Genomic DNA, 128,127 nt, shown 5'->3' with positions numbered 1-128,127 from the left:
TGTATATTCAAGCTCTTACCACTGGTAAGGCAATTTGAACCCCGCCCACTGGAACCAGTACTGAAAGCATAATGGAAACAGGTGTACTGTACCGAGTCGAACCGTGCTGCGGTACTAAAGGTACCAATGGGAGCATTATAAAGCCCATGTGATGTAAAACATTTAAATACTTCCTAGATTCATAAAGATCTTAAATTAATAAACACTCCCAGTTGTGTTGGACACAAGAATACAGCAGTTTTATGCAGAACGAAGTGTAAAAAGAGGCTTTGTGACAGTTTGAGGCCACAGTTTGAGTATGCTTGGCTTGCACTTGCAGAAAGCAGCACTCACATCTGAACACTGCGTTTTTTTGTGAGGACTGCTGTTTTGGAACAAGAAAAGGCAATACGCAAAAAGCAGCCATGTTGTCGAGTCAGCTTTCAGAGGCAGTGGAGCTGAACACGAGCAGCAGCTACATACGCTGCACGGCTGTAAAGATAACGGAACAGATAGAACGCAAGAAAAGTTTACAACGCACACTCGTGTTCACCTCCGGAGGTTTTTAAACTGTTTGGTGAAACACTAAAAGTCAATTTCAAAAACATCGATCGAGTTTGTAGCCACAGATTGGGTCACCAAGTAGTTTGTGTGTATTTGTTGTGACCTTTAATTTTGTTGTGTACACAGCAGAGTCTCCTTTGACCTACAGCAAGATGCTTTCACCACAAACTGACTCGCTCTGCATTCCTCATTTGTGTAAGACAAACTTATATAAAAGGTCAATGTCGTAACTAGACTTGCAGCTTCGTGTGTGACATTAGTTGGTTTTTAAAGCTTATGTGAGAACTTGGATTTGCATTTGATTCTCATTTCAAATGGTCTAATGAACAAGAGAACTAAATTCCAGCCCACGCTCACCCACACTGAGTGCATAATTTTTTTTAAATTGCTGTAGATGTCAGTCTTTGTTAAAAGTTCATATTTTCTAAAGTAAGCTACCATTTACTGACAGCAAAAAAAAATCTAACAAGAAACCAACTAAAAGGGTGTGTGTGTCATTTTGAATCACATGCAGCCATTTAAGCAAGAAAGAACAAAAGGATTGTAAATATCCAGATGTTTACATTATTTATGTAACGTATTTTTCGGAATATAAGGCGCATTAAGCAAAACTAAACAGTCAGATAAGTCCAACTTTATTCAACTCATTCACAATAACCACATAAAATCAGTTTGAGGTCAGTAAGCATAACCAGAATTAAAACATAAGGTGCACCTAATTATAAGGCTCACTATGGATTTTTGAGAAAATTAAAGGATTTTAAATGCGCCTTATAGTCAGAAAAACACGGTAAGGAATTGCCGACATGTTCACACATGTGGTTCAAATGTAAATAAGAACATTATTTCAGTTTTTTTAAAAGTGCCAGTCCCCCTCTCTCTGTTGTCTTTATGTAAGCTTTTATTTTAAATACCAAATATCAATCAAAACTGACTCTTTACCTTGTATTATGTCACCCTTGTGCCATTTGACAAACCCACTCCTCAGGCTGCGCTGACTGATAAAATCAGCAGGAGACACTGAAAACAGACTCTGTCAGACCCTGAAAGATCCATGATGTTCATTTTCAGTCTTAGGAAGTTTTTATTCTGAACTTCAACACAATAATTTACAGATCACAAAATGTATAAATATAAAACGTATATACCGGTACACGCACATACATGCCTCTGACCAGAACCAGGAAGTTGAAGTCGGAATGGAACGAGCTTTCCTGTTGACAGGTTCCAGTAGAAGTTTTAAGTCTCACCCCAATCTTCTTGTTTTTCTAACATGTGAAGCTGTAATTAGATATTTTACGGTCGTGTGGGTCAAGAAGGGTTGTGTAACACCATCTGCGTGTGTAGGATAGGTTAAACTTAAAGACCTACATCTGTTCTGTGTGCAGACTCTGGTTCCAACTGTACTACACGGCAGCTTCCATAAGAGCAGGTCCTGCTGGTTTCAACTGAGCTCAACAACATTTGGTCTATAATTTAACAGTCTGTGGGAAAAAATATCTCATTGATCAATTAGGCCACAATTTGTGCTTTTAGCTCCAGGAAGTACAATTCATCATTTTAGTGCAAAATCACTTTGTGTGTGAGTTTTTAACTTCAACCTGCTGTGTTCCATCCATGGACGATGACATTAAACTTGATGTTTGCATTTTTAATATTTTGACATTTAACATAAGTTCCTGCACATAAATGTAGATTTTGTTTATTTCTAGCATCTGCACAAAACAGGAATTGTTCACATTAGTAGCAAAAGGCTCAGGCTTTTTTCATCAAAACTAATAACAGCTAAAACCCCACATACATAAAACCCGTCCATCCATCCATTATATTTAACTACTTCTTCCTTTTCGGGTCACGGGAGTCACTGGTGCCCATGTCCAACAGTCACTGTGCAAGAGCTGCCTGGACAGGTCTCCAGTCCATCACAGAGACAAACGAGACAAACAACCATTCACTCTCTCACTCACACCTAGGGACAGTTTAGAGTTACCAATCAGACTAACATGCATGTTTTTGGTCTGTGGGAGGAAACATACACTTGTACGGAGAGAACATGCAAACTCCACCAAGAAAGCGTGCCCCCCCCCCCCCCCCAGCTGGGATTCATTCCAGTGACCTTCACGCTGAGAGGCACCAGCTCTACTCACTTTGCTGCCTAACTAAACTGTTGTTTAGATTTAAATTTCATTAACCAACTTTTTTTTTTTTTTTTTTTTAATTTCTCCCATTTCTTTGGAATTTTCTAAATGAAACGTCTTCAAAGTTTTGACACCCAACGTGCAGGTGACAGACAGAGACTTCCTCCTGAAGGCTTTCCAACGGATCGATTCAGACGTGATCCACTCATAAATACTTGTGTCTCTCAGTTGCCCGGGAACAACAAACAGGCCCCTGACAAATTAGTCTATAAACCCTGTACGTATGGCGTGTTGCACTGGATGTTGATTTTAGGAATCAGCTGTTTATATAACTCAGACAAGCTAAAACAGCACATAGACAAAGGTAAAGATGAGAGACAGGTTTGAATAGGAGATAAAAAAGAAGACATAAACTTACTCTATAAAAGCTGGGATAATGGGAAGTAATGGTGCCTTATTTTACCAGTCAACATGTTCGGAAGACATGCTTTATAAACAGCTTGAATGCACCCAACAGATAAAACCAACAAGGTTACAGATGATCAGGCTGTAAGGATGTCTGAGCTGTCAGAAATCTTTTATAGTGTGTCCGTGACTGAAATAACAGAAACAAAAACCGTCAAAGAGTTCACCGAGTCTGTCTTTAAAGCTGAGCATGCAGCAACTATGTACAGAAGCTACGTTATAGATTTGAGGTTATTCTCATGTTCTCATTTAGTTTTATGTATTTGAACCTTTAAGGCCTTAAAATATAACACTGAATGATGCACTTTTCTTCTCAACGCATTAAAGATTAATGTTATTCAATGGCAGATGAAACTTTAAGCTCTTCTTTTAAGACAATACAAGACAAGTAGTGTGTAAGGGTTAATGCCCAGTTTGCTCTTCTTCGGCCCATTTGCATGTTCCTCGTCGTGTGTTTATTTAGCGCTCATCACCTGACCTGACTTCAGACTCTGAAGCAGCTAGCTGCTCATGTACTGTGTGATCATGGTTGTTTTACTAGACTCCCTGGGCCAGTGTGTGTCTGCGCTGTCCAAACGCTTCACGGCTGCGGAGTCCCTTAGAGACACCGTCAACGGTTATCCTCATTCCCACCGGGAGAAACACTCGGTGGTGCGCCACGAAAAGGAAACGCACCAACAGGAGGACGCACTGAAGCACAAGGTAAGAAAGGGTCCAGCACCTGCAGGCATACAAAAAAAGGCTTTAAGTCAGTCAGTTTTGCAGATATTAAGATCAAATTTGGTGTGGTAGTAGCTGAGAGTCATCCTCAACACATCCTCTGAGCAACTAAAACATAAAATGATCTGAGTGTGAAACTCTGGCGTGAAAGAAGGCAGGTGAAATGCGTTTCTTCAAGGAATGCTAGGCCTTTAATTTTAGATGCGAGGGAGCTTGTTTGCAAAATGAGCGGCGCTTTCTCGGCTTGAAATGTTCCCTGCAGCCTTCAGTTCATGTACTCAAATTTGGGTTAAATTTACTGCAGGCAACCAGTGTCAAAGTCCCCACCTCTATTCTGAAGAGGCCAAGTCCCGGCTATGGTCACACAGAGCCCAACCACAGGCGGAAAGGCGAGCGGCGGGTTCGGTTCAGAGAGCCAGAGACGACGGTGCACGGTAAGAAAATAGGCAGAGTTCCTGTATGGATGAACAAAGGGGGGAAAAAAAAAATCTAAAGATTTCCTTTAACTGAACCCTTGATGTATATGGTTTTCACATTATAGTAAATACACGTATTTAAGTAAAGCAAATTGAGTCCCAGCACAAAAAAGTGATTTACTGTAACAACATGCAAACGAGTCTCTGTGGAGTCAGAGAGGACATCCCAGTTCACCGCCTGTGAACTCATGGCCTCTTCTCTGTTGGCTTCACAGATATTTCTTACTGTGACTGTTTAGACGGTAAGTCTGTTTGAAATGATCACCTTGATGTGCACAAGGGAGCACCAAAAACACTGCACTCTGACAGCAAAGAAAGTGTTTCTAATTTAGTTGTGCACTGTGGAGTTAAGCTAAGAATCCCTTTCACCTCCTTTGAAACAGTGTTTGACACGTTTAGGTTAACATTTGTGAGACAAGTTGTAAATATAAAGCGAATGATGACACAGAGTCTCTGTCTTTGTTGGATCAAAGTGAAAGTGGCGCTTACATCTATGCCAATTTAAATACTGATCATTTACAAACCAAAACCATTAAAGTGTGCTCTGTTCTTCCAGCCTATGAGGCGACGCCGTCCCGCCCCCACCTGGCCCTGTTCACCTGCCTCTTCCTGCTGATGTCATTCCTGTGCGTAGCGATGTACTGCACGGATCGCCGGCGCCCGCAGCGAGTGTGCGAGGAGCTGGAGGCCGCTTTGGCCGTCTACTTGCTGCACATGAAGCAGCTTCTGTGGGGCTGCTGGATATGGCTGACCATGCAGTGAGACATGGAGACGTGGAGCCTCCTTTCTCTTTTTATTCCTCGTTTTTTTATCTGAGAAGGTGCCCGGGCCTACAAACACCTCAGCCATCCAAGGCTCTACATAACATCTGTGGTGTTGCACTATACTCCCACGTTAAAAAGGGAAATCTGTCATCCCTGATTATGTAGCCTCCATGTATATATGTACAATAGTTTGGAAAAATGCCACCATTTTGATGACTTTTTGCACTTTTGCAGGTTCAGTGCTCGCAAATTGTGCTCACCTGACATTTTTCTGTTCATGTCACGGTCTTTTGTCTGTGAGTGGCTGTTTCCAAGGAACACAAATATTTATTTTGTTACAGTACATGAAGTAATGCATTGCAGTCATTACAGAAATATGAATGTGTATATATGGGCTCAATATACTAAGGACTATCACTATCAGTATTTAGCCTTTGTAAATGCACATAAATGAATGTAAAGATGTTTGGAAAGATGTGACTGGCACCGTGCACGTCTGAGCGAAGAGTTTAACCAGTGAGAAAGTGAACACAGGGCTACATCATTTCACAGTACCAGGCTGAACGACTTAAAGGGGCAGTTTGGTTATTTTTAAAGGAGAACGTCTTCAACACAGTTTTATCTATCTTCAAAGACCGAATGAATGCATTTAGCAGTCCTCATATCTGCTTAAACCACATAAAAGCCCTTTATCTTATATATTATTTGTTGTTCTTTGTTCATATTCCAAATTTAAGTTAACTTTTTTAAACTTTTTGTTACTTGTACAATTTCTACTGAAGAAGAAAATGTGTTTTTGAGGCCAAAAAAGGGAAATATAACAGGACTAAATATTGCGTTTATTGTCTGTATGAGTCCCTTTATCAGATGAAGCAAATAAAATGAAAACAGCCAAACTACCACACGGATAGAGCCCAGAGGGCACAGCGACGTACATCTAACATACCTCTCATTATGAGCAATAACACACATGACACGGTTTCCATCAGAGCGGCAGCAGCAGGTTTCAGGGAACTCAAAAAGTGTTTGTAGACATCTCACATTTGAATTTCAAAGCAATATAAGGCTAATAAAGGCCTGAACGGAGGAAAGAAACACAACTCTGCACTGTCAAACAAAACTGTCATTAGCAATAAAAGGATTTGTTATAAACTCACGTCCTGTATATGCACACTTTGCTGCTTTTCACCGCTGTCCACACATTTATGGTCACTTTGGAAGAAGTGCCTTTACGGAAGTTTTTTTTTCTTATTTCTTGTTGTTTTATGATTTCACTTGTTTTGAATAAAACTGTCATTGCCTATCAAAGTCAAGCCTGCGCTCCTTCCATCAGTAAAATGCAACAAAGCGATGCATGCATATAGATTTGTGTCACAGCAGTAGAATATATTTGTAGCATATAAAGTGTAAGGAAGGAAGCCTGAGCCACTACTTAGCATGTAATGCAATCTGTTTCATCTCGCAGTAAATGCTAAAAGCTTTTTTGGACTTGATGTTGAATACATTAATGATTTGAGTTGCAATTTGTCACTTTTATAAAGCGCCTTCTGCGGCTGTTGTGTGCTGCAAAAGCACACCTTGTTCCGCTTTGCTCTAGCATGCAAATCATTTTCGCTTCACCAAGACGTCCAGTCATAAGCCTACCCTGCAGGAACACATTTATTTGTGTAGGAGACAAAATAACACCTCTTCACATCTAAAAGCCCACTCGTTCATTTGGCATGCATTATTTTCATGCAAACAAGAAAATATAACTAAAAAAGTCCAAATCATTCAAAGGGATGGGTCATTTTTAGGCAATGATCTGTCAAATAGTTATCAATAGTTACTTTACTGGTCATGATGTCAATCAAAAGCTTAACCATTACGGATTCCTTCACTTTACTTTCAGTTTTACAAAGTGGAAACTCCCTGAACAGGAAGTGCTTCCTCTCTTTTTATATATCAAGTAAAACATCTAGCTTAGGGGTGTCATTTTTTTATAGTCATTAACAACAGCCTGTATATAAATGCCCCAAATTAAAAAAAATAAAATAAAAAGTCCACCCACTTCTGTCCCAAGATATGCAATGTGGCTCACCCAGTCTCTTTTATTCAAGCACAATGCAATTTCAGTAATACTGACTGGATTTATCAGTAACCCACAGAACTTAGGGTTTCTGTAAAATGTCATTATGGAATGAAACCAAAATAAAACAGTAATGCTAAAATATATTAGTTAAAACCTAAATGGGATTTTTAACTTTCTTTTTTTTTTTTAAACAAATTACAGTTTCTGTGTGGATTTTTTTTAATGTACAAATTGAAATTGAGTGCATCACCAATCTTCACATGATCACAATAAAATTAAATAAAGAACAAGTCCTTCCTGAAGGCTCGGGGCTCCTTGTTTAGGTTCCACCCACTCTACACCAACAACGTGATTGGGTAATTTTCCTGTCAATTACTGATTCCGAGGCTTTAACTGAGCTTAGCCTTCTCTCTTGACAATGAAGTCCTAACCAATAAGAGCGCTTTCAATCACGTTTCTGCCTGGAGACAAATTTTAAATAATTAATTGGAATGAATTAAAACATCTGGTTGACTGAACAGTAGTTTACAGAAAATAAGAGAAATTAGAACAAATAACTACATTGAAAACTGTTAGAAAATTAATATTACATAATAATGTAAATCTAGCATTTCATATGCGCTGAATTCTTAGGCCTTCTCTGAAGGCATAGAAGGCTCTGAGGGTTCCCCACCTGCCAAACCTGAACAAATACTTTCGCCTTTTTTTATATAAATAATCTGCTTCATGACTGACCACCTCTGACAAGATACTAAAAATAATAACTATTTGACAAAATATTATTTTAAAAAAATGACCAGACTCCTTTGAACACCGTGTGGCTAAATACTAGAAATTTAAGAAAAACTCAACGATACATTTTTTTAAAAGTTTGATTTGTGTTGGGTATTGTGAAGTGAGATGCACACACTAGGTTTCCTTAAACACTACCCACTATCAGCAGCTCTTCAGTTATATCTAAAGAACAGTAAAAATCATCCAACTGATGCAATCCACGGGGCGGGGGGTGGGGGGGTGGCGGGGATGGAAGCAAAAGCAAACTGATTTTGATTGTCTCCATGGGCACGCATTAGTGTTTCTCGTTGCAGGAAGGAGGACTGTGTGTCTGTGTGGGCCTGTGTGAAGACAGGTTCTAGATCAGTCCAGGGTCAGAGCCGCGGCGTGACGAGCGCCCTAGCAGCAGTTCCTTTTCGTGGATCAGGGAGTCCAGCATGTCCTCTTGTCTGTAGTTGTGGTAGACCTTCAGGAAGGCCAACACTGTGATCCCAAGCCAACTGAGCCACGCAGCCCACAGACCAAACTGAAACAGAGACATAATCATTAAGTGACACTGAGGACTTTTTTTTAAACTGTCTGGATAATAATGGCACAAAAACCATTACCTGAGCTATTGCAAACTGGTCATAGAAAGCAGAGTTGTCCAGGTTGAGTTCTAGATCCGTATCCTGGAGTTCTTCACAGCTACACAGGGACAGCAACATTTAGGATTTATACAGCATGGTATTGTCTCAAAAATCGTTACCGTTCTCCTGGACCTACCTGTTAGGCATTGTGCCGCTCTCGGTGATGGCGTCACACCACAGGTTGAAACCCACGCTTACGATGGTGCTCGACAGGAAGATGGTGAACATCACCAGGGAGCTGATCATCAGGTTGAGGAAGGAGTTAAAGAATGAGCTGCATGGGGCAACGAAAACAAACAAATAAATACGAACTCAATAAGAAGTCAAAACTGTGATCAGTGATTAATGCAGGCCTATAAAACTGAAAATTATTCTAAACTTGATTTAGCTTTAAATGATGTCTTCCATTTCAAAATGAAGGTGTCATATGTTGCAATAAGCAGACTGTGAAGGTTTAAAAGCTCATTTTGAACACGCGTTTATAGGCCTCAACACGTCTAACAGCATAAATCTGACAGATGTGGATATGTTGCAGCAGACCCAGATGCTTCCTGCGCCATGTTGCTGTTTTATTGATTTTCTCCTGCAGCTCTGCAGAAGAGGAACATGTAGGCTGTCACTCACTCGTCGTGTCCTTTGCACAAGAAGAAGAGCAGCCTCCATGCCTGCAATGCGGACAGGATGAGCGACGCAATCCCGACAAAAGTGGTGAAGCTGCAGCAGGACTCGGGACCCCACTCCTCCACGATGAAGCGCTGCTTGGACACGGTGATGTTCTCGTTCTGCCACATCCCGCGCGTGAACAGCAGGCATCTCCCCCCGAAGTCCTCCGTGTTCTCCGACAGCGGCACCACGGCGATGAAGCCGAACACGAAGGCTAAGAAATACAGCACGCACTGGGCGAAAATCAGATTGTCAAGGGCCATTTTTGTGTCCGCCTGCTCGTCTCCCTGCGTCCGGGAGAAACTGCGGCTGCGCAGCAGAGGCAGAGACGAGCGGAGGCGCAGCATCCGAGGACGCGCTGAGCTGCAGAGGACGGAGCGGGCAGAGGCCTTCAGGGCTCTCCATCTTATCCACATCCAGTCCGAGGAGACGCAGCCGGCCAGTGGTGCTCATCCGCATCACCACAGGTTTATTTAACGGGCCAGAGTGACGCGGCGGCACGTAACACCCACAGATGTGAAGGGGTTTCATTCCTCATAAGGCAACAAGAAAATTGTGACAGTGCGCACTTGTGATCATATGATTATTTAACTAATCAAATTTGCAGCCCCAACTGCCAGACGTGTGCATACATTGTCTGTTAGCAAAATACCTCGTGAGGCAACTCTCAGAATGGCATGCGCATGTGCAACTAATTAATTTTTAGAGTCAATCTAATTGGAGATGGCCAGCACAGCCGGTTCACCACAGTATACACAAAAATGGCAGTCAGACTGGGTGTGGTAGTAGCTGAGAGTCATCCCAAACACACGCTTTGAGCTCTAACAGATGTTGCGACATCAAAACTTTGGCATGCAAGGCGATATGCATTTATTTTTTCATTTTCAGTTAATGTTAGATCCAGTGGATATTCATTTAAAGGAGAAAAAGCTAAATGTAAAGTAGATTGTGCTGCCCTCAGCTAAAATAAACGGTAACGACAGAAAGAATCTTTCCCACGATTCTGCAGAAGAGACATTTAGAGTCTTAATCCTTTGACCACATTGATATAATCCAGTTTAATGGTGACAATAATGACAGGCAGTTCTGTGACATCCATCAGTGGACCCATCTGATGAACTCACCCATGGACCACAGTCTCTATTCTGCTCACAGCTCCCCCTAGTGGACAAACAAAGTGCTTCCATGCTGAACTAGCACAAATGCTTCATGCTTTTGGATAGCCTGGATTTAAAGCTTCTTGGTGCTAAGGAAAGTAGATTTAAAATGTGCTTTTGTTTCAGGAATAAATCTAGTTCAAAATATTGGAAACAATTTTAGGGGGTATTTTAATATGGCATTATCTTTGCAGAGTTCCCACTGAGTTGTTGACCTGAGGAGTCCTGATGTTTTTTGCAGTATTATTTAATGCAACATAAAGACAAGTTTAAGCGAGAGGTTTCCAGACATCAGAAGGTTGTATCCATCATACAAACAGCAGTATTTTGTATCATCTTCTATGTTCATGATTTACTGAATTTGTCATTTTGCTGCACCACAGTGCTCTGATTTCCATGACGTTATCAGCTATCAGATTAGCTTGTGTTACGTTTGTGTGTAGGAGATTCATGCACGCCAGAGCACCAAGATAGTTTTATTTAGAAACCATTATTATGATGAAGGTTATCTGAGCGTTTTTGATGATGGACAATTTTAATGCTCCACAGAAAAAAAAATGGTCAAAGGATAAACTTTTGGCTTGTGGGTGTGTGTTGTTAGCAAAACATATGAATCAATGGCAAATTTGAATGAAACTTGCAGAAAGTAGTCATTAGATGTATATTTGCAATTGATTTTCAGAGTCATTCAAGATGTCTGTCACAGTCAATCAACATTATCCAACACAAAAATGACTACAACACAGTCAATTTAACAAATACTGAGTTAAAACTTTACATGGTAGCAGCTGAAACATGTTTATAACACTGAGTGGTGTCATAATATCTTTAGGTTTGACTAAAGCTTCTACGACTCCATCATTTCTCAACATAAGATGATTTTAGTCTAAAGCTGACATGAAAAGCAGTAGGTGGTTTTCATTCCTTTAAGGAATGCTTGGTCTTTAATTATTTACGCATTTGATGTAACCCACAACTTTGTATTTTAGACCTTTTTCTTTAAATTCACAGCACTTGTGACATAAATTTTCTTGCTTTTTTTAACCCAACCTGCATCTAGAAAAAGGCCTAAAGTTGTTGTAGCATCAGAAAGAAGTGAACCTCAAGTCTGGTACAGGAAGTGCTGCTCCAAATGTAAAGTCAAACACATATCCATTTCAAAAAGGCCTCCTCTCACATGAAGAGAAGGTTACATGAGCAGAAGTCAGAAGCCCACTTTTAAATAATGCAGCATGTGTGAACAGGGCACCCAGGGGAGACCCAGAGCTGAAGTGTGCCGGCCTGAAATGTGTGTTAAGTTATTCACCTCCCGATCAGGAGAGGGCTGGAGGAGGATGCTAGCCCTAATGCATTCCCTGAGCTCTGGGCAAACATGGAGCAGAAGAGGTCATCCATTTTTTATCAGATAATTCAGCAGCAAAGCAAACATCCTTTCTTCTAAGAAGAGGGAATCCAGTGAAGAACCCAAAGAGCAGAATCAGGATATGCTTTGAGAGAAAAAAAAAGCATCCTTTTAAGACTGACAACAAACAGTAAATAAGACACTGTTTCTCACTTTTTTAGTTGGAGTTGAATTTAAAAAAGAAAATCTTTAAGTTTTCAGAGAGTGCCTCTGATACGGATGATGCTCAGTGGGTTTTGGGTATGGCATGAGAAAATTAGAGAGTTGATGTGAAACAAATAAACAAAATGTAGTTTGTGCAGAATTTGTATCCCAGTCAAATTAAAGATGCTCGTTTGTCTTTCCTGGACGCCTTTCTTCTGTTTCTCAGGGCACCTCGCAGCTTTCTAATCCAACCTGAAGGCTTCTGTTTTCCTCTGCCTTCAATACAAAACAACAGCAAAATCAGACACGATTACAGCCTCATATCCTGGGCAGTGATGTGAAGGACCTGATGAAATATCCTGTAGCCATTAATCTTTCCCCAGATGGACTGGAAGCGCTGGTCCAACCACTGATTAAATGCTCCTAATAGAGGCAATCCATCTCCCCTTGAATCTTGAACGTTTGCAGCATCGCACCACGTTGCTCGGCTGCATTTTGTGCAAATATTGCAAATTGATCATGAAGTCAGTGGTTTTGATTTTGTGGTTTTCCGAACAAAGCGTCACCTCTTGAGTGTGCTCGTCCGTTTTGCAGAACCTCGTTCATGCCTGCTCCTGTAATTAGTAATAAAACGGTTCCCAATTGGCCATAAAATGATTAGAAATAAACAAAAAAACCCTGAGCTAAATGAATTGTGCTGCAAACTATTTTTGAAAAATGACATCATCCTAAGCGGTGAGCTTAAAAGTGATGATGTTGATGCTGGAGGACAGAAGGAAAGGGGTGGTGAAGGAGAGTAAAGAGGCCACCTGCTGAGTTGTGATGAAGAAAAATCCTCAGGGACCAAAAATGAGCTCATCCCAGTCATGTGGAGAAGCTTAACTGGAGCCACAGTGACCCCTGTTGATCACTTTAGCTTTTGTCTGTGTTGCAGAAGGTGTGACGAGAACATCAATCCGTAAACTGTTTGTCATCACTTTGCTTTGTGGTTGAATCCATCACGTTGAACTGACTGTAGCTGTATGAGTGACCTTGTATACAAGAAGATATCGTATTATCTGTCAAGTAAAACGACAGAATCATCATAAATAAGGCAGTGCTGAGGTCGTCACATGCAGGAATGACAACTCACCAAAAACATCCCATAAAAATAGATGAACAGCTTATCTGACCCTGTTCTTTTAATTTTATGCAACATTTCTCCACTGTTTATATCTTTGACCTTTGTCATGTTGACAAGGAGGGGTCACAGATCTCCAAGGCCCTCTGGTGATCACAACATGGCAGATGGAGGGTGGTGCATCTAGAGGAGGAACACCCCCTTATGCATACAGATATAGAATGTGGAAGGGTAGAAATAAGGATTTCATGGATGACTGAGTGCTGCGGCAAAGCTCAGGGAACCAATCTGACACTGCTTCCTATACCAGACTTCATCATATCAGATCAGATCACATCCCTTTCTGGGTGGAGTTTGCATGTTCTCTGCGTACATGCATGGGTTTTCTCCGGGAACTCCAGTTTCCTCTCACAGACCAAAAACATCCAAAAAAAAAAAAAGGAAAAAAGATTTTTAAAATGTGCATATTATTACAACACAAAGAAGCATAGGAGGATGTAGCATTGTGCAGACAGATAGGGGTACATGAAGAAAATAGAGCCATTAGCTCATTCATCCTTGGTCAACTAATCAGTGACTCCTCTGAAACAAATCTGTGGTTACAGAGAGTCACAGGTGGTTCTTCTTGTTGATGTTCACTTCCTTTCTGCGCACGAAACAGACAGAATGTGTCTCACTGATGCCATCCCATGATAATCACCATGCGCTGTGGGACAAACGGGTGACGTTACCAGAAACTCATCTGATTGCTGTGATTTTTTGGGGCGTGACATTTGCAGAGTGCATCAGCTTTACCCTCTTCTTCTACTCCGCCTTGTAAAACAAATACATTAATTTTGTTATGAACAGTCTGTTGTGGTTGATGTGTGCGAGGCAGGTCTGACCCTCTGCAAAACCCATCAGCCTCTTGGTCCAGTCAGGCCAGTGGCACCATCTGGTGTCAGCATCAACTCATGGCAGTGTGGCGAGGAATCTTCTTCCTCCTTTTGGAGTTCCTGATCAGACAGCAGAGAAGAGATCCTCTGCAGAGTGGCAGTGTCCTCATAGGAGGAGGTTTTAACAAAGACGGTGATGAAGCGGAGGTGAAGGAAGAACAATCCTGTGTTTCTGGTTGCTTCTGCAGCAAAAATACAAAAGCCAAGCACTGAAATTACTTAAAAGCATCTATGAACAGCAGAGGTCTCCAAATGGTGGACCATGGTCCAGATCTAGACCCAAAATAAGTCTTATGTGGACTCAGATCTGTTGTTAAATTTCAGCAAATGCTATTTTTTTAACGTTATAGTTAAATATATTATATATACTTTTACTTCCAAACATTTTTTTAATGATTACTGTAATTTATGCTAGATAATGTAGCATTTCTACAGTTTCCATTAAATCCTATAAGAACATGCAGCTTTTCCTGCATTTACAGTAATTCACTTTAAGTGGTGCATCACTGATCTACAGTATAAAGTGACCAATAAACTGTAAATAAGGATGCTAAAACATATATAATAAAAAGTGCTAGTCTTCTGCTTGCAATGTTTCTCATCAGCTCTATTATTCTCTTTACTTGCCTCGGCCACACAACCTCCCTGGAATAAATAAATAAATAAAAAACACACATTTAAAATCAATGAGATAGAACACATTTAAACAAATTTAAGATTAATTGATCAAAATTTTAGGTTAGTAAGCTTGAGAAAAATAATAAAAACACACACATTTTACAAGTTAACCTGAGGAAATGTTTTTGTATCAGGCTCATCCACCAATGTTCTCAAAACAAAGATATTAAATATATAAGAATCACAAGTAAAGTGTCAGCACTTACACAAGAAAACCAGTTTGTTTCAGCTATTTCTGATGTCCCAGCAGCTAAAGGTTGACATGAATTCACCGGAGTGGAATTAAAATAACTGGGTACTTTATGAAGAAGGGCGTTTGCAAAATCAAAAGTCCATTTTTCCTCCTTCTGCTACATTAGCTGTTTGCTTCTCAGCTGATGACTCTGATTGGCAGCCGAAGCCTCAGACCCTTTAGCTTGTTGCTCAGGTCTCCAACAGATCATGAGGTTGACGACAGGACGAGGAACCATTATTGTCATGTAATGTGCATGGGTCCTCAGAGAAAGATAACATCTATGTCATTGACTTATTTGTTGTATTTGTGTTAAAACGTGCAAAAGTCTTGAGCTATGCCCCTGATTGTTTAAACCGTATCTTTTTATGCAGCCAATGTTTCTTGGAGATTTTAAAGAGCTTTTAACTGGGTTTTCTGTAAACGCCTCAAGGTTTTTCTTCCAAGATGGTTGGTTTGATTGCAAAATTGTTTTCCAAACAGAATGCCTAGATATATAAACCTTTTTTTTCTTTGGAATTAGGTATGCTCACTTTGAATTGAATGCAGCTGCCATAAGGACACATCAATCATTGTGTTGCATTGTGTCTTTTTACAACACTTTTGTTGTATTGTTGGTTTCAAATGATTTGAAATGAAAATACAAGACCAGTTCAGCACACCGACAGTTCAACCATGAAGTTATGCTTCATTCTTTTTGTCCGAAGAGCCAACCGGTGTAAAATATGCAATCTTGGTGATGTTCTTTGTAAAGAAAACTACACAACAATCATCCAGCATTACTTTCACAGACAGTCAGATTTGCATAGGAGACAGAAGGTGGGTCCAAATCCGCAGTGGGGCCCAGGGCTGATTAATGATTAAAGGGGATTAGCAGGAGGGTCAGGTCTTGGTTACTCATCTCAATCTGTAGCTGCTTCTGTGCTGTCTGTGTCACTACGAGCAAAAATAAACAGAGTTAAAGGTGAGAGGGATGCCAGGTGTTACAGGTGGACGCTGAGAACACAAAGGTGAGTACAGGAATATTCTTCGATTTATAAGTGTTCATTTGGGAGACTTTGATTCCTCTGGATTTAAAAGGCAGCGTATTGATCTTTCTGATTTGCCAAATGTCAGCACATTTTGTTTTAGCAATGCTTTTCTTATAAATAAATTAACTAGAGAAATATGTGTATTTTTTTTGTAGTTTTGCAACAGTACAACCATAATGTGGCATCCAAAGTACATCAGTCATCGCTATGAGGCTAAGCTGCTTACAAAAGGACTTTCAGGGAATCGTACAACCAAACCCCCTCCCCTCGGCCCCCCACACCCCCTGCAGGATAAACTGTTCCTTTTCAAAGCTCAACCTGTCTCCCACCTTTAATCCCACTCTGGATTTAGAGGAATAACTGAAGAGAGGACAGATTATGGCCATTTTAAAAGTGAAGTTCACCAAAACCAGGAGGGACAAGCTGGCCCAGGTGCTGTGGATCCTCAACTGGATCTCGGTGGTCACGGGGGCCATCCTGTTCAGCCTGGGGGTCTTCCTCAAGGTGGAGATCAACAAGCGAGGGGAGCTGATGGCTGAGAGGGATATCCAGTATGTTCCCAACATGCTCATAGCTGTGGGTCTCATCGCCTGTGCCATCAACTTCCTTGGTGGGAAGATCTGCTATGACTGCGTGGACACCACAAAGTTCCTGCGCTGGAAGATGGTCATGCTGCCCTACACTGTGTGCACCTTCTTCTTCACCTTCTGCATGCTGGTGGGGGCTCTGATGTGTTACAGCACGCACTGGGAGCTCCAGGAGTCTCTGAACCTGGGGCTGACCCAGGCCATGAGGTTTTATAAGGACACGGACACACCAGGGCGCTGCTTCCTGAAGCGCACGGTGGACATGCTGCAGATAGAGTTCCAGTGCTGTGGAAACCACGGCTACAGAGACTGGTTTCAGATTCAGTGGATCAGCAACCGCTACCTGGATATGTCCAAAAAAGAAGTGATAGAGTGAGTGAAGGATGCCACAAACACCCAAAGTGTGCACAAAAGATGAATCACTCTAAAGCCATGTACCATCAGGACAATGCCAAGTAAAACTAGAGAAATTGTATTTCCTACGAAAATACAGTCTGAATGCTTATTGCTGAAGAACTTGCTGAAAAACAGCTGAAATTAGCTACAAAAAATGCTGAAATGTAGGTGAAATGAGCTAAAAAATGTGGAATTAGCTGAAAAAGCTAAATTTAGCACAAAGACAGCTAAAAGGTAGCTGAAAGAGGTGAAACTACCAGAAAAAAAACTGAAAGGAGTCTAACAAGCTGAAATTAGCATAAAGAAGTTAATTAGGCTGAAAGTGGCAGAAATTAACAAGAAAATTAAAATTTATCTGAAAACAGCTGAAATTAGTTTAAAAATGCTAAAAAGGTCACTGAACAAGTAGAACAAGCTTAGCAGCTGAAAGAAGAAAGAAACATGTTTACCCAATTAGGCTTAAAGAAACAGAAATTAGCACAAAATATTGGAAATTATCTGGGGAAAAATGCTGAAATGAGCAAAAACTGTTGAAAAGTAGCTAAAAAGGCAGAAAGAAGCTTAAATTAGCAGAAGCAAGTGGAGAGAGCTTTTTTGCTGAATTAGGCTTTAAAAAGTTGAAATGAGTGCAATAAATGCGGAATTAGCTGAAAAAGCATAAATTAGCATAAACACAGCTAAATAGTAGCTGAAATAGCAGAAATAGCTAAAACTTGCAGAAATAAGCTGAAAAGAGCATAACAAGCTGAAATTAGCAAAAAGAAGTCAGAAGAAGCACAAAAATGTTGTAGTTAGCAAAAAGAATCTGAAATGAGCACAAACAGCTGAAAAAAACTGCTGAAATAGCTGTAGCTGAAAAGTTTGAATTTGAAACAAGGAAGCTGAACCAGAACAAAATGTAAAAGAAGCAGTAAAAGGTCGTAAACATATCTAAATAATTGAAGGATGTAAAATAAGCTCAATTCATTTGTTTAATGAAAAAAAGTGGCAGAAAAAGCTAAATATTTCAAAAAGCTAAAGATGCACCAATAACAAGTCATAGCAGGATTGTCCTGAAAGAGCTGAACGTTTTGTTGAAATAGCACAAAAATTGCGGGATAAGAACGGCACCAAAAAATGTGCAGACGAAAAATGGATCAGAATAGTGTGAATGCTTCATAAACATTCACACAATAAGATTAGATGTTAAACTGTAGACTTTAGGCACATTGTACCACTTTTAATGGGAATACGAAGTCTAAAGCAAAGATTCGCCTTCTTAGATTAAACAGTTTGTATTAGTGAATATGTACATTATTATTAAGTACCTTAAAATATGGTCATTTTTGTTTTGACTAATGTCGATTAGCTGTGGCGATCATCTTAAATTGGATTGACTCCAAAGGTTGACCAGTTTTACATGAAAACCTCTATATTACTTCCTGAATGTTCCATAAAAATATATTCATTCATATAAAAAAATTTGCAAACAGACAAACTGGATTGTCAATTAATAATAAAGTTCCAAGCTAAAAATATCCTGCTATGAGGTGCACTTAAAGTATGTGTTGGGAATGAGTCTCCGCTACAATCACACCTAAATTTAACCCAATATCTGATGAAGTGACTGAATTACAGACGTTGTTTTCTAAACTCAGTTGGCTGTGGTGGCCATCTTGAATTGGGTTAGCTCCTAACAGTTGCAGATGTACATCTAATGACCACTTCCTGCAAGTATTAATAAAATCTTTGCAGTGGTTAGTCCAAATAGATAATAACATTTTAAACTAAAACCTTGCAGAATCAGCTCTCAGAATTTGTGCTGGAGGTCAGTTTTAGCTACAACCATACACAAATGTTGGTCAGTAGCTCTAAAATTCACTGGGTAAAAGCCACAACAAAACGTTGTACACTGGAAGATGCAACTATGTGTGTTTGTTGTCCAAAGCCGTTGGGACTGATAGCACCGAGTCCTTTTTCTTTCTCTTCAGTCGACTGAGGAGTAACGTGGAGGGGAAGTACCTGATGGATGGAGTTCCCTTCAGCTGCTGTAACTTGAACTCCCCCCGGCCCTGCATCCAGCAGCAGATCACTAACAACTCTGCCCACTACAACTACGAGCACCAGAGAGAGGAGTTGAACCTGTGGATGAAAGGGTGCTGCCAGGCTCTGCTGGACTACTACACCCACATCATGCAGTCCATCGGACTCACAGTCCTCATTACCTGGATGTTTGAGGTGAGGAACATTTTCTGTTGGCATGGAAACATCAAAGTGGGCTCCTTGAGAACAAAATGTCAGCATATCCAGTTTTTGTCGTCAGTCATCTCACGGATGTCCCCGTCTTGTTCCAGCTGTCAGTGCTTACAGGGGTCCGTTACCTCCAGACCTCCCTGGAGAACGTGCTGCGACAGGGGGACCCCAACTCTGACTCTGACGGCTGGCTGCTGGAAAACAGCCTGATGGAAACCGCCCGCACCAACATGAATATCATCAAGAACCTCGGCAAGAGCAACCAGATAGGCGGGAGCAACAACGGAGACCCCAACATTGACGTCCCATCTACGTCCAAGGCGCATTACGGACCAGACAATGTTCCACCAAAACACAAAACAGAAGTCAGCTGAAGTTTGTCAGAAAGAAAAAAAAAGTTAATAAAGGTGGACAGATTTTTCTTGGTTGAAATGTTTCGTCTTTCATCCGAAAGACTTCGGCCGGGTTGTCTTCAGGCTGGTTCGGTGAATAGCATGTGGCCATCAGGCCTCTAACGATTGATTGTTATGCACTGCTGATCGATTGATCGACTAATGGTCCTCTTTTACACGTGAAAAGCTGGTTTCTGAAATACCACAGCTGACTGGATTGAACCATTTTGAAAAGGTGCTATTTATATGACAGAGTTTGTTGGCAGGCCTCAGACTGACGAAGTCTTTCGGATGAAAGACGAAACGTTTAAACCAAGAAAAGTCTGTCCAGATCACTTGTTTAAAATATTTGTGATTTACCTGGATGATTGAGCTTACATCAGGGCCTCAGTGAAACATTTCAGTAACTAATAATTAATAATTTGACCACTGTGTTTGAACAAATGTTTTAAATTAGGAAATTATGTTTTATGTCTCAAAATAACCTTTTACTCAAACGAGTTAATTAATATACAAGTTAAATATTCAGGTTTTATCTAATCCAACCCTACACCTCAGCTGGGGTTTAGTAAATGGAGACTAAATTTATTATGTAAAAGTTGTTTTTTCTTATTCAAATATATTTATTGCTCTAGATAAATAAAAAAAAAAAAAAAACATGTTTAACCCTATTTGTTGCAGCTGTTGACTCGGGAAACTGGATCACTTCAATTCAACCAAAATTTTAAATTTTTTATTTATTTTTTTTAACTGGTATTTGTTAGTGCAAAATGAGTGGGCATTTTTAATAAAAAGAGTAAATAAAATTAAATATTTTCAATAATTTGTCAATGAGCAAAGTATACAAGACAGCCTATGTTTGGTTATTTACATCCCTCTGGTCAAAAATGAAAACTGAGCCATATTAGTGTAAAATCATGCATTGTGCATCTCGTTTTATGATTGACTTGATACAAATGAAATAGACGTCATAAAAATGCTTCTTTTGGTTGTAAATGTCACAACTTTACATTTTTTTCTGTACAAAGCTGTAAACTTTACATTTTTATATCTTGTTGCCTCGGTCTCATGTGGTGTAATGGTTCCTTACATCTTAAGAGGTTTAGGAAGTGAGACAGAATTCCTTCTCTGGCTGATTACATCTGAGGTTTGATACATTTGAGACAAATTTACTTGGTTTATTGTTTTAATTTGTGAGTCAGAATATCAGTGTGTTGACGCTTCAGAATATATTAAGATATAAAACCAGGATTGTTTTTATTTTCTTTGATCGTTCGTTAATAAAAGTTGTGCCTCAGCACTATAACCTGGGTTTCTCCATCTAATAAAGGGATGAGCTCCAAAAAGCTGAAAAAAGTTTTCATCGACTTGGTTGGAAGAAAAGTTGTGTGCTGGCCACTTTTTATCCACAATTTGAACAAATGAACAAATAAAATAAAATACAGTTAAGGCTAAGATGTAAAAATTCATCGCATAATTGCGCTAACTTGAACTTGGAGCTGATTCTATTGCAAAAATGGCAAAATACAAAAATAGATGGACCGTTTCTTTATTGTACAAGTAACACGTCTTCCATTTCATTTTCAGAGGTTAGTGACCTGGAATAAAAGCTCAGCAGAAGGCTTGTGTCTTTATTATTATTATTAACCTGGAAGTTATATAGGACTGTCAAACAACAAAAACATATTCAACCGTTTTATGGCAAAGCCTTTAATACATTTCAAGGTAATGGCCTTACCATAGCAAAAGGAAAAAGTTAAAGTTGCTAGATTTTTAACTACAATTTGAATATTTCCTAATTTTGTGGGTAAAAAGGCTGTGAATCAGCAGGAATAAACTCTTTTAAAATACTGATTCTGGATGCAGACAAATATAGCGTTTGATTTATATAGGTTTTATTCACTGCGTATTTGTTTATACATGAGTAGAGTTGACAGCAGGATGCACATTTATAACTTAGAACATGTGTACAGCTAAGAGGTGGAAGTAAAACATCTGATTTCTGACCATGCTCAGACCCTTCAACGTCCTCCAAAACACAACTGAATAAAAGTATCTTGAGTTTTTAAACATGATACATAATGCTGAAAATTCAAAGCCATAAACTAAAAATAAATGCGCGTTTGACTTTATTTGAAAACATCACTCGTCCTTACCACAGGTAATCAAACTGAAACAAGGCAGCTTGGGTTACCTTTACACCAATCTGATTTTTTCATCTCTGACTGGTCCACCTCTCTGGAAGGGATCGGCCTCTTTGATTGTAGAAGTATGCCTGAACCGAGAACAGAACTGGGTTTTTTTTTTATATATATATGGCTGTGCTCGTAACTTCCTGGCCGCCGCGGCTGGTGCGATGATCACACCAGCTGCCACTCGAAGGCAAACATAACATTGACCACCTCCAGGCTGCGGGCGATTTCTTCCAGGATGCAGTGCTGCTGCCACAGCTGGTTCAGCTTCCTGTAGCGATCCGGACAAAGGTGCAAAGGATTGCCTCTTCTGAAAAACAAAAATCGGACATCATGACATATATCTTTATGACCTTGATACCATATGGCTGGGATTAGGTTTAGTTTTGACTGTTCTCTACTAGGCCTGTCACAATAAACAATAAATCAATTAACCGCATGATAAATGAAAATTATCAACCTCGTTTTCATTTATCGGCTTTATCATTTCTTCACGTCTCTCTCTTTCTACTGAAGACACTGGATGACAAAAGACTCAACTCTGCTGCTCTTCACTGACCCCTCCCTTTCTCTTTTCTCTTTAAAATCTGTTTTAACCATCAAATAGTATTTTTGGATCGTTAAAAGCAGCTAAGCTGAGAAGCTAAGCTACGAGCTAAGCTAACAGGTCGACCTCGGGAAAAAAACCTCCGTCTTGTCGAAGCTCTAAAAATCACGGTTGAAACTTGTGCCTTCATGTAAAAAGTTGTTTTTCTCTGCAAATAGAAGCTGAGAACTTATTTAATGATTTTTTTTATTAAAAGCTTTGTGTGAAAGATGCTATGCTAAAGAGCTCAAACCACACAGAGCGTCCACCATTTTGAGAACCGAATAAAGGAAGAAGAGACAGTCCATGTCACGTCAAGGAGCCTCCCTCCCATTTTTCAAAGAGAAGCACTGCTCGCTCCCTCACTATCCATCCTTCGGTTCAAACAGTCTTATACTGCCATCCGGTGGTCAAAAAAGGTACTACAATTAAAAAATCAACGTCTTCTTAAATTTGACAATAATTATTACTTATTGTCAAATTTCAAACAATATTATCGTTTATCGCAATAATTTTTGAGACAATTAATCACCCAGCAAAATATGTTATTGTGACAGGCCTATTCTCTATGTTGTAATACAAGTATCAATAAAAGGAACTCCTTTGAGTGAATTTGAGTTTGGACCCGTAGAAATACTTAATTCCTCTTGTGCATTAAAATACAATGAGGCCTAAAATATATTAACTGTAACTCCTTTATTCCTGTTTAAACTAAGACTCCCTTTCTCATATACGGTTAGTTCAAAACTCAGCGACAAGAGTTCTCATCAAGAGCATGTTTGACTCTCATATCACCCCCGTGATCCTCTCTCTACACTGGCTTCCTGGAAAACTCAGGACTCAACTCAAACTCTCCCTTCTGGTCACTGAAGCTTTAAATAATCGGGCTCCCACTTATGCCAGTGAACTTTTAACCCCTATAGACTTCTGATCAAGGCATTGTTCATCTGAGAACAAGAGGAGACACTGCGTTCTCTGTCCAGAGTCCCTGACCTTTTGGACATTGATGTGTTGGAAGCTGACAAAATGGGCATGGCTGGAGATTTGAGCAGCTTTGACAAGAGCTTAATATTTAAAATGAAAGTTATAGTTATAGCAGCTCTGAAACCGTAGCTGATGTTCCCAGTCTGAGGTGATCGGGACAAATCAAAAGTGCGCCAAGGAAGAAGAAAAGAAAAACCGTTGGGTTTATGGACAGCAAAGATTGTTTTGTTTGATCAAATAAAAGTCACTGCACATCAAACAGCTGGCACAGTTCATAATGTTCTTAAAAAAAAGACATTAAAACACACAGTACATCAAAGTTTGATGCTTGTGGGACAGTAAGGATGCGTTTTATGTTTGATTCTTTCCTGAAAACATAAAATAAATGTGAAAAGTCTGAAGTAAAAGCTGAAAGTTAACCCTTAAAATCTCTCTCCATATATACCACAAAGTGCTCTAGCTAAAATACCAAAACCTGTCCTAAATATTTCTGTAAATTTTATAGACGAGCCAGGTGCGCTAACAAATCAATGATCTCAGAGACAAAAAAAAAATCTTATTTGCACAAAAACTACTTCCATTACATCCATGACAATTGTTTTAGACATTCTGCTCATGATTCAAGACGAGATTATATTCTTACCCAAGATGAGGGTCGGTCTCCCCATAATCATCTAAGTAAGGGGCTGGGTACGTACTTCCTCGCGTCTTGCTTGCCATCAGGACAATTTCACATTCTCTTATCCTGATGATATTAAAGCAAACTTCCTTTACTTCAACACATACAGGACAATTGCTAAGACCAGAGCTAAAAACATCTTAAATGATCTTTAATGTGCAGAGTGGCTGAACAACCTGAGGAACAAGCCCACTCCAGCCCCACATGTAGCAGCATGGGCCGTGCACGCTCCCACGTCCTCCCCGTCCAGCTGGCTGATGCAGCAGGAGCTCTGCGAGCACAGCATGGCCCCGCAAACCAGGCACAGAGTCGGATGCTTTCGCTCATCATCGGTAGATTTTGAACACCTGAAGACGGACGAGACAGAAAGGTTGAACATCTACAGCAGACTGGAATTCAACGAATTAAAAAAAGACTTTTGTCGCTCACTGAAAATGGCTGGCTTTATTGAGGAGAGTGCTGTAATCCTCAGGAAGATCAATCAAACGATTCCTTCTCCTTGGATATCTATAGAAAGAATTCAATAAATTAATGGCTACTGGTGGAGGCTTATTACAAGCCAAAACAGGAGCAGAAAAAACTGCAGGAGTGAAGCTCCAACCTGACAATCTGAGCTTTGCCTTTCAGGGCTTTGGTTATAAATGGACTTCCACACCACCTAGGTAAGACAAAACCCTTACAGTTACAAAACGGACTATTTTTGCACAAGGTGCATGAATAGTTTGATTTACCTCTGAAGGAGAGGAGAAATGGTGTCCCTGTAGTCCTGAAAGAGCTGGAATACATTAAAAGGTAGAGCCAAGTAGCTGCATAGTGCCTCCATGTGTCCTTGAGGGGAAACTGTGACAGAAAACATCGCCTGAGTACATAAAGCTTCATATTTTGTACTTGAAAAGTACATTACATTTGCAGTTTGACATACCAGATGCACTAAACAGGTCCTCTGGTGGTTGTATTCCTGTGAGACAATTGAAGAAAAGAGCAGCACTGCGCAGAAAGGGTTCGATTCCCATCTTTACCCTCTGTGCCACGGAGCTGCCGGACAAATCAGGAATCAGCCTGAAGAGCAAACGGCACGCAAGAAGTTAAAAACGGTTTTTATGCATGTGATACGAAGAAGGCAGATTTTATGTTGGTTGTTTCTTTTTGTGCTAAATAATGGGAATAGGGAATACAAAAAGAACAACATGTTCCAGTACATTAACAAGGCAGTTGTGGTTTTTTGATAAGAAACAGCTCGTACCGTCCCGTGTGCTGCAAAACTGTAGTGTACAACTCTGCTGCTGCTCTCCCCTCCTCCGTCTCCTCTTCAACTCCCACAGAAGGGAAATCTGAAAGAAAAAAACAAACATTATTTAAAATTCAACATGATCACCCTCATTGTGTGTTGATTCCAGTTGTAGCTTTAGAACTGCTTCAGTGAACGTCATTAATGGATCAAACCATGTCAGGGGTTTTGTACCTGTGGAAGTCAAGAGAACCTGCACCACGTGAGCCATGGTGACCAGGTGGAGGATGTACAGGTTGTTGAAGGCAGAACTTATAGCAGACGGCTGTAAGTCCACTCCTTCCTCCTGATACAGTGAAGGTACAGACAACACCAGCCCCACCTAACAGAAAATGACATGAGAGGGTTACGTTATCCATGAACCAGATATGATCGATTCTATGTTTGGTTCATTTTAGGGTCCTAAAACATAAAAAGTTCCTAATTTTGTGTTAGAATTTGGGTGTTCCTTTTATTGTGTACAATATTTGCCAATTTCAGTTTGCATTAAAGGTTCAGCACAAAAAAAAGGTGACAAAGTGACCATTTTATATCAAGAAAGACCTACCATAAGATGGAAAAAGTCCACTTCCAGGATAGAAGGTGTGTTTTGTCGGCTCAGGACAGGTAGCAAAACTGAAGGGAGACATTATAGCTTTAAAAATAAAAAACCCTACACAATTATTAGCAGAATAAGTGATATGCAGGTTAGGGAGAGTTTATGAATTCTGATACTCTCAGAAAATGAAAAAATGTAGCTCACCCAATGTGTGTGCTGCGATTACAAACATTTAAAGCTTTGTTTCAATATATTACCAAAGACAAACAGACTATAAACTCTGGTATAACAAATGTAAAAACACTTATAAATCAGAACGGTCTTAGTCCAGCAGCTCTTTTAAAATTTATTTAAACCTTTATTTTTCCAGGAAGAAATCCATTGAGATTATTAATCTCTTTTACAAGGGCAATATGCAAATACAGCAACACAGTCTTTGTTACCATTAATGGAAAGTAGTTTATTTTATTAATAATAACAATAACAGTATTTAGTTATGGATAATTTCAATACTTTGGTACCATCCATTATAGAACTGGTGCCAATCTTCTAATAGATTTTGTTACCCACTCCAGACACTAAACATCAGACGACATACCGCCCATCATGTCGGCGTAGTGCCTCTGGATGACTGCCTGGGAGCTCTTAAGTCTCTGTGATGCTGCAAACTGAACAATCGCCTTCAGACCTGCAATCTAAAAAAAAAAAAAAAAAAAACAGGAAAAAATAAACAAAAATCATTCTCCAAATCTACACACATTATTTTATTTATTTTTAATTTCATGTATGTTGTATCCAACCTGTCGGTTCTGTAAGGATCCGAACAGTGGCTTTTCCTCTTCCTGCAATATGTTTTCTGTGAAGACAAGCAATTACGTATTAATAAATGTGCACATAAATAAAAACATAAAGAAAGCCAAATCTTCTCTTACCTATGGCCTGAATGGTAAAAGCACATGTGTTCCAGGCCATGAGGGGCACATGGGGGCAAAGCTCATTGGGTGCGGTCTTCAGGCCCACTCTGTGGACCGTGGTGGCGCACACAACCAGCATCTCTGCAATGCTGTCTGAGAACTTCCTCCTACGAACCAAAAGCAGATGAATCATTGGGATATGTGATGGAAACAGACTTGAGTCAAAGTGAAGGAGCTGATGGTTTCGCTCACGGTTCTTGTACTCCGTAAGACAAAATGGATCGAAAGTCTGCCTGGCCATCAGCACACAGCCCAGCGGTACCACTAACGCCACTACTGCCATCCACATTCAAGTCTGCAAGAAAAATGAGATGAAAAACAAGAACAAAATCAATCTTTTCTTTATCTACAACTATGTGACAATAACTTTTCCTCCTAAAATGTGTAGCTTTTCTTACCGTTATCCTGAGAGACCGACTTCAGTCCTTTAATTCTGGCAGTTTGGACCTGGATCCATCGAGGCAACGTTAAATTCTGTCCAATTATCTCTGAATTTTCACTGCAAAGGGAAAAAAGGTTATTCTCTTTGCCTTCATTCAAACAACCTAGTCTTGCAGACTGAACAGAAAGAAGGAAAAGCCTTACTAGTTAAAAGTAAGTGGCTCTAATGGGATGAGAGGGACCACAGTGTTGCAGAGAGATTTGCACAAAGGACAGAGGTACTCTCCGTTCTCCAGATCCACAATCAGCTCAGCGTGGAGCCGGTTCCTGGTGGTATTTTGAACTGCCTCAAAATACCTTGGGAAGAAAGCAAGTGAGTGAATGATGGCATAACAGCCAGTTAAGAGGAGCGCCATCGCTATAATGCTCTGTTTATTTATTTATTAGTTACTCACTTCTGCCAACATGTGGCGTGCATGACGTGTCCACAGCTCCCAGTGTTCGTCCCCACAGCAAGTTCAGGAGGCATGAAGAGGGGATACGTCCCTGACCCTTTTAAGTGACAAACACATTGAACATGTTTGCCAAATGTCCCCACGCACTGTGCAGCTTCTCACAAAGTCAACTGAGATCAGTTACTGAAGAATTACCATCTGTTTTCATGGGCGGTATTGTTCCTCTGCATTGTGTCAAAACTGTGGATCTTTGGACACACGCAGTCAGCACCATGGCTGGTGCCAGAGGCAACACCTCCTGCTCCTCCTGACACAGAATGCAGGTGAGCACCTCCCGCTCAGCTGGGGTGGGCCCTCTTTGAGGCCCAATGGCTATGCAAAGTTCCCTCTGGTCCATGGCACAGCTGAAGAAGTAAACAGAACCCAAAATACAGCAGATTTAAATCATTTAAATGATTGATGAGTTGATGAACGAATGAGTTTTTTGAATCCGGGCTTGATAGAAAATTTGTAAGGGCTCTGCTCACCACTCAGCAGATGCGGCAGGTTCTCCTTGTGCCCCGCTCTCAGGCATGTTGTCGTACAGCATTTTGTTTGATTCAATGAAGTTCTTCTGCATCGCCGACATCTGGGCCATGATCTTCTGTCTGTGGAGCTTCGCTGCATCCGCCTTCCGTTTCCTCTCAGCTTTATCTTTGTCCTGAACACTCTGGATTAAAGAAGGACAAGTCGGAATGGTTGAGGAACCAACACACTCGGCCCCATCTATACCATAGATTTTTGAATTTATTCATAATTGTTTTATTTACCTCTTCTGGTTTGTTCGTTTCCATGCTCACTGACACTATAGGACTGGACTTCTCTCTAAGGCACTTGACAATCTCGAACATCTAGAAGAATCAAAATCATATAAAACAATAAAACAAACGTCCTTCTGCACTACAGGATGACGTCTGTTTAAAATCTGATTAAATGAATAGTTTAAACTGGATCATGAACTGAAATATGTTCATTTTTTACAAAAAAAGTGGGCACTTTTTGCAATTGTTACAAAGTATTAGGGATGCACGATATTGGATTTTTGGACGATATCTGACACCAATATTTTTTATAGCTCATTTATTTGCTACAAAGATTGTGTAACAGCTGTAAGAGCTGTTGACATATATTCAGTAACAGCCATATGATATGCATAGCGCTTTAACTTACATTAAATGAAAAGTGTTAAATGTTATTTATTAGTATTAGTCACCTGCGATGCTGTCTCACTTGTGGAGGCTTGTTCCAGGTTCCTAGCTGCAGAGTGAGATCCTCTGCACTTTTGTGCATGAAGAACAGCCTTTTTAAGTTCAAAGTGTTTGTCTATCCATTGTGCCGTAAGACTGATCATGCTAACGAGGCTAACACGACGACCAAATGTCTGTGGTAAAACTCGCCCAAGTGCTATTGGCTATTAGTTTCTCAATGACGTTGGAAATGACGGCTTGTAACTCTGGTAAGGCTATGTCGGAAAAATATCTCTGACTGGGGACGATGTAGCGAGGCTCAACATAGTCCAGAAATCTTCAGAATCGGACATCCTCAACGAAAAAACAACTTCCACACTGCCAACATTTTGACTTCTTCCTCTCCGCTGTGATCAGATCAGGTAGGTGCGCGTGACATCGTCACTTTGTGTTGTCACTGCAGGCATCCTTGTCACAGGGTTGTCATAAAAAAACAGCCTCTTTAATATCGGTGAGTTATTTTGATGGAATGGCCGATGTCAGATATTGAACTTTAGAGTTAGTATTGGCTGATACCGATACCATGCCGATAATATCGTGCATCCCTACAAAGTATAGTAAGGAACTGAGACATAACTTCAGTTAAATCCTACAGTGTTTGTCTATAAACACAGTTCTCAAAATAACTATGCTGTGCCCCTGCATACAAAAGAAAGTTTTAATGCAACAGCTAAATCCATTTACTCCAAATTCAACATATGACATCACATTATCTACGGCCTACCTGCAGAAGCCATATGATCATGTCTTTCTGAGCTTCAAGTGAAGGCAAAGCTTTGATTTTTGACAACAAAAGAAACACAGACATCCCTTGTTCGGAACCGACAACTGCAAGTACAGAACACACGCTTTGTGTCACAGAAGCTAACCAAAGCTTTTAGATTGGTAAATTATCAAAGTCGATAAAAGTGGCTGTTTTAACTCACCGCGGGCTTTAAGGCTGAAGTCAAAGGTCACTTCCTCTACAGAGTTATTCTCAAGCTGTGCTTTCTCTTCTAGCAAAGCTTGACCAATCAGGTGCAGGGCCTGCGTGGGGATTCCCATGTTGCATTTGAATTCAGTAACACACTCGTGAATGAAATGGTTTGTAAGGAAATATATTTTGTACCCTCTGGATCATGGCTTCGGTCCAGTGTGTTGGCTGGTCCTCTGCAGCTCTCTGCAGGATGTTTCTCAGGACATAAACAATAACATCACAGCAGAGGAGGCGCACTATACTGGAAAAATTTGGACAAAAGTCTGGTGGCATCGGAGGACGCAGCGCTGAGAAGAAAAAGAAACACAGTTAATGCAGCTCATTAAAAACTGCTTTTTAAAGACAACGCTGCCTGTCAGTCACCTTTATCATTACCCTCCTGAGCTCTCCTTTTCTTTTGACATTCTTCAGCCTGCAATAATTAAAAACAAATCTTAATTTAATCAAAAGCCACTCTACACAAAGAGTCCTTTGAATCTCAGACACTGCACTACCTTGCTATGCTGAGATCTCGAGTAGTGGTAGAAGAAAGGATTAAATTCTTTCAGACAATCTTTTTTTACTTCGTATAATCCATGTCCCGACACACCCGGCTTTCTAAAAACAGACATCATACACAGATTAAAGAGTGCACAAAAAATATTTTCAAAGCAAAAACACATGCGCTGTTTTTGTTTGTTTTTTTTTATCTCGACATACTTGAAAGTAGCAACTTTAGTTATTACTGCCTCCAGGCCTGTTTCATGGTTTTCCTAAAAAATAAAAAGTCTTGTGATAGCTCCTTCCTCCTAAATACAATTGAATGCATTTTATAACTTATGAATTTAGGTTTAATGAAGCTTACGTTCTCTGGGAGGTTTTTGACCAGGGTGCTGTGAGCCATGGGCTCAATGCACAGGAGGTGGATGACCTCCCTCATCGTCACATCCTCTTTGGTCACCTGACTGATGCCAGGAACATAGCGCTCACCTGGAAACCCGACACTTATAATATTAAATCTTTTATTTTAAATTAAATAACACTGAAAACTTGTCAGAAAGTCAGACTGTACCAAAGATGACAATCAGCAGGTAGAGCATCTCTTCCGTCAAACGGTTCCACTGCATCAGCTCATCCTGACAATTTAGTTGAATTTTACTGTTAAAACTAATGTTGCGTAATCATCTTTATTCCTGAATAATTAGTCTGCTCTCACTTGCCTGATCTTTGATTAACTGACTTCCATTGAAATATTCAAAGAGCTCAAATCTCAGCAGAATCAGCATGAGGAAGTGGTTGGGATCCATTTTGGAAGCAGCAATCTGTAGAAAATATAAAACGTTACAGATTTTGTTACACTGCAAAAACAAAAATGTGAATAAGAAATTTAAAAAATAATAAAAATTTTAAAAAACGACACACACCTGCAGCATGATAACATCTTTATCATACATCTCATCTCTGCATTTTACGTCCTGGTAGTAGTAGACCTGTTCAGAGAAAAAAAAATATGATTAACTTTATGAGAATGACATTAAATATAAAGAAGGTAAAGTAAAAAGAAAGTCATTTACCTGGCTGACTAATGACAGCCCGTTTCTTCGCCACATTTCTGCTGAGACCTGTGCAGCCAGAACCACACAGCGCAGAGGTTGCTCTGCAAGCTGAGTGAAGTCGTAGCTTTCCTACGACAGAAAGACAAACAGTCCCAGTGACACAAGTTAAAGCTCTCATTTAGGAAACACAAAAATGAGCATGCACTTGCTGATCATTTTATATTAGGCATTTGTGGCAGAGTGGTTAGAGTGGTCATCCTCCAATGTGAGAGTTGGGGGTTCAATTCCACCAGCAGTCACGTTGAAGTGTTCCTGGGTAAAACCCCTCATTGCCTCCGATGTGTGTCCCATCGGTGCATGAATGTGATAAAGCACTGATTAGACTCTACAGAATGATTTGATCAGATTAGCTTTGTAGAGCTGTAGTTTATTTAGTCTTTTCTTTTGTTGTGAGACTTACAGCGTTATCAAGAAGTTCAGTTGCCCCTGCCTTACACAGAAGTACATACAGACCTATAAATCACAAAACAGAGCAGTAAGTTCTCCGACTGTATTTATCATAAATTACTGCTTCTCTTAAAGTTCTCCTACCAGCCAGTAGCCTGGAAATGGGCAGGTGTATGCTGACCGGCTCCTGCGAGACTTTATACGGATGAACATGGAGGATGCGTTTGCACATGTAGTAGTCTGTGGCCTCTTTGTGGAAGGGCTGGTTGTTGCACTGCATCAGGACTGTGTGGCACTGCTTAAAGGCGAGCAGCAAGAGCTCAACCTAAAGGGGGAGCAAACATAATATAAAACTGAAAACAGCTACTTTTCTCCTCTACCCTTCTGTTCATACAAAGTGCAGAAACAGTGTTCTGAAAGCCTGCGTTAAACTAAAAGCTTCATAGTCAACGCGTTACATGTTTGCGTTTGTTTCTAATTGCTTTTAGATAATCAGCAGAAATATTCAGATTTGCTGATGGTTTTGGAAAACCAGAAAAAACATCACTAGAGTTGAGCCATTGAGATTAATTTAGGCTTTAATTTGACAGCAGCTCACATCAGAAGAACACCAATCCTGAAACATGGCAAGAATGTGACGAAGCTGAATTTGGAGAGTAAAACCAGCTTCCCATTCTGGCTCCACTGCAATATGTTGACCAAGCTGCCGCTTCACCTCCTCCATACCCTGATAACGAAACAAATGGAGGTTTGTTAAGATAACATGGTTACATATTCCAACATACACGCTGACCATATCTAAATAACGAATTGACTGAAGTAGTTTGTACCTGCATCCATTTGAGAAACGCAAGAAAAACACCGAATCCCTCCAGGAACGGTTCCCTCAGCTCCTCCGTCCATACTGATGGTTTACTGATTAGGATATACCTGAGCGACACAAATATATATCAAGATAAAACCCACAAAATTTAGGAGCTAAAAGTAATAAATTACCTGAGGTCGTGAAAAACAATCTGGATGCGTGAGAACTTGTCAGAGTTGTAGCCCAGGAAGAAAAAGTGATTGCTGCCATCGACATGTCCCCGCAGCAGCACCATGACCGTGTCAACAATCACCTTAATGACGTTGCACTCTTCTATGAGCTGCCTGGCCTAAGAGAGAATAGATGTGCAAGAACAGGAATGTGCAATACATTAAAACACATTTAAATGAGGTATTTAATAAGATGCAATACCTGTGAACCATCTTAATAACAGTATTCAATCTGGAGGCGTAACGGTAAGTGTCAAAGCAGTCATGGTTTAGATAGAACAACAAATTAAAAACTGAAAGAAAAAAACCTTTGCGAAATCAGTAAAAGCAAATCTAGGTTAAGGTTGACAAATAACGTTGGTATAGTGTTTGAAAGTTAGTCGTTTTAATAAAAGATCAATTCTTTATCAACTCCGCTTTTATACAAGATGTCCGAAAACAATTGTTTTAGCGTCGTGACTATGAGTGAGCTGCAAGCTGAGAAGTCCAAGCACAAATTCATCCCGTATAAATTATTTACCAACAGGAAATAAGACTCACTAATGTGGGAACAGTGAAGATCTGAACAGACAGAGCTGTGATGGATATACTCCTTTCATGATCATCAATGATAAAGTCCTTCTGCAGCTGCTTGTAGTGCTGAACAGGACAAATAGATCAATTACAAACAAATATATATATATATGTGTACATACATACAAAATTAAGTAGATTCTTGCTTACCTTTGTAAACTCAATAGCAAAAAGCCTTTTGAATTCAGCATCCATTAGCATGCTACAGAAAATCAGCTCATGTACAATCTTGCGAGCTCCTTCAAAGACATACATAAAACATTTCTGATTGTTGAATTTAGTCATTATCAAACTATGACAAGATAATGTTGCAGCAGAGGAGCCAACTTACCTTTGTACATCCTGGCATCGTGCAGCATGAGTCTGCTGATGAGACACGGTCCGTCTCGGTCTGTGTTTGGCTCCAACGCCACCTGGCAGAAGGCCTGCCTGAAGCCCGCTGCAGAGGACACACAAGCACCCAACAACACATTCAAAGTAAGCACAAAAATGCAGATGTGACTCATGAAAATAAACCCAACGGTGACGCAAACGTATCTGTGATTTATGAAATTGCAGCACCTGAATAACCAATGATTTTCTGAAACCAAGATCCAAGGCGGAGCGCAAACGTTTGATGAGCCATTATAGTCGCATGAAGGATCTCCACGCGCAGTGGCTGCAGAGAAATGTGCTCGGAGTTGGACTGTAATACAGCAAAGAATGGATTGAAGATCTCTTTAAAATGCAACAGGTATTTGTTAAGTTTTATTGCAATTAAGATATAAATTAGTAGAGCCAGAGGAAGAGGTGTACCCTGATTGAGTCTTTTGCTTGCTGACAGGAGCGTAAGGTTCCTCTCTTTACTGCCCGCCGACCCTATTCAACAAATAACAGCCAGCACAGAAAGGACGACTCTGGTTTCAATAATCAGTGCATTTAAAGAAACAAGATGAAATGACCTCATTATTTTTGTAACAATTCAAAGTGAAAGTCATAGAATAAGAAAATACCTCTTTGTCAATAAGAGCTGTGTGTGTTTGTGCTTCAGCCTGACCACAGTGGACAGACCGCTGCAGGGTGTAGATCACGTGGTCGTACGAGTGGTGCTCATCATTGTATAAAACACAGTAGTACGCATTTTCTTTCACCCTGCAAGGATCAAGAAATGCACTGTTCAGTTTGAGTCTAGGACACGACACTTTCTGATGTGATCGGGCCGCACCGAGGCTGGAATTCAGCTGGGAGCTCAAAGATCTCCTCCCACACCAAGAAGTCTGTGACGTAGCGCAGCAGTATCCGGAACAGTTTCTCAGCACGCTCGTATACCTCCGGCTCCAACATACAGTCATCCTGAGCAGAATTAAAAAGATGATTCTTGCTTTTTTTACTTAAAACTTTTGTCAGCAGCTGGAAACGTTTCTCAATGACATCATGATAATATACCAACTGTATGTAATATTATTGACCAAAGCACCCATCTTTATAAGCAGTAAGTTAATGACATGAGAGTAAATATGTCAATATGTATTTTCTATAGAAGCAGTAGAAGCAGCTGGCCATGTAGCATCAATATCCAATGGGCGACATCTCGATATTTTAAAAATATTGATATAATTTTTTTTGCGATATAAGATGAGACTATTTCAATATAAACATTATACTTGAAAATCCGCCTGCTCTTCTTTCTCCCACACGGCCCCCTCCTTCTCCCTCCTTGAATACAAACCCAGCCCCTAAGCCGCGCACTCCCCACCATTTCCTGCTTCTCCAGGAGGTGAGCGGGAGACGTTTAGCACAAGTAAGCACGGGAGATATATGAAGAGCAGCTGCTGCTGAGCAAAAAGATAAACAATGGCTGTTCTTTCGGAGATGGTTTGGATTTAAATTGTCAGATGAGAAGCAGAAAAATGTTTTCTGTAGACAATGCTGAAAACAAGTCCCGATAAAAGGTCAGCACTACAAATCTTTTCCCCCCATTTAAAACAGCGCTATAAATGGAGTATGAAGCATGTGTGAACTGCAGCTGCAGGTCCGACAAAATTCAGCCTCCTTCCCTGAAACAATCCACGGGTCAAAACTCGTTTATACGTGCTGTGCTTTATGAGAGGAACAGTGAGGTGTTGCGACATTAAAGCAGTGGCTAATCATATCATTAAAGACACTGTCCTTACCAGCTAACTAGACGGCTAAAGTTAGCTCTCTTGTTAGCCGCTAAGGACCGTGTCTTTAACGATATGATTAGCCACTGCTTTATTAATGTGGCGCTACCTCCTCTCACTGTAGGACTTGAAAATCTGTGTACAGTAGTTGTTTTTCTGCAAGTCCAACTTCACACAGCCTCCTCCTCCCTCGCTGAATACAAGCAGCCCCTCAACGCTGCTTCACACACACTTACTAACGTGAAGGCGGCGCAGCTGAAGAGGATTATTATTTAATGTATGTAAATAAATGTCTAAAAAAAACAAGCTTTAATATATGTAAATAGTTTTGGGTTTTTTTAGACGTTTATTTTGTAGAGTTACAGCTGTTGTTAATAAATGTGCCTGTGTGACATCTGTGACAAAGCTTTGACTCAGAAATATATTTTTGTTAATACTTTATGGAAAGAAAAATAAATTGTATAATGTCATTTTTCTTAAAATATTTAAATATTAATTTTGGTCCGTATCGCCCAGTCCTAATATCCAATCCCATGGAAACATGTTTTCCACTAAACACCACAGTATTTTGTTAGTGTTTGTTGAGCATAGGTTCAGGTTTGGTTTAGCAAACACAAAGCCAGCTGTTAGAATAAAGCTAGGGCTGTTAACAGGACCACCTGCTGTTTACAGAAAAAAGGCACAGGGCTGTCAAGCTACATGTCTGCTCACAAGCCCTGAGCGTGATCTTATCAGCGCTAACCTTAAACACAATCATGAGCAAAGTGAGGTCTGGCAAACATCTGCTCAGAGCCAAGCCGGTCGGCTTTAGCAGCTGTACACAGCTCAGTAACTTTTAAGAAGCTGCAGAGAAGCTACCCAGACCTTCTTGGATTCAAGCTGGGTTTTCTCTCTTGGCAGTAGCCTGCAAAGAAGTGCTTCAGTTTTTCTTTCTCCGAGTCACATGCTAAACCAGGATTCATTAATAAGATGGGAAAATAAGCATTCTGGGGTTCAGTGACACAGAGAGGGACTCAACTCCCACATCCCGTCTTCCTCTCCGTTATGTAACTCACCGTTACCATGGCGGTGGCTGCTCCCGGGTCATGTTTGGAGCAACAAGGACCAATTTTCCAGGCTTCAATGTCACCACAGTCACAGAACCCCCCGCCTGATGATGCGTGCATCTGGAGAAGGAAAAAAAAAGCAGGCAAATTTATGAGTCATTGGGACTGAGATAATGGGTGATTACGTGTTGTTTAACAGTGGGGGGGGGTGCAGGGACAAGGTGCAGCATAGCAAGCCTGTGTGTGACTATTAACCACAGGCCAAATATAAGGTCTTATAAGTTTTTAGCATACAGTACACAAAAGTGAATCACCAGGGCAAGTTTTTTTTTAAAGGAACTGACATGTACAAAGAAAGGATGCTTAGGGTGTAAACTTCAAAGCAGAAATCTTACATAACTTCCCAGTTAGGGATTATACAAGCTGCGAACTTAAGAAATAAATTCAGGATGAACATGATTGTTTATGTTAACACAAACCTTGTAGCGATGGCTTTTATGTACGCTATCTTGGAAGCAGTCCATGCAGAAAACACAAGTGGGATCTATGGCACAGTCCCTGAAATAAGACGAAAACTTTTTTGTATTTGAGTTAAAAAAAAAAAAAAAAGTCAAGAAGGATATTGCACTTTTGAATCACTGCATCACTCATAATTCCTACTCCATCCATCCATCCATCCATTTTCTTTTACCCGTTTATTCCATTTTGGGTCACGGGGGTCGCCGGTGCCCATGTCCAGCAATCACTGTGCGAGGGGCGGGGTACACCCTGGACGGGTCGCAAGTCCATCACAGGGCCACATAGAGACAAACGAGACAAACAACCATTCACTCTCTCACTCACACCTAGGGACAATTTAGAGTTACCAATCAGCCTAACATGCATGTTTTTGGTCTGTGGGAGGAAACCGGAGTACCCGGAGAAAACCCACGCATGCACGGAGAGAACATGCAAACTCCACCCAGAAAGGCCCCTGGACCGGGGTTTGAACCAAGGACCTGCTCGCTGAGAGGCAGCAGCTCTACCAGTTGCGCCACCGTGCTGCCCTGATTCCTACTTAAAACTAAAATAACAATAAAAAGAATAATTTATATAATTTATTATTGTAGTGTCTATAATTGCTCATGACAAACCCTCACTCCCCTCTTTACTACTTACAAAATTGTCTCTAACATAAATAATAATAATAATAATATAAACTTTATTGTCATCCAAAATTGTATAGTGCAGTAATAATTTGGGAATCTATGTTTAATCACAGTTTTTGGACAAGACATAAAATATGTATTTTTTAAAAATCCCTGCATCTAAGAGAGTGATTATATTTGACATCATTACAAAGAGTTGGCATAATACTGAAACCTTTATCTTTACTCATTAACTATTCAACACTTAGCCTGTGTTGTTGCAGCGTAATTAGATTTCTGTCAAACTAAACGCCATTGAGGTCAAATAATTTTCACTTTACGTACTTGATGATCTCAAAAAGCCTCTATGCTTCAATTATGTCTTTGACCTTAGTGGCTTTACATTTCATCCAATAACCTGTTATTCTACAGGGTGTGACAACCACAACCTCTTGTTGTACCATGTTTGAAGAAATTAAATAAATGCAGGAGATCACGTTAGTGTTTAACCCTTGCAGTTAAAATGTTCCCTATAAGCAGCAGTTATTTTTTTCCTTCACCTTAAATTAAAATACTGTAGTTACAACGTATTACAGCAGATTTGAGGGTTCATTCAGACCTGCAGGAGTAGACAGTCTCTCCCTCTTTGAACACACGTCCGCAAAGCTGAGAGGAGGTGCTACCCTGTTTTAGCGTCTCCAGACCATCTTCAGGGTCTTCTCTGAACAGAAAACACTCTAGAGGGTAAAGCAGGCGGCTCTGCGTGAGCGCTTCCTCTTCCTGAGGGCTGGACTCCTTCTTCAGGCAGAAGATCTGTGGCACATGCTCCTTCAGGTACTGGAGCAGCTCGGCTCTGCAGTCTGCAGCGTCCAGCCATTCCTAAGCAACAACACAGAGAAATTCTGTTTTGAACTTCTGCCATAAAATACCATAATTATGTGCATAAAATGCTCACTTTTAGCAACGCTAACCAACTGCACTGCTGAACTTGGTCTCCTTTTATATTTTATTGTAAATATATAGAGTAGAGATGTTCCGATCACCACCACCGATCTTGATTGGCCAATTTCCGTTAAAAGTATGTGATCAGCTGATACAGATCAATGCCTTTCAGTGTCGATCACAAAAAATGATCACCTTTGCAGCCTGTAGAGGTCCGGCGGTATATATATTTAAGCAATGTTTTGAGATTTATTTAACGTTCTGCACTATTTAGCCTATTGAGAGCCTTAATGTTTTAATGTAGATTTACCGGTAAATGTTTTTCAGTTGTCCTTTTGACTGAATAGTTGCTGCATTGTGCCTGCAAGTTTTATATTTTTTTGGTCTTGAAAATTTTCCAGATCACGTAGCAAGTAGCACTCACTCATCTTAACTAAATCAAAATATTTACAGCCGATCCATGTGATCCGTATCTGTGAACGGTATCGGTGATCGGCACCAAAACACCTGATCGGAGCATCCCTTATAGATTAATAGTATTTAAAATAAAAACTATCAACAAACTGGCAATTTTTTCTATCAGTCACTAATGAGGAATGCTCCATAACATCATGATCATCTTGTTTTGGCTTTTCCCTCTTCAAGGGTTGCCACAGCGAGATGTCACCCTCCATCTTACTCAAGTCCTCTGCTTCCTCTGTCCTCACTCCATCTATCTCCATGTCCTCTCTAACTGCATTCATGTTTAAAATAGCTCAAATGTGCCTCTAACAGGGGAAACATATTTACTTTTTTTATTCAATTGTGCAAAATACCACAGTTGTGAGTGCAAATCGTCATATAATATCCCTACTGATTACTTTTTAAATGGTTTTGAAGAAACACCCAAAACATGAAATAATGAAAACATCGTACAGACTTGAAAGACTGAAATAAGTTTTACTTTTTAAATGGTGCAAAGCAGAGTAACATGTCTGCAGCATGTTCATAATAAACATTATGCATGGACGCTCAAAATACAATTAGGATTAAATGTGTTTAATAACTCATTAGCGAGACAAATTAATATATCACGTTGCAAAATCGTCTCTGCATCACATCTACAACTGTGAAACTTGATAAGCATCAATCATCCTCAAGTAAATCGCAAGACTAGTTTTACTTTCACCTTCACTCATTGTTAAAAACAAACTACCAGAGAGCGATACTGAATGAAAAATATTCAAGATCCAATGCTCATAATTTATGAAGGTGGAATTGTGTTGGATAAAAGCGGCTAGTAATATATCCCAAACTGAGCCAAATAACACTAAAACAAGCAACTTTCCCCTCACAAATCCATCATAAAGTCACTGCTGCTGTGCAAAAACATAGCATCTTCAATGCTAGTTAGCTAGCTTTGGGAGCTATGAGCTTAGTAAGTGCAATATATTCCGTCACAGATCAGTCAACCCGTGTTATACGTTGGAATTAACTCATCACACTCATGCAATTTGTACCCAACCCACAGTAAACACTGTCAAGTGTATTTGCTTTGAGAACATCCTACCTTGCTGAGCTCCAGTCCGTTTACAGATTTCTCTCTCTCCGCCATATTCCTTTAGCCTGAAGCAAAACACGGCGCTGCAGTGTAGCAAACCAACCGCTAGGGGGCGATAACAAAGCTCGTCCACTCTCCTAATAGTGACGAAGGCGGTAGAGGTCAAAGTTGAATGTTTGACACAGAGCCGAAAATGGATTCCATATTTCATGAGAAAGTAGGACAAGACGTTTAATCTAGGGCATTTAAATGCGCTTGTTTACTTTCGTTTGTTTGGAAAATCTCGGCACTTGTGTCACTGAATCCTTTAGCGGCGTAAAGAGGCCGCTGCAGGGACATTTTCGTTGGTGTTGTTGTTCAGACTGCTAAGATGCTAATTCACTTTGATGGTCAGATGTTGTGAAAAGTTACTTTTCAGCTGTTAGTAGTCTCTCAGAATGTCGCTGTTAAGTCTTTATTGTCTTGTTAGTAAACAAGCTAGCTTAATCTTCTGTTGCTGACAGAGTCGCCGCTATGCTAACTGCTAATCTGGTGCCACCTGGTTGAGCATATATCCCAGCAAACTAGATTAAATGAAACAAAGTTCATGCAACTGTACCACAATGTTAGGTACTGTTATCTCTTCAGGTTTTGACATTAATGTTATTTTTATTTGCAGCAAGAGGGCTCTCTTTGTGCCCAGCACTGCCTAAACAACCTTTTGCAGGGTGAGTATTTTACTCCAGTAGATCTGTCCTCTATTGCTCATCAGCTCGATGAAGAGGAGAGGATGAGGATGGCAGAGGGGGGTGTATCCAGTGAGGAATACAGGACTTTTTTACAGGTGAGAAGTACAGACAGATAGTAAATGCTGAGGCAGCAACCTCTATTTTAACACTAAAAACAACAAATTCAGATGGCTTTGTTTGTTTAATTTGTTTATAGCAACCATCTGGGAACATGGACGACAGTGGGTTCTTTTCAATACAAGTATGTTCACAAATTCTGCCCTTTTTTAGCTTTTAAATACTGTAGCAAATCCTGCATACCACTTTACTGGCATCTGATTCTTTTTAAAGGTAATTAGCAATGCTCTTCGAGTCTGGGGCTTGGAACTAATCCTCTTCAATAGTCGGGAGTACCAGAGTCTTATGATAAATCCAGTGTAAGGTTACCATGTGAAAACTATAGTGTACGGTGTTAATCTGGATTTGAATGTCATCTTTTAAAGTTGATGCTTTGGTTCATTTTAGAAATGAGAAAGCCTTTATTTGCAACTATAAAGAACACTGGTTTACTATACGCAAACTTGGACAACAGGTATGAATGAGGCATTGATTTGTTTCCCATGATTTTTTTAATATGGTTAAAATCATCAATGATACTCTGTTTTGATTGCAGTGGTTTAATCTGAATTCACTGTTGACTGGACCAGAGTTGATATCAGACACATATTTAGCACTTTTCCTTGCACAGCTACAACAAGAAGGTGTTGTAAAACTGCTGTTTATTTACAATATATGTAGGTTTTGGATTGCAGAAAATATTAATAAATGCATATTTTTGCAGGCTATTCCATATTTGTGATTCGAGGAAATCTCCCTGAATGTGAGGCAGAGCAAATTCTTGGGATTATGAGGGTTCATCAGCAGCAGCGGCCCAGGCTCATTGGAGAGGAAGAAGCCCAGACTAGTGCAGGGTATGTATGTGTGTGCAGTTTGTTCTTGATGTTCTCATATGCTTAAAATAAACTTTTGACTCACCTATGTAACCTGATTGTATTAAATATATGAACAGAAGGTCAGCCGCTGTGGCCCAGACAGAGGCGGGTCTTGGTGTAGAGGATGAGGCCGTGGATGAAGACGAAGAGCTAAAGAGAGCTCTGGCACTCAGTAGACAGGCCATGGATGTGGAAGATGAAGATGCTGATCTTCGCAGAGCTATACAGCTCAGCATGCAAGGTAAAGAATGAGCCATACTTAGATTTCAAAGCATATTTTTCTTCTAAATTGAATTCATTTGGTCAAGAATCAATTTGTTGCCTGGTTTTATTGACATACAATTTGTTTAATTTTGTAGGAGCAACATTGAGCAACATGTCAGATTGTGAGGTGGAAAACATAAAGACAGTCAGTCAGCCTGCAGTGAACCCTACTGGAGGACAAAATGAGATACTTACGGCTGAAGAGCTAAGGAAGAGGAGACGAGCCTACTTTGATCGGTAGGATCAATACATCAACAGCTTTATTTCTAAAATAAGAGCGATTTGCATCCACCTTTTTTTAAAGAATAGAAAATTGAAACGTCTTATGAAGTAAGTTCTCTGTGTTTACGGTTTAGACAGCAGCAACAGGCTCAGCCAAACATTCCTCAAGAATCAGACAAACATTCAAGTGATTCAGGTGAGCAAATCTGACTCCCTCTAACACAACTTGCATTATATATATATATATATATATATATATATATATATATATATATATATATATAATATGTATGTATGTATGTATGTATGTGTATGTATGTATGTGTTATGACCTAATAACACTCATTTTGCTTTCACCAGGGTCAGTAAGCACTGGCTCTGAGGAGGACCAACAACATAAGCCTAGCCAGTAAGGTTATGGAAGGTTTGTCTATGGTGTTTACCCACAGCCTGACTGAGAATCTCTCACAGGAGTAGCTTTGCTCCCTCTTCTAACCTTTTGCATATGCAAACATAAGGGCAGTCAGGAGGCTAACATGTGGTCCCCCTCCCCTCCAACATTAGTTTGCTGGCAGGCCATAAAGAAAAGAACAAGAAAAAGAGAGCACTTTAAAGTGACGCTTTGTGTTTGGGAAAAGGGTGACTACTGGACTCAAGAGGACACAATGCAGTTGATCCAAGCTTGCGATTGCCTTTTTACCATGGCGCCTTCTATTTCTATTGCATACATTTTTAAATCCTGTTTTCTTTTTCTGACGTTCATGGAAAGAAAAAACATACAGATGTTTGCTTGTTTGGGAATGAGAACACAGTGAGATGAGCATTCTGTAAAAGCAATATGAGACCAATGTTTTACCCAAAGCTTTATGCATCCTGACAAAGCCTCCTGCTCTTGTGTTGGATATGGGTTTGTGCAACTTGAGAGTAATTAAAACACCCAACCCACCAGAACATAAATATGGTTCTGTAATCATTCAGTCATTTTTGTCACTCTGCACCAAATTATGTTTCGGTCAGAAACACTAAAATAACTGGGCTTGACATCTTTTTAGCTGAGCGTTTACAAGTGATCTCACAAGTTTTTTAAAAAGCTGTCTATTTTTGATGGTGTTAGATTTATATTTTCTTTAAATATACAAGTAGACATAAAACAATCCAGAAACAAATGAAGGGTGTTTTGTCCACTTTGGGCACGGCCATTTGTTAAAGTGCATGTTTTTCAACTGTAATCCATGTGTTGAGATGCAAGAGGTTGTAAAACTGCAACTTGTGGATCTTATGGAGTTTTTGTCTCCTGCACAGTCTGATCATTCCTGTTAAAAACATGACATGTCCAGTTTAGAATTTGTAATGAAGTATTCATAAAGAAAATTAAATAAAACATGTCACAAACACGTCAGATAGCTGATCCCTTTACTCTTGCATGTTACAACCCATAGAATACTTTTTTTAATCACTTATTTGACCCTTCTGCTAATTTACCGTAAAAGTACATTGCTTTACATTTAGGTTTCCATGGGTTAAAGACGATGTAAGTCGTGTCAGCTGATCATCATAAACAATCAATAACCTTAATATTGACCGTAATAAGTTATTAAAATGAACTTCAGAAAAGTGTTGCAGTTTGTACACTTCTGATAACTTGGGTATCTTTTCTTTTTTATTTATTTATATTTTTTCCATTAACTAGACCACATTACATCACTAGCACACTTAACTTTTTTAAATTGTGTTGTCTGGAACCAGTGACTGTTACACGTTGAAATATCTAAACACCTCAAAGGTTTAGTAACCCGTGTGACGTTGGACCTGTCATGCTTCGTCATTTCCAGGAAGATCTGATATTTTCCTGTCGTTATCACCTGTATTTTTTTTATGCATTTATGTATGAGTTAAAATGTTGTCTTTTTTTTTTTTGTCACTTTGTTGTTTTCAAAAAACGTATTTCTTACCATAAGTACTGTTTTATTTTAATGTTTGCACGGCTCGTTTTTTTCATTTAACATACTGGTTAGTGTTCCAGGATTAAAATGATATTAACTTCACATCACGTTTGTCATTGCTCATTTCTTGTTAGATGGTTCTTGGGAGCCCTGAAGAAGTCATGTGTTTTAGACCTACTGTACTGATAAAAAGAAAATGCTTTTTTAAGTTTGAGGTGGAAGAAAGTAGTAAGTACACAAGGCAGCTCTTTATTTTCCTATTGTAAAAATGTGCACCCTTTGACAGCACAATAGGAAAAAATATATACACACAGCTTTGGGGACATGTTTGTGAACCTGCTGGATTTGTGTGACCCTAAACTCTGAAATGAATATTATTTCCTATATCAGGGCTAGTTAACAAAACTGCTCAGTGTGCTGGGCATCCAGTGATTATAATCATTATGTAAATAAACCAAAGTTTACAATGATCTGTTACCTTTTAAATGTATTAATTTTATTGCATTGAATCATAAATGCAATAAACAGAACCCAAAAAGCAAAATTTTATTTTTTTTATGAAGTGGGCCGGATTGAAGTCACCCACGGGCCGGAAATGGTCTGCGGGCTGCCAGTTGAATAGCCCTGGCCTATATGAAATGTGAAATAAATACAAACATTTGAAATATGCTGTATATTTTTGGATAAACTATTAAAGTTTGAATTATCCCCACATTTTTGTGGGTTTCAAGTTGTAGAAATGTGCACACGGATATGCAGCAACAGTATTAATTTACACGTCATACAAAACTTTAATACAAAACTCAATAATATCAAAATATTAGAATTTAAACCTTTTCATTCATTTTTACCCATATATTTGAGCATGTATGTCATCTGGCATCCAGAGGGATGCTGCAGCACCCTTTGCACCCCTACTTTCAGCTGCCTTGAGTACATTTTAAACTGCATACATGATGACAATATGATGCAGAGTTGCTTGTAAACGCCATCTCACCTTAACACTTGGGCAAAAGACTGCTTATATAAAACTGGATGTCCAGTTTTAACAACTTAAATTAACTTGCAATGAGATTTTCAAAAATCTGCTCAGCTTGTTTACATTAATAAACAAGTTTAATAGCTCCAACATAAAAATAGATTAAAAAAATACAATTTGATTAAAAAAACAATTGAAAACCCTGATTTGATGTCTACCATGACAAGCAACTCCATTCAGAACAAGTGTGGTGAGTTTGCAAAAAGAATTGGGGGGGGGGGGGGGGGGCAGATTTGCTACGACACAACAAACCCAGTCGTGCAAAATCCTCATAGCTGGTGTAAATCATACCGAATATTCTGTAAAAGGGAAAGTGATGCAAAAAGGGGAGTTACCCACTTTAGTTTTTTCATTTGGTTAATGTGTAACCTTCAGAGCACACTTGTACTTTGTTTCCCCAAATAACACATGGAGTTTTCCAACATCGGGCACAAGCTGAAAGGTACGTGAGGCAACTTTGAAATCTGTATTCCAGTTGAAACAACACTTAGTTTTGTGTTTTTAACTTCTCAACGTTTTCCTGTTTCAGGTTGAACCCTCAAACCCATCTGGACTCGGAATATGTGTGTGCTCAAAATCAAAATGGCATTTCTGTTCATTCTTACCTGTTTGTGCTTCCTCACTCCCACCCATCAGACACCACATCCAAACGTCACCATCTCAGATCTCTCCTACAAAAATATAGATTTTGCCATGAACCTGTATCGAAAAATAGCCGGCTCCAGTGACAAGAACATCTTTTTCTCACCTCTGAGCATCTCTACGAGTTTCGCCGCTCTCTTGATGGCGTCTGATGGTGTCACGCGCGAGGAGATCCTGAAGGTTCTGAACCTGAAGCAGCTGGCGGTGGACCACCAGCCAGAGCTCATTCCACGGCTTTTCCAGCTGCTTCAGGAGAACGTTGCACACAACGGATCTCTGAAACTGGACCAAAGCACGGCCCTCTTCATCCATCAGCAGTTTAAGGTGGAGAGGATGTTTACGGACAGGATGAAGAAGTTTTTTCACGCTGACATCAAAACTGTTGATTTTGCTGACACAGAAGGGAGTATCAGCTTCATAAATGAATACATCAAGCAGAAGACGGAGAACAAAATCCCAGAGATGATTTCTACGTTAGATGAAACGACTCAACTTCTGCTAATCAACAGCATTTTCTTCCAGGGTGAGTTGAATCATTGCTTATTGATTTCTGTTCGTGAGTGGACCTTTGTACTCTAACAGTGTTATCCTCCACATAGGAGCCTGGCAGATGCCTTTCAGCGCTAATTTAACAGAAAACGCACCCTTTTACATTGACAACTACAATATTGTGCAAGTGCCCATGATGTTTAAAGAGGAGGCCAAGTTGTACACAATGGAAGACGTTCTCCTGGGAGCCAGAGCGCTCAAGCTGCCGTACCAGAAAGGCGTTTCCATGCTCATCCTGCTTCCTAACCAAGGCGTAGACTACACTGTTATTGATGATGAGATCAGTGCAGAGAAGTTCCTCAGCTGGATCAAAAAGCTGCACAAAACGTAAGCTTTGAAAATGGTATTTTAAACTCTCGCGATGAAAGGTGTGACACAGAGACCAGGTATAAAATACTGACTATCGTGTTTTTAGAAATCTAGAAGTGAACATGCCTAAATTCAAGATGGAGCAAGCCTATTCCCTGCACAGTCTTCTCCCAGACATGGGCATGAGCAGCCTCTTCAGTAGTTCAGCCAATCTGACGGGGCTCAGTAAGGACAGAGGCCTCACAGTGTCAGAGGTAAGGTTTTAATTGCATTCAGGTTGTTTCATCCAAACAGCCAGCTGAAGACTTTTACCTCTGCTGTGTAAACCTCAGGTACTGCACAAAGCCGTAATTGACGTTGATGAGGCGGGAACAACTGCAGCCGCTGCCACAACGATCGGCATCATCCCATATTCCCTGCCGAGGGTGTTCACCGTCAACAGACCGTTCTTCTTCTTCATTTACCACGAGGACACAAACTCCCTGCTGTTCATGGGCAGGGTGGTAGACCCCACCCAGACCTAATCATCTGCTCCTCTGTTTCTGATGCGGCTCTGATATAACTTGTGTATATTGTGTTTATTCAAGAAAATGCAATAGTGATATATTTTCTTTAACACTCAGATTAATTTGTTGTGCTTGTTCTTTTCTTTCTTCCTGTTTTGTAAAACCTACTCATAAATAACCAATAATAAAAATAAATATGAAACAGTATTGATTCTTTTTAATGTATCATTAATTATTCAAACTCTAAAACTGAGTAAATATATTCAAAGTTATAAAAATGCTTGTCAAATTAAAGCATCAGTATGATTTTACTAGTAAGACTTGGGGGAGGTTAAAAATCCTGATAAGTTTATCGAGATTTTCCTCATATTTTTAAAAAGTACTATTAGAATGGAATAATTTAAGTATTTGCATGTTATACTTAATTTTACACTTAAAATACTCTTCTGTGAATACAAATCCTGCATTCAATACATTTCTGTAGCAAAAGTGTATTTGTGCAACACCAAAAAAAAAAAAAAACAGCAAAAATATAACATAAATTGACCCTTTTGGGGATTTTCTTTGCAATAGTTTAAAATATTTTGTTCCATATTTTAACAATAAATGTGTCTAAAATGTTTTAAGTCAAATTTTCAATGATTCATCAACTCATTTATTTTAATTTTTTATTCTTCATTTTTATTTTTTTTTTACTATAGAATTTAAAAAAAATAATAATAACATGGCTTTTATTTGGAGGAATATGAAAAACATGAGCCGTGTTGGTTCAGTTTGTCAACAGCAATAAAGTTGATCTAGAGTTTTTATTTCTAAAAAACTTACTTCAATATATACAGTATATGTTTATTGTTTCAACAGCTAACACTTTTAGTGATGTATTTGTCCCTTGCTCCTATTTGTGTAAACTTTATGTTTTGATTTATTTTTAAATTGTACATTTTACAGTTTGTTTTGGCTTTAATTAAGAGTTTGTTTGTTTTAAGCTTAGTGGAACTGAACCTTTGGCTAAAGTTAATTATTTGAAATTTAAATGTTTAATATGTAACACTGTTTATGAACTGTTCCTAAACAAAATAAAAATATTAATTTCAATAAATTAGTTTGAGTGCTAAAAAAAATGCCACGGTCTAGTTTTTTGTTTAGGGTTGTTTGTTTCTTGAGCTTGAAGAATAAAGTTTTTTCAAATCACGTGACAAAACTGTCATGGCGGCGCTCTCGTGGTCCCAGTGAGGAGATTTACTTTTAAACTAAACAAACCCACGTAAAATCTAGGTATTTCTTTTTATTTTATTCGATTATATATGAAGTAAATTATCTTAAATTATTCACGAGCGACTTTTATTGACGTGTCGCGTTCTTTTGAAGTTTTATCAAACCGTAAAGACGTACACGCGCTTTTAACCACTCAGCGGTGGGAAAGCGACCGTCGTTGTAAATTTATATTTGTGCCTAATTGTAGACAAATGAAGACGAAGAAGATGAAGCCTCAAAACAAGAAGATCTCTGGAGTGAAAAAGAGGCCAGTCAAACGGAGCATCGACATGAGAGGGAAATGGAAAGCTGTCGAGCTCGACCCCAGTCTCTTCTCAGAGGAAGGCCTGGAGGGTCTGGTGTTGTTCGAAGAGCTGACAAATTACCGTCTGGTCGACACCGAGAAGGCTGCAGCTAAGGAGCTGAACAAGAAAACGGCAACAAAAAGAAAAGCTGGGAAGAAGCAGGATGCTGAAGGCAAAGAAGTAGAAAGCACAACTGAACCTGCCAAGAAAAAAGCTAAAAAGACGAAGAAAAAGAAAAAGCTCGCCCCCAAACAAGAAGAGGATGATGGCACAGAAGACGTGACACCTTCAAGTGAAGAGGGAGAAAGGAAGGAAGCATCAAATGAAACAACAGAGGAAGATGTGCCTGAACACACACAATCAAGTAAAGCAACTAAGAAAGACAAAAAGAAGAAATTCAAACAACAGACAGCAGAGAAACGCTCGGACGTAAAGTCTTCAACAGAAATAGAAAAATCTAGTCAACAGAAATGGACAAAACCTCTCAAAAACCAACCGAAGAATTGGACACATGCAGCACTTTCTGCTTCTGGTGACCAGAAATGTGATATGGGTGCATGGAGGAACCTGTTTGTGCCCTCCCCTGTGCTTAAAGCCCTGAGCAGTCTTGGATTCAGTTCACCCACACCAATTCAAGCCCTGGTTTTGCCCCCAGCTATAAGAGATCGAATGGATATACTGGGAGCAGCTGAGACTGGTAAGATAAAATAAATTGTGTATGTAATTTATCGTCAAGAACGTTGTCTTAACACTTTATTAATATGCCGTTATAGGAAGTGGTAAGACTTTGGCTTTTGGAATTCCCATAATCCACACCATCCTTGAGTGGAAGAACAGCACGGAGAAAACTACCACCGATGACATCGAAGCTGCTTCAGAGGTGGAGAGCTTATTCTTACCGTCTGTGGATGAGACCACAAACTCAGAGGATGTGGATGCGAAGGAGTCAGAGGAGGAGGATGAAGATCAGACCCAAGATGCTGCTGAAGAAGACGACGTCGAGGATAAAGATCAAGATGAGCAGCTTGGTTGTGTTAAATTAATTGAAAACGCAAAATTTAATTCTGAGGAGAAACTTTCCGGTGGCCAGAATCGACCTCTCCTTGGACTGGTTCTCACCCCAACCAGGGAACTGGCTGTTCAGGTCAAACACCATATAGATGCTGCCGCTCAATTTACAGGTGAGTTATTTTTAAACACAAGCGTCTTGGCGGTGTATTCACAGAACTGAAGTATTCCTTTGAGCGCTTGTCCTAATATGTTTTTGTGCTGCAGATATTAAAACAGCCATTGTTGTGGGAGGAATGGCACAAGAGAAGCAAAGGAGGATGCTAAGTCGTAGACCAGAGATCGTCATTGCCACTCCAGGGCGTTTGTGGGATTTTATCAAGGAGCAGCATCCTCATCTACTGAACCTCAGACAGCTCAAGTATGTCACAATTTAAATCCCTTTAGTAAAAGCTTCATATAAGTTAATATTACAGCAGGAGAAATACTCGGTGACAAGCATGCACAGATCACAACACATTAAGCTGCTGTAGCTCTACTTTAGCGCTACATTTTAAGTTTTCTTTGCCTCACTGTGAGGACTATAATAAACAGAAACAAATGATAAAAATCAAAATGTGTGCAGTTATTTGAAACCCCTAAAGAAAATTTGTCACTTCAAGAACACAAGTTTAACTAGAATCGTCATGGTGTCAAACACAATCAAGTCCTACTTTAATTAACCAGATTTTGACAAAAAATAAATATTTATTACTAAAAGGAGTTTTTTTTTTCTTTGTAAAACGACTTGTGTACATTTACCTAATGCCTAATAAAAATCTGGTAATAGTTTATAGGTTCTTGAGTTTTGTTTTATTAAAAATACCCCTGCCCTCTGGAATCTTGTAAAATCAAACTGCCAGCAGTAACTAATCAGAATTTCTAGTGAACTCAAAATTATCCAGAGGTCTAAAAACTAGGGACGTTATTATCGGCTGATATTAGTGATAAAGTTAAATATCGGCCATTCCATCAAAATAACTAACCAATGTAAAAGGCGCTTTTGTTTTTAAATATATATTATATATTTATATAGTGTTGCATCATTTTCAACCGCCCTTTTGGGCCTAGATGGTGTAGAGGCAGGGCAGCCGACTCGGGACACGAAGGTCTTGGGTTCGATCCCGGGTTCGATCCCCAGCCATTCCCACATGTCGTGGTGTCTCTGAGCAGGACACCCAATCCCGAATTGCTCCCCAGGCGATTACATAGCTGCCCACTGCTCCACCTGGGTGTATCCCAGGTGCGATGGGTTAAAGGCAGAGAACCAGTTTCGTCTTTGTATGGGAACATACAACGATGACAACATGTAGCGCTTTATTTATTATTATCTGCATTTGGTAGCAGGCCAAACTGACAAAGATCATGAAGAATAATGTAGTATTTTAATTCCATAGCAGAGAAAGCTATGTAGTCTCTGTAAGTAGGTCCAGTATTTGTATCGGTTATCAGCCAAATAAGTTTTAACATATTGGCATATCTGCAAAAAAATCCAATATCGTGCATCTCTAGTAAAAATCCTTTTTAATCAGCTAAATTCCAACTAGAATATTGATCAAAATCAAAGACGTCAGAAAAATAAACCAATTATTCATATCACTTAATTTGATCTTCCAGGTGTCTGGTAATTGATGAAGCCGACCGAATGGTGGAAAGAGGCCACTTCGCCGAGCTGGAGAGTTTGCTGGAGATGCTGAACACAACACACTTTAATCCTAAGAGACAAACGTTTGTGTTCTCCGCCACTTTGACAATGGCTCACAGTCTGCCCAGCCGCCTCCTGCAGAAGAAGAAGAAATTGGTGAACAGGAACAATCTGGAAACCCTCATGGAGAAGGTGGGAATAAAGTCCAAGCCCAAAGTGATCGACCTCACTAGGAAGGAGGCCACAGTGGAGACGCTGACCGAAACACAAATCAACTGTCAGAAGGACGAGAAGGACTTCTACCTTTATTACTTCCTGCTTCAGTATCCTGGGCGCACCATGGTGTTCGCCAACAGCATCGAATGCATCAAGCGACTCAACTCTCTGCTGGTGATCATGGATTGTTCTCCACTGCCTCTACATGCCAACATGCACCAGAAACAACGGCTCAAAAACCTGGAAAGGTTTGCTGAGAAAGACAAGTAAGTATTTTGCTTTGGACGTAGAAAATATGCAGTCCTGCATTTTTACACATGCATTAGGATGTTGCTGTTCCCACGCCAGAACACTCGAGGCAAATCAAGATATGCTTTGATTTTTAGCAGACGGAGCTTTTATATAGTAAAAAGATGAGTAAAAGGTCAAAACCTTAATTTGGGATAAATTAATTTTAAAACATTTTGTATTGTAGTCACTCAGCTTAATACAGTTGTTCATCTGTTTATATGATTTTGCAAACTTACATACTGTAATTTTTGCTGTATAAGTCAGTTTTTTCATAAATTAGCATGCCTGCGACTTATACAGCGAAGCGACGTATTTGTTTTCCCATATTTATAACCCAATTTTTGGCTGAGATCTGACTATTTCATTCATTCTGACATGGAAAATATTGAACACTACCATTTGCAGCCACTAGAGGGCCCTCGACTAGTATGGCAAGCCAAGTGTCTCATAAATAGGTAAAAGTGGCTATTAATGAGACACTTGGCTTGCCATACAAAGCCACCTTTGTCTCCCTCCAGAACTCCTGGAGCAAACGTCAAATCAGCTGCATTTCATTGCGCCACTCAGGTGAAATGCAGTTGATTTGACCATTAAAGTGCATTTATTAAGGAAAAGTTCAACTGAGACACAACTTTGCTGTAATGTCGAGCAAACAATTGTTTTTAGGTGGTTGTTAAATTTAGAAGGATTGCACAGCGAGTCGACCCTCTGCACGCTTCTGCGAATCTGCTTTTGAAATGCAACTGATTTGACATTCAAAGTGCATTTATTAAGGAAAAGTTCAACTGAGACACAACTTTACTATACTTTCAAACAAACAAATAATTGTTTTTAAGTGTTAATGTTGTTAAATTCTTGTTAAAGTCCTCCCGAGCACAGTCCCGCCATTTGGCAGCCAATCGATCTTTGGCACAACACCGGCCCACATTTCCGGGTTGTCTGCGGTGACGCATTATAGATGCGACTAATACGGCGAAGCAACACATTTGGGTTTTTTTCCCATTTTATTAGACATATATGGACTGGTGCGACTTATACGGCGGCAAGTTCTGTGGTTTTAGTAACCAGGAGCTGTGAGCTTAAGGGTTAACAGTTATAACTGAGCAGGGCTTATCGAGGGGGTAACATCTGATTAGAAGTTTGATCCCAAAGCTTCAATGAATAAGACAAAACAATTTCAGGTTTAAAAAGTAAACCTGAGATGTTTCAACCTGTACTCTCCACTTTCAGTTGTGTTCTTTTGACCACTGACGTGGCGGCAAGAGGCCTGGACATCCCCAACGTTCAACATGTTATTCACTACCAGGTGACCCTTTAAATAATACAGCTGCAGTCCACAACAGAATAGTTTTTATATAAAAGGCTGACAGAACTTGATACCTTTATGCGAGTAATTTAAGTGTTTTAACTTGTGCCCAACAGGTCCCCAGAACATCAGAGATGTATGTTCATCGAAGTGGCAGAACAGCTCGAGCCAATAAAGAGGGCCTGAGTTTGCTGCTCGTAGGCCCCGACGATATGATGAACTTCAGAAAGATTTACAAAACCCTCGGAAAGGACGAGGAACTTCCCCAGTTTCCTGTAGAGACCAAATGCATGGAGGCGATCAAGGTGAGAGCCATCAGGTTCTGTCTAAGCAACCGAGGGCAGGAAAGGACAATATAAGTTTTGAAGATTGTAGCAAAAACTGCAGCTTCCTAAAAAGAAATGTGTTAAAATACTGTTTTAAACCAGAAATAACATTGTTTACAGTGCTTTAGTTCTCCAAATTATGGCTATAAACATAGAATCATAAAGGCTTTTAAAGCAAAAGCCAAATTTTCATATTGTCTGCATTTAAAAAGTTTAGATTTGAGTAGTTTTCTGTAAAATGTTTCACTCCACAGGAGCGAGTAAACCTTGCCAGGCAGATAGAAAAGATCGAGTTTTACAACAGCAGAGAGAAGCAGCACGACTCGTGGTTCAGAAAAGCAGCAGAAGCCATGGAGATGGACCTGGACGATGATATTTTACTTGGTAAGACCAACATAAACGAGTCTAGTCCATTAAAACGTTTAAAAGCAGGTGACTGAAAAGACATCTGCATCCACAGGCAGCTCTAAAGACGACCATGCAGACAGAGAGCAGAAGAAGATGGTGAAGACGATGAAGAAGCATCTGAAGCACTTGACCTCACGGCCTTTATTCACGAATGCCATGAAAACAAAGTACCCCACTAAAATGGGGTTTCTCCCCGTGTCCAAAGTGTCTGTTGCTGGAATGGAAAGTGCCCTGACCAGTGTTTCAGTACAAAAGGAGAAACAGAAGCTAAAGAAAAACCTTCCAAAAAAGTTGGAGGAAAAAACTACAACAGAAGTAGAGCAGCAGCAATGACATGTTAATGAAACTGAGTGAATTATATTTGAAAGGTGGTTGAATTTAAATATGTCAAATTATTTAAATTCATCTAAATACTGAATGACAGTTTGTGAAGCTGTAATTTTATGTGTAATTACACCAAACTGAAATTTTATATATTAAAACAAAATTGACAAATGTCTTGAGACCTAACTGGTATTTAATCATGCAGTAAGTGTCAGTACTAAGTACTAAGCTGAGCCACTTCCTGGTGGACCTCTGGTCAGAGCTGAGTCCGCTGGTAGAGAATGTTATAATGTGACGTTTGGTACAGGAGGTGCAGGGAGGGGTCGCCCCCCTCTGGAATGATGTGGTGAGCCAGCTGTTCATCACTCTCCATAGAAACTATGTGAATGCCAATGTCCAGCGCCTGAGACAAGGCTAAGATGTCCACGTGATCGCACTCCATTGTCATCACTTCCACATCCTGATGGGGGGGAAAAACAAGATCAGTTTCTTATTACACTTATTTTAAACGGATATATTTAGGCTTAACGATAAACGGCAGCAACATTTTGTTTCTAACCTGCCGACAGTAGACTTTAAGATCGGGCGCTTCAACAAAGTTACAGAAGAAGTCTGCATGGTTCTGGAGGTGTGCTGATGTGAGCAGCCTGAGATACTGGACCACTCCATCAGAGATCGGCTGGTCGTTGAAGAGTTTGAGTAAAATGTTTTCCTGTTCGTCAGCCAGGCACTGCTCTACAACATAAATGACCTTGAGTAGAAAAGAACAACGTTAAAGCCAGTTCAAGTGTTTTCTTCATTCCCTGCACTGTTTAAATATAGGCTAACTTGGAAATGTTTCCATGTGCTTTTGTTTTAATAATTAGTTCCACAGAAAAATATACTTAACCAGAGCAAGTCCAACTGGGTTTGCTTTAAACTAAAGATGCTACAAAATGGCGTGCTTGCGTCAGACTCATTTTTAAAACTAGTTTTAATATGTAATATAAAACAACATATCTTGCATTTTAAGAAAAAGTCCAAATAAAAAGGCAGTCTGCAGCTCAGCTGGATAAAATTTGGTGGACTTCATTTGAGTTCTCTTTCACAGCTCGATCGACTAAAATTAATTCCACTCAAAATAATTTTAGACAAGGGCCTTCTCTAAGGAGCAGCTGCTGCTCCACTTTTTGAAGGCTCCCAAGAACAAGACAAACGTGCGCGGTGTTGCTTTTTAAATTTTCTTTTCTTACAAACTACAAGATAAACTCAGAAATGAAATCAGCTGTGAAGATGATTATCTGTTCCTGCTATGAATTAGAACGTTACAAAATTAAGGAGACAAAATATCCTAAAGTACGGTAGATCAAAAGTGAGAGGACAAACCCTGATTTTATACTGACAAGTTTTTTTTAGGGTGGTTTAACAAAAGTGTAAGCTAAAATTGAACATAAAAAGGTGTAAAAGTGAACAATTTGCACATGTTTACATCTGGTTTGTTTGTTAAAACAACCCTGGCAATTAGCCATTATTTGATATAATTAAAAACAAAAGCTGCACAGGATCTGAACCCGTTTAAAACACTGGTTTCCATTACGTCAACTAGGAAGACGCTACCTCATTACTGTAATGGCTGATGTGTATATAGTACAGTACATTTATTATTACTGTAATGTCTATGGTAAATGAATATTTTAGCCAGTTCTGTTGCAGCTGTGTAACTTTTAATCAAACATCTGTTGAATAGTTTGTTCACTGAACCTCACTGCTTGGAGCGTAGAAAAGAACTATAGTTTACTGTGTTCTGGTGATGGCTGAAGGAACTCTCATCAAATCCGGCAGACTTCAAAGCTGTGCCACTCTGGATTATCTTGTCCTTAAAACTGATATTTAACACACATGAACTGTAATTGTTATGATTAATAATATTTATTGTGGAGTGGTTTCAGTGTTGATAGCTGACCTCTGCAAAGCTCTGGGTTTGTGAAAAACTGACTCCAGGTGAGCGAAGCAGAAGGCTCTGTAGAAGCAGTTCCCATCGCCGCCCACTTTCCTGACAGCAGAGAACTGGAGGCTTAAATCCTGACACAGAAAAGCGGCCTCGGTTATTTTACTCACCACACACCTCCCCGCCCCCCTCCTCCGCTAAAACTGCCTACTTTGTATTTGGCGCCCGGAGTTTCCGCAGGGAACAGCGCAGAAATGTCTTCTCTGCGTGAAACGAGGCGGCCGGAGTCCATCTGCCGGAAAAACAGAACATCTTTACCGGGAAGAACCGAACCGAGCCGCAGTTTGATGCAAGGGGGAGGACACGTGACGTACCTTCATATTTCAACAAGCAGCGGATGAAAACGTAAATGCAGTTTGGAAAATTTGTGCGTCACAGAAATGTCTCGAAACATTTTGGTTCCCACTTTGCAAAAAGCGGATGTTTACGGAAGTCGTCTTCTTCGTGGGTTTATTAGCGGTTGGCAAACTACATGGAGAGTGATTACCGCCCCCCTACTGGTTTGGCGCGTGAATCATTAATGTTTACGGAAGTCCGCGCTCGTGCTGCATTTAAAGGGAAAATACGCCAATTACGACGCTGACGTCATAAATTTACATTTGTATTTCATTCACCCTTTACTTATACAGGTTAGCCTCATTCGTCTCATAGTATACATGGTATTTTGATTTAGAAGAATAAAAATATTTGGTTCATTACTTTATTTAAAGTGATAAAATTATAGAACAGTAAGATTTTCACATCAGTGTGAATAAGAGGAAGGAGATGGTTGTGGACTTCAGAAGGAATAAACACACCTACACCCCCCTGAACATAAGAGGATCTGCGGTGGAAGTGGTCTCCAGCTACAAGTACTTGGGTGTGCACCTGAATGACAACCTCAGCTGGAGCAACAACACCACCAGCCTGATAAAGAAAGCTCATCAGAGACTCTACTTCCTCAGACGGCTGAGACGAGCTGGTCTGGGAAGTTCAGTCCTCACCTCCTTCTACAGGTGTGCAGTGGAGAGCATCCTGTGCTCCAGCATCAACGTGTGGCATGGAGGCTGCACAGCTGCAGAAAGAAAAGCTTTGCAGAGAGTGGTGAAGGCTGCACAGAAGTCTGTCGGAATCAGCCTCCCCACCATCACAGACATCTACACCTCCAAATGCGGGAAGAGGGACACCTGCATCATGAAGGACTCCACACACCCAGCACACACACTTGTTGTCCCGCTCCCCTCAAGCAGAGGGCTGAGGAGCATTAAGTGCAGAACCACCAGGCTGAGGAACAGATTCTACCCTGAAGCTGTTACTCATGAATCTCTAACCAGGAAAAAAAATCACTGTGATGCCTCTTGGTTGTTGATATGTGCTGCTGACATCCATGATGCTGATCTCATGCTGCTGATTATTTCATGTTGCTGTGTTCATTGGCTCTCATCTGCTCACACAGACCCATGTTCGTGCTGCTGTTGTTTTTGTTCTATTAGTGTTTAGTGTATTCTTGTGTATTCTTTGTAGTATATTCTTAGTTCATGACTCTATAATGTTTTTCTTTACAATTTGTATTTTTGTTGGATGTAACTGGGACCCTGTGTACATAGTTTCGTTCCACCTCATGTACCACATGTGATGAGAATGACAATAAAAATCCTTGTATTTTACTTGTACAAATTCTGCATAAATAAAGGTTTCCCCTGAATAAAATAACACGTTTTATTTGCATAATTTTCCTATTTAATTGGTAAAACAGACTCACTAAAGTAGCAAGTAAATGAGCTGACATAATTAATTTGTAGTGTTTACAGTGTATGGAAATGTGCAATGTGTTGCTTTTGTAGACTCAAACATATCTTTGAAGACTTCAATAACCTGAGGATAATTGTATTGTAATACTTTGGACTGTAAATTCTTTAATAAACTATAAATAAGGGCTCCTTGTGGACTCAGCCCTAAGCAATGTAGATAACTATTGAGTATTTGCTTACATTATTTACAGTAAACTCTCAAAAGTATGATCGTACATGCTTTATTCCTGATAGCATGTTGTTTGTTTTGTGTAAGCATAATTTCACCATAATCTGTTAACTCCATCTGCAGTTCAAAGGTGTAGGAATCTATTAAAAAAAAAATGTTTCCAAAGAAACTGCTCGCGGTACTTACCAGTCTGTACTTGCTGAAGAACAGTACTTCCTGTTTAACTGCATTATTCAAAAGTGTGTTTCTTTTAAAATAAAACAAGCACGTTCCAATCACTTTTTCTGCGTTTTTAGAAATGTGAGCAGGTCACATAATAACTACTTGGCTATTTATACTTAATTAATGGTGTAAAACAATTACATTTACTATGCGTGGTAAAAATCAAAACAATCCCGAAAATATATACATTTAGCAGAAAATTCCAGCTTATAAAGCCTCATTTTGAGGCATCGGATACAACAAACCAACAATAACACCACGTAAATGTCACTTCTTTTACGAAGAACGTGTCTATTATTTATTGGAGCTTTTAAATATCGTTTTACTTCAAATACTTTTCATCGATGCCGTCTCTTTTTTGTTGTTCAGAGCTGCTGCACTTGTCTTCGCCAAGCCGTGCTCCATCGTTTTCCTCGCTCTTCTTTCCGTGTCCGCCTTGTCCAGAATGTACTCCTGAAACAGTTGCTTTGTTGTTATCCAGCTCGACGAAGAGGTGCGTACGCTGTGAAAGCTTCTCCATGAAGATATTACCTTCACCATGTCCATCTTCGTCAGTGTGTCCATTGTTTCCAGTGGTCCATATGCTGGAAGGTAACACTGTTGTGCAAGGCTGTTGATGGCCAGAAGTAATTTCCCCATCTCTTTAGCCTGAGAGACAAACGTTCAGCGTTTATACTCCAGACCACCCTCTTCAAAGTGAAAATGTTGAAGACATACCTTCTCCCTGGACACACCATGCATATTGACCAGGTCAGCCTCTGCTTGTTGGTTCTTCTCTTTAAGGGTTTCTAACTCACTCTGCAGTTCAGAAAGTTCTTTATTGGCCAGCTGTGTACAAAAACAAACCAATTTGAGTACAAAAGTAAAATAAATAGTGAATTAAACATATTTTTGTGTCTCTGACCAGTTTTCTAACACTATGCTCCTGCTCCATGGTCTGCAGTTGTCGCTGACCCGTCTCTAGCTCCGCCTCCATTCGTCTCAATTGTTGCCATAGCTCCTGATGGGTGATAGACAGGGTCTCGTGGCGCCGAATAATGGGCATACCCAAAGATTCATAACCATTCCTGTAAACTAAAAAAAAATATGGAGAAGTTGGTTCCATTTTAAAGTGTGTAAGGAACTCAGAGCACGAAGAGAACAAGACTTGGACTCACTGCTGGGAAGTTGATCCAGTGTTTTCATCAAATAGTCCTCGTAGATTTTGTATTTTGTGGTCTTCTCTTTTAAACTGAGCTTCCTGTAAGATAGAAATGAGGTCAAATTGAGAGTTAAAAAAAAGACATAATGTAAAAAGAGTGAAGTCTTGATTTTATATATTTACCTGGCTCTGAGTTGTTTTAGTTGTTCTGTCAGATCTTCTATCTCTCCCTGTTTCGTGATGTTGTGCTGCCGTGCGGCTTCCCACCTCTTCAGCGCTCCACGACTCTTCACTTCATTCTCCGATATGAACTTCTCGAATTTCATCATTTTTTCTTGATCCTTGGAGAAAAAAACACAAACCCAAAGGCCATTAGGACTGTCATGTAGACAAGCGGACAACCACTCCGATCACTCCCATCCATATTTTCAGGAGATGCTAATTCACCTGCTGTTGTTTTGATTCTAGTTCTGACTTTCTACGAGCCAGAGCCTCCAAACGGTTCTTAAACTCTTGCCTCTTCACCGCAAGTTGGATGTCCACCTCGTCCAGCTCGGCTTGTTTCTCATCAACTTGTGACTTTTTCAAAGTTTTCAGGCCTGCCTGTAGGACTCTGCTGGAAGACTAAAAATTAAAAAGAATAAAAAATAACCAGGTGATAGAAGATTGAAAGTTTTGCTGTAAAAAAAAAAGCAACCATGTTAAACTTAAGTCCTAGCGAAAAGCAAAATATTCCTTAAAAATAACAAAAAGTTCTACATTTGGAAATGTCAACGTTATTAACTCACGTTTAGTTATTATTATTATTATTATTATTTACCTTTGTTATAGCAGGTGGGAGGCTGACACTTTTTCCTTTTTTCTGTCTAAACAGGAAAACTAATGATCAGCCTGTGATTCAGTCAAGACATTCATAAACGACTGTAGCTTCTTTATGAGGCCTACCTGGTGTCCTCTGACTCAGTTACAATAATGCTGTGAACTCTATCTTCTCTTTTGTCCACGTTCAGTTTTGAACTGGGGCCACTTTCTAAGACAGGAAGGAATGACGTCGCCATGTTTGTTGTAAATATCGTCCAGAAGTTCAAAAGTTTCCTGCAGTTGTTCCACACTCGGACGGTCAGAAAAGCCTTTACCAAGACTTGGACTGTAATATTTGGTAATCGCGAGGGATACAACTGAGTGTGCGCAGAAATCGTTGATGTGTTGTCATGGTAACAGGTGCTGCGCCGGAAGCGGAAGTGGGAATAGAAACGGGTATTTTATTTTATTTTTATTTTGTTTATTTTTAAATATTAAGAACAACAACAACTTACAAACAAACCAAGGCAAACAATGATTTTTCCAGAGACATATATTCAGGCAGGTCCGTGTCGCGTTTCCGGCATTGTGCGCGCTCCCGAGAGAGGGGGCACAAATTCTTTCGGGGAAACTTAACTTGGCGCAACACCAACATATCAAGAGCAAAACATTATAATCCATAAATAAATAAAAAAAGAAGGTGGAGTCTCTGTTTAGAAAATGCCAATTTGCAGAAATATTATATTTTTGAATATATATAAAACAAGATAATACAAAAGGAAAGTCAAATTGCTCAAGAAAAATTACAAGAACCACAACTGCAGCCAACATCTTGAGGCATCTTTCTTTTTTTAAGAGCCCCTGTGTTCTTCAGGTTTTCTGAGAACTTTGTTATTTAAGTTGTTTTAAGTGTTTTTATTATTTAATTATAATATATTTACAACTGAATATGTATTTTGAACCTGCCTAACTCAGACCCATAATTGAAAATAAGAATTTAAAAACTGATAAATGCAACAAAACTAGTGCTGTGTCTTTGACAAAAACCTGAGCAAATGCATATTTTATTATATTTGTGTGTGTGTATGTCCATATATATATATATATATATATATATATATATATATATATATATATATATATATATATATATATATATATATATATATGTATGTGTGTGTGTGTGTGTGTGTGTGTATGTATGTATGCATGTATGTATAAACCCCTTACTATTGTGTATTAGTGTATTTTTACATCTATTATGTGTAAACAGCAAACAAACATGTGGATTTCTGGAGAAGTTGGATCACAAAACAAATATTTTAAACAATATTTTTACATGAACTTTAGTTTTCATCACAGGTTGATTACAAGTGTGACTCAACCTGCAAATCTGGTTTGTTCCCTTTCTTTTTTTCTGTTTCAGATTCACCTGTATTTTACTACTGGAAATATTTCACAATATTATTTTTCACTCTAAGATCAAGAAGAAAATGACCTTTTTGCCATTTCTAAAGTTTTTAAATGAAACTACCGGTATATGAAATCCATCCATCCATTTTGGGTACACCCTGGACGGGTTGCAGGTCCATCACAGGGACACATAGAGACAAACAAGACAAACAAGCATTCACACTCTCACCTAGGGACAATTTAGAGTTACCAATCAGCCTAACATGCAACATGAGGAAACCGGAGTACCCGGAGAAAACCCACGCATGCACGGAGAGAACATGCAAACTCCACCCAGAAAGGCCCCCGGACTGGGATTTGAACCAGGGACCTGCTCGCTGAGAGGCAGCAGCTCTACCAGTTGCACCACCATGCTGCCCTAACTTCTTTTCATTTTTTAAATATTTAGTCAGATGATTGTTTAGAGCTGCATGTGTCAGAAAACTGCCTCAGTTCTACTTCATCTTATCTCTCCTGCTGTCAAAAGGTTTAGCTTCCGATGTAACTCCTACGTGCAGGAAGCACTTTTCACAAGAACTTCAGTGATTGTGAAAGAAATATCATTCCCCACTGTGGCTTTCTGCATATGTTTTCACTCGTCACCACGTCACAGCAGCGATAACACAACATGAGCAGCGTTTTGAAATGCTCCAGATATACTGTAAGCAGCTGAATAGAGCAGTCGTAAAGAAAAGAAAAGAAGAATGAAGAATGCCTTATTGGGGTAAGTCTATAATATTGTTGTTCTCCAAATGTGTTCACAAAGCTGCTCCTGGGAGTTTAAGGTTTACTGAACTTATTTAAATATGTAATGACATTTACTAATTTTCTGGTCAATTAACCACAAGTGAGTGGAAATATCTCAGCTGTATTTGTTGTGCTTCATGTCTTGTGACACCATCAACACTGACCCAGGAGCAGCTGAGTGCATGGAACCAAACACAGTTAAACATGCCCTTAAAAGGTTTCCATCCTCACAGCCTGCGCTGCTGCTCTCTGATTCCTGCCTGCACAGATTTAATCTCCTTCAAATGAGTTTGCTCTCACTGTACTACCTCACAATCTCTGTTTCCAGATTTTCTCCTCTGCATCAATGTCACTTGTGAAAAGAAGGCATCAGCTTGGTCCTTGAACTCGACCACAAATCTCCTCTTAACATGACAGCAGTCAGCAGATCCAGGTGTCTGTACCGCAGACTGCACAGCGACGTCAAGCGCAGACTGTCCGCCTGCTCCCAGACTCAGTGCGGCTCTCCAAACAGCACAGCGAACCTGTTCAGGTAAGAAAAGACTGCAGACCTCGTTTATTTAACGGGATATACTTTAACCGTATGTGTTTCAGATTGACTGAGCTCAACAATATCCAAACATTATCAGAGTTTAAACGAGTCCAGCGCTAATTAAATTAAGTTTTATAAAATATTTAATCATGTATTTGAAGATGCATGTCCTGTTGCCTTCCATCCGGGGTGCTGCAGCACCCTTCACACCCGTACTTCGCAATGTCTTGAAGGCCTTGAATCATTCTGACACGGTAGCAACTTTATTTAATCATTTCTAGTTTTTGTTTTTTGTTTTAGTTTTTTTTTTTGGTTCCATTAAATACAAACATTAATCGTGTCACAGGTTTGAGTCCTGTCCGTCTCTGACTGTCTGAAGGGCTCCTTGAGTTATTTTTAGGTTTCTCTGCAGCTTCAAACATGTCACAAGTTGTTAGATAAGGTCTGGGGCTTCATTTGAATGTTTGCTCGTGCGTGACATTCTTGGTGTCTTTATAAATAGGGCATGAGTGAAAAAGGCTTTCATCTCAGTGGTTTCATTTTTGAAGTTACATCATTCACATTATGTTTTAAGCCTAATGTTTAATGTGTATTTTTTAAAGGTGGTTTATGACAGACTTTTACTAGACTGGGTTCTCTTATCTCTGGATGTTCCAGTCGTTGGACATATCTGCGTGACGCAGTCCCCGTCCCAAAATAATCTCAGAGCACAGCTGAGCCTGGCTCGGCTCGGCACAGCACGCGCTGCTCCTCAGTGAGAGGAGAGCACAATGACCAAATTCAGCTACTCCGACTATTTGTCTCAGTTCCGCCATACTGGACGGAAATGTAATAATCTTCATCTGCGACTGCGAGGAGATCCACGGAGAGGAAGAGGGACGACGGAGACGGAGTGAGTGTGTGTGGGGAGGAGGTGGTGGTGGTGGTGGTGGTGGTGGTGGTGGTGGTGGTGGTGGGGGGGTTCTTTGTGTAACAGATCCACATCAAGGTGTGAGCGTTGAATGACTGAGGAGATCTGCTGAAGAAGCAGTGGCCAAAAGAGGCTGAACACTTATTAAATCTCAACAGTAAAATAAAATGAAAAATAGAAAAACCTTAAATAAAAATAGGTAAACGATGGCTAAAAGCTAAATGTAGCAACCACTTGCCGAAAGGTAACAACAGTACAATGTAAATCTAAATCTTAAAAATAAAAGTAAGATACTGGCCAAAAATTTAAGTAGCTAAATGGTAGCTAAAGGGAGCAAAATGCTATCTGAAAAAAAGGTTAAAAAAAAATAGGTAAATGTTGCCAGATGGTAAAAGTAGCAAAATGCTAGCTAAAACTTGAAAGGAAAATGTTATCTGAAAGTAGCTGAAATGTTTCCATCCATCCAGCTATCATATTTACCCCAGTGCTTAATTTGTAACCCAAACAATGCCGGAATGCAAATGGGGATGGGGTCCATCCATCCATTATCTTTTACCCGCTTCTTCCATTTTGGGTCACGGGGGTCACCAGTGCCCATGTCCAGCAATCACTGTGCGAGAGGCGGGGTACACCCTGGACAGGTCCCAAGTCCATCACAGAGACACGTAGAGACAAACGAAACAAACAACCATTCACTCTCTCACTCACACCTAGGGACAATTTAGAGTTACCAATCAGCCTAACATGCATGTTTTTGGTCTGTGGGAAGAAACCGGAGTACCCGGAGAAAACCCACACATGCATAGTGTGAACATGCAAACTCCACCCAAAAATGCCCCCGGACCGGGATTTGGACCAGGAACCTGCTCGCTAAGAGGCAGCGGCTCTACCAGTTGTGCCACCGTGCTGCCAGGTGGGGGTCCTCCCCTAGAAAATTCTGAATAAAATAGACATCCTTTTCTGCATTCGGGTGTATTTAATTGGTTGTTAAACATCTATGTTTACCTACATAAGTAAACACTTGATTCAATAACTATTTTAGAGAATAACAAGAAGTAGCCTGATCAAGTGACACTTTTTATAAACATCACACATCACACAACATATAAAAGTTACAAAAGCCAAAGCTAAAAATCTTCTTAATGAGTTGACCATTTTGACTTTTAAATAGTTAAAACAGCACAACGCATGTTGAAACAGTTACATGTAATAAAAAGGGACAAAAAGACAAATAAAGAGAAACTGGATCACTAGAGTGTGAATGCTGAATTGTGATTCTTGAAGTCATTTTAAGTATTTTTGCCTCTCCTTTCACAGGGATGCTGACTCTGTGGTCTCTGCCATCAGGAGAGGAGATGTAGAGGCTGTTCATGATCTGGGCCCATCTTCTCTCAGTCTGCTGAAGGAAAACAAAGATGGCTGGGTACCTTTGCATCATGCTGCGTACCATGGGCAGACTGAGTGCTTGAAGGCTCTACTGAGAGGTAATGACATTCAAATCATAAATGATGACCTTACAGAAGACGGCTTTGATTACTGAAGTGTTTAGTGCCTAATTTTTATCTATTTTCTCCTGTAGTCCATCCAGGTTCAATAGACAAGCGGACACTGCAGGAGCAAACAGCCTTGCTGCTCTCTGTGTCATGTGAACACTTGTCTTGTGTGCGGTGTCTTCTTGAGTCTGGCGCTGACCCGGACATCTGCAGAAACAACAAAGAAACCCCTTTGTATAAAGGTACGGCTGTGAAATCAGAAACGTTGGATTAACAGTGACAGATTAACATGTTCTCTCTGTCCCTGCAGCATGTGAGCTGGAGAACGTGGACATGGTGAGACTCCTCCTGTCACACGGTGCCACTGTGAACCAGCGCTGTGCTCAGGGCTGGACGGCCCTCCATGAGGCTGTATCCAGGAACAACATGGAGATCTGTGAGATTTTAATCGGAGCCGGCGCCACCATCAATCCACCGAACACCTACAGCGTTACACCTCTCATTGTAGCAGCTCAGCGAGGACTGATGAGGCCTCTGTCTTACCTGATTGAGAAAGGTAGTTTTTGTCAGAACATATTCTTTGATGCCTCAGTTTTCCATTTGGTATTAAAGGATGGTGCTTTTTCAGGCGCAGATGTGAACATGCAGACTTGTGATGGTGCTACGGCGCTGCATGTGGCGAGTAAAAATGGCCACAAGGAAGTTGTAGCCTTGCTGCTAACTAAAAATGCAGACGCCAACAAACCTAGCAACTCAGGACTGCTGCCACTGCATGTTGCAGCCCAGTATGGACACCACGAGTATGTTTAGATTCTTGATTTTATGTTCCTGTTCATCTGAGGATGTAACATTTGTATTAGTTGGTGGTGTTTTTGTGAATCTCTTTGCTGTGTTTTCAGGATTGTGTCACAGCTCGTGTCGGTAACGAGTCGAGCCGTGCTCCGGCACAGTTGGATCACGCCCCTCCACCTGGCAGCAGAGCACGACAGACACACTGTGGCAGCTGTGCTGCTGAGAACAGGTGCAGATGTGAACGCTACTCTGGCCCACACCCACTCCGCTCGCTACTCCGATCGGCGTGCCACAGCTCTCTTTTTTGCCGTTGCCAACTGCAGCACCAAAACGACGGAGGTGTTACTGAAAGCTGGTGCCAGTCTAAGTCTGGATCCAGTCAGTCCTCTGCTGAAGGCCACTCATCAGGGCTGCGTCAGCACCGTGGCCTCATTACTGGAGCGAGGTGCCGATGTAAATGCCAGACTCCCCTCTCATGCTACAACATTCCCAGCAATCATTGCCCTTTGCAAGGATAACCTCCCTCTTCTCAAATGTGTTTTGAACCACGGCTGTGACGCCCTCTCCTGTTTTACCTGTCCATACGGTGGTAGCGCCCACCCTCCTTCAGGAGTTGTCAGTAATGGACATGACTGGATGCTTTCTTTAAGCTGCAATGAGCCATCAGAAAAGGCAACTCAGGTGAGTAGGAGGAACTACTGTGGTCCTTTTGAAAGCATACAAGATTAAAGGGTTTTCCAATAATGTATACTCAATTTTCAGTTCTGTGAGTGGATCTCCACACCTGCTATGTGTAAGTGGGCAGGACCGGTCATAAACTTGCTGCTGGAGCATGTCGGTCCTGTTCAGCTGTGCAGCAGGCTCACTGCACTCCTGGACAGCAGAGAAGAATGGCATTTAATCAAGAGGAAGTCATGTAAGTGTCAGATAAAAACCATTGCCCTCACATGCTCAAAAGGAAACATTCTTCTTTCATCCTCTCTTTCACTTCCTCAAAACCACCATGTTCCGCATTTATGCATGTTGCAATACTCCTTATCATCTGTTTTATCTTACAGCGTCACCGCGATCGCTCGTGCACCTTTGCAGATTAACAATTCGGACTCAGATGGCGAGAGACAAACTGAGATCTATTCCAAGCTTACCTCTCCCAAACAGACTGATCAGATATCTAAGTGTGGCTGACTGACTGTGATGAACATTATCTTCAGAGATGCGACTAAATTTATCTTTTTATGTGTCTTTTTTTAGTCTCGTCATGTATTTTAATCTGTAAACGCTCCTTTCATGTATAAATATCTATTTATAATATATGTGATGTGACAACAAGGCTCTTTAATCTGTCAGAATGCTGTTTACTTCATAGATATCTTTATAAATTGGGAAAAAAGGTGGGAAAAAAATAACAAATGTTGAATCTTTTATTTAAAAAAATGAAAGTCAATATGTCCAAAACATCAAACTCCACTGTGACAGACAGATGAATTTCATAGTTAAAAGAAGCAACAGTGACAGCCGTGAGTGACTTTTTGAACTTAAAATAGAACCGTCACTCTCTGTGCACAACAAGAAACTTTTAAAACGTGCCGGCAGTGTTTATAGGTGTCATAAAAGAGAAGCTGGTGAATTTTTTTTGGAGCCAGTGCAATTTAGGTTAAAAGAAAAGGAGATGCAGTATTCCAATAAGTGCTTAAGGAAGCATCTCTTTATGAAATTCCCAAATATTATTATTAAAACCAACAAATGTCCTATTTACACATGCATGCTGCTTAAATGAATCCAAACACACTGAGGATTGGTGACTGAGCAGAGGGCTTGGTGGGTATGGGTTTGACCACAACGTGTGTGTGAAGTCTCTGAACATAAGGATGCTCCTCGGTTCCTGCCGCCTTGCTCCACAGTCCCAGGGGCGGATGGGGGACGACAATGTGGCTGTGGAGGACGTGGTGTCCGTGGTACTGAAAGGGGCAGCAGCCGCAGACGCTCACCGTGTGGTGAGAGGTCACATCCAGTTTCAGCACCTCTTTATCTGCACAACTGCGCCGATTGGAGGGAGAGGCCTTTGCGTCATCATCCACGGTCGTTTTCCTCTTTTCTCCCCCATCGGATGCTCCCACGGGGCTTCTCTTCAAGCATGATTTGTCCCGTCTGGCTTTCATCAGCCTGGGTTCCTCCCAAAACGAGGCAGGCAGCTGGCGCTTCCTCATGGGCACCTGGTCCACGTTCTCCACGTCCTGCGCGTCGGAGCTGGCCTCCGCGCTCTGATGAGCTGCCCCCGCCGGCTTGAGACATCTGTAATCCACGGATCTGTGCGCGTGACACCTTGGCACTCTGGGATACTTCTGAGAGAAGCGCTTCAGCTGCTTCTGCAGGTATTTCCGGTGATCCACGGAGCGCCTGCACGGAGCGGACTTATCCAGGGCCGCCTTTATGTCACTGGAGGCCAGATTTACAAAATTGAGCAGAGTTTTGACTTCACTGTCTGCACCTGCCATGTTTGCCAAGTCTTTAGCCTGCTTCATCAGTCCATGATAAACAAAACGTAGCTTAATCCACCGGAAAGATCTGGGAAGAAATCAAAATTAGCCGTTTGCGTAATTACGCACAAAACTAATTCTGAAATCAAATTTTAAACAGCTTATATATATAACCCATTTACTCAATAACTTTATAATATTTTAATTTTACTCACCTTTGCTTGATAAATCCTCATATACAGTCCAACAAACTTCACTCCAGACTGCGGGAGTACTTCAACAAGTTGAATGAATATAAACTCCTTGTAGTTATGGTCCTTTCCTTGAACCAATCAGCGACCCCAGGCCCCTCACAATGCACCCCAATCAGTCTCCAAGCGCCCTGGTATCAAATTCTTCCCCAGTGCAAATTGTTGTCATGGAGATCTGGAGAAAGCCGCCAAAGAGGATGCGATAACTCCACGCTGAACCGACACTTCCTAAAACGCACCATCTCCATAAATTTCTTTATAAAAAAATGATTGCAAAACAAACTCAGATTAAATTTGTTCTTATTTTACTTGCACACTGGAGTAAAGTTGATGCCCTTCTCAAGAGTGATGTCAGCTGCAAGGTTTGGTGAGGGTTTGGGGGGGGGGGGGGGGGGGGATCTAAAGAGTGCATAACCATGGAAAGAGGCTTGAGCGCTCAAGAATCTTGTCTTTCTGTTTGCCTCCTCAATCGAGCGACACAAAAGCTGAATTACTCATTCAAACCTCGCGGGACAAAGGGGGGAAAGGAGCTGGATAGCACTCCTGCATTTGTAGTCAAACATTTAGAGACTTAAATCGAGTCGTCATGAAGGAGAAAGAGTCGGACAAAGCCCATAGAATTGCCATCAGCAAACATTTTCCTGTGTCATATTATGGGGTCTCCATGGCTCCCTCTGGCCCGCGGACAATAGCACAAGTTTGCACACTCGAATACTGTCACCCTGCCAACCGCAACAAGGGCCTAAAACAGGACAATCCCCAGAGAAAGCACGGGCTCCGCGGGGAAGGTTGCATTAGGGGAGGAAAATGGGACTTGTGAAATGCTAATTGAGCTTCATCCCTCTATTGAACTGGGAAAGCATCGTTCTGAAATCTCGCAGCAAGGCAATGGGATGTGAGAGAGCTCTCTGCTAAGTGAACACCCCATGCATGTCCTGCACCAGGAGAGGATTTGTCTTCTACAAACCTGCAACAAATATGAGACTGTAAGACCTTTATGGCTGTCCATCCCTCTTGTTATAGAATAGAGGCAATGGGACCCCATTGTCCCCATCTTCTTCCTTCCCTCACCTCTGTTCAGCTGAAAAGGCCAATTAACAAAAGGACTCCCCCTCCCCAGGCCTGTCACCCCACTCCTGAGCTTTTGAAGTGAAGAAGAATGAGTAAAAGAAAGAGGAAGCATATGTGGCATCCCTAAATGGCCACTGGTGGATCATGTTTAAACATTTGGGGGCTTGAGTTGATTTGTTGCAGAAATGTATGTATTTAGTTACGTTACAGAAGTTACAGAAGGCTTCATCAGTCAAGGAAGAACCATGGAAACATAAAACACAAAACTGATTCTTCCCCCAACAGCTTACTCCAAAGTGGAACAAACCAGTTCTGGTGGTGCTAAGATGGTGCTTTTGGCACACTCCCTCCAGTGCCAGCCCTTTTCCTCGTTGACAGTCATGTCAAACTGGGTCAAAACCAACAAAGTCCATGCTCAATAATCCAGGTATACAATCCAACAATTTTCAGTCAGGTCATCTGGACAATAAAACATTATTTTAATACCCAGAGAAGAGATTGGTTTCTGCGGTTTAGAGGCAAAAGAGAGAAATTAAGACTATTAAAAAGTTGTGAACCCTGATAAATGAGCAACAATTGTAAACATTAGGATTTACATTTTGTGCCAGATCCATAATATCTACAAATTGAAGTGATTTTCTTGGTTTTATTTATTTTAGTTTGGAGATAAAATCATTAAATAGTAGACTGATAGGTTCAAAAATTTTTAATTTGTGTTGGTGTTAGACAGTAATAATTTTCAGACTTTAGGACTGAAGGTTGAAGGAAATCACTCTGGAAAACCTCGGGATATAAATGTGCAAACACAGGTGACATATTTAAATGATAGAAAAACAAAAATACTAAAATCAGTTTCCACTTCTGTAATGCCTTATGACTTCAATGTCAGTGGACGTCTTTAACATGAAATGACCAGAGAATGAGAGTAATTTGTTTATATATTGCCAAATAATATTTAAAAATAGGGGGGGAGTACACTTAGTATGATTTTTTTTTTTTAAATGCTGAATTTAAAGCTGACCAGATCCCAAACAATAAATTATGGGACAAAGATGTTTGTGTTCAATGATGAAAAGTTTAATGTCCAATTTAAATAATAAACACAAATTAAACCTTTAACACTTTAACTTGTACTCTGATCATTTAACAACCTTCTGGGAGAAGCAAAGTGTATTTCTTATGTTTTTACCCTATAGGTTTTAGACAGTTTTGGCTTGACTGATATGTTAATTTAAATTTGTTTTATGTCTAAGACTAAGAAAAAAGTATTTTAGGTGAACGCCACGAATTCTGCTTATTTTAGAACAATATAAATATAGCTATTTCAGCACAAATCTGGTCAGGCATATCTACATTTAAAGAGGAATCTGTCCTGCTGTGATGGCGCAGTCCAAGTGGTGCAGTCTTAATTAAAACCATTTAAATACTTTGCTGTTCCACACACTGTGAGACACCTGCCTTTTCTGCAGCACATAAAGTAAAGAAGCCACGTAGCTCAGCAGGTGATGCTGCAGAATCAAGCAGGAAGCTTGTAGCAGGTACTGTAAAGTTACTCAAAATGGACAATTTTCCCTTTTAAATGCATCATTTTTGCTCTATAAATAAATATTTAACAGATAATGAATATGTTTCTGCTTAAACCTTTAGTTGAGTTCTTATCAGCATTAAAAATAATCATAATTAGTGCATCCAAACTAAACAAACAGTATCTTTTAGTGGTGTTTCAGTTTAGCAATGGTAAAATTTAAGAAATAACCCTTCAAATAATATAGTAAAAGTATTTCTCACAAATAAATTTGATCTGTCCACTAGATGGCACTGCACTTCCACTGTGCTGCATCCTAAACTCATCCAATAATGTTCACATACTGGTAGAATAAGAGAAAAACACAGATAGTAATAAAGATAAAAGCTGTAGAGCTCATTTCAGCAAAACATTAATATTCTGCAAATTAAAACAGGGTGTAAAATCCCTTATTTTTTTCTTTTAATACCGCTGAAAGATATGCAGATTAGGATTTTAGCAGATGACTGAAAGCTCCCTGTAATTCTATAAAGAGGTTTTCATATGGGAGTTTATTAAGGCTGTGATGTATGTGGTGGCAGACTGCTGCTGGGTGAAATGAGTCGAAGTAGCAGGAAGCAAACAGGAAGGATGTAGAGCTTTCCTCTTGTCAGATAATCAATACAGGGACAGACTGGGAGAGGATGGATGAGCTGAACCTGCTGGGCAGATATACGCCCAATGCAGTCTTGTATGTTTTTAAGAAAACACACTGATACAGTTTGGATTTTCCCTGCTAAAAGTCACCCACAGCTCTCTTTTGTGTGAGCTCATCCCATTACTGTGTGCGGAGTGCTTTTTGACAGGCAGGACATGTGATAAACGCTCAGCCACAACAAAAGGCTTCAGGGCTCGCTGCTGAATCCACTGATCCTAATCCAGAACTGTCAGCTCAGGAGTTGCTTGTGTGGTTTTATTCATTTTTTTTTTATTTTTTTTTGGGTGGGCTTTAACTTTTAAACCACTAGAACCTTGCCAAGGTTTGTAGTTTGGTCCACTTTTCTTATTACAAATGAATGGTTTCATCATTTTATACAGATGAAGTACCATTGCAGCAGGAAGGTTCTCCACAGAGGTTGTATTCCTCCTGTCAATCAGCCACTTTTATGTCACGTTGGCTCCCTGCTTCTTTATATGACTGTAGGCTAATTTCATAACCGTGCCCAATGAGGACCACCAACAACATTATGCAACCCTGCTCTTAAAATCTACTTATTGTTGCTTTGTGCTATGCCCTGCAGCCTCACCTCCTACCCCATTTTACTGCACATGTCAACAAATAATAAAAATAATGGTTAAACTGGCAGGTGGCATCCAGATGGTTTTTATGTCTGTGCAGTTATAACTGAACAGATTTTAATGAAACTTGCAAAAATTATTAGATGCTTAACTTTTGGGAGTCAGCCCAGATTAAGGCGGCTGCCACAGCTGATCACATAAAACACAACGCAGTCAAAATGGCATTACCTGAGCTAAAAATGTGTGTGGTAGTAGCTGAGAGTCACCCCAAGCTTGCACCTATAGGGCGAGATCTGCGTTCAGAACATGAGCCACTGAGATCAACTCTGTCTGTCTGTTAGCAAAATATCTCACGAACCACTGGACTGGTTTCAATGAAACTTTCAGAGTGAACTACAACTGATTATCATTGGACTCAATCCGATGGCTGTAGCTCCTTCAGTTTCATAGATAGTGAACTTAAAATGTAGCGCAAGATGATTTTACGTATGGCATGCGGGGCGGCGGGCGATATGCATTCTGTCAAAGGAATATCAATTAGAGGTGTTTCTCTTGACTTTAATCCTGTTTCGTGAAAAAAATAAATTCCTGACAGCCAAACAGGTAAAGAAAGGCAAACAGGAGTCTGTGCTGACAACTGATTCGTGGCCACATGACCAGCCTGCTGCTCTGGAGGAGGGAGTGTGTGTGTGTGTGTGTGTGTGGGGGGGGGGGGGGGGGGGGGGACTCTGAGAGGAGCGCCGGGTGATTTTGTTTGGAGCTGTCAGGATGCGCTGATGCGCGCGCGCCGGTGATTCTCCCCGTATACGAACCAGCCCTGCTGTGCTGTTTATGTTTTATTTATTTATTTATTTTTTAAAATATTTACATATATATATATTAATTCTTTATTTGGCACAGAGGGAGATGCATCACTTGCACGCACGGCTCTGCCCTTCGGACTCTGCCTTGATAAGTTCAGGGGACGTGTGATGCTTCACGAGGAATCCTGCCGCGCAACATCCTCCAGGATCTCTCCCTCGCTCTCTCTCTCTTTCTCTCTCCCCCTCTCTCTGTTTGTTTCCTCTTTTTTTGTAAATTTACACTCTCATTTCTGCCAACTTCGATGGCTTGAGTGGCTCGAGAAGAGATGTAAGGTACGGGCCATCCACCGCCCTCACATTACGCTCGCTCGCTGTCCGGGAGCCAGTCACAAATAACCAAAAGAATAATAATTAAAAAAAGTACTTTGGAGATGTGAAGCATCGAGATTTGCGCCTCCTTCCGCCGGCTCCATATGCTACCAACAACGGGCTCTGAAGAGGAAAATGCTTGGGGCATAAACTATTTGTGGAGCCAGATCTCGCCGCGCAGCTGGAGGAAAGGGTGGATGGTTGTCTCCCAAACAGCCCCAGCCTGTGTCTGCTGCACCCTCTGGTTGGACACGCTCACTTCTACCTTCAAGAACAGCGCAAAAAGGAATGCTGGTCCAAGATCTGATGCCATTCACTTTAAGTTTCTGGCCTGTTTTCTTCTGCCATTGCCTCCTCTCACTCTTTTTACTCTCATGCCAGGTAAGCTCGTCCCCTTTTTACGCACGAAACTGCAGAACTCATCGTGCAGTTAATATACTCAACTCTGCTCTTTACTGAAATGCATGTGAGGGGTGCAGCTCAGGTGCACACAGAAAACACTCAGCTCTTGCAGTGGGAACATGAAGTATCTAATTGTGTGTTTTTATGATAACATTCCCACCAGGATCCCTCCAGCAGGCATATGTTAGTCATGAGCATTCTAACCTTTGCCCCCAGCTGCTGCCCACAGAGAGTGGTGAGCTGCTGTTCACACGCACACAGTGTTGCCAGGGTTCATGTGTAATGTGATCTGCTTGAGTTTCCAAGTCCGCCCACGCACACACTCCTAGGGGCAGCCTGCTGCCCACTCTGCTGGTGGGTGGTTTCTTACAGGGAGCTGCAGCTGTCGACGTGGTACTATTCTGCATGTACTACACAGCAGCAGCAGCAGTGACAACAGCACTGGAGCTGGGATGTGAAAAGAATGCTGAGAGGGTATCCAGGGCTGCTGCTGTAGCTGAGAGGCTGCTGGGTGTTCAGTGTTTTTGTGCTGCACAGTGTTGTGCTGATGCTGCTTCTGAGTAATGCGGTCTCTCTGTTCCCACTCGCCATAAGGGAGAGCTCCAGAGGTCGTGCTCGCGGACTGTGGCGGAGAAAGTTAGTGAACAGTGCCAGTTGGCATGCCACTGTCGGAGATACCCTCCTCTGCCTCCGCCGCCGCCTCCACCGCCACCCCCACGGCTACTGGGCACCACAGGTAGGACCTCCAGCCCATGTGTGACAACCAATACCTCCAGTATCTTCTGACCGCAGAGGAACTGTTTTCACATGAAGCATTTTTCAGCCTTTGCACCATGAGTGCTCCTCCATGGGCACATAGCCAGCAGGATGCCAGCAGATGAACAGAACTAATTCATGTTGGGTCTGACCTCGGGGAGCCCCCCCCCACCCCCAGCTGCTTGTGAAATCCATGCCTGCGAGACCCCCTCCTCCTGATTAGAACACATGCGTTAATTAAATTAGCTTATTATGATCGAGATAAGGCACCAGTGAAGCAGCCCAGTAGTCCCAGCTTTTTTTTTAAGTTTGTGCCTGTGCTGCATAACTGTCCTGATCCATCGCCTGTTGAGGCAGCCCCTCATCCGTCTCACAAACCCACCGACAGATTGGCAAACATTTCTCAGGCCTGCTTGCTGAAAGTTGATGTGATTTGTATATGTTGTCACAAGCACCTAAATGAGTCCCTCACTGAAATATTGGACAGGGGTTGCTGATGATGCAGCCATCCTGAGCTATCACTGGGACTTTTTTTGCGAATCACTCACCCCAAGACTTTCACATTATGAGAAGGGAAGAGTGCTTCATCAATGAGGGAAGTTCTAATCTATCACTTTTAAGATTTCTTTATGCTTTGGTCAGTAAGGACGGAGCTTTGTCTACTACCCCTTGATTCATCTTTTGAGTTAGAATCAGGAGTTATGAACCCTGTGGTGACTGTTGTCAAGGTAGCTGCATGAGCGCTGCCATGGCCATCTGACTGCAATCAGAAGTGAGGGCCTGAATACCTACTTGTGACTAATTTACCTCTCTGTGTTTGCAGCCTTCATAGCAGCGGCGTGTTCTGATAAACAGGATAAGTTGGCCAATTTATGCTCTATTTTAACTTCACTCAGAACTGTTTGCAAAGGGTGGAGACACCATGAATAATTTATTGAAAGAGCTTTTTTTTTTGGGTGGAGGATGGGGGGGGGGTTGTACACATTTCTCCATTACCGCAGAGACGCTTAGTTATCTTGATTTTCCTCTTGTAGCCTGATTTGAGCAGAACTTCAGCTTCAAACTATCGTGTTTAAAAATGCAAGGCTAATGTGGAAAAACTAGGACAATGACTGAGTCGAAGAAGTGTCTGTTAAGTAGGCGTCCGTGTGCTTTAAAGAACCGTATACGTGAGGTTAATTCGAACGAGTGCGCCCTATCTGGAGATCCTTAACACCAGCTGAATTAAATTCTTCAGCCTCTGACAAAACGGAGGATTAAAATGGAAGTTTGACTGAGAAGAGCCTTAATATTCGGTGACTTATGACGTGAGGTGCTGGAACAGGGAAAGCCTTTTTTTTTTTTTTGACGCCATGAACGTGTGCTGTGCTGGAAAATTAGAAGTCACTTATGAGTATACGGCGTACACCACGAAATAACACTTCACGCTAAGTCACGAGTTTGTCATGTACAGTATAGAGTTTTTTTGAGACTCTGCATAAATCTGCATTTGGAAGAGCAGCAAACGCTGCAGAAAGAGAGGGGAGAAGTTCTGCATTACAGACACGGACTTGCTGATGCACATAATGTTATACAACGAGCGGGTGAGTGGCCTTACCCCACAGATCTAATGTGGAAAGAGCAGGGGTCGGGCAGGGGCAGGGAGGGGGGGTTCTTGCAGCAGTAATTGGTGTGGGCAAGAGTGCTGGTGTAAGGAAGGCTAATGGGTCCTTAAATGATTCATGGTGTCAGACTGGATATCTTTGAACGTTGAACCGAAGACCCACAGAACAATTGAGGACGCTTCCTGACTCAGAAAAAAGAACATGCTCTGTGTTTTTATGTGTGAAACTGAGGCCAATCTGCATCGTGACTCAAATAAACCTCTTATAGTGATGGACTTCATTGTGTTTATACGCTTTTGTTGTTGCACTTCACCTTTTCCTCAGCGACAGAGCCCATGGTGCCATTGTTGAGGCCCTGGTGGATGGAGATGGACATTATAGTCCTTGGGACGGTTGGCTGTGCATCTGTTGTCTTCCTCCTATCAGCCATCATCATCTGCTACAAGGCTATCAAAAGGTTAGACGCAATTCTTTTTCTCTTTTTACGCATTTTGTTCTCACAAATTGACAGCCACGTCGTGGTTTTGGCTTTTGAAAGCAGTTTAGTGACAAACGCAAGGTTGTTACATGCTGCTCAGACAGGTGAGCTGTATTCCCCTTGAAGTAGAATTTTACATTTTAAAAAGAACCTAACAGGATGCGAGTCAAGAGATGAAGGAGATTTGCTGCAGAGGCATTTCCTGCCAAGCAGTGGAGTATTTGTCAGGGATGGAGCAACTTTGCATGAGCAGCATGTCTTTCCTCGATGCTGCACACTTCTTCACGCGCCACTGCATGATGGAAGTATCTTTCAGATGTAAGTTTCAAAGTCAATCAACCCGGAAACGTCTAACTAGCTCCTGGCGTCCCACACTAGAACCCCTGCTCCACTTTGCTGAAGCCTAATCTCAAATGGTCCCATGTCGATGTCAAGCTCATTTATTGGTTTTACAGACATTTCCCATTTCACTCTTTGTTGTCTTGGACTTTCAAAGCAGAATTCAAAGTGGAATATGTTGAGACAAGGATATGTCGCTTCATATAAAATTTTGCATCCGTTTGAAGGATTTTGCAACTTATTTCCACAACCCTGTGGATGTTTTGCAACAAAATGTTTGATTGTCCAGCAATCTGCAAAGGAAAGTTCTGATAAGTGCCTCTGCTGTGTTGCATTACTTTGGAAAGCTTCAAATCTTTAACTTTTTCGTACTAATCTATTTCACGCTGATGATGATGTCACCGAGGACACAAGTGCAGGCCAGGTTCAGACACAGGGGGGGGGGGGGGGTGTGGGGGGGGGGGGAATAAAAATATTAAAAATGGTTTCAAGCAACTCATTTATATGGAATCCTTCTTGAAGATGTTCATCCAATGTTTGCTGTCTGGGAGTTTCATTAAAATCATTTTATGAGATATTTTGCCACCAGACAGACAGATGTGATAGCCAACCTTTCATGGCAGCAAATATTTGACAAAGAGCAATTAAAATCTTTAAGTTCTAGGTTTATACATAAAATAATTTCATAGTGCAGGTATGATGAGTAAAAATGGATGTGCTGGTGTGCGCGGAGAGCAGAATGTAAGATCATTAAAAAGAACAACAGGAAACAGAATATGCCAGGAAATCAAGATCATGAAACAAAAGTGCACACGGGCTAAACAATACATTGATATTATTTTCACTAATGGGTTTAACCTTTTTTTTAATCATCTTTCAGAAACATAAATATCAAGCAATGTCAAGAACAAACAGTAGCAGCTCTCTTCACATTCAGCCAATTTACAAGAGAAAATATGAGATTAAAGTCTGCAGCACACAAAAAAACTAACTTTCTGAGTCACATTTAGACTTTATGGTCTCACACATGCTTTCTGGCATTTCAGCTGAATGAACATAAACTAATAATCAGTATTTATTTGTATTACGCCAAGTGTTCAGGGGACACACACATCTTTACATTTATGCATGCATCATTTAAGCAGTTTTACAACTTCTATAAATTATAGATTAAACACTGACTCGCTTCATACGAGAACAGCCTCGTGTGCAAAGATTTGGAGCTATTCTTTATTTTATTTATGCAACTATAAAAAGATTTAGATTCATACCGTGGTATATTTATGGAACTATATTAAGTCTGCTCGCCAGATATCGCTTCCCTCAGCAGAAATCTCTTCCTTCATTTAATATTTTCTATTTATTATTATTTAATTTATTATTTTTTACAACAAATAGGCAATGTCAAGCAGCAGAAGTAATGGGTGGTTGGCTCAGGAATTCATTATGACAATCCTCCATTCCCCTGTGTAGCCAAGGGGCACCTTTTTTAATGCAGTGGTGGTAAGAAAGTGTTGGTGCAATTCAAGCTGTAGCCCCAAACCCAAGTTATTATTTATGAATTAACTTGCACAGTCATTCAGTCGCGGGCTACATCTTTTATACATGCAAGCAGGTTGTGTCCTTAAGCTTGCTGAGCTCGAGACTGCAGACTTCATGCCACGCCAGACTGCCCTGAACGAGGAAGAGATATCACACAGGTCCAGACTGGGTCCTTGGATATTTATTAGTGGCCAGCCATAATGGGTGCTGGCAAGATAAAAATGTGACTCCTTTAACTCTTAGCCATGAATGCTCTAATCATCGATCACTCCTGGGAGGAACAGATAGGAACCAGTGCCGCAAAAAGAACAGATACAAGGTGTGCACAGGCAGTAATTGAGCGTCTTAGTCAATAGCAATGTGAGTAAGGGTTTGTCACTGTAGAAAAACAGTGGTTATATATAGCCCCTCCAGCCACTCAGTGATCTGGGCTTTCCCAATGAAAATCATCTGGCTGAGGGCCAAAGGCTGAGCTCCACAGCCTGAAGACGAGCCAGGCTCTGCGGGTCCCAGCCCTCCTAGCCTTTAGTTATTTTCTACAATCTTGAGCTGCCAGTCATCTGTCAGAAGCAAAGACTAAGAAGAAAAAAACACACAAACACACACACACTTACACTTCTATACAATATTTTTCCAAAGTCCACTCCGCAGGGAGCCTGGTGTGTGCAAGCAGAGAGAGGAGGATTCAGACACACGCTGTGTTCTTTAGTGATGCTGCGCCATCCAAAGCAAAAAGACATGATGCTGCAGTCCAGGCAGTCGGCCATCCAGGGAGCCAAAACAAATAAAGCCCAAACCAACTGACTAACAAATGCTTTTTTTAATCACTTACTGCTCTAGGAGACTTGTCCAAAAGGCAGATTATGGCTGTTTTGGTCCAAGAGTGACACATAAAATCACACTCAACCAAAGATACAATGAAAACATATTTTATTAATAATAATTTTGTTAGGTTTAATTTTGAATATGCTAATCCAGCATATTGAAATTTATTGACAGATTTTTACAGCCTGCATTTAAACTCATTTTCCTTCAACCATAGGTTGTTACTCTAATTTCCAGATGGCCGGTGTAATTGTAAACAGCTCGACACGTGTCCCAATTTCACCGCGATCCACTCCCTATACTTCAAACGGGGGGGGAAAGACTGCGCCGTGATTGCGCAGCTTTGATATGAAATATTCATCCAACCTGTGAAGTGTTGTGTTGCCACCTGCCATGTGTCAACAGCGTGTCATTTATTATTGAAGGCCTGGGTAGAGGTCGGCTTGGGGCCCCGGCGCTCTGCCCTGAGCGGTGGCCCGAAACGACACGGTCAGTCTGAGTGGAGATTACATCCCGAGGATAAACAAGAGGCTGAAAGACAACTTGATGCATGAAATATTGCATAAATATCTTTTTTAAAGTCTTCTGCTCTTACTTTAAACCAAAAATAGTTATTATAATAATAAGCAAGAAAGAACTGTAGCAAACATTAGTATATTGCATAAAGGGCCTGTAGAAGTGGAGGATGCTTCTTTTTGAATTTGTTCAACCTTTTTGTCAAATAATCACAGAATAAAATTTGCTCATATTGTACGTTTGCTGATTTACAAAGACAATAAACATGGGGGAGGAATACAGTGTCAGCAAAACCAATCTAACTGATAAGATGAGAGGAAACGATAAAACAAAGGTCAGAAATGAAGTGAGATTAACATCATCTGAAAGAAAATAATCATGAAAAATCTTACTCTATCCTTCTGATGGATGCTGTATTACTGAACGTTTTATAGATTTTTTCCTTTTAGCAAACACAACTCAGTTATTTTTTACAAATGCTGATCTAAAAATTGGTGTGGTAGTAGCTGAGAGTCCTTCCCAACACATGCATCAAGGACGTCTTTTATTGAGACGTTGAAATGCAAGATATCAGGCGATATGCAATCCTTCAAAAATTCAAACCAACACAATTATGATTTTGTTTGTAAAACCAAAAAACAAGGTCTTTTTACTTAAAACTTTACCAGTTGTTGTCAAATTCAAATATGTAGATTAGTTTTAAAAACATGTACAGAACAATTGGTAAAAACCCTACTGAACAGATGCAGACGTTCTGTATTAAAGTCCTCTTTTGTTAATTAAAAAACGTTAATCCAGACTTCAGCAAACTACAGGGAATCATTTTATGGCCCAGCAGTAACAAATCTTAGCATTGCGTCATGCGTGAGCTCATTTCGCCCTAAGCATTCACCTTTCTGCTCGGTTTTATCGATGCCCGAGAAGGTCAAAGAAATTGTGCTGGTCTGGACTGAGAGTGAGCATTTGTCAACGTTGCACTGGGCAGTCTGGGCTTTCAGGATCACTGAGGAGGCACTGAGTTCATACATGTACATCCTAAAAAGTTGCAACATCACAACCCAGCTAACTGATTCCTCTGTAAGTTGGAGAATTCCCGAGCTGGCTGTAACAACAAGATCGGGTCTATCCCAAATCCCTCAGCAGCTGCATGAGTCCAGCTCCACCACCACAGCTGGATGTGTTTCCACTCTGAGGCTGGACATTTTCTTTTCTAGGGCTTCCCCCGCATCCCACGGGGACGCAGCAGGCGTCTTCTGTCCCACATGGCCAGCATGCGTCCCTGGTGTGTTCACAGATACGACCCCTGCCAGCTGACACAAGTCTTAGTCATGAACACACTTTTTATTTTCAGCTCTTTTGTTTTTCCTGGAGCTCTTTATCAAATTTATACCAGACACTTAAGTCTTTATCATCCACGTAAGGGAAGATAATTTATTTAGACCAACAGGTTTTTATGATTATTCTAATTACACAAGGCCTTTAAAATATTAGAACAAATATAATCAGTGTGAGATTAGAGCTCATATCCTAAACAAACATGCAATTATGATTAGCGAGGAAATTAAAAGCAGTCACTGATCACAACCAGGCTAAGTTTATTGGTTGGTTTTACAGTTTGTAAGTTGTTTGTTTTGTTGTTTTTGCTGTTTTGTGATTTTGGCAGTTCATTACTTATACGATATCGGTTGATTTGATGTTTTTATGCTTGCTTGCATCTGTTAGTGTACAGCGCTTTGGCCAACATTGTTGTCTTTAAAGTGCTTTATAAATAAAGTTGTATTATATTGTATTGTATGAATAATATAGTCTGTGTCAATTAGCTTCCCTTTTTATTTTAGTAAAGCTAGTAGGTGTTATTTTAGTATTGTTAATTTTTCCACTTTGGAAGAAAGGGGGTTTAAAGGGTCGCTAAAGCTTTATGTTTCTGACTTTGTTGTCATGATTTGTTCTCTTTTAGCTTTTAAGGTTGTCATAATAAACTATGGTACAACTTCTTAATAAGAGCCCTGTTAAAATTGATTTGTTAATCTTTTATTAATGTAATTTATTAATAGTAGAATACCTTGTATATACTTGTTACTTATTTGGAACCTGGGGAGGCTTTATCATGAAGTAACTTCTTACCTTATGCTTACATGATATGTATGGACCATACCTGGTACATTACTGGGTGTTATCAGATATGTACTAGACTGTATTATGTATTGTGACTGGCAAATGTTTGGCTTTTAAAATAGACAATAAATTATAAAAAATGAAAAAATGAAGTTCAGCCCTAGATTTTGTCAACACATGAGCCAGTTCCAGTGTTTGAACAGAATTTTATAAAACGTGAATCCAGTCTCCAAGCTACAAACTACAGGGAATCATTTTATGGCCCAGCAGTAACAAATCTTGGCATTGCGTCATGCGTGAGCTCATTTCGCCCTAAGCATTCACTTTTCTGCTCAGTTTTCTCGATGCTCGAGAAGGTCAAAGTAATTGTGCTGGACTGGACTGAGAGTGACTATTTGTCAAAGTCGCACTGGGCAGCCTGGGCTTTCAGATGAGGAGAGAGAGCACTGAGGAGACACTGAGATAAGATGCTGCTCAAGGGTCCTCTGAGCGACTGAGGGCAATTTACAGTGTTGAGGGGGACAATGACTGCGTGAACCGTCTTTGAGTTACATAAGCCTGTGGAGGGGACAGCAGCTGAGGGGGTCAGTGCAAAAGCTACAGTACACTGGGCAAATATAATATAACCACAAAGGCAATAAAGAGTGCATGAAAAGGGGTTGCACTGAACAATCCTGCTCTTTACAGACCAGTTGCAGTAATGGGAATCATGGATTGCAGCTGCGTTTTGCAGCAGAACTTACTCACAGGATGGATTCTTGTAGCCCATCCATCATCGAGATGGAGTCAAATATGAGGGTTGTATATTAATGTTGTTTTCAAATTGTTTTGACAACCACATGTCTCATTACTTAGGAGGAAGATTGCCTCTACCAATCTAAATAGGTAATTTCCGTATGCCCCCATGTTAAGATGTATTTTTCACTCTTGTCTTGCTGCGAAATTGACCTTTAAATATAGAACTTATTAGGAAGGATAGCTGAGACCAGCATATCCAGACCAGAGCAGCAGGAGAAATCAAATCATACCAAAGATGGACAGATGTGAAACTCTGTGTAATGACATGCTGCTGAGAGTGGAAGCCTGTAACAACACACTGTGTCCAACCAGCGCTGCCACTGGGCAGAGGCATGCACGTGAAGCAGGTCATCATAGTCCAAAAGAGGGAGGAATGTAGATGCCACAAACTTTCTCCTGGAGGCAGAGGAAAAACATGATTTATTTCTAAATTAAAAGCCTAGCTTAAGTTTCTTTATTAGGTTTTCATATTGAGGTTTAAACGTTAAACTCTCGTCAATTAGTATACCTAAATAATTACACCTTGTTGCTATTTCAATTTGAGTGCCATGCAGAGCTTAATATTAGGGAAAGCATCTAATGTCTTCCTGGCAAAAAAAAAAAGCATAATTTTAGTTGTTGCGGCATTCAGGACAAGTTTGAGTTCAAGCAGGTGCAACAGTATGAAATGCGCAGAAAGTCGAAGACGGAGCATGAGTGGGACTGAAGCAGTAAATTACAACATCGTCAACATAAAAGTGACATTTTGCATTTGAAATTTTTTTACCCAAATTGTTAACATAATTTGTAAATCAGAGTGGACCCAGGTAGAAACCCTGGGGGACCCCTAATAGAACATACAGTTTACTGGAATTTTTTTAATGTTTTTGCCATTGCATTGGGCGGCTGTGGCTGAGTGGTTAGAGCAGTCGTCCTTCAATGCAAGAGTTGGGGGTTCGATTCTACCAGCAGCCACATGCCGAAGTGTCCCTGGGCAAGACACTGAACCCCTCACTGCCTCCAATGTGTGTCCCATAGGTGAATGAATGTGATGAAGCACTGATTAGTTTCTAGATTCAGATTAGCTTTGTATAGATACAGTAGAGTGCTGTATGAATGGGTAGATGAGGGCACAGATTGTGTTGTAAAGTGCTTTGAGTATCTTGATAAGATAGAGAAGCACTATGCAGTCCATTGTCCTCTTAGAGATGTAATATTCAAACCAATTAACCGCCTGCTGGGACAACCCAACACTGAGCAGCTGTTGCTTCAGAATATGATGATCAGCTGTACTGAATGTTTTTAAAAGATTAATAAAGAGAGCAGGTCATGTTCTCTTACTGCCCAATGATTCGTTAAATCATTGACGACATTTAAGGATTTTGCGATACTGTGTAATTTCCTGAAGCCAGATTGGAAAGAAGAGAAAATGTCAGGTAAATAAGTAAATGTTCTTAAAGAATTTGTCCTGACATTTGTGAAAATGTTTATTCCCAGGAAACCGCTGCGGAAAGAGGAGAACGGGACGAGTCGTGGGGAGTATGCCATGAGCATCCGTCACAAGAAAACCATGGGCACAAACAACACTGTGGTGTAGAGCAATCTATCCTGGTCTGCACAGGAAAAGACTCACGACTCCAACTCGCCCTTAATCCAACTGTCTCTTCTGACTAGAATGCAACTTGTGTTCACCTGAGGTGTTTTTATTTTGTTTTTATTTTGTTTTTTAACTGCTCTCGCTGCTTTGCGAGGACTGGAGGCACCATTCAGCTTCAAGGAGAGAAATCAAAGCAGAAAGGACTGAAAGATCCACAACTCCCCATGGTGTGAGAAGTGGCACAGCAGACTGAACATTATGCTTTTAGTAAAAGCAAGTGTTGCTGACAGGCTGGTTGGCTGCAGGCTGGAGAGGGACTGTCTGCCAGTCTGCAGCAGATCCAGACTTCACGCACTGTTGACATCTGCAGTGGAACAGCGCCGCAGCCCCCCGCAGTCTCGCAGGCATCCAGACAGGACGGCCCGTCGCCACACACCACTAATAAAATGCATGCAGTTTTTATAGAGAATGCATCGTTTTTTTTACAATCCATTCTCCACATTGTCCATCTTCCCCCCGCAAATCTGAGGCAGATGCTTTGCAAGAAGCATAATGCGACTGTTGGTCCTGGCTCTGAGATCTGGATTAATCTGACTATGCAATTTAAAGGAATCAATATTTTACCAACCAAACAGAGAGGAAGGATAAAACGCAGAGATACCAACATTCTGATTATTTTATCATGCCAAAAAGAGACTTGGGCTCCTTGTATTTAGATCATGTGTGTATTTATTTGATCTATTTATTTATCTTCAAATTTATTTTTATACTTAAAAAAAATAACTATTGTGTAAGTGATGCACATCTTTACAAATCTCGAACACCTTGATTAATCTGTCTAATTTCTTTTTTGTTGTTGTTGTTTTCTGAATGAATTGTATGTAAAAAAAAAAACAGTTTTCAATTATGACATTTTAATGCTTTAAGACTGGAATCAGTTTGTTGAAACAACACATTCTCTGCAGTGTTTTGCTCTAAGGTTTTCCATGTAACAATATGTAATACAGCCCAGTATGTACTAAGTACATACCCGATATGTGCCAGGTGAAAACCTGGTACTTATTTGGGTTAACTGGACACACATCGGATATAAACCTACGGTAGTACTGGGCACTTACCTTGTATTTACCTGATTCTTACAGGTTATATACCCAGTATGTAGCATATACATACCTGTTAAGTACCCTGTATGTACACAGTTTGTACATAGTACAGACCCTTCATTTACACAATAATTAGCACGTTCCTACATAGAAAATAATAATATAAATACATTTTATTTCATGGCCCTTAAGGGCACTATAAAAAAGTTCTAAGTACTACTTAGGTACCAGGTAAATACCCATAAGGCACCTAAAGTGCACAGTATGTCCCCGATAAATACCAGGTACTGGTAAGTACACCATATGTACCATGTACAGGTCCAAGTCTCTCTTGTAAATGAGTCCTCGTGGCTCAATGGGACTAACCTGTTTAAATAAAAGTTGAATGAATGAATGAATGTAAGTACCTATACCAGTACCAGTTCTGTACCTGATAATTTACCCTGTATGTACCTGGGTACATACCGGGTAAGTGGCAGGTAAAGAGACGGTTCATAACAAGTAAGTACCAAGTACATACCTGGTAAGTACCCAATACATATTAGGTATGTACCCATTCAATACTTTGTAAGTACCTAGAACTTACTTGGTAAGTACCCAGTGCATACCAGACATGTACAAGGTACAGTACATACTGGATATGCTCCAGTTTTGCACTGGTAAGTAGCAGGCAAGTGACCGTAAGCACCTTGTAGGTACCAAGTAAGTACCAGGTACATACTGGCTAAGTACTGGGTACATTTTAGAGATGCAATTAGTAAATACTGGGCTGTGTTACATATTTTTACTCGTCTGTTTATTTGAGGTTGTAGCTGCAAAGTCCAGGTGTCTCTGACGTGTTTGGTGAATGTGTACGTTCCAGACATCATTTCTGCGCTGCGTCACATGACATTCTATTTTTTTAAGCATTAAGCCAACACAAGCACACCTGCTCTCACAGCTCATGCTTATTAAACTTTGTGTTTCCACTCTCGGGGTCAGCTAGATGCCTTCAGCAGTGTTTTGTCCAGATCTGACAATCTTCCTTTTTCTATCTGTCTAGCAGGGCTTAGTCCATCTCTATAGAAACAGGGGACATGAGCCCAGGGCTGACTTTGTGACTGGTGACAGGAGATTTAGCCAATAGAAGAGATCAGGTTGCACTGAGGACGGCCTCAGCGGGGACGTGTGTGACTCAGTGCTGTCACAGCCATCCTCCACAAAAACACGACTGCTCTGCGTTTTATTTATTTTTCCTTTTCTTTTCTACAGTAAATCTGCGTGTGTCGGTGCGTGGCTGCATGTGTGCGTGTGTGTGTGTGTGTCTGTATGTGAGTATGCATGCAGACAATGGGTGTACTCAGAGTGCTGTCCTGTCAGTTAAGTATTGATATTGACTAAACTGTGGAAATTTGGATGAAAAATAAAAACACATGCTTGCATTTAAACATGCACAGGTATTAGCTAACAGTATACCCTACCTATATGAGAGAAATGGTGGATGCATGAATGTAAATATTGATATTTAAATACAGTATCTGCCTTCTGGACTGTTAATTCATGTACTGTGTAACAGATATACATAGTAAATCTTAATGTGCAACCATTTAGATCTGTGTCAATGTTGTCATGTTGATGGAGCAAGCCATTAATGTATATATGGCAATCAATAGTACACACACAGTCTGTGCATTATACCAAACAGATAAAAATTTGGACATACTTCAGTTCCATTGCTGAGCTGTCAGTTGTAAATAAAACTGTACATAATAATAGATTTGCAGTCTATTGTGTTGCATGAAAAGAAAAAAAGAGATGGTCTAAATGTGGCGAGGGAGCTGAAAGTGAGGGTGTTTTAGAAATATTCAGCTTCTGTCCATCTTTGTGTGCATAACCCTCTGTTGTGGAGCTTGGGGGGGGACATGTAGCTTGGGTGTTCCCCTCGCAGTGAGTGGAGGACATGCTCTCAGTCTGCCTCACACAGAGCATTTTTAACAAACTGCAGTTATCAGGCTAGTTTCACCTCATGAGGCTTAATGATGCACAAAAGAAAACAGGTTGGGTGTTGAGCAAGCATTATTATCATTATCATTAAAGCAGCAATCCAGATCTTTTCATGTGTTTGTGGAGAAAATTATTAAAACAAGAGATAGAGCATTTTCTGCTAAAATGAAGAGTGAATGCTGAATGCTTAATAACATTGCTAAAATTTGCTAAATAAGCTGAACCTGAATTGTTAAAGTTGAAAGAAGCAGAACACCAGCAAAAGCTAAAATATTCTAAACACTAGCTAAAAGCAAGCAAAATTCTAACTAAAGACTAAATGTAGCTAAAGGCTAGTAAAAACTACAAGTAGCTAAACAAATGCTAGAAGCTGAAAGTAGCAAAAAGCTAGCTAAAAGCTAAAATGAGCAAAATGCTAACTAAAAGAAACAGAAGACTGTATTAGTAAAATGTTAAAAGTAGTAAAAGGCTACCAACAAGTGATAAAAAGGCTTGCTAATGCTAAATAAGCAACTAAAAGTATTAAAAGGCAAGCTAAAGTAGCACAAAGTTAGCCAAACGTAAAATTAAAAAGTGTCAATTTAAAGCTAAAAGTTGCAAAAGGCACTTGCATTCAAATTTGTGGTTATGTGCAAGCACAGATAGTTTCTAGCAGCTAGCAGTAGCACTTCACATACAACCACACTATTCTGCCAGAATAGCAGTGTGATGTCAAAAGGAAGGTGATGTAATATTTTATAAAACATTTGCATAAACTGAAAAAAACCTGGAGGTGTTTAAAGATGACAGCAAATTGTTTTAGTCTCAATCCTGCTTGCACTCGTGGTCAGCTTTTCAATATGGTTACAGCATAAACAACAATTTTTCCAAACTGGGCTTGTTTGAAGAGCTATCTATGACAGGTAAGATAGTAATTGTTCAAAACCGTTCCATAGAGTCACACTTCAAATCTGAATTCCAAAAGGTAAAGGACAGTACAGTGAAGGATTTCTCCAATTAGAACAAAATTACCAGCTATTTAAAAGTACAATAATTAATATTAACGTATTCATACATTTTTCTGTTTCATTTGGACCTTCTAACCTCAGTAAATAGTGTGAAACAGGCCTGTCATACACAGGCGGATGGAGAGGAGCACTGAGGAGTAATGTCAATGAAAGAGGGACCACAGAGGACTTTGCCTTCCCTGCTTTAGATGCTTGTTGATAGTAATGCCCATGGACACGGTGAGCAATTTAAACATTTATGTGTTGTCTAGCTGGGGCGCTGTGGATCTGACTGTAGTAAAAGCAAAGTGACAGCACGAGGCAGGGAGCACCAGAGTTTGTCACTGTCTCAAGTTTTCCAGGCTCTCACATGATATTTCAGTGACAAAAAGGGCACTGATGCAATGTATGTTCAAGGTGTGCCTCCCATACATACACCCGGTGAGAGCAAGCGCACAAGTGTGTGCATGTGATGAGAGCTTGCAGAGTCAAAGCTGACCTTCATAATCTCTGAGGATGCTCTCATGCTCTCTTCTCCTGAAAGGCCACCGGCCAGAGTTAATTACCTTCATTCAGTACGTCCAGCTGCCTGCTCATCTGGTCAGTGCTCCCATATGGTCCAGCAGGAGGCGGCAGGCAGCCAGGAGAAGGGCAGGGAAAGTGCTGGATACCTGTGGGACACCGATTACATAAGCTGCTGCTAATGAGGGAGGCTCTCTCTCTTGGAAAAGGGCTGCGAGTTCAAACGATCACAACGGTGGCGGTGGATGACAGATGCAACCGCAGAGCAAAGGGGACTTGATTAAACACACACAGACCTATGCACGTACACAACTGGTTCCACCACACATTTACACACACACACATAAACACACACAAAGGCACAGCAGGAGACGAGCTCTTTGATGAGCCAAGACTAGAGGTTGCTGAGCAGGGACACAGCAGCCTGATTCAGCTGGCTTCAGGTCGCCACAGAGTGTTTATGTGTATTTTTGATTATCAGTTACAAATTACTCATTTGCCAGACACCTCTCTGCATGGCTCATTCAAAATATGACCTAAAAAGTGATAATTCAAAACGACAATGCAAATCAAATTTGGCTCATCTTTGCCCAAAATGTGTTTATGCATTCATATAACTCGTCTTAAAGGTTGATAATGAAATCTTTGCAGCAAGAAAGATGAAATCAAAGATTAATGTGCTGCTGGGTTTTCTAGTCCTGCTGTCATGTCATCTGTTATTCTCAGACAAGAGCTTCGTGGTAACAAAGTTAAACCTCACAACAATGCTTAATCACAACAAAACCACATTAGTCCAAAAGGTAATTGTGTTTGCTTGGTATATGCGTGGGCCAATCTGTTTTGCTGCTGCCAAAGAGCAGAAGGATGGACTAGGTTGAAGGGGGGGCATACAACCTAAATAGCCTTGTTTACCTCCAATGTCTGGCTCCATGTTATCGAGTTACAAAGCTACCGCCGCAACTCGGATTGGCCTCTGATCGATCCGAGCGCTGATGGCAGAAGGCAGCATGACTGACAGTCTGACAAGGATCTCAGACGGCAGCTGGGTAATGCTTGTCATGTCATTTTTCTGCAGATTGCCGAGCTTCAGTTTCTCGTTCAGAGGAGCAGAGTCGATTTTATCGCGCCCACATTGTGGTGAACTGGACTTTTTCACATCGGCGAGGACGTCAAAGGGCAGAAAATGTCACATTTGAATTTTGAAAGGGTCGGCGGCTCAAACAAAATGACAAAGTGTCTCAGCGTTTAGAAAAAAAATTGTACTTTTATTATTCGGCTTGCAGGCAAGCAACTTAAAAAGTGAGAGGAATGTAAGAGTGTGCATGTATAATATTTAACAACCAACATGGGAGTGTAGAAATTCTTCTCCGTCATCCTCTGACTCCTCAGATTTTTTTAAATACAACAATTCAGACACATTATGGGCCAAGTTTTTTTAAAATAGCATAGATTTCCTGTACATATACAAGTATTTTACTAAAGGTGCTAAAAGTATTCCAGTTCAAATGAATCCAACAGCATCAGTATATCTTTGAATCACAGGGATCAGTCAAGGCAGGTGCATGCAGGGGTCACAGAGGAGGTCACATGGGGTAAAACTGTGAGGCGGCCTCTGACGACTGGATCTCCACCTGAGCCATCTTAAACTGGGTGCACTGGAGCCATTTGCGCAGGGCGAATGGCGGCGCCCCGGAGGTCTGGCCTTGCAGACACTGGTGGTTAACTCTGTTCTGGATGGCCTGAAGGCGCAGCTGAAGCCCTGCAGACAGATGCTGGCAGAGGAAGGAAGAAAAAGTTCAGGTTTGGAATCCCAGTCGTGTCATTGGCTGATAATTATAGAACGACTTACCTTGAGGTTTGACTGAATCATAGGGAGCCACATTGGAATTAACTACAAGAAAGAACGAGTATGAAGAAGTGTTGCTCTAAATGTTGTTACATACAATGATATTTAAAAAAACACTAGGGTACCTTGACAAAGATGGTTGAGTTGCATTCTTGCAGAGCTTCCATCAAACTGATGACATGAAGACACACCATCTCTACCATCTAGGAAACCAATATAAATTAAAGCAACAATTACGGCTAAAATTAAAGGTCTACATTTTTAACAGCCAGAATTCAAATCAATTCAGTTTATTTATATAACTCCAAGTCACAACAGAAGTCATCTCAGGGCACTGAACAGAAATACTTATATATACAACATAATAATTTAACACTGAGAAGCAGACTGATTTCAATTTAACTCCATCACAGAACTCTCATTTTGAGCAAGCATGAAGGCGACAGTGGAAAGGAAAAACTCCCTCATGCGGAAGAAACCTTTAGCAGAACCAGGCTCAGGACAAGCGGTTATCTGCTTCGGCCAGCTGGGTTTGAGAAGAACAGATACACAATGGCAGGTCGAGAATCACGTTAAGATAGAAATAGTATCAAATTAAAACTATTCAATTTTAACAATTTATTTAAGGAAATGAGGTCAATTTGTCCTCAGTACTCTAAGCCTATGGCAGCATAACAAGCCAACCCTAACTATAGGACTTATCAAAAAGGAAAGCTGGACAATGTATCAGCCTCACGGACAGAAAGTGGAAGTTGGTTCCACAAGAGAGGAGCCTGATAACTGAAAGATCTTCCTCCCATTCTGCTTTTGGAAACTCTAGGAACCACTAACTCCAGTTAAGACTCTGGCAGCAGCATTTTGGATTAACTGAAGACGTTTTAAAGAAGTATTTGGACACACAGATAACAAACCATTGCAATAGTTCAGTCTAGATATGACAAATGCATGAACCGGTTTTTCTATATCACTTTTAGATAAGATGTTTCTAATTTTTGCGATATTACACAGGTGGAAGAAGGCGGTTCTAGTAATGTTAAGTATTAATGTTAAGAATTCCAAATTAATACCTGATAATGAGAAGAGATGAAGTTGTATCTTGTGAAATTTGTGAGTACTCATTGAGTGTGATTCTCAGCTACTACCACACAAAACGGAGTACAATATCTATAAAACTGACTGAGCTATGGTCATTTATTTTGTGTTGGCTAATGCTGATTAGCAGTGGCGTCCATCTTGAACTGGGTTGACTCCAAAAGTTAATGAGTTGTACATTCAATGATTAATCTCCGAGTTTCATTAAAACTAGTCCTCTGGTTCAGATGATTTTTAGCTCATTTTACAGATGAACAGACACACTAAGGTGTTTTTGTTTTGAAAGTATAAGATGAGCCATTACCACTTTATTGTGAGCCATAAGCTGCAGGATGCTTGGTGTGACCCGGCTCCAGAATTCCAGGCCTGTAAGGATCGCACTGGATGAAAACTCAGTTTGGTTCTGGTTCTGCAGGGACGGAGCAGCAGCTGCCTGCTCACAGTAGATGGTCCACAACTGAGCAAACATGAAGGCATGGAACAAGGAGCACATATGCAGCACCGACGTCTGCAGGTGACAAACAACGACAAATCAGAGGCTCAAAACGCTGTCATGTTGACAAAAACCTTCAGTGACCGTGAAAATGGATTTGTGTCTGCTCCACCTTTGACTGTTCGGGGAAACCAATAAGGATGACAATCAGATGATCTGCAATGTGGGAGCCTGCATCCAGAGGGATGGGCATGCAGGAGGTGGAGCCCTGGTGCAGAGCGCAGTGCGTCAGAGAGCCCAGAAGAAGCCAGGACAGCTGACGAATGTGGGATACACACTCAATGAATTCTTTTGGCCTAAGGACATAAAAAGTTGCTAAATTAGTTTGACAGCTGTGCAGGCGCTGCATCCCATTATTCACACATTTCACTTCCACATCAACAACTCTGCATAAAGATAACTGCAGATCTTCTAATGCAAGGCACTAATAAGCATTGATTTTTGTTGTTAATTAAGTTTGCAAATGATTCAAGAATTTGGAGCACTGTGAAAATTTTACCAAGTCTGACTATGAGCAATTGTTGTGTGAGATTAAGACTATTTGAGAAACATGATATGACGACCCTGTTGTCAGAAACTTAATTTCTAATGAGAAACATAATGCTGCACGTGAAGGTAGCAATAAGTGAACGAGCACCAATCATGTGTGATTAAAACTACAACTGTTCCAAAGAGGAACTACAAAAATATTTTCCCTTTCATCCACATGTCCTCAAACATATATACAAATTAGCTGGGCTTTTCAATAACAAAAGAAAAATGGCATTAATTCATATGATGGGGATATAATGAGTTTCATACCATTACTGTGGTAAAATAACGTTTAAGCACGAATGATCAACTTATTTGCCCTTAAAATGTATTTTTTGTCCCTACGCTGTGCTGTTTGATTTAAAGTGTGACCGTTACAGTGACAGAAAACAACAGAAAAGAGCAACTCAACTTGTGTTTTTGGCTTGAAAGTTGCAAATACAGATTTGACTTTTGATTTAACTTAGAGATGCTGAGAGCTGATGTATTTTGTTATAAATGTTCCAAATATACTGTAGTTGTTGAGATCAGAGATCTGTCACGACTCTCCTTTTAAAAAGGCAATTTATTAGATCATATTTATTGGTGAGCGTTAATGAAAGATGTTAATCATGGAAGCATTCAAGTCTTTTCATTACATTTCTCTTCCTAGCTCCGCCCCCTTAACCATATAGGGTTATTTCTGGTTCTAAATGAAAAATGTATAAAACAGGCAAATGATGAAGTAAAAGCTCATAAAAAAGTTACATATGCACATAAAAATCCCACTCTGAAACACAGAAAATAGTTGTTTTTTTTAAAAACATAAGAGGTTTGACTCTCCAACCATCACCCTGGTCTCTGCAGGCTGAACGTCCTTGTTTGCAACCACTTGAGTATGCATGACAGAGTGATTGAAAGAGCCCTTTTGTAGCTCAAAAAAGACAAAACACACCACCAAAAGCAGACCATCAGCGAGGAATAATTCAAATCAATCTTTTTTTTTTTTTAGATTAAAAAATTAACACATCAATTTTAACCTTATTTTAATAAATACAAAGCCTAAAATTAACGTTTTCTCACATATATTTGATTATTTCAGGAAAACAGCTGCGCTACATAATGTTTCTAGTCATCCAACCATCCATTATCTTTTACTGCTTCTTCCTTTTTGGGTCTCGGGGGTCACTGGTGCCCATGTCCAGCAGTCACAGTGTGAGAGGCAGGGGACACCCTGGACAGGTCTCCAGTCCATCACAGGGACACATAAATGAGACAAACAACCATTCACCCTCTCACTCACACCTAGGGACAATTTAGAGTTACCAATCAGCCTAACATGCATGTTTTTGGTCCGCGGAAGAAAATCCATGCAAGCACGGAGAGAACATGCAAACTTCACCCCTCCCCAGCTGGGGTTCGATCCGGCGACCTTCTCGCTGAGATGCAACAGTTCCACCAACTGCACCACCAGATTTTCTACTTTGTTCAGTTGGTTGTTTTGTTATAAGAATATTGATTCTGGAGGAAATTAATATCTCCAATATTGATGTAATTTTTGTAACAACTGTCTTAATGCCATAAAATAAAAAATAAAGAAATACTTCAATATCTCTGTACTTGAATAAGTATTTTTTTATGCTGCACCTCTAAAGTCTCTTGTCTATATGAATCAGTTATTCCTACCCTTGCTGCATGGTGGACGGTGGATGATACAACCAGGGAAGATAACGGACCACAGCTTTGTTATCGCGGTGATTGCCTTTGCTGATCTCCATGGCTGCAACTTGTGCCAAGCCCACTTTCAGGTTGCCCCCAAAAGTGTCCTCGTGGAGTGGCTGACAGCAAGCTTTCATATGGCTCTGCATTTAAAGTGAGGGAATGAAAATGGTGGAAAACTGGCTCATGAGGAGACAAGTTGTATGAGTCGTACAAGGAGCGAGGCTTACTTTCAGCTTGGTTAGAGTATGCATATCTGCAATGAAGTCCAGCAGCTCACTTGTGTATTGCCTCAAGCATTCCATTGCTGCTGTTGTACACTGTTGAGAACAAAAAAAACGTTTATTCTTATCTCAGAGTGGTCTATTTGTATTTCCTGCTGTTTTATGAGGCTGATCTTAATAAGGCTGCAACACAGAGAGGTTTAAGTCTCACCCCTGGCAGCGTTGAGATCATGTGCTTTTGGATGATGGTGGATTCAGCTAGACGGGTGCCGATGTCTGCACAAACAAACTGACAAAGATTCACAGCACACGAGGTTGTGCTTTATGGATTTGTACAAACTGAGATGAATAAAGCATGTTCTTTCTTTTTTATTTTATTTATTTTTTTTTTTACCTGAACCAGCAGTAACAAGTTCGTATCAGGCAGAGGAGATTTGAACTTGAGAGCCTGCAGAAGCTCCAACACCACAATGCGGGACATGTAGAACTTATCTCGCTCCTGGAAGAGAGGAGAAGAAGAATGGAGAAATGTACTGAAGCAGCAAGACTGCCTTTTTCCATTATCACTCTTTCTTACTCATGCTGAGCAGAGAGCATAAACTCTGAAGCTTCAATAGAAGGGGGGGGGGGGGGGGGCAGCCAGGGAGAATAGTGAAGGCGAGGAGTAGATTTAGGCCAGTCCAGATCTCTCCTCCCAGAGTCCCAGGCAGCTCAGATGAGGCTGTCAGGCTGCCTTCTCCCTCCCCGAGGATAGGCTGCTCTCTTTGTTCATCTCTTCCACACAAAGCCCAGCTGCCTGTTTACAAACCACACTGTCATCTTCAAGCTTCCAGTTTGCCTCGCTCTCTCTCTCGTTGCTGTCATGTTTACATGTTTACAGCCACATGTTCCTCTGCAAAGTTGACTTTCCTCACTGTGCGGCTTTTCTCGTGCTCCTACCTGTGCAAGGCCCTCTCGTAATTAAAAGTTAATGGAGCATGTCCATTTGGTGCATAGCTAATCAAATGGGTGTTCTTTAATAAGAGGGTCCATTCCAATGTTGTGGAGTGCAGCTGTGGCAAATGGAGCATGCATGATGTGACTAACATCAGTGCATTTAGAGAACTTAACTAAAAAGGCTGCTGCCGCACAAAATTGTGCTTTAAAACATCCTAACCATCACTCTGAAACCGAATTTGCAAAGCCACCTGAACCAGCTGGAAAGTGGCACCACAGAACAGGATCCAAAAGCTATTGATCAAAGCAACCCGGGATCTGGAGATGCAGATATTGAAAAAGGCAAGGAATTAAGGAGGGTGTGAACAATCAATAACACAGAGGGCATAAAGCAAGCGGTGCTGACACCTGACGAACAGCGAGGCGGCCTCAGCTCCATCTCTGCCACAGGAAGCCACTAAGAAACACACCATACATCCTGAACTCTGGCACACGAACCAGTCGTGTTAATCGATACTGGCTGATTGCTTACTTAATCATCTGTGACACACGGACACTTTTCTAGCTGCCTGGAGAAGTCAGGGAAGCAGGTGATGAAGCAGGTGATGAGTGAGAGGCCAGCAAACAGGAGCTCAGCTCTGTCAATACTGCTGATTAATTTAACTCCTGATTAATTTAACTCCTGATTAATTTAACTCCTGATTAATTTAACTCCTGTATTCTAGGCTAAATGTCTAAAACACACCTTGTTGAAGGCTTTGTAACACAGCCCACAAAGCTCTACGAGGTAAGAGAGGCTGAACGTGCCGTACTGGATCACAAAGCTCAGCAGCTTGGAGAAAGGCTCCAGGAGACTCTGGAAAACAGATCAGAATATGAAAAATATTAAAGACGCGCATGCGGGCATAGTGAATTGTAAAGATTTTATTTTGAAATTACCCGAGTTGCATTTGTGGTTGGGATTTTTAGAAGGCAAATAATAATCCGCAAACTGGAATCCATCGGACACTGTTGAGACACAAACGTTTGAACTTTGTGCCTCAAGGGGCAAAAATTAATAAATGGTTATTGCGTGGTCATGTTCCTGGATTGACCCTCCAAGGTTAAAAGCATCAGAGTCAAATCAATTACAATTTTAAGACTCTCCTATTGAGCCAGACAAGGGCACTGCGAGATGCTTTTTCCCCCTTGAGCCATAATCACATTAAACCATATCAGCCCATGACTGAGTGAGCGGAAGAGTTGATATCTACCTTCAGAGGAAGCACAGAGGGCAGTTTTGTGAGGAAGGTCTGGAACTGGTTGCAGATGGTTGTCCACAGGTTGCTGGGGGAGTCCATGGGGAGAGCCTCCATGAAGGAGGCGATGTTGTCCAGGCAGTGCAGCATGGTGCTCCCAGCTGGGAGGCTCTTTTTGTTGTTCAAGCCCTGACAGGCAGAGAGGCACAAACCATAATGAGGTTATCTAATGGTTTTGTGTAGGTGAATGTATTTCCATTTAACTGATCATTGAGGACGATGAAAGCTAGCGGCTGCTTGAATACATTCATTCGTTGATTGTTTCAGTAAAGATTAACAGTAAATAATAAAGGGGCACAGTGGCTCAGAGTATAGCTGACTAACTATTTTTAAATGAGCTTGTGCTGCAGTTAAAAAGATTTTTGCTTTGACAAGAGCGCCCCCTGCTGGTTCTATACCTCAACACCCACACATGAAGGAAAACACATCCCACCTCCAGAAGCATGTTGAGAGCTGCAACAGAGCTCAGCTCGTTAAAGTCTATCAAAGAGGTCGCAAGTGTTCGCAGAAAACTCCCATCTGTGAAATAAAAAACAAAAAGATGCTTATGAAGCATTCACACTGTTGTGATACGTTTTTCTTCCGTACGTTTTTTGGCATCTTTCTTGTTCCACAGTTTTTGTGCTATTTCAACAAATCATGAATCAATTCGTTCAGCTCGTTAAAGGAGAAGGGTGCTATGACTTTTGGTATTGCTGCAACTTTAGCTTTTTTGAAATATTTAGCCTTTTCTGCCATTTTTTTTTTTCCTCATAGGAAATGAATTGAGCTCATTTGACATCCTTCAAATCTTTAGATCTGTTTACAACCTTTTACTGCTCCTTTCACATTTTGTTCTGCTTCTTGCAGCTTCCTTGTGCAGATTTAAACTTTTTTCAGCTACTTTCAGCTACTTTCAATTGTTTTTCAGCTGTTTTGTCTCCTTTCCGAATCTTTCTGCTAACTACAACATTTTTGTGCTTTAAACTACTATCTGCTAATTGTGCTCCTTTCAGCTTATTTCTGCTAGTTTCAGCTTTTTATGCTGTTTCAGCTACTATTTAGTTGTTTATATGCTAATTTCAGCATTTTCAGCTAAATCAACATTTTTTTGCACTCATTTTAACATTTTTCAGCCTAATTCAGCAAAAATGTGCCCTCTCCACTTCCTTCTGGTAATTTAAGCTTCTTTCTGCTTTTTAGCTACTATTCAGCCGTTTTTTGTTTTGTTTTGTTTGTTTGTTTTTTGTAAATGTATGCTTTTTTCTGATAATTTCCACTTTTTGTGCTCATTTCTGCTTTAAGCCTAATGGGACACAATTGTGCTCTTTCTACTTTCTTCTGATATTTTAAGCTTTTTCCTGCCTTTTCAGCAACTTCTCCGATTTTTTTTAGCTAATTTGCTAAATTTTTTTGCTCTTTTTTGCTTATTTAAACCTAAATATGTGTTCTTTCTGCTTTCTTCTGCTAATTTGGGTTTGTTCTTCCATTTCAGCTACATTTTAGCATGGTTTTAATAATAATAAATAATAAAGTGCTATGTGTTGTCATCATTGTATGTTCCCATACAAAGACGAAATTGGCTCTCTGCATTTAACCCATCACACCTGGGATACACCCAGGTGGAGCAGTGGGCAGCTATGTAAGCACCCAGCAATTCGGGATTAGGTGTCCTGCTCAGAGACACCTTAGCTAATTTCAGCTGTTATTCAGCAATAAGTATTCACACTGCATTTTTACAGGAAATGAAATTTCTCTAGTTTCCTTTGGAATTGTGTTAGAATTTACTCCTTTTTTTAAGGAGCAGACCTTTGATGTTGCTCTGGAAGAGCTGAGGCAGGATACCATTCGGGGCCAGCTGGTGAAACACACAACGGAGGAACTGCTTGGCCACACCTGCTACGTTTCCTGGGATCAACATACTGTGAAACATCACAGGGAGCATGTTTGTGTCAGTCACAGTTCACAAGTATTATTAATACAAGCACCGTGAATATCTGAACGTCTTTAAGTGACATACCTCTCAGCTTGGCCAGAAAAGTTGCTGCTAAATGCCAGCCTGCAAGAAGTCAAATCAGCAGATTAGGACTCAAAGGTGAATAATGCATGAGTTCTAGGAGCGAGTTATGAAAGTTAACGGATGAAGTGTTGCGTGGATGGAGTTTTACAGGTGCTGTACCTGCCCACAGACTGCATGATGTCGAGCAGCATGGGAGCAGCCAGATCAGGGCTCAGGTGGATGAACATGGAGAGAACGATCACAGCGAGGGCAAGTGTCTCCTCATCATATTCCTCCAGCACAGCTGCACAGTCCCGACACCTACAAAACATTAAAAATGCCCGGTTAGGCATAAAGATGACTTGTTTCCACGCAGTTACTGAATGATTCATTCACCGGTCAGACATGGTGGTAGGCTGCTCGTCGATGAACTCCTCAGGCGCCGGCACAAACATGCTCACTGTGCTCGGTGCTGAGAGGAGACTTGTCTTTGTAGGACCTGCCAAAGACAACAAAAAGCCTTTTCCTTTAAGTCTCTGCTACTGGACAATGGCTGATATATTTATTTTGGTCTTTCTTGTGTTTTTAATTTGGAGAATGTCTGACCCATCTCCCAGGTGCAGATGTTATGTGGTGCACTGGACTGATGCTCCAGCTGTCTCTTCATCAGCTGACTCATCGTCAGAGCCCCCAGAGAGCCTCGTTTCACCTGACGGTACTGAGCTAAGAGTCAAACACACAAAAATACCAGAGTTTAAGATTCTGCTGAACTGGTTTCAGCTTTGTTCATGCATTTAAACAGTTACATAAAATGGACAGAGACGAAATAAAAGAAGGTAAAGATTGTAGCACAAGGACAAAATGAATCATATCTTCTTTTTCTTGTGGTTTCCTGATGCTCACAGTACTTTCTGTGTTTTAGCGTGCCTGCCACTATATAAATCAATTTTGGGGACTAAGGAAAACTAGGGCCCACTTATTATTAAAATACACTTTTTAAATGCAGTTTGTGCCTGTAATTTAATGTATGTTGACATTGTGAGCATGAATATTGCAAATACAACACATTTTCCATAATTTTGCATCATTATTTTAGCCTAATGTTTAATTTAATTATGGCTGCTTAAACTTCTTTGTTTTATTGATAAAATGGAAAGTTACATTCCGCTAAAACAAAAGCTCAAAACTATAGAATAAATACTGTATTAGACCATCATTCACAAAATACATAAATGTAAGGTATTTGTTATAACTAAAAAAAAAACTAATTTTTTAAGGTGATAAATGGATTCTGTTGATGATAATTTGCGTCTTACTCGATACGGAGGAGCGATGGCTCGTTTCAGGCACAGCAGCTTCGAGGGTCGGGGCTGAAGCAGATTCTCGTGGCTTTTCCAATGCACACATAACTTTGTGATCTGCAAGGCAAAAAAAGTTGGATGATGATGGGCATGAAAATACAATTATTTCTGTGTCAGAAAGTATTTTTTGTAGTCAGAAAAAATACTGAGCAAATGCTCACCATAGAGTTAACACAAACTTGGTTCTTTTTCTGTAAAGTTTGGATTTTTTTGTTAAGTTAAGGCACAGTTTGAAGGTAAAAAAACAGCAATGTGGAATAAAATTCTGTCTAATATTTTTACTTTTAAGATACTCATAAGTAAAAAAATATGCGTCATGTACAACAGAAGACGAGAATCACATATGGAGCAAAGATTAAAGGCCTTGAATAATGAAATACTGTACTATTTTTATTAAAAAATGTATTTAAACGTTTGTTTTTTAGTTTATATACAAGTTGGAATACTTTGATTTATAAAGGTAAAAGCAGAATGTTTCTGTTTTCACATTTCTCTACACTCAAACTGCACAAAGGCAACATTTTGAAACACAAACGTTTAATTTGATGGTTTTCTCTGAATAATTTAATTCTGTTTCATCAAATTCAATCCTGTTTTTGCAACATATTTTATAGAATATTTGTGGTATAAATAGTTTAAGGCGTTTATCCTCTGCTCTCACCAGTTTCGTTGTTTGGTTCACCCTCCAGCTTGTCGAACGTGTTGAAGGAAATGTCCAGATATTCCCTCTGGATGGCGCTGACCGCTATCTTCCTCTGTTTTCGCTGCCGGGGAACAATCTGGATTTTAAACTCAGCTTCATCGTTATCGTCCGTGTTTTCAGGTTTGGGGTCGCTGTCTGCTTCGTCCCCCATCTCGTCATCTTCCTCATCGTCTCCATCCTCCTCTTCATCATTGCTGTTACTCTTGCTTTTCTCTGGAGAGGAAGGCGGCTCTGCTTTGTCTTCTGGGATGTCTAAGAAAACGGTCTTGCCGGCAGGGCTTGTGCCCGGTCCAGTCCTCACGTGTTCAGGGGTCACAGACGTGTCATCTAATGAGCTGTCAGGGACATGTGGAGTCTTCTTCAGCAGATCTCTCTTCTGCTTCAAGGTCATAGGACTTTCATGGCAAACGTTCTCCAGCCGATCAGGGAGATCTAGAGATGTGCTGGGAGTCACGCCTCTGACTTTATTTTCTTGAGTTTCCTGCTGTGCGCTCCCCTTTTCAACCAGTTCTGGGTCCTTTTTTTCACTGGAACAGTCCTCCACACTGACCTGAACCAAGGGAGACAGCCGTAACGTGTCACTGCTAGCAGGGGAGGCCGAGATCTTCGGGCTGCCGTTAAACTTGGAGCCAATGATGGTGTTAAGGTCAAACTCCTCGTCACTTTCCACAATCCTCAGTGGAGGCAGCGGTTCAAAAACCAAGGAGTCGCTGTCAGACATAGAAAGCAGCGAGTGTTTTTCAGGGATTGAGGTGCAGTCGGAGGAGAGGTCAATGAGGTCCTGCTCCTCTTTCTCCTGTGCAGAACCTTCTAAAGAGCCCTGATCCAGTTTGTCTTCAAAGGTCTCCATGCAGCTGAGCCGGACCTCCGGGATGACGGGCTTGGACGTGTCCGACTGGCCTCCACGAGAGCCTCGTCGATCGACAGGATCGACCCGAACTGAAGAGCCGTCAGAGGACCCTTTACCTTGTTGCCTGCGGAAAGCTGTGGAAGATGGGGGCAGGACCACAGGGGGCACTTGCAGATCGCAACGATCGATGCAGGACTTCCGCCGATGTTCGTCTAAACTGAAAAGCAGGGAGTCTGTGTTGGAGATATCCAGGGACTTCTGCTTGTGCATGGCCTGTAGCCGCTTCTTCCTGGTGCTCTCCTCCCTCACACAGTGCAGGATGCTGTCCTGAAGGGCACTTGCTTCCCGATATTCTGACAGCTCTATTTCGCCTGATACACAATAAATTAGTGAGAGTTTATCAAGCAAGAAAATGTGCTGATAAACGTATCAGTCTGTGTTGCAAGCTTCTTACTTCTCTTGGCATTCAGCTCCACTGGCTGGTACTTCACAGACTTGCTGCCACCGATTCTCTTCAGGCGGGCAAAGAAGGTCTGAGCCTCTTTGTTGGCAGCGCCAGTGGGGGTGTCGTGGACGTCTGACTCATCGAACACACTGTCTTCCTCTAACATGGAGGAAAGAATACAGCAAACATGAGCACTGACAACTGTCCCTTTGAAACGTCCCATCTACAATCAGTAAACGGCAAAACGTTTCAGCTAATTTAGATGTATTTCCACCCTTTTTACCAAATAAGTTTAAGCTTTGTGAGTTTGCTTAACCTTTTTCTTTCTCGCTGTAACGGCTTATGTTGGAGTTGTCGCTGTAGAGCGGTCCGGCTGCAGCGTGCGGACGGCAGCTGTGATACTGAGCGTTCAGGGTGTTGATGGTGATGTGGATCAGATGAAGGACCAGTTTGCTGTTGTCCATTTCTCTGTAGGGATACTACAGTACAAAATAAGACGATCTTTTAAGGTTTGTGTGTGCGTGGGTGAAAGTCCTGCTTAAAAGAAATAATAATGCAAAGTGTTCAAAACGGAAATAAAAAAACGATTTTAGTAATGAAGTGATTTAAAACACTGATAAATAGGTGTGCATGATCTTATTTTAATCTTCAGTAAAATACAGATTTGAAAATATCATAAAAGCTTGTTGAAATTAATAAGTGTGCTTTTTTTTTATATTTGATTTTTTTTTTTTAAATCTTGCAATAAAATGCCACTGTAGTTCTGTGATGTAAATACCTTGTACAGGATAACCAGCAGAGCTCTGAGCCACATCTGTCGAATATGTGGCCTTAAAGCCCACAAGGAGCAGCGAGGCGGCTGCTGAAAATAATGTCTCAGCTGAGGACATGCGCAGTACTTCAACACCTGAACCACCAGGGGGAGTAACTGCTTTCCCAAACTTATATTGTAGTCCAAAACCTGAAGAAAGTGCAGTTATATTCACAATGTTCACAGTCTCAGCACAATAACAAGCAGCAGAAGCGAAAAGAAAAATTCAAAGTGTCGCTCACTTGTGCAATGCCAGCGATGAAGGCGTTGAAGCAGGTGGAGGTGCGCATCTTCTGGGGCGCAATCATGAAGCAGCCCTCTTGTTGATCGTAGCCCAGCAGCACATAGAGGTGACGCTTCACGGTGTTGAAGGCCTTGGCGCTGCTTATGTCAGCCTCGGCGCTGCTCTGGTCTTTGGCCATGAATTTCATCAGCACCATGATCAGCTGGTGAACGGTCTGGTGATCGATGCCGGCGTTCTCTGGGAGCAGGTCTTTGATTATGGTGTCGTCCTCAGGAGAGGGAGTCTGACCTGCGACAAGGGTTGAAGCGTCGGGGATAAGGTTCAGGAGGAAGCGAGCTACAAAGTGGGGTGGGGTGCGATAGCAGGGGGAAGGATGACCACTTAGAGGTGGGGGAATCAACTCATCCTAATAAGGGACAGGGAAACATCATCATGCAATATCCATTGATCAGTGCAGGGAGTTTATGGAATATGCAAAATGGGATACACACACACAAATGACCTGATGACTGTGCTAAATGTGTGTCCATTTTTATTTTATTTTCTGTGGACAAATGAGTTCAAACCTGATGACAGTTTTATAAAATATTTTCTTTCACGCTACAAATTTCATAGTTTTGCCAGTAGTTGTTGTTTTTATTGTTGGTTTTTTTCCCAATATCATGCAGCTGTGAAAAAGTAACATCATATGTTTCAAATTTTGGTTATTATTTACCTGGCAGGACCTTCTCTATCATATCTCCAAGTGTCGGGGCAGATTGCTCTTGCCTCGTAAGCCTTAGAGCTAAAAACCACATATGGAGAGCACAGTTTAGGGAAATGCACAGGGAGAGGTAGCACAAGGACAAATGTTCGAACTTCATGATCGTACAGCACACGTGGATTCAAAAACAAAACAAGAAACAAAAACAGATATATACATGCTCTTATCGGCTCATGATTATAGGAGTTCACACGCAGGAGAAGAGTGACAAACAAGTGTGCATGGCCGGAAAGTCACCGTGCACATCAGCATTCTGCAGTTTCTCTACGAATGAAACTAAAGCTGAACTTTTTGGTTTAAATGGGAGGTGTTTTGTTTGGAGAGAGGAAAAAGCTGCCCTCTAAAATAAAAATGATCAAGTCATCTGTTTGGGTTTGTTTACATGCACTACACAAGAAGGTCACATGGCACGCTGACATGATAACATGCAAACACGCAAGTGAAACATCAGAGACTTATCAACACAAGCTTCCTGAAAGAACAGATCACAAGTGTAATATTTTTGTCTTGTTTGTTTAACCATGTCCTCTTTTGGGAAAGCTGGTGTTTTAAGTTGTATTTATTCTGACACGTTAAGGAACTTTTAAATCTTTAAACAATTTATTTCAACTTGTGTGTTGTCTGGATGTCAGCTGAGCACACATGAGACACTGAAATGACCTAACAGTTATTAACGAGAGACGTTTCATTTTATGTACAAATGCAGCGTGAACGTTGAGCATTGAATGACTTGCTGAAATTTGCTGAAGAAGCTGAAACTGCATCGATCAAAGCTTAAAAAAGCTACAAAGAGCAGAACAACTAACAGCTAAACAAAGCAGAATGCTTGGTGTAATCTAAAAGTAGCAAAAACTATCTAAAAGTAGTAAAATGTTGGCTAAAAGCTATAATTAGCAATCAGCAAATGGAGCAGTTTGCAAGTAAACCTTAGCAAAAGGCTAGCTAAAAGCTAAAAGCTAATTACAAGTGTTTAACCACAGCTGAAAGTGAAAACACAAAGGTTTGGATTCAGACTGGCTGTCTGTTCCTGCTACTCACGAAGTCGGTTGCTGAGTGACTCTGGAAGGGAAAAAGCTCGTTTGGATTCTGCTTGGCCTCCCTTCACGCTGTCGTGCAGAGAACGAACACTCTTCTGCTGATTCCTGGCAAAGCGAGCCCGCCGTATCTTCCACATAGCTGCATCACTCAGGTTGGCCACGTTGGTTCGAACAGCGGTGATGGCTGTCAACGAAACAACACCAATTTACATCTGACGACTCTTTGGCTTCTTTTATGAGCAGTGTAAAAAAAAACCTGAATGAGAACTTTGCAGCTACGCACTGGTGGGAAATGGAAACTCTTTGTTGCAGTCCAGATGCAGCTGAGCCTCCAGAGACAAAGTTTCAAAGCGGTTGACAAAGAACTCCCAGCTGAGAGCGGGAATGTCTTTCTTGAGAAAGTGCAGCAGAAGTAGTTTGCTGAGGATGATCGGTCGATCTCTCACAACCGTGTCGAACTGGAAATCCAGGCACAAGCACAAGCCCTGCAAAATGTCAAATGCATCTGTGAGGTTAGTCGGCTCTGAGTTTTACCGATCGTTGTTTTATGCAACAGAAACAATACTTCAAAGTTAGTACGCTGGTATAGTATGCCAAACATTTCCTGCTTTTTAAATCTGAAATGTGAGTCCTAAATCTAAAAATGTTGTATTCAAACCTCAAATATGACTCTAATTTGGCTTTGTTCAGATCACCTGCAGGGCCGGCCTCTTGATGGTGTCCAGCAGCAGTCTGGCCCTGGTGGCCACAGACGGGTTGACGTCCTCCACGGAGGCCAGAAAGCAGCAGAAAGCGTGGGACAGGGAGTACTTCAGCAGATGGTTTTTTGTCACTGCACCGATGTCTAGGAAGCGACACAGCACGGCGACCTTCTCCGCTGGGAAGAGATTTATGAGTGAAAATGAGTCACGATCAGGAACACTGACCACACACGGTGAATACAAAGGAAATGAGTCACCTCATGTTCTAAATTAATTGTCATAAGTTAATAATCAGGAAAACTTATGAGACCATACAGAATTATTCATGTCATTAAGTTGTTTTTTATAATGCATCACAGTGTTGCATAGATTACCATATTTTTTGGATTATAAGGCACATTAAGCGAAACAAAACAGTCAGATAAGTCAAACTTTATTCAACTCATTCACAATAACCACATGAAATCAGTTGGAGGTCATTAAGCACAACCAGAATTAATACATAAGGTGCACCGGATTATAAGACTCACTGTTAATTTTTGAGAAAATTAAAGGATTTTAAGTGTGCCTTATAGTACGAAAAATATGGTAAATGCATTGTTGAAAATATTTATAAATACAGATTAAACTAAATCTCTGAGCTGAGATGTCTCTAAACATAAACTCCAGTCTTTCAATTCTTTAAACATTATTTACATGCATTCAGTTGAGGGGATAAAATTTTAAAAATAAAAATATTTATTTAAGTAAAAATATTGTATAAATTAAATACATAAACTTTACCTATAGTTACATTTTATAGAACTTTATATTTGCACATTACATTTCCTATAGTCATTTCTCAACTAAATTAATTTTGCAGCTTTAAGTTATTTGTTGCTCTTTGAATGAAAGATTCAAGCATCATATATTACATTTGACAATAAAATGCAATGTTACCTTTTAAAAGAATGGTACAAAACATTCAAAAAGCCACTGAAAATCCATTTTTGATCTAATATTGTTTCTCCTTCTTGTCATAACTTATTTTTTACAAATTAAAATGTACCCATTCTTTTAAAACTGAATAATAAATAATGTAATCTACTTCTTCCTGCAGTGGCTGCAGCAGTAACACGTTGCTGATGTTTCAGACTTTTGTTGGTGTTTTTCAGAGGGATCAAACCAGAAGTATTTTGACATAATTTCAGTGGTACTTTTCCTTAAGTGAAGAATATGAATACTTGTTGCATTTATTTTAATTGTGGATAGAAAGTGAGAATTCACTCAGAAAATTGTGTTTGTATTTTCACTGTAAAATGCATAAAAGCTAACCCACATAAATAAATGAATAAATGAGCAGAATAACCCATACAGAACAGTAGGTGTCAGTGTAGGAGAGTGTACAGGACTGTGCAGCAGATGGGCTGTAAATTTATTACCTTTTCAGCATTTTACCAGATGTGAAAACCAAATAACTAAATCATTTACTCATTTTTATTTTGCAAATGCACGGCAAGCTAATATTTATATGTTTGCGTTGAAATGATGTCTGCGCTGTTGCAGTGATGTTTGGCATAAATCTATCCATGTCAAGTTACAGGAGGAGACGTTTGTCTTTGCATCAAGGTCACGGAGCCGCTCTCTGTCAGTCACAAGGTGAAAAAAAAAAGTTATTTCTAAAATTTCCTCTTTGTTATTCATGCTGTGTTTAAGCCACACAGTAACCATGGCAACCCAAGGAAGAGAAGCAAAAAAAAAACAAAACAAGAAATGGTTTCGAAAGAGATTAAAAGAGCAGAACAATGGTTCTTCCCGCTGGCTACGTTTGTTAATTCACACCTTCCACCAAAAACAGAAACTGACAAAATGTGCACAAATTAAAAAAACGTCCGCATGTGAGGCTACGATTGATCAAGAAGCTGCTGCAGTCAACAAATCGATCGTCTCACCAGCTTCAAACCGAGTCTTCCAGTCTTTGCTGTTGAAGTTAGTGTTGATGAGGCTCCAGAAGATGTCGGCCCCGTGGGACAGAGAGAGGGCGTGGAGAAGCTGTGGCACGGCCAGAGAGGCCAGCTGGCAAAACTCCGACTTGAGCATGGACCACAGGCTGGAACAGCAAACACCAGAGACAAGAGTTAGCTAAATGAACAGGTGCAAAAGGGTTTCCATGAGCAGTCCTCTTTTCTAGTGTTTACTGCACTCACCAGGGGATCAGCATCTTCTCCTGGATGTAGGCTAAGAACTGGGGGTGGTCTTTACGAGCGAGGTACAGACACTCTCCGTGGAGACAAAGGATCTTCAGACAGTTCATCATGTTGAACAAGATGTCAGGCTCCTCAAACCTGGACATTTCCTAATGATACCATAGAGGTGCATGACTGGCACAAAAAAAATAAATCATATTTTTGTGTTTTGGCATTCAGTGGTTCAGATATACCTGCAGAATGGTGTATATGAGCTTCAAAGACACAGGGAGCTTCTGATAGCAGAACTTCTTGTCAGAATTATTTTTCATGGCTACAAGGAAGAAAAACACATTTCTGAAATTATAAAACTACAATCAGTTCATGCAACATCATCGTAGCAAATGATAAACACTTTAACAACATGTCTTTAGTAATTACTACTAATTCATTTGTTTTTTTTGTTTTTTTTGAGGGGGGGAATAAAAAACACTTAAAAACTCATCCACACATGTAAACTCAGGAGACTGGTTGTCGGGGTTGTCTGTGTTTGCGTCATTTGGGTTGGCTCCTTCCTCACTTCCGTGCGCCGTGCCGAGGGAGAAATCAGGTTGAGGCAAGAGCAAGGTTTCCTCCAAACAATCTGTGGGCTCCTACAGAGACAGACGACATCTAAATGCGATAAATCATTTCAAACAGAAGACGTATGGATTCATAGAGTAGCTGAACTTGATGTTCACAAGTCTCTTCTTGAAATGCTTGCACAGAGAAGCTAGTCGTCTGATAATGGTATGTCTAGCACTGACTTTTGGGATACACAGCCTGCAGGGCATTTATCACAAAGCCATAGCTGCTTTATGCACAAGGTTAATTTATGCATGCTGTGTGTCTCACCACCAGGCGAATCTCTTCCCGGGGGGTCAGCCTCTCCAGTAGCTCACAGCCCAGCTGGTAGCACAGGATGCTGGATTGGCACAAGCTGCACTCGAGGGCCTTCTCATCCTTCTGGCAGGTGTGTGAGCCACCCCAGGGGGCCTGAAATACATTGTTGATGATGCCCACGATATCCTTCCCCAGGCTGCTGTCTAGACCCAGCATCACACCATCATCCTGGAGCTCCATCTGCAACAGCAGGGGGGAGGAGGAGAAACAAAAAATAGGAAAGTAGAGCACGACACACAATGCTCAAGATCCCACCTGTGGGTATTAATGTGAGTGTGAGTCCTAAATACAGTCATGCAATAATGCAGCTAAGATAAAGATTAAAATGGCTCTTCATCCCACAAAATAGCAGTCACCTGCTTTAATATGAGGTCAAACATGAGAATAAAGCAGCCCAGATTCATGTCGTCATCATCACAGTCCAGGTCCAGGGCGCAGTTTCTGGTGGCGTGGCCCAGGTTTTTAAAAGGGCTGCAGCGCAGGGGGCTGCGGAACGGGCTCCTGAACGGGCTCGGGAATGGGCTGAGGGTGTTGTGCTGCCCACGACGTCCTGGATCTGACACAACACTCACCTGTAACAAAATATTTTACTTTTAATCATCTTTCCCATTCATGCCTCCTGCACGTTTCTAATCCTCAGATCTGAACGTCACGCAGACACAAGTGCGGAGTTGGGAGGCTGTACATTTTGGTGATGAATCTGCATCACAGTCATGTTCAATTAAGCCCTCTAAGAGAGCTATATTTAGATAGTGGCGGTTACCATGGCAACATACAGCACATCCAAATGAGTAATAGAAAACGGACGAAAAGTGGCGGTATATGTACAAATTACTAATAGGACACTTGACAGAAAATAAAACAAATTCTGGCCTAAAGGTGTAATAATATTCATTCAGGTGTGAATTGTTTTATAAGGGTGACATTTTTTTATTTATTTTTTTAATTAGTGTCATTTTAGTTGCAGGAAACAAGAAGAAAAACTGAGCCCTGAACTCCCTTTAGTCTTGTGATATCTGTGGGTATTTCTGACATTGTGATCAAGCTCACCCTTCGAGCTCCGGTGTTGCCAGACAGATCCGAGGCGCGTGCTTTTCTCTGATTGGCCAGTTCCTTCAGGGAGTTCACTCCATCTGAGAACATCCCAATGAGCAGCTGAAGAGGAACAACGATGTCCAGCTCCGACAGCACCTTCATCCCAACAGCACAACAAAAATTTAAAGGCTCGGTTTGCAACGAATGTAAAAGAAGTTGAGCAAAAATTTGGCTTTAGAGCATCTTATACACAAACTCAAACAGAATGAAAACTTTAGGTTCCAGTTCTGCAAGCTGAACATAACTGTTTTGTTTTTGTTTTCTATAAGTCAAGTACAACACTTCTATTATTCACCTGAGCCCAGAAAGTGACTAGAAATCAACATGATTTGATAGAAATTACAACATTTGTGCTTTGTGTCAACCATCTATTGTTTTTTTTCTCTCTTCTGATATGATTTTGACCTGGTTACTGGCGGTAAATTAAAGCAAACTCCTGATAAAAGCTGAAAGAAAACTTTCCACTAATCCACATACAAGACAGCAAGCTGTGAGTGCATGCGAGATGAAAAAGCAAAATCCCTTCTATCTCTTTCGGTCTCATTCTGTGACCCAGATCCATAGTCAGCAGGGCCCCAGACCAGACTCTCACTCTCCATCACAACCTGCTCAGTTCACACGCACTGTGGACAGGACCCCAGGAGGTGAAGAGAGCAAAGACCGGTGTGTGTTTGTGTGGGAGCTTACATGCAGCCACAGCAGAGCCTGCTCCTGCACAGACGCCGGGTAGCCAGAGAATCTGCAGCTGATGAAGCCAAACATTTCTTCCATGGAGAAAGGCAGGGGGCACAGCTCAATATCAAACATCTTACTGCAGGGGGAGAACGGAAGCAAAAAAAATTTAAAATAAAAAAAAAAACCCAGCTAATTGTTCCTGTTTTCTCTTATTCTCACTCCTCTTCTTACTTTTTTCTCAACCGAAGAGGATTTCTTGACTGGAAACACTTCATTTAATAACTTATGTGTATTCTTGGGCCTGTATATTCTGTTTAAGTTGCTTTTTTAATATATTGTTTAATAATGAAGATGGCATTACCTGAGCACCTCCCTAAACTCCTTGAGCTGATTGTCGGGGACCTCAGTTCGAATTGCTTCCAGCCACTCAGGCATAAAACATTCCCACAGCGGTTGGCTGATGACATTATAAGGTATTAGACATAATATTCGGTTCAGACCCTCCTTCAGCTGTGTCACTGTGCTGCACGACTTGTCCCAGTAACCTCCCACCTGCGGAAAAGAACGCGCAAACAAAAGTGACTCATCTTAAAATATTGAAACAAAGCTCAACCTTCAGTTCAAATCTGTTTAGTTCAATTCACAAATGATGCTCAGCCAGGAAAGTGTTTGGGTTTTACCCTTACCCTGGCAAATTCTACAGGTTTAGGTAGCAAGCACATGACCATGACGTCAAAGCGCACTTCACACACTGTCTTCAGCCACTTTGTGACGAACTGCGGTTTCAGCTTTTCCACCAGGCTTCCCACTTCATCATCCATCATGTAGGCCGTGGAGTGAAACCACTGGAAGACCATGCTGACCAGCCGAGCCAGACTCTCGGTGGGGGTGTTCTCATTGGGAGTGCACAGGCTCACCTGCGAATATGACCAAAGCGATGCATATTTCTCTCTCCAAGCTTCTATATTAACAGGATACTATGGAACATGCTTTTTCACTACGCACCAGAAACCAGATGCCAAACTGACTGAGGAGGCGCTGGTCGTGCTGGTCGTCCTCCTTGTTATCAAACTCGATGTTGTCCAGAGAGTGGTGGGAGGCAGACAGGCCCATCTGACGACGCTTGTTCAGCTCAAATTCACGCTGCTCTGCATAGATTTCTGCCTCTTTCAGAAGGCTAAAGAGATGAGAAATGGAAAGGGATGAAGATATGAAGAAAATTAGCATTCCTAAAAGAATGCTAAAATCAAATTTTGCTGAAAAGGGACAGATTTACAACTGTTTAATTAAAACCCTGTAAACAATGTTGTTCAAAATCTCATGCGCTTGGAGTATGTGTTGGGAATAACTTTCAGTTACTACACCACATTTTATTCCATTATCTAAAAAATTTGTAAAGATCTTAGTGTTTTCTGGTGGCCATCTTGAGTTGAGTTGATCCTAAAAGTTAATCAGTTATAGATGGATATCCAATGATAATTTTTTTTTTATCAGATTTGATTAAAATCCACCAAGTAGTTCATGAACTATTTTGTTAAGCTACAGACAAATGAACACACACACTTACAAAGACCTGAGAAAAAAAAAAACCTTGGCGGTGTGTGATGGCGACCTAAAGAAGACGTTTTGAATTCAATTCAATTAAATTCAAAAACACTTTATTAATCCCAAAGGGAAATAAATTGTTGTTTTAGCTCATCATCCTGGTTTCATTAAAGCAATGTTATAAACGCTGATGGCTGTGGGTAGGAAGGATCTCTTGTAGCGGTCCGTCCCACAGTGGATCCGAAGAAACTGGCCACAGATGCCGATCCATCCACCCGGATCCAACAGACATCTCTGTCCTTTTAAGTAGCCGGACTGCCTAAATATCGGGCAGAACTCCCCAAGCGATGCATGGTCACCCCTCCCAGCAGCCTGCTGAGCCCCTCGTTGCCAACAGCAAGCTGCAGGTGCCAGTGGCGATCCTGGTCCTCCCACTGTCACAAGCCGCGTTTTACGCCAGCTCCAGGATCTCGGTGGTCAGACACTCAAGCACCACCTCCAGTTAGATGTGAATGCATCCACGGTACCTCCTTTTCAACTCATTGGGGATTTGGGGCTTTAGTTGAGATATTACTTGAGCTTTGAGATGTTAAGCAGCAGCTCCCAGTTGTAGGAAACCACATTGTTGTTATGGTTACGTATCATAACAAATGTCCAAAGGACAAAAACCAAAGGACAACAGCATCACCTGACTCAGATATGAATTGATATAAATTTATATCTAAAAGGATGGAGTTTAGTCTATAAATGCACTAAATAGCCTGAACAGAGCTTCACATTAACAAACATGTTTCTCGTATCATCAGCGGTGACACGACTGTACTGGTGTTTATACCTAATAACTGCTTCAACCGTGCACACGAGCTCCTCCGCTCCGCACTCTCGAGTGTTGATGGGAGGGGGCGAGGTCTGGTACAGATGGGTCTCCGCTGCAGCCCCCACCTCGCTGCTGTGGTGGTTGACATGGCAACGCTTGCAGTAGCGGACAGGCCTGTTGCCATGGCGTTCGCAGCAGCCAGCTGAGAAGCAGGTGACCACGGCCCTCCTGACATGAGAGCTGCAGTTCTACAGTACGTGAAGCCAGGAAAACAGAGGAGAAACTAGTTTATTTATTTATCTGAATATCTCTAAAAATATATTTCTTTATTTTACGACTCACTGCCCAGATATATCCGATATGCATTTGAGCGAAGATGTTATCTGAGCACATATGCAATAAATATGGTTTACTGTATCCCCATGGTGTCTCAAGTTTCTAAAAATAAAAAGCACGGCACCAGATAGCCATCCTAATCTGATCACCTTCTAATCTTGTGCCATTAGAGAAATACATTGCTCCCTATCAAACATCATAACCGCATTTGTCTTGTGATGACTTGTTTGGATCCAACAACAAAAGACTTGACGCTGCCGGTTTTACAGTCTATTCTGGGCGTCTGTGTATTTATAGGCAGCTATTCTCAGATGAAACGTGATGTCTTTGTTAATAATGACAGAGTAGGTGTAAATCCAAGCGGTGTTTTAATTTCTCTGAGTGAGTGGGAAAGAGCTGGCTCAGAGAGGGGAGGATTATAAACTGCTGCACATATCAGGGTTAAGGACAATTGCTCTCAGAGTGGCTGCTCTGCCTGACAGGAATACCTGAGATCAGTTTGCCAAGTGTCTCCCTGGAAACTAGCAGGGAGCACGTAGGCCTGTGGAAGTGCATTCAGCGATAGCAAATAAACATCACGCTCCAGCAGTTTCATTAGAAAGAGATGGTCTGCACTGAACAGCTTCAGTGAATGGACTCCAGCTGAGAAAACATCCCACTTTTATACATAAATTACATCATTATGGCTCATAAATGAATACCTGTTACATGTTTAATTTATTTTAGGTTTGGGATTTTGTCCACATATTGTAAAGACAAAGACTGCAAAGGATAATCTGTTGCAGAGATAAACAAGTTCCAGGTGTGTCTTTAGTGCTAAAATAATGAACAACTTACTTTCTTCTGGCAAATGGCAGATATCTCTGCTGCAAAGAAAAACAAACAATAATGAAGGACACGTTGTTCCTAATTACTCACAGATTTTTTTTCATCTGATAAAGATAAGCTAAAACATTACACTAAATATTTTCAAGTTTTCTTTGTTAAAACAGAACTTGTAGATGCACATACAGTGCCTTCCTGTCTAATATCTAATACTTTTTTGCTGAAGCGCACAGTATTGTGGAAATTTTAAATGTGCAGAAATTAAAGTGGTAACAGGATTCCAAATAGGTAATGCCGTGGACACAGCTTATCTGAATTATAAGAGAATGTGCACCATTTTTAAATGAAAACGGGCACCTTTTTGCACACTAGATGTCCATAATATCCTCCTTTCAATACATTAACAGCCGTAATTTGTCTTTATCACGCCTCTGACACATTAAATTGTCACAACACCAATACACAAGTGCAGTCTTGCATCAACACTTAAAAATAAACACTATTAATGCAGATGAACACATTTTTTTCAACACGCATAACACTGCATTCAAAGTACCGGTATCTTATTTCAGCAGGACTGGTGTGCTCCTTTGCTGCAATATAGGCAGTAGTCACTATTTTTATGGCATATTTTTCATCTAGTTATTACAACTGTTTTATCTCCTAACTTTAGCCTTGACAGTACTTTTTAATCACATGAAACATCAACTGAAAGCTCAGTACAGCAAGTAAAATCCAAAAATCTCATCTAAATGCAGGTTATTTTATATTCAAGTAAAGTGGTTAAGATGGGACTCAAACTTGAATCTTCATCTTGACATGCGTGTGTATAGCTCCACGTCTCAACCACCTCCACCTGGTACTGAATGTGCTTCTTTATATTGTAAGAAAACATAAAACTGTCATACAAGAACACCTTAAGCAGGTTTTTTGTGATGCATACTCACCTTGAGGTAGCAGGACATCAACGAGCCATTCAGGATGATCTCTGTAAAGGTCAAAGAAACATCAAAACAATAGATGATTTTTAGGTGAACTGCTCCTCAGAGCCTAAATATAATAAAACCTGCACATACAAAACCGTCTCTAATGTAACTAAAGCATCAAACATTTTTACTTATAGCAACAAGAAAAATACAACACAGAAAAAGCGTGTAATTATAATTGTCGACATTTTGGAGACAGGAAAAACAAGTGAATGCACGTTCTTCGTGATGAGGATCTCATTAGCGGCAGGAAGGAATTACATAACCACGATATTGTGCTTCCCCCTGGGTTAAAGACGAGAATAATGAGGCAGGCGGTAGGCGACGATGTGGGTTTGGGAATGATTGTGCTTTCGGAGGACTGAGAGTTGGAGAGAAGAGGTAAAACAGATGCCTACCCGGCAATCCTCTGGCTGCACTCCTCACATAAATAAAGAGGAGGTGGCTTGTCTCCCAGGGCAACAGAGAGAGTAGGGTCTATGCACATCTGCAGGAGTAACACAAATACTGTGAGGATATTGACTGAAACATAAGCAAATCAATGAATAGAAGTTTATTTATCATTTACCAGACTTACAAGTTAGTTCTTATTTTTCAAATAAAAGCTCTCGGCTAATTTTTCACGTGCCTCTCCCACTTGCAAGAGAAATTGCACCTTTACCTGTTTCCTCATTCTGCGTGACTGCGTGCATATGTTGCACTCCATTCTCTCACAAACTGTGCCTGGCCCGGCGCTAAACGCCCATGGCCTCAGTGCTCAGATGGTGCACTGTAATTTACTGTGCTCACTTGATGCCACCCTATCCTCAAGGGCTGCATGGGGTCATCGCTTCCAATTAAGGGCCCCCTCCCCTCTATGCCGCCTTCTTGCTCCTGGTAATTGAAATCCAGCCCACATCCGTGCTCCCTGTTCCAACTCTATTTGTCAGTTTTGTGCACAGTTGAGTAAAGGCAGGTGGAGATGATAAAGCAGAGAAGCAGCAGAAGTGACACGGGTAGAGCAGCTGATATCACTGCCCCACTGCTGATTTATTTACCAAGGAGGCTAATAAAAGTGAACAGGTTGAACAAGTTGAACTCAGTGGGCCAATCTAGCAAAAGCTCCACGCATTTCTGACCAACGTCACTGTTTTATTGTGTGGGTTTTTTTTTTTTTACTGAAGTCACCTTGACAGCAGGTTTATTGATGGCATTGTGGCATTCAATATGTTGACAGTGGATGGGATTCCAAGCTGAACAAACAGAGGAAATAAGTAACAGAGATAAAAATAAATAAAAAAGGAATGATGGCAGGTTAAAACTGTGATCAGTTCAATGATGCTAACAAATCAGGTGTTATTTTAGAAGATCTTACCAGTGTACTGCAGCCCTCTATATTCACTGATGGCTCCTGGTGGCTTCAAGTTTGGCCAGTAATGAAACAGCATTTGCACAGCTGGTGGTTTTACTTGGGAAGGGCCATAAGATATGACATAAAGTAGGTCCTGTACACAGAAAATGTTCACAAAGAACTTAATGTTTTGGGAACATGTGCATATTCTGTAAGAAAATAAGCTAAACAAAAAAAAAGGTTTAATTCAAAAGTAATGCATACAGAGGGTGCAACCTTTAAAAATATGATAAAGTTTTTATTTATTTGTATAGAGATTCAGTTAAATATTTTTAGGAAGGCTCTCTGTAAATCATAAATGAAATGACAGTACCCTCCTCTTGATAAATTGCATAAAAACATGTTTATATCATTAAGCACTAATGCTCACTGACATCATATTGTCACAGAAGTTGCATTTTCAGTTTGCAGAAAACAAGCAAATTTCAGTAATTTCGATTCATTAAACTAAATATTTTGTCTTAGCACATCAAACTAAACTTGGACACCAGTAGCATTTCTGGATGGATGTTCTTTATGTTTTATGTAAGTATGCAGACAATTTACCTTAAAATTTTAGAAGCAGAAACTAAATATGTCCACTGACAAAAGTTTGACAGTAATCCTGAGGTCCTGTAGTGGTTTTTACAGCAGATGATTTATTGTTTTTAGAAAAAGTGCAATACAAAGGCTTCTGGCCTTCCAATGCATGCTATTATCAGCCCACACAGGTGTTTCTCTGGATTCTCTAAACTATTTAAGAAATGTATGTAGTGCTTATTAAATAAATATTCAATTTTTAATTTATTGACATTCTGAATTAGAATAAAGATATGACTACTGTCTCTCTTTGAGCTAAATGAAGTACAGTTAGCAAACACGCTATAGCCTCAAGCCATCTCTATCAGGCCGACACTTAAAAGAAACTGTTCTTAATGTCCTGGCTCGTAAAATAAAGGTTAAATAAAATTAAAAATTAAATATTAAGCTAAGTTAAAAACAAAAAGGTGTGCTTATGACATTATTGTTGTCATTTAATTTAAATTGAAATGTTTAAAAATTAATTTTACAAAGCACAGCTGGTACATGTGTGTGTGTGTTTCTCCCTAGTGTTAATGCTATGCTAATGTACCCTACATGGCAGAATTACCTTCCACACTTCCTGTTTGTGCTTCATGAGACATTCCAGCAACTGACAGTGATAAACTAGAAAACAAGGCAGGGAAAAGGTTCAGCTCAGAGCAATCATTTTTGAATTTGTGCTTTGAGAGCAGTACTGCGGTCTACCTGGATTTGAGGTGTACTGCATTGCAATCATGAGCATAGATGAAGCAGACAGGTTGACATAGGCTGGTACTGCCCCTTCTCTCCGAGTAGAGCCCACTTAAAACAAGCAAAAAATATATGAAAATAAACTATTTTATCCACTTAAATTAGCACTTTCACCAGTACATGTCAGCCTAACAAAATTGGTATGTGTCTACTTAGCTTAAAAGTATAGTTAAAGTTTTTTAAGCAATAAACCTAAACTTTTAAATTTGTGCTATGTTGAGCAAACATACTTTTATTTAAAGGTGCTCATTGCAAAGTACGAAACAGAAACAAGGTTATCCTGAACTACAACAAATGTCTGCAGATGCTGGATGCTGTCTATCACGGTGCACTAAGATTCATAACTGGCTGTAACTATCGTACTCACCACTGCACCCTGTATTCACTGGTTAACTGGTCATCATTTACTTCATGCAGACTCTCACTGGTACATTTTCATCTTTAAATCGTTTCTTGGTCTGCTGCCTTCATACATCTCCTCCTACAGGTCTCTGTGTGAGTGCAGCTACAACATGCGCTCTCAGGACATTATTACCTGCAGTGATCCCTCAGTGCAGACTGAACTAGGCAAAAGGGCCTTCTCCTACTCCGCTCCCATTTCCTGGAATATCTTACAAAAAGACCCGAAGCTCTTGTCCTTGAGCTCTCTAAGGGGCTTCAAACATCTGCTAAATTCCTGGCAAAAACCAATACAGACATGTTCCTGTTTTTAGTTTTTTTTATATCCCTTTATAATGTAGCTTTTTTTTTTTTTTTTTACATTTTCTTCCATTTTTTTTTTCAATTTATATGCCTTCTTTTAAGATTGTATACTGATGTCATTGTCGTCTACTGTTAGCATTCTTTGTTAAATATAGGTCTTTCTTGTAAATGAGTCCTCAAGGCTCAATGAGACTAACTTGTATAAATAAAGGTTGAAATGACTTTAGTCACTTTGGTTGTTTTCATAGGTAATTTAACGCACATGGTGGTAATTTTTAATTTAAGGACACATTAACCATTGTTATGAGAAAATAAATTGTGCAGACTTGTTTCTTACAACAAGAACTATTTTGGGACCAGTTTTCATGACATAGTGCATACCTTTAATCAGTCCAGTATTGTGCCTTGGCTTTTTTATTCTCAGTTTTTTTTTTTACCACCATAAAGGTTTATTACATTAGGTCATACTCACATATAGCCATGGGGAGAAAAGACGTGCTCAGGTACTCAATGATGTCTTTGTGGAGGAAAGGAGGAAATGTGGCTAAAGTGGAGATCATTGTATAGGGCAAAGTGCTGAGGATGTCATCACTGAGAAAGGGCAGGAGGCATGTTGTTGTGTAAAATATAGACTGTCCCAGATCTGATGAGAAAGGAAAAGAGAAAAGAAAAAAAAAAGACAAAGAGAGATATACAAACACGCATTCAATCAGCTGTGCGTACAGTATGCACATACTGTACGCAGCCACAAGTGACAGTTACATGAAATTACCATAATTTCATAGTTTAACAGTGGGGGGGGGGGGGGGGAAGAAAACAATTGAACTATTGTTTAGAGTTTTTCTTTTAAAAGCTACTAAAATGATTACTTCCAGAAAAATAAATAAATGAAAATCTAGTTAAAAAGATGGATTTTCATGCCTTTTAGGTTTTTTTTTTTAAACAAACAAATATTTATGAGGATTACTGATTATGAGGCAGCTTTGGAGCAGTGCAAAACAGAGTGATCATACACTAAGTCATTCTCAGATGTGTTCATTAAATAAAAAATCATTACATTTGTCTGTTTTTGACACATGACAACATTAGAGCATTTTTCCCACTTTGCATAACAAACATGCAGTCTGCTATGATACACAGAAGATAAGGCCTATCGATATCAGGTGTATCCAATGGCTTATGAAAGTTGACGGTATCCAGCGTGCTCCCCATCACCCCATGCATCCCTCAAGATCCTCAGCAGGACTTCCTTCTCCAGTTACAAAAGAGGCCAAAAAAGCAGCAGTGGCTTCATGCAGGCCAGGCGGCTCGAGGATGATGATGACAAACAGTGGTGCACTGGGCCTTGACTCACCATGCTGACCGTGCTGCAGCAGGGGCACCAGGTCAAGCAGGGTCACGAGGGTCACATAGAGGCCCTGATAGTCCAGAGAGGGGTACTCTGAGAGCTGAGCGTCCCGACTCTGCTGCCCCTGCCCCCCGCGGTCTGACGGGGCATCGCGCAGAACGCTGTAAAGGAGGGAGCGAGTAACTGTAGGGTTGATGGAACTGACTTGTGGTCTTAGAGATGGGGTGAGTGGGAATGGCACAGGAAAAAGACACATGGTCATGGGCACGGCCAAATTGGAAGCTTCCTGGTTCTCCTTCCTGCCTGTGCGGGACAGAATGCTGCTCCGGGGGGGGTGGGAGGGGGAGGGGAGGGGGAGGGAGGGTAAGGAGAGGGGAACAAGGGAAAAAAAGAGACAACAAAGACACAAAAAACAGCACATTACATTGAAATGGCACTACAGAGACAGCGTAAATAGAAAAAAACAAACCCAGATAAACCCCACATAGGATGCAGTGTCTCGCTGTTGAACTGTATCACTGAATGGCATGGGTAATTTTTTTTTCCCCTGCTTCATCGGTTCAGAGTGACTTTAATTCAAATTTTTCCTCGTTTTGTTTTGCTTTGCGCTTGGAGAACAAAAGAAAAAACATGAGCACAAACTGCAATGATCACTGCATCTCATGCGTATCTGGTGACAAGGAGCAAAAATATAAAAAATGGCATGTTTTCAGTGGCAACCCCATACTTCTCCAAAAAGGGACAGTGCAAATGACTGTCCCTCAATGGCTGCCATCTTCCAATCAGCAAAGTCAGTGGCTACCATGCAGAAAAAGGGGGCCAATTAGCCACTGTGGAATATAATTTCAAATGAAATTTCCTTGTCTTTAGTGGGGCTGTCAAAGATGGGAGTGACACCAGATTGGTTCGGGAAAATACAGAGGTGACACTTTTGAAACATGCTTGAGCCAATAATAAACATGTGTGTGAGGTTAGATCAAGTGCTTCTAGGTCACAGCACATGTTTATTGCACCAGAAAAATAATGTCCGTATGCATACGTTATGATACTGAACCAGTATCATCAGGAGAAATAATGAGATCCAACAGGCACATGGATTCAGGTTTCTAAAATAAATGTAACGACTACTCTACGGTAGAGAGAAGAAACTGTAATGACAAAAAAGGAATAGGTTGTATCAGAGGGGAGATGACTGGTAGCATTATGTTTGTGAGCTTATGCAGGATGGACAATTGTGTTTGCTGTCCCCTGGGGAAGGTGGTGGACATATTGGACTTTAGGAGGGGGGGGGGGGGGGGGGGAAAAAAAAAAAAAAAAACTAGTTGGGTTGAGTGGGTGAAGGAGGAAGGAGAGGGGGGAGGGCCAGAGAGCATTGCTCTTTTTGCTACAAATCATCAAAAAGCTATGCTGCTCTGTCAGCTACATGATTGGGATTTATCAGAGCCCGGATTATAACTCATGTATTTTTTTCAAAATTTTAAAGGATATTTTTTAATGCAGAGTTAAAGTGTTACAGTTATGTGGCAAGTGAAAAAGGGGATTTCCTTATTTTCAAGATAATAATAAATAGATAATGTTCAGCAAGCAGGATTTATGGTTACAACATAATGACTGATCCCCTCAAAATTACACTCTGCAAGATTTCAGCCAATGTAGAGTCATTAAAAAGCTCAAACAGCACTAATACACAACAACAGACTGTATCTCAGAGTATGACTTTTTCACTGCCCATTCGTCATATCAAATCATCAATTTGAACAATGAACACAGACACAAACAGCCACGCTCGCACGCATACCGTGGACATAAACAGAGAAAGAAACACGCATATGTTCAGACGCGCACACAAACGCACGACATGGAGATACGAACGACACAAAACACATGTAGAAATGCACTGATACAAACAGAACATGACATACATTTGCTGTCAAACCCTGCACTGCTGTCTATATGTGTGTCAGTCAAATGTGTGAATTAAATACCTGTCTCTTTCATCAGTGTACTCTACTGTGACTAAAGCTAGTTTTTCTCCTAAAAAAAGTACACATCTCAGCTAAATTTCTCAAAGCTCTCTGCTTTTTCTTCTCTTCTTATGCTCTCCTGTACGGTGGCCCTAAGGTGTAAATGAACAACATTTGAAAAAATGGAATTACATTGGAAAAAGCATCAACAAAATCACAATAACGTTTGAAAAAATGGAATCACATTTGAAAAAACGGAATTACATTTGAAAAAACAAGAACAAAATCACAACAACGCTGGAAAAAATGGAATCACATTTGAAAAAACGGAATTGCATTAAGCCAAAGAGGAAGTGGCCAAAGCGGAAGTGGCTGGAATCACATTTGAAAAAACGGAAACACATTTGAAAAAACAGAATTACATTAAGCCAAACAAGAAGGATTTTTTTAAAGGATAGCTTGCTAACTGTATCTCTGTTTTGCGTGTACTGTATATTGTTCTGTTGTTCAGTTTTATGCTGTTAATAAAGTAAAAAAAAAAAAACTTTCCTGTTTAGCTTAATGTAATTCAATTTTTTCAAATGTGATTCAGTTTTTTCAAATGTAATTCCGTTTTTTCAAATGTAATTCTGTTTTTTCTAATATGATTCCGGCCACATCCGCTTTGGCCACTTCCACTTTGGCCACTTCCGCTTTGGCTCAATGTAATCCCGTTTTTTCAAATGTAATTCCGTTTTTTCAAATGTAATTCCGTTTTTTCAAATGTGATTCCGTTTTTTCAAATGTAATTCTGTTTTTTCTAATATGATTCTGGCCACGTCCGCTTCGGCCACTTCCACTTTGGCCACTTCCGCTTTGGCTCAATGTAATCCCGTTTTTTCAAATGCAATTCCATTTTTTCAAATGTAATTCCGTTTTTTTTATTTTATTTTATTTTTCAAATGTTGTTCAAGTACACCTCAGGGCCACCATACTACTCCTGGCTGCTAAAAGCACAGGGTGATCCTAGACTCCCTGCTGAGAACCCCAGACTCCTCTAAGGTGGGCAGTGATTGCGCTGCACATTTGAGGCTGATTTCTCTCTCACTCTGTGGATGCTGCCCCTCAGAGACAAAATCATCACTTGCATATTACTGCAGTTGCACTCAATCTGTGCCACAACAAGCCACATTTGAAAACGCCCACTGACTGCTGGTGCATGGGCAGCCCTCGGAAAACCCTCTGGCAGGGGAATAATCCTTATGTGGCTGAGAAATAAAGAGTAGAATTGAGGCCAGTTGCCAATCTCTAATAGAATGTCCCCTAAGCTGATAATAATGGTTAAAGTGGGGCATTCCAACTTACTCTCCAGGACTGTTTTTGCAAATATTGGCTAATAAAAAATAAAAGTTTTTTTTTTTTTTATGTATGTATAGCTGTCGCAGAAAAAAAATTCAAATACTTTTGGGTCAGTAACATCTGTTGGTGGAATTGAAGCTGCAGGAGTGTATCGACATGAGCAGAAAACAAGATAGCCCGAGACAACCAAGAGGCACACCTTCCATTGTTTGCCAACCACCATAAAACACCATGAAGAAGAAGAACCAAGAGGAAAAATGGACAATATGGACAATAGCACCTCCAAAATGTTGCTTTGGTCCCTTTTATTTCACCTGGGGTCACTTCCGATGTCCAGCAGATTTGGGAACAGTAAGCCAATCTTCCAAGTGGGTTGCCTCTCAAAGCATGGCATGCAGAGCTCCGGCTGCTCGCTCGTCAACAGGCCACGTGTTTCACTTTCAACAGGCAATGTTTGGAGTGTCCGCTTCCTTCTTTTTTTGGCAGATCCAAAGGTTGCACATGTGTCTCCTCTTTAATCCTAATGGGCCCTGACCCATCTGTGTTTGCAAGTCTTTTAATCCATGCTACAACATTAAGGGATGTATTCCAATCAGAAAATCATGAGAACCTCTCAAGAAAGCTGTCTGCTTCAAGAGCATTTGTCTTAAGGACCTTCACTTCTAGGTCACCAATGAGAAGCTCTGAGGAGTGTTGATTTGCATCACTTTCTCTTTCCCATAGGAATTTAGGTCCGGGGAGCCTATTTAAGTCATCAGGTCTGCAACGTTGAGACCCCTAGAGGAGGGGTCTGCTGGATTTAGATCAGCTTCAATGTAAAACCGTTGTTTTGGATCTGTAACTTCTTATTCTCTGTACTCAATTAGCAACAAAAACATGAAAGTGACGAGCATCATTTCTCATGTACCCAAGTGTCACCTGAGATGATGCCCAACGTGGGGCTGGATGGGATGAACCTATTCCCACTGCATTAAAGACCAAATGGGAAGCATGGCTTTGTGACTGGGAAAATCTCCAAAACATTCAGATACCAAGATGCCCTCATTCCCGAGAACCTCTGCAAAGTCAGAAAAATTGAGTTGCGTCATTTTTCAGATGCTAGCAGCAGTGGGGACGATGTTCCTACATCAGGATTCTTGCTAAAGAACAAGTGCATTGTATGCTAGTCATGGGTAAAGACAGAGTGGTGCCCACAAGAATCATCACCATCCCACGCCTTGAGCTCACTGCGGCCTGGGTTTCTGCTGGTGTAAATAACGTGATGTGCTTGGGCAAGACTCATCAGTGGAGGCAAAGAGACTAATCAGGGACAGCTGTGTGCAACCAGTAAAGGAGCAGCATGCTGAATAAAGGTCTCTCAAACTGAGGGTAGAGCTTTCAGTGGTTGTGGCAGCACACTTTTGGAGGGAGGGTGTCGTTCGAAGTCATTTAGGGCTGCCGGCGACAAAGACAGTAAGACAGGTGGTTAGGTGTTCCTGTGTCAGGAGGGGAGGCTGGGCGCCTCCTTTAGACAGTCAGGGCTGGGCTTTAGCTGGGTGCAGTCACCAGCTTGCTCTCCAGCTTCTGTTCCTGTGAGCTACTGTTCCTGCTGCTCTGATCTGGTGTGGAGCCAATCCAGGAGGTCCAATCATCGTCCAGTCAAGTCAGTCCCCGGGGTGTTGGACGACATCACAAGCTTAGACGCTGGGGAGGGGTCTCGCCACTGGGCGAGCTAAGTGGACTCATTTTATCTTTATTGTAGGCCTTTATTACTTAGCATGGGGTGAGGTTCAGGAGGAAGGGTGGATTTTTTTGGTGTATTGGATATATAAATAAAAATGCTTTATTTTTGTCATCTTTTGGTGCATGTGTGGTGATTATTTTACGGTTCTAACATTCTAGGGAACATTTTCTGCCTATGTGACCCACAAATGTATTAGTAATTTCCTCAAAGCAGAGCTTGAACAAAAAAATGATGAGGATTTTATTTCTGCGACAGCTACAGTGTTTATTCTAACTTCTAGCATGTCCAGACAAACCCAAAAGCCTCTGTGACTGAGAAGAAATGACAACTTGTGACATTAGATGGGTCTAAAATGGCTGCTCCACGACTTGTAGTGGAGAAGGAAACAACAAGCTGCTCTCGCTTCAAGCTTTCTCAGAGCCCCGGAGAGCAGGCTGACCCTACAGCTGCACGACCGGAAGAGTCAGCCTCCACCAACCCCCACTGGGAGAAGACACAGCAGAACAACCATGGGAAGAATTTATTGTCTAATCAACCACTAAATCAATGAATGAGCCATCTTCAAAAGAACAAATCCAAACTACCCTTTAAAGCTCAACAAAGCAACTTTTTTCTCCTAACTTCATACTAGACGTTCAGTGGTGTCACTTTCTTTGAGAAAAATGTGTCAGAGTCTAACCTAATGAAGGAAGCTAAATTTGAGACAGTTTGTTACTTCACCTGATGGCTCCAGAGCAGGGTACTTACCTGAGCAAGGTTTGGGAAAAGTATTTCAGTGTGTTTGCAATGTCTGTTCCGGATGGCACAGGGTAAATATTGTGTTGCACACGGTTGTGATACTCTTGCAAGTATCGTATCTTAGAGGCAACTAGACAAAAATAAAAGAGCAGAGTGACAAGCGAATCAACACTAAAAGAAAGTGGTTGTCTCATCTGAGCACAAATACAAGTCACAGTAACAGTAAAGAGCCTAAAAGCACAGAGTGTTTCTCCTGATGGTGGCTAAGCAGAATATAATTAAACAAACAGTCTGTGTTCCCATGGCTCCATGCCTTAACCAGGTGACCTTTCTGAGTGTCGCAGCGAGGTCACCAGAAGCCCCAAAGGAGCCTGCAACCCACCGCTTACAGAAGCAAGCTCATGAGCAAAAGGTTGCCAATTCAAGTCCCAAGACAAGTTGGGAAAATGTGGCGAACATGAAAGGGGGTTGCCTTTTCCTTAACAAACAACCACACTGGAGGGACAGTTCTGCAAAGGTTGGCTGCTCCATATGCTTCCTGTTGTGTTGGATGCTGCGGTGTTGTTTGCGTGTCAGGCTAAGAGTTGAAATAAGTCGTGGAGAAAATGCTGACCCATCATGTGGGATTTTGAACAATGGTGTTTACTTTGTACCTGACCTGTAAAGGACAAAAAAACAAAGACACCAGCTGCAGGCTTTGAGAATGTGTGGCCAAAGCTGTATGTGTTCTGCTGTAACCGTACTCATAAACACCATAAAGCATGGGGTTGTGAACACATAGAAAGGTTTGCTGATAATTGTAAGAATGGTGAATACTCACTATTTTAATGGGTTTTTTTTTTTGTTTGTTTGTTTTCTGTTTGTTTTACACTATGAATGCACACTTTGTGCTAATTTAGCCATTCACAAACGCTCAGCTCATTCGGGTAATGGGTGTTATGACATTTGTTTTGTATAACTTTTATACTTTTTAAAACCTTTACCGTTATTTATAAATATTTTACAGTAAAAACTGACACCTCTTCAATTCCTTCAAAACCACTGTTCGCTTTTAAATCTACTTCAGCACTGCTGTATTTTGGTCATCCCACTACATTTAGTTTTTAGCTAGCCTTTAGCTACTTTTTGTTTCTGCCTAGTCTTTTGCTGCAGCTTATAGCTTTTATTTAGCCACCTTTAGTTTTTGGCTACCCTTTTGCTATATTTTTTTAACCAGTGTTTTGCTACTTTTAACTATCATTATGCTTTGGGGGATTTAGCCAGTGCGCTGTTTCTTTTAGCTTTAAAAACTC

The 128,127-nt window shown here is 40.7% G+C and overlaps 12 protein-coding genes across 12 annotated transcripts in view; 6 read left to right on the top strand and 6 right to left on the bottom strand.

The window, feature by feature from the left end:
- Nucleotides 1-8,174: 8,174 nt before the first annotated feature.
- On the bottom strand, nt 8,175-9,684 carry LOC119427672 (transmembrane protein 179). Its single transcript, XM_037695309.1, has 4 exons — nt 9,205-9,684; nt 8,717-8,854; nt 8,560-8,638; nt 8,175-8,477 (listed from the first exon to the last, which is right to left on the bottom strand). The coding sequence occupies exons 1-4, from the start codon at nt 9,657-9,659 to the stop codon at nt 8,310-8,312; spliced, it is 840 nt and encodes a 279-aa protein (XP_037551237.1). The 5' UTR covers nt 9,660-9,684; the 3' UTR covers nt 8,175-8,309.
- Nucleotides 9,685-16,320: 6,636 nt separating this feature from the next.
- Nucleotides 16,321-19,531, top strand: LOC119427861 (photoreceptor outer segment membrane glycoprotein 2). The gene is made up of 3 exons (XM_037695516.1): nt 16,321-16,901; nt 18,896-19,142; nt 19,259-19,531. The coding sequence occupies exons 1-3, from the start codon at nt 16,321-16,323 to the stop codon at nt 19,529-19,531; spliced, it is 1,101 nt and encodes a 366-aa protein (XP_037551444.1).
- A 2,038-nt stretch (nt 19,532-21,569) lies between these two features.
- Nucleotides 21,570-40,382, bottom strand: ubr1 (ubiquitin protein ligase E3 component n-recognin 1). The gene is made up of 47 exons (XM_037695169.1): nt 40,284-40,382; nt 38,412-38,671; nt 37,145-37,223; nt 36,675-36,785; nt 34,683-34,810; nt 34,471-34,609; nt 34,274-34,336; nt 34,040-34,163; nt 33,810-33,917; nt 33,629-33,717; nt 33,446-33,544; nt 32,867-33,024; nt 32,701-32,800; nt 32,469-32,597; nt 32,015-32,195; nt 31,884-31,936; nt 31,442-31,552; nt 31,292-31,357; nt 31,088-31,189; nt 30,940-31,003; nt 30,733-30,857; nt 30,588-30,640; nt 30,383-30,485; nt 30,252-30,300; nt 30,021-30,175; nt 29,839-29,938; nt 29,637-29,740; nt 28,436-28,516; nt 28,154-28,335; nt 27,822-28,030; nt 27,627-27,723; nt 27,376-27,528; nt 27,189-27,289; nt 26,983-27,085; nt 26,749-26,897; nt 26,617-26,672; nt 26,415-26,511; nt 25,826-25,893; nt 25,453-25,600; nt 25,234-25,321; nt 24,913-25,049; nt 24,722-24,830; nt 24,592-24,648; nt 24,420-24,497; nt 24,167-24,337; nt 23,955-24,056; nt 21,570-22,051 (listed from the first exon to the last, which is right to left on the bottom strand). Exons 1-47 carry the CDS (start codon nt 40,326-40,328, stop codon nt 21,910-21,912), a joined length of 5,226 nt encoding a protein of 1,741 aa, XP_037551097.1. The 5' UTR covers nt 40,329-40,382; the 3' UTR covers nt 21,570-21,909.
- Nucleotides 40,383-40,422: 40 nt separating this feature from the next.
- On the top strand, nt 40,423-43,487 carry atxn3 (ataxin 3). Its single transcript, XM_037694882.1, has 11 exons — nt 40,423-40,491; nt 40,933-41,097; nt 41,199-41,243; nt 41,333-41,418; nt 41,507-41,573; nt 41,655-41,742; nt 41,823-41,952; nt 42,051-42,214; nt 42,333-42,474; nt 42,594-42,655; nt 42,820-43,487. Exons 1-11 carry the CDS (start codon nt 40,447-40,449, stop codon nt 42,870-42,872), a joined length of 1,047 nt encoding a protein of 348 aa, XP_037550810.1. The 5' UTR covers nt 40,423-40,446; the 3' UTR covers nt 42,873-43,487.
- Nucleotides 43,488-45,813: 2,326 nt separating this feature from the next.
- Nucleotides 45,814-47,554, top strand: LOC119426943 (protein Z-dependent protease inhibitor). The gene is made up of 5 exons (XM_037694517.1): nt 45,814-45,883; nt 45,971-46,606; nt 46,683-46,959; nt 47,048-47,195; nt 47,274-47,554. Exons 2-5 carry the CDS (start codon nt 46,003-46,005, stop codon nt 47,463-47,465), a joined length of 1,221 nt encoding a protein of 406 aa, XP_037550445.1. The 5' UTR covers nt 45,814-45,883; nt 45,971-46,002; the 3' UTR covers nt 47,466-47,554.
- Nucleotides 47,555-48,644: 1,090 nt separating this feature from the next.
- ddx24 (DEAD (Asp-Glu-Ala-Asp) box helicase 24) lies at nt 48,645-54,646 on the top strand. The gene is made up of 9 exons (XM_037695426.1): nt 48,645-48,722; nt 48,910-49,703; nt 49,780-50,187; nt 50,282-50,435; nt 51,671-52,180; nt 53,436-53,511; nt 53,628-53,816; nt 54,092-54,221; nt 54,298-54,646. Exons 2-9 carry the CDS (start codon nt 48,914-48,916, stop codon nt 54,576-54,578), a joined length of 2,538 nt encoding a protein of 845 aa, XP_037551354.1. The 5' UTR covers nt 48,645-48,722; nt 48,910-48,913; the 3' UTR covers nt 54,579-54,646.
- Nucleotides 54,621-56,876, bottom strand: LOC119427784 (ubiquitin thioesterase OTUB2). The gene is made up of 6 exons (XM_037695427.1): nt 56,871-56,876; nt 56,708-56,788; nt 56,512-56,630; nt 56,347-56,431; nt 55,129-55,320; nt 54,621-55,029 (listed from the first exon to the last, which is right to left on the bottom strand). Exons 1-6 carry the CDS (start codon nt 56,874-56,876, stop codon nt 54,826-54,828), a joined length of 687 nt encoding a protein of 228 aa, XP_037551355.1. The 3' UTR covers nt 54,621-54,825.
- Nucleotides 56,877-59,064: 2,188 nt separating this feature from the next.
- si:ch1073-416d2.4 (coiled-coil domain-containing protein 42 homolog) lies at nt 59,065-60,936 on the bottom strand. Its single transcript, XM_037695354.1, has 8 exons — nt 60,847-60,936; nt 60,326-60,502; nt 60,062-60,219; nt 59,885-59,977; nt 59,642-59,804; nt 59,455-59,565; nt 59,269-59,385; nt 59,065-59,190 (listed from the first exon to the last, which is right to left on the bottom strand). Exons 1-8 carry the CDS (start codon nt 60,934-60,936, stop codon nt 59,065-59,067), a joined length of 1,035 nt encoding a protein of 344 aa, XP_037551282.1.
- A 2,352-nt stretch (nt 60,937-63,288) lies between these two features.
- On the top strand, nt 63,289-67,995 carry LOC119426983 (ankyrin repeat and SOCS box protein 2-like). Its single transcript, XM_037694554.1, has 8 exons — nt 63,289-63,410; nt 65,638-65,804; nt 65,900-66,055; nt 66,124-66,369; nt 66,442-66,613; nt 66,713-67,286; nt 67,368-67,521; nt 67,664-67,995. The coding sequence occupies exons 1-8, from the start codon at nt 63,289-63,291 to the stop codon at nt 67,792-67,794; spliced, it is 1,722 nt and encodes a 573-aa protein (XP_037550482.1). The 3' UTR covers nt 67,795-67,995.
- Nucleotides 67,996-68,155: 160 nt separating this feature from the next.
- Nucleotides 68,156-69,389, bottom strand: LOC119427287 (protein FAM181A). The gene is made up of 2 exons (XM_037694866.1): nt 69,298-69,389; nt 68,156-69,170 (listed from the first exon to the last, which is right to left on the bottom strand). The coding sequence occupies exon 2, from the start codon at nt 69,125-69,127 to the stop codon at nt 68,375-68,377; it is 753 nt and encodes a 250-aa protein (XP_037550794.1). The 5' UTR covers nt 69,128-69,170; nt 69,298-69,389; the 3' UTR covers nt 68,156-68,374.
- Nucleotides 69,390-74,483: 5,094 nt separating this feature from the next.
- prima1 (proline rich membrane anchor 1) lies at nt 74,484-85,855 on the top strand. Its single transcript, XM_037694721.1, is given in 5 exon segments — nt 74,484-74,660; nt 74,662-74,760; nt 75,376-75,517; nt 77,466-77,598; nt 85,231-85,855. Coding segments are annotated over 5 exon segments (651 nt in total). The 3' UTR covers nt 85,331-85,855.
- A 5,652-nt stretch (nt 85,856-91,507) lies between these two features.
- Nucleotides 91,508-128,127, bottom strand: part of LOC119427920 (protein unc-79 homolog) — a 37,274-nt gene continuing 654 nt past the window's right edge. The window contains 49 exon segments of the mRNA XM_037695582.1: nt 91,508-91,696; nt 91,774-91,815; nt 91,896-91,973; nt 93,167-93,370; nt 93,468-93,651; nt 95,552-95,727; nt 95,815-95,904; nt 96,020-96,097; nt 96,203-96,307; nt 97,490-97,600; nt 97,684-97,752; nt 97,998-98,171; nt 98,476-98,561; nt 99,831-99,943; nt 100,042-100,080; nt 100,201-100,341; nt 100,417-100,525; nt 100,564-100,743; nt 101,337-101,438; nt 102,043-103,305; nt 103,389-103,538; nt 103,696-103,858; nt 104,158-104,340; nt 104,433-104,722; nt 106,236-106,418; nt 106,518-106,719; nt 106,930-107,111; nt 108,867-109,024; nt 109,122-109,270; nt 109,355-109,434; nt 109,612-109,753; nt 109,995-110,222; nt 110,399-110,614; nt 111,093-111,233; nt 111,825-111,948; nt 112,174-112,364; nt 112,499-112,729; nt 112,818-112,989; nt 114,193-114,422; nt 115,348-115,376; nt 116,283-116,323; nt 116,720-116,808; nt 117,489-117,553; nt 117,676-117,805; nt 118,841-118,896; nt 118,978-119,073; nt 120,197-120,367; nt 121,079-121,392; nt 126,845-126,965. Of these exon segments, the coding sequence (XP_037551510.1) occupies nt 91,508-91,696; nt 91,774-91,815; nt 91,896-91,973; nt 93,167-93,370; nt 93,468-93,651; nt 95,552-95,727; nt 95,815-95,904; nt 96,020-96,097; nt 96,203-96,307; nt 97,490-97,600; nt 97,684-97,752; nt 97,998-98,171; nt 98,476-98,561; nt 99,831-99,943; nt 100,042-100,080; nt 100,201-100,341; nt 100,417-100,525; nt 100,564-100,743; nt 101,337-101,438; nt 102,043-103,305; nt 103,389-103,538; nt 103,696-103,858; nt 104,158-104,340; nt 104,433-104,722; nt 106,236-106,418; nt 106,518-106,719; nt 106,930-107,111; nt 108,867-109,024; nt 109,122-109,270; nt 109,355-109,434; nt 109,612-109,753; nt 109,995-110,222; nt 110,399-110,614; nt 111,093-111,233; nt 111,825-111,948; nt 112,174-112,364; nt 112,499-112,729; nt 112,818-112,989; nt 114,193-114,422; nt 115,348-115,376; nt 116,283-116,323; nt 116,720-116,808; nt 117,489-117,553; nt 117,676-117,805; nt 118,841-118,896; nt 118,978-119,073; nt 120,197-120,367; nt 121,079-121,392; nt 126,845-126,965 (8,060 nt within the window).

This window comes from Nematolebias whitei, chromosome 21 (assembly GCF_014905685.2).
Source record: "Nematolebias whitei isolate Nwh7 chromosome 21, NemWhi1, whole genome shotgun sequence".
Taxonomy (NCBI): Eukaryota; Metazoa; Chordata; class Actinopteri; order Cyprinodontiformes; family Rivulidae; genus Nematolebias; species Nematolebias whitei.
Note: the sequence above shows the minus strand (reverse complement) of the source record. Positions and strands in the feature narration are given on the sequence as shown.

Bases quoted from the DNA above. Each gene is read 5' to 3' on its own strand.
- LOC119427672 (XM_037695309.1), bottom strand. From the start codon at position 9,659: ATGTGGATAAGATGGAGAGCCCTGAAGGCCTCTGCCCGCTCCGTCCTC. The intron at 8,639-8,716 runs GTAGGTCCAGGA...GTCCCTGTGTAG, and splicing joins AGCGGCACAATGCCTAACAG to CTGTGAAGAACTCCAGGATA. The intron at 8,478-8,559 runs GTAATGGTTTTT...TCTCTGTTTCAG, and splicing joins ACCAGTTTGCAATAGCTCAG to TTTGGTCTGTGGGCTGCGTG.
- LOC119427861 (XM_037695516.1), top strand. From the start codon at position 16,321: ATGGCCATTTTAAAAGTGAAGTTCACCAAAACCAGGAGGGACAAGCTG. The intron at 16,902-18,895 runs GTGAGTGAAGGA...CTTTCTCTTCAG, and splicing joins TCCAAAAAAGAAGTGATAGA to TCGACTGAGGAGTAACGTGG. The intron at 19,143-19,258 runs GTGAGGAACATT...GTCTTGTTCCAG, and splicing joins TCATTACCTGGATGTTTGAG to CTGTCAGTGCTTACAGGGGT.
- ubr1 (XM_037695169.1), bottom strand. From the start codon at position 40,328: ATGGCGGAGAGAGAGAAATCTGTAAACGGACTGGAGCTCAGCAAG. The intron at 31,553-31,883 runs GTAAGTCTCACA...TTTCTGTCGTAG, and splicing joins CTGAACTTCTTGATAACGCT to GAAAGCTACGACTTCACTCA. The intron at 24,649-24,721 runs GTAAATCAAACT...TGTCTTACCTAG, and splicing joins ATTTCTCCTCTCCTTCAGAG to GTGGTGTGGAAGTCCATTTA.
- atxn3 (XM_037694882.1), top strand. From the start codon at position 40,447: ATGTTTGACACAGAGCCGAAAATGGATTCCATATTTCATGAGAAA. The intron at 41,244-41,332 runs GTATGTTCACAA...TTCTTTTTAAAG, and splicing joins GTGGGTTCTTTTCAATACAA to GTAATTAGCAATGCTCTTCG. The intron at 41,743-41,822 runs GTGTTGTAAAAC...ATATTTTTGCAG, and splicing joins TGCACAGCTACAACAAGAAG to GCTATTCCATATTTGTGATT.
- LOC119426943 (XM_037694517.1), top strand. From the start codon at position 46,003: ATGTGTGTGCTCAAAATCAAAATGGCATTTCTGTTCATTCTTACCTGT. The intron at 46,607-46,682 runs GTGAGTTGAATC...TCCTCCACATAG, and splicing joins CAACAGCATTTTCTTCCAGG to GAGCCTGGCAGATGCCTTTC. The intron at 46,960-47,047 runs GTAAGCTTTGAA...TCGTGTTTTTAG, and splicing joins ATCAAAAAGCTGCACAAAAC to AAATCTAGAAGTGAACATGC.
- ddx24 (XM_037695426.1), top strand. From the start codon at position 48,914: ATGAAGACGAAGAAGATGAAGCCTCAAAACAAGAAGATCTCTGGAGTG. The intron at 49,704-49,779 runs GTAAGATAAAAT...ATGCCGTTATAG, and splicing joins ACTGGGAGCAGCTGAGACTG to GAAGTGGTAAGACTTTGGCT. The intron at 53,817-54,091 runs GTGAGAGCCATC...TTCACTCCACAG, and splicing joins AATGCATGGAGGCGATCAAG to GAGCGAGTAAACCTTGCCAG.
- LOC119427784 (XM_037695427.1), bottom strand. The intron at 55,321-56,346 runs GTAAACTATAGT...TTTCTACTCAAG, and splicing joins TCAGCCATCACCAGAACACA to GTCATTTATGTTGTAGAGCA. The intron at 55,030-55,128 runs GTTAGAAACAAA...CCCCCCCATCAG, and splicing joins TTAAAGTCTACTGTCGGCAG to GATGTGGAAGTGATGACAAT.
- si:ch1073-416d2.4 (XM_037695354.1), bottom strand. From the start codon at position 60,936: ATGGCGACGTCATTCCTTCCTGTCTTAGAAAGTGGCCCCAGTTCAAAA. The intron at 60,220-60,325 runs GTGAATTAGCAT...TTTTTCTCCAAG, and splicing joins TAGAATCAAAACAACAGCAG to GATCAAGAAAAAATGATGAA. The intron at 59,386-59,454 runs GTATGTCTTCAA...TTTGTCTCTCAG, and splicing joins ATGGTGTGTCCAGGGAGAAG to GCTAAAGAGATGGGGAAATT.
- LOC119426983 (XM_037694554.1), top strand. From the start codon at position 63,289: ATGACAGCAGTCAGCAGATCCAGGTGTCTGTACCGCAGACTGCACAGC. The intron at 63,411-65,637 runs GTAAGAAAAGAC...CTCCTTTCACAG, and splicing joins AGCACAGCGAACCTGTTCAG to GGATGCTGACTCTGTGGTCT. The intron at 67,287-67,367 runs GTGAGTAGGAGG...CTCAATTTTCAG, and splicing joins CATCAGAAAAGGCAACTCAG to TTCTGTGAGTGGATCTCCAC.
- LOC119427287 (XM_037694866.1), bottom strand. From the start codon at position 69,127: ATGAAGCAGGCTAAAGACTTGGCAAACATGGCAGGTGCAGACAGTGAA.